The 108,053-nt window shown below is 39.8% G+C and overlaps 7 protein-coding genes across 7 annotated transcripts; 4 read left to right on the top strand and 3 right to left on the bottom strand.

The window, feature by feature from the left end:
* The first annotated feature begins 549 nt into the window (after positions 1 to 549).
* znhit2 (zinc finger HIT-type containing 2) lies at positions 550 to 3,590 on the top strand. The gene is made up of 2 exons (XM_005804173.2): positions 550 to 605; positions 763 to 3,590. The coding sequence occupies exon 2, from the start codon at positions 823 to 825 to the stop codon at positions 2,464 to 2,466; it is 1,644 nt and encodes a 547-aa protein (XP_005804230.1). The 5' UTR covers positions 550 to 605; positions 763 to 822; the 3' UTR covers positions 2,467 to 3,590.
* Positions 3,591 to 3,931: 341 nt separating this feature from the next.
* lrpprc (leucine rich pentatricopeptide repeat containing) lies at positions 3,932 to 73,177 on the top strand. The gene is made up of 38 exons (XM_005804174.3): positions 3,932 to 4,145; positions 5,455 to 5,657; positions 5,801 to 5,923; positions 6,101 to 6,222; positions 6,488 to 6,546; positions 6,797 to 6,883; positions 6,979 to 7,105; positions 7,259 to 7,403; positions 8,243 to 8,394; positions 8,518 to 8,623; positions 8,711 to 8,818; positions 17,960 to 18,078; positions 18,170 to 18,260; positions 19,703 to 19,772; positions 22,418 to 22,445; positions 23,128 to 23,185; positions 23,921 to 24,027; positions 24,348 to 24,425; positions 24,795 to 24,854; positions 25,575 to 25,688; positions 25,770 to 25,900; positions 26,198 to 26,283; positions 32,787 to 32,994; positions 41,672 to 41,796; positions 44,953 to 45,059; positions 51,190 to 51,258; positions 51,345 to 51,435; positions 51,946 to 52,088; positions 53,698 to 53,824; positions 54,510 to 54,636; positions 60,476 to 60,564; positions 60,650 to 60,854; positions 64,141 to 64,268; positions 64,365 to 64,480; positions 69,933 to 70,007; positions 70,770 to 70,854; positions 71,630 to 71,772; positions 72,919 to 73,177. The coding sequence occupies exons 1-38, from the start codon at positions 3,967 to 3,969 to the stop codon at positions 72,973 to 72,975; spliced, it is 4,248 nt and encodes a 1,415-aa protein (XP_005804231.1). The 5' UTR covers positions 3,932 to 3,966; the 3' UTR covers positions 72,976 to 73,177.
* Positions 73,178 to 74,487: 1,310 nt separating this feature from the next.
* Positions 74,488 to 83,833, bottom strand: abcg8 (ATP binding cassette subfamily G member 8). Its single transcript, XM_023327797.1, has 13 exons — positions 83,744 to 83,833; positions 82,908 to 83,009; positions 82,642 to 82,789; positions 81,252 to 81,490; positions 81,019 to 81,151; positions 79,733 to 80,002; positions 79,440 to 79,593; positions 78,518 to 78,616; positions 78,241 to 78,440; positions 76,922 to 76,998; positions 76,367 to 76,634; positions 76,118 to 76,245; positions 74,488 to 75,289 (listed from the first exon to the last, which is right to left on the bottom strand). The coding sequence occupies exons 1-13, from the start codon at positions 83,786 to 83,788 to the stop codon at positions 75,152 to 75,154; spliced, it is 2,001 nt and encodes a 666-aa protein (XP_023183565.1). The 5' UTR covers positions 83,789 to 83,833; the 3' UTR covers positions 74,488 to 75,151.
* A 364-nt stretch (positions 83,834 to 84,197) lies between these two features.
* On the top strand, positions 84,198 to 95,578 carry abcg5 (ATP binding cassette subfamily G member 5). The gene is made up of 14 exons (XM_005804176.3): positions 84,198 to 84,391; positions 84,637 to 84,758; positions 85,448 to 85,584; positions 87,137 to 87,235; positions 87,531 to 87,663; positions 89,349 to 89,488; positions 90,159 to 90,288; positions 90,392 to 90,605; positions 91,035 to 91,240; positions 93,042 to 93,180; positions 93,272 to 93,345; positions 94,402 to 94,513; positions 94,631 to 94,743; positions 95,077 to 95,578. Exons 1-14 carry the CDS (start codon positions 84,222 to 84,224, stop codon positions 95,259 to 95,261), a joined length of 1,974 nt encoding a protein of 657 aa, XP_005804233.1. The 5' UTR covers positions 84,198 to 84,221; the 3' UTR covers positions 95,262 to 95,578.
* A 242-nt stretch (positions 95,579 to 95,820) lies between these two features.
* On the bottom strand, positions 95,821 to 101,667 carry dync2li1 (dynein cytoplasmic 2 light intermediate chain 1). The gene is made up of 13 exons (XM_005804162.3): positions 101,567 to 101,667; positions 101,336 to 101,459; positions 101,198 to 101,232; positions 100,367 to 100,436; positions 99,399 to 99,487; positions 99,124 to 99,313; positions 98,942 to 99,010; positions 98,686 to 98,763; positions 98,504 to 98,583; positions 98,088 to 98,158; positions 97,701 to 97,798; positions 97,527 to 97,619; positions 95,821 to 96,013 (listed from the first exon to the last, which is right to left on the bottom strand). Exons 1-13 carry the CDS (start codon positions 101,578 to 101,580, stop codon positions 95,951 to 95,953), a joined length of 1,074 nt encoding a protein of 357 aa, XP_005804219.1. The 5' UTR covers positions 101,581 to 101,667; the 3' UTR covers positions 95,821 to 95,950.
* Positions 101,668 to 102,792: 1,125 nt separating this feature from the next.
* lyrm7 (LYR motif containing 7) lies at positions 102,793 to 105,162 on the bottom strand. Its single transcript, XM_005804163.3, has 5 exons — positions 105,077 to 105,162; positions 104,809 to 104,881; positions 104,624 to 104,694; positions 103,191 to 103,272; positions 102,793 to 103,096 (listed from the first exon to the last, which is right to left on the bottom strand). The coding sequence occupies exons 1-5, from the start codon at positions 105,092 to 105,094 to the stop codon at positions 103,026 to 103,028; spliced, it is 315 nt and encodes a 104-aa protein (XP_005804220.1). The 5' UTR covers positions 105,095 to 105,162; the 3' UTR covers positions 102,793 to 103,025.
* A 67-nt stretch (positions 105,163 to 105,229) lies between these two features.
* Positions 105,230 to 106,855, top strand: hint1 (histidine triad nucleotide binding protein 1). The gene is made up of 3 exons (XM_005804164.2): positions 105,230 to 105,359; positions 106,049 to 106,153; positions 106,565 to 106,855. The coding sequence occupies exons 1-3, from the start codon at positions 105,249 to 105,251 to the stop codon at positions 106,727 to 106,729; spliced, it is 381 nt and encodes a 126-aa protein (XP_005804221.1). The 5' UTR covers positions 105,230 to 105,248; the 3' UTR covers positions 106,730 to 106,855.
* Positions 106,856 to 108,053: the final 1,198 nt, after the last annotated feature.

Below are 108,053 nucleotides of genomic sequence, written 5' to 3'. Positions count from 1 at the left end.
ATTCACACCTTGGAGACCTTTATGTTACAAACACTAAAAAACATTAAATTAGATTTTTTAAATTTGATTTTTATGTGATAGACCAACTCAAAGTAGAGCATATTTGTAAAGTGGAAGTAAAATCCAGAAATGCATCCACTGCTCATACTTGCTTATCGTTAGAAGATAATGCATACTGCACTCCTGGAAGAAAAGTTTTTTCCATTTCTTCTTTAATCCAATGTAACTTCTAGCAATTAGTCAATTAAAATCAGATACAGCAAGTACGTTTTTAAAATAAATAACAGTCATCAGAATTTGTGACCATTGTTATTTCAGTCCTGACGTTAAACAGCACCATCTAAATGTTTAATAGTCAAAGAATATGGTCACTGAAGTCATAATATGCCTGGGTAGGGAAAATTTTTCCCTCTTTTTGAGCCTTGACTTTTTATTCTTTTCAAATCTCTGGGGACCCTGAGAGATTAGGTCGCGACCGCCACTAAGGTGTCACGCCTGAGGTTGAGAACCTGCAGAGAAGCTCATACGTCATCAAACAGCGACGTGACGATTTATTTGGGACCGCAAACGTGAAACGTTGGGTTTTGTGCAGACACAGAAGAAAAGTAAGTCAACATTTTTCCTGCTGTATTTAGTTTTATATTTAGACATAATACCGGAATTGTTCCTCAGACATTCAGTCCTTAGAACCGAACTTCCTCCGTAACTCCGGTCAATACATGAAACGTCACTTACACGTCTGTGTTGTTTTTATGTTGCTAGGTTTATCCGCTTTGGGACGCGGCGCTCTTATCGCCTTGCTTCGGCTCAGTTCTCCTCCTTATGAATCCAGTAATTAGACGGAGCCTTCCTCCGTCAGTGAGGAGCCTCCTGACGGACATCTCTCCAAAGGAGGAGGTGTGGACCGACCTGGAGCCCGAGACAGAGGCTGTAGCCAGGGATGGGATCGTGCTTCCGTCCAGAGCAGCTGGGAAAGGAGAGTTTCTTTCTCCAGCCAAGAACCAAAACGAAAAGATTTCAGAGGACGAGTCTAACGCCAGGATAAGCAGGGCAGTGTGCATGCTGTGTGAACGGAAACCCTCTAACTACACTTGTCCACGTTGTAATCTCCAGTACTGCGGCTTGTCCTGCTACCGGAGCCCGGACCACTCCGCCTGCTCCGAGGAGTTTTACAAGGAGTCTGTCCTGCAGGAGCTGAAGGACATGGGGAAAACGGAAGCAGAGGGTAAGAGAAAGATGCAGGAGATTCTGCTGGGACTGAGGCAGAAAGCAGACACGACGCGTGGAGGGATGGAGAGTTTACTAAAAGAAGCAGACATGGTGGGAGAGGAGGAGGAAGAAGTGGTGGAGAAGGTGCAGGTTATGGAGCTCCTGTCCAGGTTGGCAGAGCTTCAGCAGTCTGGAGGGGAGAACACACCAGAGATGGAGGCCATTATGGGAAAACTCGAGGAGATCGGAGGAGCAGAAGCGACTGCTGACGGTACGGAGGGGGAGCTGGACTTGGCCGAGCGACTGTCGGGGCTGGACATCGACAAGCTCTCAGAGGAGGAGCTGTGGGACCTTCTCAGCAAGGAGGAGCAGGAGAAGTTTGTGGGTCTTTTGAAGCGGGGAGACCTCAGCGGGGTGGTCCCTCTGTGGAAGCCCTGGTGGGAGGAGCACGAGGAGATCGGCAGGCCTCTCATCCAGGCGCTACAGGAAGACGTGAACAATCTGGAGAAGGGACACAATGACCAAGTCAAGATATCGCAAGAAGATGACGAGAAAAAGATTCAAGAGGGAAAAAGTAAAGGAAGCTCGGTTAGCGTAAAAGTTCCCTCAATCTCTGCAAATATCCCAAAGCTGAGCTCCTTATGTGCAAATCCATCTCCTCTGGTTTGCTACAGCATAGTAAATGCCCTTTATGGCTTTGCCTTTTCCCTGTCGCTGTTTAACGGTGACACAGATTCACTGATGTTGGAGGTCTGTGACATGACTCTCTCTCTGTCTGAGGCTCTGAGCTCAGGGAAGGTGTTCAACTCTGTCCAGGAGGCCTTGGACTGCGGAGAGGCTCTCGTCCTGCGTGGCGGCTACCTCGACAGGGAGGATCCTCTGGCTCCGGCCAGAGCAGCGGAGGCCGTGGCTCACATCATGACAGGCAGAGACAGACGAGACGCCTCAGGTTACTCCCTGGCAGCCTTGAGCCAGCTGCGTAAGACGCTCTCTAAAGCCAGGGGGAAGCTATCCAAGGAGGGAGAGGAAGGGACAAGGAGGCAGAAGTACTTCCAGGCAAATAAGAAGTGTGAATTCTTTCAAGCCTGGGTGAAGGACAACGTCCAGCAGGTTCGCAGACTTGCTGTCGAGCTGTGGAGTGAACACGGTAAAAGAGAGAGCATGAGAAGTGGCATGGAGAAGGCAAAGACTGTAGTTGAGGAGAATTTGAAGAAAGAAAGGAGGAAAAGAATTAATCTCATTGAGGAGCTGAGCTAAAAATATATGTATGTGTTTGTCCAAAGAAGTTATAGTTACATAAAACGTGAAAATAATAATCTGGTCTGTTTGTTCATTTTACACCAATAAATTTTGTTTAATGTGTTGTTTTTGTTGATTAAGACAGTTTCAGGAAGTGACTTTTTCTTATGTTTCCAGTTCTATTGATAATCTCCGCCCCCTCCCCCACATATTGCTTTTCCCTATGTTACAAGAAAGTTTTAATTAGTCTTTTCAGGAATATTTCCAGTGGTAAAAACAAAGATAGTTATGGGGAGGAAGTAAAGCAGCCCTACTAATCATTGTTTACTATTAGCTTGTTTTGAAAACTGGAGCTGACTGTCTGAGCAGATAATACAGCTGCATATGTATACAATAAACTTGTATACATTTTATTCTTCCTATGTTACTCTGTGCAGAATAGAAAAATGTAATGTATACTGCACATCTGGATTAATTTAGCGAGGAAAAATCATGACTGGACATGTACCGGAGCAATCCTCTCACAATTTCACTTTGGAATTAATCAAGATGCTGAGGGTGAAAAATGTTTCAAAAAATCAAAAACAAGTAAAAGATGATGGGAGTCAGTCAGTTTTTATGCAGAATAATACACTGACAATAACATAATGCTGTTATGTGAATAAAATATATTAATGGGGACTAAAGCAAAATTTTTAATGTTTTCCAAATGTTAGTCTTTTTGGAAAGTTTTTCATCTACAGACAGGTAGTATTTTACAGGGCAATTGTCCTGAAGTTTCTCTAATTTTAAACCATTGTTTCCATGTTTTATAGTGGAAAATAAAATGTGTCTTGTAAAACTTCCAGAATTATTCACATACGAATAAACTATGTGAAGTAATGTTCACATCTTTATGTTTAAAAGACTGCTGTCTTGCACAGTTGAATTTCTTTCAACCTCCAAATTTTCTTTGTTTTTGTGCCTTTATGGCCCATGTTACATTTTCTTCAAACTGCTATAATATATTCCATGTAATCTGTGTTTTCAATTTGTTGAAAATGCCTATATTACAACTAGCAGATCTTACTACCAGATCCTCACCTATAAGAAGGGGATGTGCCTTATAATGCTAACACCTGGATTTGAGAAAATGTTATTTTTATACTTGTGTGTGTGAAAGGTGTCTTCCTTCTGCTTTATACCATTAAAATCTTATTTTTACTGAACAACCTTAACTATTCCGAGAAAAGGACAATTTGTGAAGGTAGCGTTGTTTTTATGGACCATAAAAACATAATGTTATTCAGATTATATTTTATAAGCTTTTTTAAAAAAATTTTTTTTACCATTTTTGTATGATACTGCAAACTTACTTTATTTTGTTATCATATAGGTTGCTATTTGTGATAGCCATATATGCATATATACCTTACCAAGGAAAAGAGAACGAGACAGCCTGGTTGGTACTCTCGCGAGATTCTTCTCTAAGACTATTGTCACGTGGTGAGGAAGTTCCTTCACGTTGCGACAGAAAACATGGCTGTGCTCTTGAGATCTGCCCGGTTACTTAAGTTTTCTCCTTCAGGTTTGCTCCAGATCCCGGGGAGCAGGAGGAGCGGGGCGCCGCTCAGTCGCTTGTACAGCGGGGTTCTAGTCGGCAGAAGTACCGGCGTCTGCTCCAGACAGCTCGGTCGTGTTTCTGACAGCGTGAGCAGGTATGTTACTGCAGCTTAGCTGGGACCCACGCGTGAAGCAGGGATGTCATTGGGGTTCAATGACAAAGACACAGTAAAATGCCAGGAACAAAATAGCCAAAACCTTTACATGTTAAACCTTAAAACGTGTCGTTGTAGTGGAAGCAGTTTAACACGCGCAATTAGCTTTTGTTGGACTTCACAGTAAACATGCCGCCATTTTTATGCAACATTAGACATTTCGTAACACTGAGACAGCACATATACTGTACATTCCCTCTTTAGCTTGGTATAAGAGCCGTCGTGTTTCTTAATATTATTAAAGACTAACCGCTTTTTCTGTAGCATGTTAGCTTTTAGCATGAGGCTAACTCATCTACGGTGTGATGCTGCAGCATCCAGTCTTTTGTAAATTACTAGTTAACTATATCTGTTTTCTTAATTTATCATATTAAATTAAGTAATAATCTGTAGGTAGTTAGCATTAGAATACTTTATAACATTTGACCACAGACTAGTTTAGCATGACTGTCATCCTTCAAGGTCACAGCTCATTTACAAAATCACAAACTGCAAGCCGCTGTGCTTGGTGGAGAATTATCACTGCACACCTGAACACACCGTCCCCACAGTGGTGGCAGTATCATGCTGTGGGAACGGCTTTCTATTGAGGGGCAAGTGAAGCTGTGGCGGACATTGATGGAGATAAATGCAGGACAATCACAAGGAAAAATAAGCTGCAGCGCACAGGAGACCTGGATGGAGGTTCACCTTGCAGCAAGACTTGTGCTGTTTGTATCAAAGCATATTCATATGGATGGCCCAGTCAAAGTACCAACCTAAACTGAATTAAATTGATCTTCACATATGCTCTCCATCCAGACTCGATCAGACAGAGCTTGAGATATATTGTTAAGATGATAGAGACACGTTCCCGAAACGAATGGTAGGTGCAAATAGTATGGACTTCATACAAATTCATGTATGAATGTTTCTTCTGCAAAATATTACAGAAGAAACGCCTTTTGCAATATTTTGCATCGATATATCACATAGAATCTCCATAACATACTGGATTTTGTGGTGGTGACCTTGGAAATAATATGGAATTTATTTCCTGAAGTTTCCCTAAATTTTGGCAGGAGAAAAAGGACACAAATTTAGCAGAGAGAGGACCAACCTGCTGCTTCAACTATACAAAAGCAGCCAATGGTTTTAATAGATGTTAGCAGCTCTAGTGAAACTTGAGCTGATCTTTTAGTTTTGTGACGGGGAAAAAAAAAATACTTGAATGCTTTCTTTGTTTCCCTTCACCTCATATCCTCCTCAGGTGTGTGTGGCCTCACACAGCTGTGTGTGTGCGCAGCTATTCCGTGGCCACAGAGCAGAAGGACGAGGTCGGGCTGGCGGTGCGGTCCAAGCAGGCGCAGCAGTTCGATTGGGCGCTGACCAAGCTGGACAGCTCAGTGAGGAGGACGGGACGCATCACCAAGACCTTGCTGATGCGCATCTTCCATGATATTTGCAGGACAGGTAGGCGGGCAGATCTCAGAAAAGTATGGACTATCCATTACCAGTGTCACACAACAAGCTAAACTACAAGTGTTGGGACATTTTTTTCCACTTCTGATTTTTGTTTACATCCAACTGCACTTTGTTTCCCGCTCTGCATTCAGGCTATCCCAGCAGTAATCACGCCTTGCTGCTGCTGCGCAGCTGCGGCTCCTTGCTGCCTGAGGTGCCGATGGAGGAGCGAAACGACTTGGCACAACGAGTGTGGAATAAGCTGCAGGAGCTGGGTAAGAAACTGAACCTCGGGTGGCTGGAGAATTCACTGCAAATCTGAGGACAAATTTACCTCCAGCATATGAACATTTATTGGACTTAGGATTACTTAAGTTATTCAAACTATTTGTATAGAAGTATTCTTTTTTTTGACATTGTGCTGAATCTGAACATCTGAACATTTTCTCCAGGTGCACAGTATGACGTTAGTCACTACAATGCCTTGCTGAAGGTTTATCTGCAGAATGAATTCAAGTTCTCCCCCACTGACTTCCTGGCTAAAATGGAGGCAGCGAACGTTCAGCCAAACAGAGTAAGTGCAGTATTGAGTAAATCCAGTATGCTGTTGTTTCTTTTAATGTAGAAAAACACATTTTATTGGCTTGATTCCTAAGAAGAACTTTACAATTAAAATATTTTTGTCTTTGCTCTGTATTTTTGTAAAACATTATTGAACTTGTGTTTTTTCCCTTGTTGTAATTTTACTTAATTTTATTTTACATTTTGATTCTTTGATAGCATGCTGCTGTTTCAGTATTTTCTTGTGCAGTGATGCTATAAAACTTTTGCACGAACAGGTCACCTACCAGAGACTGATAGCAGCTTACTGCCAGAATGGCGATATCGAGGGAGCCAGGTGAGCAAGTATTGTAGTTTTAGAAAATCTTTCAGATCATTTGATGTACAAAAGAAAAAGTTTTCCAGAAACAATAAAATAGTTAATTAAAACTTTTCATGGGACTCTGAGGCTGGTTATTCCTGACCTCAGCAGAATGTTTTGTCAATTCCCTTACTGTGTTTTTAGCACCTGAATCCAATCAGTTTGTTACTTAATCTTTTATTTTGAAAGAACTGAAGCCATTTTGTTTACTTGCATTCATTGATAGCACCATCTTGGGTTTCATGAAGAGCAAAGATTTGCCCATCACAGAAGCCGTTTTCAGCTCTCTGATAACAGGACATTCTCGCGCCGGGTGAGTTTCACAGTTTTTGATCTGTTCATAAAGAACAGATTGTTTTGAAGCAATTTTGTTCTTTTAAAACCCGTTTTTTTTTTATTACTGTGCAGCGATATCGAGAGCGCTGCCAACATCCTGTCTGTGATGCGGGGAGCGGGAGTTGAGCCGAGTCCTGACACATACGTGACGCTGCTGAATGCGTATGGTGAAAAGGGAGATCTGGAGAGTATGAAGAAGGTTTGTGCTTATTGTAATAAATGTTTGATAAGCATGGCTTCCATTTTAAAGCGATCCTGTATCTTCCATCTGCCCTGGTTGACCTTTTCTCCAACGTTCACACCTCCATGTTTCTCTTTCCCCATCCCTCATTTTACTCTCCAACCTTTTCAGACTCTGGAGGCGGCGGAGAGCGCAGACTGCAGCCTGATGGATCGAGACATCATGCAGGTCATTTTAACTCTGGCCAAAGCCGGACAACAGCAACACATACCAGAAATGATCGAGCGTCTAAGGCACGAGAGGGGCTACATACCAGGTAGACGGAAAGAAATATACGTCATGTTTTCTGACAGCAACAAACACTAATATCAGACAAAAATACTGCTGATGTGTTCTGATCATGGAGAGACTGGCTGTTCTAAATTTATCTAAATTTGTCTTTGTTGTTTTGAGTTCACACACATTTTCAAGTCTTTTTCAGGTCTTAAGAAAATGGAGTCTGAAAAAAATATTTGTACTTCAAGTCTTTATTCACCGTCTCGTCATCTAGAAGTTGTCCTTTTGTATTGTTTTCCTCCCTCTATTCTTTCTTAGCTTTCATGGTTCCCCCAGAAAACTTGCTAAGCCCGGTGGTTGGGCGCTAGGGCAGTCATTCATCCAGTGGCCCGCTTTCTTTTAGAGTTAAAAAATGTTTAAACTTGACAGGAAATTTTTAAATATCTCTTGATAATTATGTGTTATTAAAAGATCGGAAGATTAATACTTGAACACCAACTATCAAGTCTTAAAAAATACAAACATAAAAAAATAAGCAATGCTTAGCCTGGTGGGGGCACAAGTAAAGTCTGGTGGCCCGCCAGGCTTATATATAATACACTGGGGGAAGCCCTGGCTTTCTTCTCTCTTTATTTTCTTCCTTTTTCGTTTTGTCCTTCTTTACTTTTTGTTTGTTCCTTCCCTAAATTATGTTGCCTATACAACGTGGAAGTGTCATTCATTCATAGTGAACTTTGCTGTTTGGCATTTAAGATGGACTGAAAACTAATCAAATATTTGCTCCTAAATTGTATAGGAACTCTGTTTTTGTCAGTAAACATGGCCGACAGCCAAGCAAAATAATTTTGTGGCCAAATGTCCTCCTTCATGTCCTTCCAGATGCCATGAACTTGTGTCTGAGCCTCATCACCCAGGGACATGAAGATACAGCGTTTAGCCTCCTGAAGACATTCCCTACTCTCCAGTCGGAAACCAATGACTCGTCCATCCTCGGAAACTTCTTCCTCAGACACTGCGTGAACATGGATACGGTACAGCAGAACTCAAACTTCCCCTAATCCTGTCAAAAAAAAACCTGTCGGATCACAGTTTACCATCCACTGTAAATAACGAGCATAATTGTCATGTACCTGCTCGTTTGACTAACGTTTCAGGCGCTGGAGAAGGTTGTCCGCTACTGCAAAGAGCTGCAGGAGTTAAACCTTCACACCTCGTCGTTCACCTTCACTCTCTCGTGCGCCCTAGAGGCCCAAAAACTTGGTAAATCAGTCGACTAAATCTACTCATGTCCTCCAATTTGTATTTTATCGATAACCAAATAATTTTGTCTGCTTTCCTCTTTTGCAGGGATGTCTTTGGAGCTGATGAAGACAGTGAAGGAGCAGAACTTGCCTGTTAGGCCTCATTACTTCTGGCCTCTTCTTACTCAGCCTTTGAAGGAGAACAACGTCGCTGGTACAAACACACATGCAAACACAGACAGTTCTGAACGTCTCATCAGTCCATTATTAAAAAAGAGTTGTTCTATTGTTCCACAGTGAGAGCTTAAGACACTGTTATAACAGGATAATTTGTAGCAGAACATTTCTCTACAACTGGAATCGGCTCATTTTCCACCTGATTCGTCCTTACTAGTAACCAGCTGGTCGAAAACTCAATCTTTTCAGTGATTACACCACGCCTGAGTGCTATTAGGTCACGCTAGCAAGAACACTCTTTAGTGTCGAAGGTTTTACTTAGGAAAGAAGACTCAAAGTTGGCTATTATTAGTATCGGGAGGTGTTTAAAAATAAAGTCAACAGTAACTCAGAGATGAAAGAACCGATTTCCTGTTCATTCTGTCTGATTATTACTTTAAATAGATGATGCATCAGTGTGTACCAGGAAGGCAAGGTGTATTTAGTTTTTTTTCTGACTTTTGGCTGTTTTGATCTTGTCACCATGATTGCATATTAGCTTTGTTTTCATTCAATTGTCATGCAAATTTTAAGCAAACTTTTCAAAATTTTTGCAAAAAAAAAAACAAGAAAGAAAAAGCTAATTATTTGTTTCCATCTATTGGTTTGGAGCAAATCAACCAGACTAAGCAAAGTGTAATTACATCAAATGTGAACGTTGCCCATTACAAAGTAAAAGTTTACTGTTACTTTGTAAGCTGTAATGAAGAGGAAAATGTTTGTTAGATAAGAACGTCTTTGGCAAATATGTTCCCAGCTTCCGTTTAGCACTTTAACTCTACTTTGGAAAAGCCAAAACCCACCAAACCTCCAACTTTTTTCCAAAACTGAGGAAATTATTTTCAAATTTAGCTGTTTCTGTTTGTGATATTTCAAAATACACATTAAATGACGAAACACTGCTGCTATTCAGATAAAAAAGCACAAGAAAAAGATTTTATCCCTCAGTTTTTTTTTTGTGCTAACTTTTTGGCTGTAACCTTTTTAGAAATCACTTCTCCTGTAAAAAGGAGAGATCCTTGGTGTTTGTGTCAGTTGTTCCAATATAGGGGAACAATTGTGTCTTCCTAAATGACCGCTATTATTTCTCACAGTTGTACCAAATCAAGATACGTTTAGCTTCATGTGTAAATTGTTTGTTGATGTGATGAAGCCCTAAGAGAAAGTAAAAACTTCTGCATCTGAATAAAATAAAAAAGCTCCCTTTTTTTCTGAGGGCGTAGTGGGGATTATAACATCTTCTGTACCAGAAAGAGCTTTTAAAGGGGAGTTTTTACTCAAATATTAATGACCTTTGAGAGCGAACCAGCTGGGACAGATTTCACCAGGCTGGGCAAGTCGAGGGGCAAAAAGAGATTGTCCATGCAACCCAGGAGTTAAAACAAACACGTGCACAAACACGTCCGTGCTAACACACACTGTGGCCTCTCTAGAGAAGTTCTTGAAAATATCCTAACTTTCCATCCAGTTTGACTCCCAGAAAGCGCTTTCAGACATGAATTTCATGTTTCTGCAACTCTCCCTGACGTCCAGTCACTCTTTAGTTGCAAGCTTCTGGTTGTGTGGCCTTGCTAAACAGTTTTAGTTTTCTTCTTGCATCAATATTTTCCTTAACATTTTTTTTGGAAACACATTTGCAGAAGTATAAGAATAACAGCAACAAACCACAACAATTTTTTTTATTTTGCATTTAACGGAGCTCCAGTTGAGAAAATATTTTCCATGATAGACTTAGTTTTAAACTAAAAATATCCTTTAATGCATTTAGGCTTCTACTTGGACTGGGGCATTTCAGTACTTGAATAGTATTGAAATGAGTCCTTCCTTTAATCTAAACCATAGCATTTTAGCTCTGGTTGCATCTTTAGAGTTGTTGTCCTTCTGAAGGATGACCTGCTGACCAATGCCATGGTAAGATAGCCTAAGCTGTCTTGTTAGGTGTTTTCCTTCAGTGGGTTTCTTCAGTTCTTTTGTCTTTATCTGTCCCTTAATGTGATTGCACACAGGATACTGTGAGTTCTTTGCTCGGTTTCTGGACTATTGATATAAACGAGTTATTTTGATAATAGAATAGAATTACTTTATTCATCCCAGCAGGGAAATTATTTCGCAGTTACAGCAGCATAGAGACAAGACACACAACAACCACCACTGAGTAGCAATGTAGACAAAATAAAAATAAAATATAACATGCTGTCAATATAAAAAGCAGCTTAGAGCAGTCCTTGCAAAGATTCAAAAAAATGCAGATACAGTATGTATATGTAAATATATGTACAGCAAGTGTGGGACAGTGCAGTTGTGCAAAATTGGACTGATTAGTGCAGAACAATGATTTAGCTTTTATTTATATTTTATATTTCATCTTTATTCATTTCATTCAATACAAATAAAAAAAAATTTTAATACAAAGAAAAAAATAAAATAATTTAAAAAAGTGAAATGAAAGGTAGCAGAAAGAAGAAAATAATCTTATAATATCTGCCCCTCTTTCTCAACTATGGATCAAAACAACAAAAAACAAACAAACAAAAAAAAAAAAAAAAAAAAAAACTAAATCTTCCTTGATTTGTCTTATGTGACAAAAAAAAGAAAACAAAGGAAGAACAAAGAAACAAGGTCAATCATCAATCTCAACTGAACAATACTATACTTTGACTTTATACTATTTCATACTTCTTCAAAAAAAACAATCTTTAACATTCTTTTAAACATGTGTAATGATTTAGCATTTTTAACATCGTTTTGCAGGTCGTTCCACAGTTTGACTCCTTGTATCGAAGTACATCGTTCTTTCAAACAAGTTCTGAATTTAGGTTTCTTAAAAATCTGTGTCCCCTTAAGGTTATAACCACTCTCTCTCTTTTCAAAATTTTTTTGGATGTTTAAGGGTAATGTTTTTAGGTGTGCCTTATACATAACCAACAAAATATTATAATCAACTAAATCATTGAATTTCAAAAACCTCAAATTACAAAATAATATATTTGTTGGATATTTACCATGTTTTCGAGCAATAACTCTTATTGCCCTTTTTTGCAAAACAAAAACAGATTTTATACTAGTATAACATGCCTTTCCCCATACCTCAACACAATAAACCAAGTGTGGAACAATTAGTGCATTATACAACATAAATAGTGCATGATCATTCAGAAAATCCCGTACTTTATAAAGCACTGCAATTGATTTTGCTAATTTTGTTCTTAAGTAATTCAAATGGGATTTCCATGATAATTTCTCGTCAATTATCACACCCAAAAATTTCACCTCACTAACTCTACAAATCTCTACACCATCAACTTTAAATGGAGTATTTACAATTCTTTGTCTCCTTGTAAATAACATATAATTTGTTTTGTCCAAATTTAAAGATAATTTATTTAGTTTGAACCATTTATGTATTTGCATAAATTCTATTTTCATTTCTTTTAACATCCCTTTTATATCATTGCCCTGACAAAAAAAAGTGGTATCATCCGCAAATAGAATACATTTGAAAAACCCTGATACATTTACCAAATCATTTACATATAAAATGAACTGTACAGTGAGATGGCATGTGGCAGGAAGGATTTCCTGTATCTATCCCTACGACAGCGGAGCTGGAGCAGCCTATGTGAGAAGGTGCTCCGCTGTCTGTCCACTGGAGAGGGTGCCGTTTATTGTCCATAATAGACAGAACCTTCTTCAGTGTCCTCCTCTCCACCACAGTTTCCAGGGACTCCGGCCTTAGTCTCAGTACAGAGCCAGCTTTCCTGATGATTTTGTCCAGTCTATTAGAGTCGCTGGCTCTGATGCTGCTTCCCCAACACACAGCAGGCAAATTAGTTGCCTGAGGTTGACGGTTGTCTCTCTTGATTTCCTCCCATTAGACGTTAAAGCTACTTTCTAGTTGAAGTGAAGTCAAAGAATAATCCTACAAGCAGAAACCAAAGATTAGCTCTGCTGCACTTTTTTTCATGTATGTGGCCGGGATCCAGATTTTCAACTTCACTGGTCCTGTCATTTTCTGGCAGGTAATAAATCATTTTTCTGTCAGAAAACGATTTATTTTGATACTCGAGCAGAAGTGGCTGCTACATAGGGAAAACAACACTCTTCAATGTAGTAGTTGTTACTGAACAAAGGAGGAGGGTGAGTAGCCAATGTAAAAAGCTATTTAAAATGAAACTATAATTTTCTACTTGTCTACAGTTCTGTCTGACTGACAGAGTGGGTCACATTACAGGTCGCTCTTTTACCCTTTTTAGTTTCCAAACTCTGCGTGCTAAAAATAGATTTCTGCTACATATTAGACATTTCCTTCCTGTTTATTGAATATAAATCTGCAAAGAGCAATAAAGAATTGTTTTTGCTTTTTAATGTTAACATGAACAGACATGAGTGAGGTTTCATTGACTCTAATTGACAGTCCAAACCAAAATGAAAATAATTTATTAATATATGCAACAATTTAGGTTCCTCAGAACCAGCTACGTTAAGAAGTCCTCCACATTGTGCCGTTTCTGAAATTGGGCCGGTATGAGAAATCATCTCGTTCACAGATGGCGGGCATCTCGAGACTTGTCAGGACTCACAACTCATTAGCTGGCGCGTTCTGTCGACTGCGCTCGGCAGCAGTTTGGTTTTTAAGTGCTACATGTTTGCAGAGCTCTCTTTGGTCTTTTTTGAAGCAATTAATAAGTGATGGATTTTTTTTTCTTTCTTACTTTCTTTCCTCTCTATTTCGCCGGCCAGTTGATGGCATTGGAGCTGGCAGGGCAGGCGAAAACCGGCAAGGCCGGTGTTGCGCCGCGGCAAATTGAATCTTCCGTGTGGTCGAGACTTATTCCCAGTCCGACTGGTGAGACAGCTCTGTGCGAACGCATGCAACTCGACAGTCTTAAGCTCCGACCGCACAGTCGGACAGCATCCATTTACGTATCGCCATTCGGAAGGGAGGAAGGAAGAAAGAAAGGAAAGTGGAGAAACTTCTCCCTCGCTCACACTTGCTTGTTTCCGACAGTGTTTGCCTTAATCCTCATGAATCATGCAATATCTCTCCCCCTTCTTCTTCTCCCGCACATTCATTGGTTGCATGAGGCGCTTGTGTGTGCGTGCGTGTGTGTGTGAGGGGGTGGATATGACTTTCGGAGGGCAGTGCAGGTGATGTGACTGATGCAGAGTGACTTGATTTCATGTAAATGCGAGCGCTCTGAGGGAATTCACTTTCGATTACGCGCCCCACTGTGCATGGCCCATGAAATATTAAGCGTCGTGTCACTTTTTGTCCACAGGTGTCACTAGCGGGCAGAGAGGCCTGAGCTGAGGAATGGGAGGGGATCTTGCGGGGGAGGAAGAGGGAGAAAAAAATCCCATCACATGTTGAAGAGGTGTGGATTTGGTGGGTTTAGCGAAAGCATATGCTCAGCCGTTCTCGCCACCTGCCGCCAGCTAGTCACTGCTTGTCAGTCCTTGTGACACAATGTTGTCTTATAAGTTGTGACACAGCAGGGCCAGTGAAAGAGAGGGAGAGAGGGTCTCTCTCTCACCTTGCATGTTTTGGGTAAAGTCCTCGATTGGTCTGTTTTCCTTCCTGGTGAAAACCTTGTAACAAAATAGCATCAAGTTGCTTTACCTGAGCTCTTCCTGAACATTCTTCACACTTTTCATTGCAAATCACCTATTGTGGAAGTCAATTCTCCTCTTTTGTTTTTTTTTCTTTCTTTTTTTTTTCCACAAACTGCTTTTGCCTTCTAGCAACAAAGTCTACCTTGAGTAAATCATAGGCGAAGAGAAATGGGCCGGACAGATGGTGTTGGAGGAGAAAGGAAAGGGGAAGTGACAGGTACTCATGTCCAAGGACGGGACGAGATGACAGCCACCGGTTCACTCCGCTCTTCTTCTCCCTCTCGTGTGTCCTCACTTCCCCATCTCTGACAGTTAACCTGGAGACACGAGGCTGATGGTGATATCTTGTGACCACTGCCATGCTTAACTCACTACTTTGATACTTCTTGCCCGGATAGAACGTCACGTCTTTCTGGAGATGTCTCTGGTCTTCACAGCTCTTCTTCGTGCCAAAATCGGTTTGTAAATTTCTCAGATAGCAGAGAAAACAATAGTGGTTATTTAAATAAAGGAGAGAGCGTTTGATGTAATGGTGACAACAGATCCATCATGTTCCTTCTTGGACAGAGGTTAAAAGTTCACAAAGATGAGTAAATAGCTTTTATTTTTCTTCTGAAGTACATTGAACCTTTCTTTTGAAGTTATGCTTTCTCTCGCTCCGTCGCAGCCTGAATAGACCACATCCTTCCCAGCACAAAGCTGCTTTTCCGTCATATTTAAACACGTCACTGACTCAGAAAATAGCAGAAATGATTCTTTAGTTATTTTGTCACCAACAATCAGCAGGGTCCTTTCTGCATGTTTTTCTGAAACACATCTCCAAGAAGTCTCTAGACAAACTGAAGGAAAAAAAACAATCATAATCAAACCTTACTGCATTTGTTTATCAAATTATTTTTATACTTTTTTTCATTTAACAGTGAAAGACAGTTTTCACTCTTCACAAGAATTATTCCACACGGGAATCCCTCTAACTGAACCACAGTTTAATATTTGTCCTAACTTTTAGTTATTTTAAAACAAATCTTTCATTCTTAATTCATAGTTTCTTTAATTTCAAATTACTTCTGTATACACCTGGGAAGGAGTTTATTGGGTAGTTAACTTTCCGTAACATGAAGGTGCAGTTCCTACAACTAAAGTTTGACTACAGATTTTTTCCATAATCCAGATATTGTACACATTTATTGCTTTGGATAGTTTGGAAATTGATCGTGGGTCCCATTCCTTCCCCAAAGAAAGGGGGGAAGAAAATAAAAAATTTTACTTTTTATTTTAGCCAAATAAAAAGTAACATGACTCATCTTGAAGAATATTAGAGATGTCCTCTAAATCTTTAAATGTTGGGACTCAAAGCCGAGCAAAGAAACACTTGGGTTCAAAAGGTTAAAAGCTTCTTTGATGAGAAGAAAAAACTCCACAAGCTCTCATTGCGTGAATGAAAAAGTGCTGATGATCATGGAAGCTCATGTCTGGAAGACGAGAAGCACGTGAGGAACGTCCGGCTTCCGCATTTAAACCTCCTGCTCTCCATTCACTTGTTTTTCTGTCTGTTTGGCTCAGCGTGAAATTGATTATGGATTATTCAGGAAGATGGCAGGTGCTCCCTCTCTCCGTTCACAAAAAAGGACGGATGGAAGTGATGAGAGGGGTAAGAATGAAGCGATGGATGGCAGAGTGGATGGGGATACTCCATTGAGAAGAAAGGGGAAAATTGTTTGTTTACTTTTTTTTGAAAGATGGCTAGATGGATACTGGGAGAAGTGGATGAATGAGCGATATGAAGGGAAGAGAAGTCTGAATGGATGAAGTGGCTCAGGTACCTCTACCTGGGATAATGCAGGCCAGCCGCAGGTTTTAATGGCATATAAAAGCCCAGAACTCATCTTTTATTGATGCAAAGAGCCTGACAGGTGAACACACAAACACAAGCATCTCTCTATCTCTATATATACAACATAAGCTTGTGTGAACTAGAGGAAGCACTTAAGGATAGTTTTCTGCACATGAAGAGGTATTAGTAATATTGATAACGCTGCATAACACGAGGTCATGTGTCCTGGCTCTCTTAGGCCTCTGCCTTTTACGGGGCACGCTCCGAGACACGACTCAGAGTGTTGAGCAGCTTTTCCATATGCATGCGGTGGCTTTGGCCAACTTTCCTGGGGCAGGACCTCAGGGTTCTGCTGGAGAGCAGGGTGCAAGAGTCCATTTGAGGCCAAGTGTGTGTCTATGCCCACATATGTTTACCAAGCAGCCTGGTTTTGGAGGGCAACAGAGCCATTAGCATTATAACAGTCAAGGGTGTGGAGTACGTCCACAGCTGCAGGCTGGAACGTGAGAGTGAGTGGAGAAAAGTGTGTGCAGTATTTGACTGTAAGACATGCAAGAGTTGCTTTAGGTGAACATGCATGAAGTTAGGTTTTTAAATTTTTTATTTTTTAAAGCGGAAGCGGGCCAGTAAATTCTTACTGTATGACAATCTCGAGTGAAAACACCAGTTTTGTACAGAGAAGATTAAAGATTTCAGATTAAAACCTACAAAATAATGCAGCTTAATTTTTTTTAAACAGAAAAGTAAAAATTATTCATTGGTATGGCTGGTTAAATAATATTTTGTATCATATTGATTATCCTTGGTGTATTATTTAAAAACTATTTGGTAATTTGATTAGGGATTGTTGATATAGGTTTAAAATGTCATCACAAGATTCTTGCAAAGATGAGTGATGACAAAAAGTGTTTAAAAGTTTATTGTTGCTTGTGATAGTGCATCTGCCACAGTATAAAATCAGACCGCTGCAACACAAACACTGCTATTAAAATTAAAAATCTATAGCAAATACCTACTCCAGAACACCAGCTAAAATTAATTTGCGCACTATATTTACATGCAATCATGTTTTGTTTTTTTAATTTATGTATATTAAATAAATAAATATATAATAAGAAGAAACTATGCTAGAGGAAAGAGTAAAAATCCCAACCACATCAGTAGATAGTTTGTCATTATTATGATTGAAAACACTTTTTGTTACGGCAAATTATATATTTACCCACCTCAGATTTTGAGGCAAACTTAAGCAAAAAAACAAAACAAAAAAACACTCGCCCTATTTGGGTGTAGTGCTAAAGTACACAGGGTGATGGGCAGGTGTTGTTTAGCTCCCACTACACAGCCCAACCGTTTGCATCGAGTTTTGTGTTTTTGTTGTAACAATCCGTCATACTGAGCATGCATGTAGCGACAGTGGAGAGGAAACACTCTCCTTTAACAGGAAGAAACCTCCAGCAGAACCAGAGCCTGACTCAAAAAAAAGCACAGACGCTCTGTGTCAGGATTACTCTATATGTTGAAACAAAAGTTTTAAGATGACTTTCAAGCAGAGTTAAAAGTTATGTTAAAACTTTTAACATTACACAGATTTTGGGAGTCTGTGATGTTTTCTGTCTTTAAATTTTTCATGATTCAATTCTTCTTGAAGATTATAAAATGTAAATTTTTCTGTGTTTTTGTTGGTTGTAGGTGTGGTGGAGGTGGTGAAAGGCATGACCAGACTCGGTGTCTCCCCCGACCTGGAGACATTAGCCACCTACATCCTCCCCGTGTTCCCCAGCTTGGAGGCCGCACTTAAAACCCTCCAGGTGATCGATAGTCTCGATACGATCTCCGATGCTCGCCGAAAGGTTTTTAGTGACACACAAAATAAAACAAAAAACGCTGTTGTCTGTTCAGGATTCGGGCGTCTCTGTGGACTCCGAGGCCTTTGTGTGCGCAGAGATTCGGACACTGGCTGCTAGCAACCTGGCTAAAGTTTATACCTTAAGTAAGTCGACACACATTGACTCTAATGGAGTTTTTAATAAAGTCTGAAGAATCTCTGCACCATCTTGAGCATTCGTCATCATAGAAGTTGCAGCTTTGCCTACAGGCCGGATTCCACACACACATTCACATTTGCCCTCCATCACCTCTGTGCTCATCAGGCCTTTTAAGGGATTAGTCTGTGTGAATTTGTAAAGAGCAAGAGCGAGGAGAGGTCCGTTCAGCAGAGGGGCGAGATATGAAGGGCTCCTAAATTATGGATAGCTGCTCCTGTTTTCTGTCTTTCATCTTTTAGCCTCACTGCAACGTAGGTGTCTCAGTTTAATCCCTGCGACCTGCCTGATTATGGTAAATTGTGTTTTATAGCACCTTTTACAGAAAAAAGTGACTTATAAGCATAGAGAAACTAAAAATACAAATGAAAAGACAAAAGCAAATTAAAGAGATAATAAAAAACATGTATAAAAATCTTGAGAAAAAAATAATTTATAAATTGAATGTGTTCGACTACTTTTTAAATGAATCTCCACAACAACATAAAGAGAGAGGGACAGGGTAATTATAAGAATTGTGAATAATTATTCACAATTCATTCATGAAGGAACTGAAAGTTATAGTTAAGATTTAAAATTGAACTGTCAACCTGTGCAGAGCCATTCAGGACTGATTCATTCTAGTTAAAAGTTTTGAGTAAAGTGAGTAAGAGCTTCTTTGTCAAATGAGAAGAGTACGAATAATAATTAAAAGTATTTTTCTGTGGAAACAAAGAGACAATCGCTAGAATACGTTCTGTCCTAAATAAATGGAAAAAAATGGAAATTGACAGAGCAAATAAATAAATAAATTTGTTTCCCTTTTAAAATGTGCATGATTTTCCAGTGAAAAATAATCAGAAAATCGTTAGGCACTCACTTTCTGGCATACTTCTCACAGTACTTTAGCAAAAACGTCACAGAAAATGTAATTTTCTACCATTCTGTAAAAACCCATGACAACCTCATTTCATTCCTTAGCAGTCGGTTCATTCCTCCCATTATTCCTCCCATTATTATTTTCGTTTTTGATGCCAAAAGAACATTCCACAGATATCTACCAATTCCTTTAAGTTGTAGAAATTTTATCCCGGATACTTTACTTTAAAATCAAGAGCAGTGGGTTTTGAAAAAACGCGTTGCTTTACTTTTTTTAACCTCTTTCCAGTAATTCAGAGCCTCAAGCTCCTGTTTTGAATCCAGCTTCCTTTGTTTTGGAAATATGTCTCAAATGAAATGTTTCATTGACACCGATTGGTCAAAAACACCACCTAATTTCCTTAAGTTAGGCTTGATGCTAGATTTTAAATGATCAGACTGTTGCCTGATGACATAAATTGACAATCAGACTCTGTCTTCTCAGATCTGCTGTTTTTCTTTAACATTTCTTCGTTTCCTTTCTCCACCTCAGTATCGGATCCCTCTTTCCCACCTCTGGACCTCGGTTTTTTCCGCGGTAGCCTCATCTCCGGCTTCAGAAAGTGAGTCAATTAGCCCCTTCCTCTGTTTGTCTTCCCATTTTCTGCATCAATTTACATTCTGAATTTTTTACATATTTGGCCCCTCGGAGCCCCAGCCTGGGGTTTTGCTATGGAGGTCACTGCAGCATATGCTGCGAGTATGTGTGTGTGAACGTGACATGTGTGGCCCATCGCACCATCCACCGACGTCTGTGCGCCTGGGCAGCTGCAGGGAGAAACGCTGCATCACGCAGACTTACGCGGGTGCCTCATACATATGGAGGCCCTCGCCCCTCATGCGTTCGCCTCAAAGCACCGTGGGAGATATGCAAATGAGCAGATGCCCACCACTATTGCCCCCTCCGACTTCTGCGCTGGTTGCGTTTTTCCCCTCACTCTCTCCGACACACCAGGGCTGAGCCTTAGGACCAGCGTCTGACTCGCAGGCATTCGTTGAAGGGGTGTTTATGAATATTTACAGTTTAGCACTACACGGCTGCACAAAAACACTCGGGCCCCCGAGCGACGCTGGAAGTGAACCGAGCAGTAAAGTGCTGACTTCCCTGCGGGGACTGAAGTTATTTTCTTTCACTGAGCAAAAATTCGATTACTTAGGCTCAACTTTATGCTCTTGGTTCAGCCTGTCCAAGTTCTTTATGTGCAGTGCCTAGCAAAAGGGTTTTGTCTTTAATTTTCATTCTGATAAATAAAAACTCAATAGTGTCCGGGCCTGTGATGATAACAAACCTTGCTGGATGATAATTTGTCCCATAAATTATAATGTTGTTGTTTAGAAGCCATTTTCAAGTAATATCTTGATAATGGCATAGTAATGCCTCAAAGACTCAAAGAGAAACTTAGTTTTTTTTTGAAGATCACTTCACACTTTAACTGGAAAATATTTTAAATATCCAACATAAAAAACAGTAAATAATATGTAAAAAAAACACACACACACACACACAATCAAAACCATAAATAAAATAGATTATAAGCCTTTGTAAATAAAATTACCCCCCAAAAAAGGTTAATGATCAGAATGGAAATGATCAATTTCATTTTATTTTGGCATACGATTAATTAACAGTGGTAATGGCTTCCTGCTTTGGTTTTTTGCAAACATAAAGCCACTGTTATCACTGAGTAGATTACAGTGAGTAATCTATCCAGCTAATAGAAACAAAATGAATTCAGAACTTTTATCCATTTCAACAAGAAAGTTTTGTTTGTTTGTAACCTTAACAAGAAAGTGAAAAACTCATGGAGATCTCATTTATAAAACCATCTCGTTTATGGTTTTTATAGAAATCACTGAATACATTTGCTGCTCTGGCAATGAAGCAACTGGGTTGTAATTTATTTTTGCCCCCTAATCACCCAATAAATATTAGTGGTTGAGAGAGCCTGAATGGATTGACTTGAAAGGTTCTTATTCTCCACCAATTATTAGCTCAAAATTGGATCAACAAAATGTTTCCGGTTTTGGTAGAATTTCTGAAAAGCATTTGGCTCTGGACTCCATCCCACTTTCCGCCAACTTCCCTGCATCATGATGCTGCCACTACCTTTTTCATTTTGTTCTGGGTACGGTGAGTTCACCGTTATGTTTCCCTCCACACACACAGCGTTTTGCATTTAAGCCATGAAGTTCGGTTCCGTGGTTTTTTTTTTTTCTGTCTTTGTGCAGCGGATTATTAATCATCTCAGTAGCTCTTGATGTGTGATCTCTGGGATGTCTGTTCAGCACTTGACTCTGAAAAAATATTCTAAGTCATCACTAATTATTAGTATTTGTTATTTTCTTTCTAAATCAGTCCTTTTCCTCCCATCTCTATTCGCTTTGCTCTCACATACACAGACACACACACACACACACACACACACACACACACCCTCCTGTGATGGTTAGGTTGCCTGACAGGGTCATAATTGGGCTTGTCACTTGGTGACGGTGTGTGTGTGTGTGTGTGTGTGTGTGTTTGCGAGCGCTGTGTCATCGCTGTGCGGGACCTGCCCTGTCAAAGACAAGGTCAGGGGATAATTTAATCATTAAAGACCTCTTTTTTTCTCCTCTCATCTCCCTCTCTCCTCCTTTTCCAACATCTCGCTGACAACGCTGGAGATGTTGCAACATTTAGCCCGTAGTGTGTGTGCACGCGCTCATGTGTGACTTTGTGTCTTTTGTGGTGTGCCAGACTTTGTACGCCGTCTGTTGTACTGCGGGACGGAGGGTGTCGAACTGGAAACCGTGTTGCTCCTTCTTCACGTATTCTGTGATATGCTGTCAGTTCACTAGCAGTGGTGAAATAATCCCGTCGCTCCTGAGAAGTGTTGTGTTTTTAAAAAAAAGACAGAAAGTTGGAGGATGTTATTACAAAGCAAGCACTTTGTATTGCCTTGTTGCTGAAAATGTGCTATATAAATAAAATTACCTTTGAGTCGTAATTGTAAAATTATAGATTTTCCTCAACTTTAAATGTTTTTACATGAATCTCATATAAAGAGCAGATGATATTTAAATGTCTTTGTATTGTCATTAGTACATCTCTCATTCCAGTAGATGAAGTTCTTCTTGTGTTTTTACCTCAATGACCAAATTGCATATATACTCCCTGAGTTTAAGCTGCAGCTGGTGTTAATTTATTGTCCTCTACTGCCCCCTGCAGGTTCTCTGATGTGAACTCCATGGTCAAGGTACGACAAATGTCAACGTTTGACTATACCAAAGAAAACAAACTGAAAAGGTGGTTGTGTTTGTGATGTATTTTTGATGCTTTGTCAATAATTTATGAATAATGCTTGCTCTATAAAAGTAGTTGTTTTTTTAAATACCTTCTTTAAATTTGAGATTCAACTTATTTGCAAAAGCAAATGTAATGAAATCTCAATACACATTACAACACGAGAGAGGCGATTCACTGAATAAGCAGTGAAATTTTTTATTTCTTTTTGCTAAAGTATGTGTAAGATTTACTTTACAGCTCCCTTGACTATGTGTAAAATCCATTTGACTCTAAACATTTGGTACTTTGTAAATAGTAAACCTGTGTATAATTTCAGTATAAAAACACATTGCACAGCCAACATGCAGTGAAACATGGTGGTAGCTGCATCATGCTGTGGCATGAAACCTAAGTTAAAAAATAGTTAAAAACATAGTTAAACAGTAATTGGTTGAGTCCTGTATGAGGGTAAGAATGTATAGATTTACATTTTATTCAACTTTTTTTAAGGATGTTGAAAGAAAATGCAATATGTGATAAAATTGAGTGTTTAAAACCAATTTATATATGAAATCCATTGAGGTTTGTGGTTGTATAGTGACAAAATGTGAAAATACTTCAAGGTATATGCATACTTTCTACTCTTTTCCCAGATTACTGAGCTGCTGTATAAAGATGAGCGCTTCTCCCCTGGAAACTCCAACCCATCTGGTAAGAAAACAAGTCTATGCAGACTTCACTCTCGCTTATAGCTCATATATGTTCTGAGTTTTGTAATTCTTTTATCATATAATTCTCATATGATTCTTTCATCATATAATTTTTGGTAGTTTTGTATAGGTTTTAAACACAACTGGATGCTCCATTGTGGGCTTTATCTGCGTCGTATCAGTTGCACAAACTGCCTTCTGCATATCATTGGTAATGAAATCCGTGTTTATGTCCAGTCTCCATAGCGATGAGCTCATGTTTGACCAGCTTTTCATCGTGGAGCATCTATATGTTATGGGGTGTGTGTGTGTGTTCGTCAGCATATCGGTGAAGGACTTGCTACCTGGGGAAATAGAGCCTTACTGCTGATGCAGCACAGAGACTGTGTGTGTATAGGGGTGTGAGTCGAGGGAGTCTCCAGTGCAGAAGCTGGCGTGTGTGCGCTGGTGGGAGCGATAGAGACTGTTATCCGTGTCACTTCCAGTTAGACTACATCTGCGTGTGTGCATAAGCGTGGCAGTAGGAGGAAGCTGTCACAGTGAGCCGCCGTACGTTCACTCAAACTGCAGACCCAAAGCAGCTTCTGTCAGCAGAAATGACACAACCTCACACTCTGCAGAGGTTACAGAAAAATAGTATGAATGCACAAATGGACACCGTGACTGACACAGTGGCAAATGAAATTTATTTTCCAAGACGACTGCGCTCAGTTTGTGTATGTGTGTGTGTATGCAGAGGCCACGTCGTACTTCCTCTACAATCTGATAGACAGCATGTCAGGGGGGCAGGTCCATGCGCAGGAAGACAAACTGAGGAGTTTCTTCAATCAGCTGCATGCTCAGGTACAAACTAAAAATATTTGTTCAGATGTTTATGAATCCCAAATTAACTGTGGTTAAGTCTCTGACAGGCAAATACTGCTACAGGCAACCCGATTAACCTCATAGGGTCATGATATTTAGACATTTAGATTAGAGATGCACCAACCAAGCTTTTACAGCAAGATACAAATTTGTAGTTTCCCCTTAGGTTTGACTTAATGTTTCAATTTTCCCCTAAATGAAGAAAAATTGTATCTAGATGTTGAAACTCTTTGCTTTTCATGCACATCTTGCTGTTTTTGTGATCTAGACATTTGAATTTCTTTCTATTTTTTTTGCAGAATGTTACAATTTCTCTCAACATCTATCGAGGGATCAAAAACCTCCTGGAGGCTTACCACTGCCCCGAGCTAATTAAGGTACAGATTAGGACGTCTGTTCTATTTCTGGTCACAAATAAATATTTGTGCTTATTTTTTGTGTAAAGATTTTATTCTTTGCCATGTCTCATCTTTTCCCCTTTATGTAAAAGAAACTTGGAGAAACTAGTAGGAGAGGTGCAAAATGATTTTCTTTTTTTTTATACATAATTCAGATTTGATTTTATTATCCTCGATGGACAAACCAAAAACTATCAGCTAATCCTTGAAAATTGATATGTACTATAATGAAGTAGCCAACCTGAACATGTAGCAGCCACATCACTTCAGTTTCTAAAGTTGACTTTGTGAAGTTGTTCCATCACGGTTGTAGAAACCTAAACATTTGATGCTTACTGTGTTTTGCAGGATGTGCATGCTTTGGTTTGTTCAAAGGAAAGAGACTCTGGGTCAGCCTCTTGGGCCACCGTAAGTAAAAATGTTTAAAGGATGACAGAGGAGCATAATTTTCCTCTTTAATGCTTTACATATGTTGGATTATTTGAGAATAATCTGAATATTAAGAGTGGAGGAGTGAACTTGTCTGGTGTGTCCAGTGAAAGAGCCTAATGTTGGCCTGCTTCATCTATTCCAAATGCTGCTTTGGTGTTTGGAAATATTTTATTTTCGCCAAGTTACTGAGACTTTCCCATGATTACTGTCAAGCAAATCTGTTTTATTTAAAGCGAATCTATGATCTGTAATCCGTAATTATTACATAGGAGAATTTAAAAGCTCCAGTGTAAATAGATTTCAGACTGCAGCCACAGTTTTGAGTGCATGAAAGTCAGAGAAAATCCACTCTAACTTTAAATATGTTTGCCCAATTCTTGTATTTATTCACTTCAGCTGTTGTGTAATTGACCGACTGGAGAAAAGCGTTCAAATAAATCATTAAAAGTTCCAAATTGGTATAGCATTCATTCTCATGATTTAAATTTCTTTGATTTTTTTTATTATTATTATTGTTCAAATATTTTGTATTTATTTAATTATTATTAAAATGTTTAATTTGTGTTTAAATTTTTTTTCATAATTTTTTTAAAATTCATTTTAAACTTCTGACAGCAACCATATTACTACAAGGTCACGTAATTGCGAGGCTGCATGTCGGTTTTGTGTGTGTGACGGACATTTTGTCTTCTTCAGGGAGATGAGAACAGAGTTTTGGCTCTAGAACGCAAACTGGCTGAACTCAAAGCGGAGAACAAACCACTGAGCTCCATTCTTAAACAGACCATCCATGCTCTGAGCGCTGAAGAGGTACGCTTCCCTTAACCCTTCCCATTTCATTCGTTTTTGACTCCACGCTCGGTATTTCTGAGTGTCCCGTTGTCTCCTCAGAACCTGCAGCGCGCCCTTGAGCTGAAGCAGCAGCACGAAGACGACATGTCCGTCGGGGCGTACGCCACCCTCATCGGCCTGTGCTGCCGTCATAACAACGCGGAGGAGGCGCTCAACCTGAAGAGGGAGTTGTGAGTGCAGCAGGAGACACACGCACACACCGACACACACACACTCCGCCGCGGCCGGTGGTGGGCCATTAAAGTTTAACTTGAGTGGTATTAGGGGAGACATTAATGCAGGGTCCAGCCGCTCTGTTGGCGAGCTGAAACACAGGAAACTCTCCCCTTGTTTCCTCCTCCGCCTCCTCTTTCATCACCTGCCCTCCAGTCTGACTGAACCCTGACAGCATGCAGCAGATGAGCTGCATTACTGTTAGGAGAACACATTAATCATGTTTGTCTCTCTTTCTCTCTCTCTGCTTTTAGAAGTCGAAAGGACTCATTAGTCACATTGGATCCCATTAAGTACATGGCACTGATCAAGACGCTCTCTTTGAATGACAAAGTTGAGGGTAAGTTGTCAGAATCAATATCTGATGTGTTTTTCCTTCAAAATTCAATTCCTGAAAGGAGAACTTAAGATGAATAAAGCATCCTTATGCCATAGGAGAAAATACAAAGCAGTACAGTAGAGACATTTTATATTTATCTACACGTTATGGAGCAATTGACCTTTTTAACTGCACTGCAAAAACATAAACTCTTACCAAGTGTTTTTGGTCTAGTTTCTAGTGGAAATATCTTAGTACACTTGAAATTAGATAAAACTGACTTAGAAGTAACTTTTTAGCAAGATGAAGGGACTAGTATTAAGTAAATAATTCCTTAATATTGATGAAAAAATAGTAGTTCCATTGGCAGATTATTTAACTTGTTTATTTTTGTTTTCTCTGTGTTTCCGTCATCTCGCTTTCTGATTGGCTACATGTCACAGTCACACTTGGTAGGCTGCGTTCCCGTTTGTCCTCGGTGAACACCACACGCTGCTATATTGGACCAAAGCAATCCAACATGTTGAATATCCTCGATTTGAGGTCTGACCAGTCTTGATGTCCTTCCAAGCAGACCAGTTCACTCTTAACACCCAACACACAACAAGAATATCCCTTAAGATTGTCTTTAGAGCTACCATAACACTCGGGGGACCCAGTGTGTATGACTGACAGGGAACATGACACATTTCACCATAACTAATTCTGAAAATAGCTATATTTTAATCTCCTTTACTCACTAACAGTGTTCACATTGAAGATTTCAGTGTGTGAGTCCTGGTAGCTCTTAGGTGGGTTTGCTGATCTGGAGCAGATTTTACCAATAAGTGTCGATCACCTGAAAATCGTTTGATTCCAGTCACCAGTTAATTTCTCGCTGCATCTGAAATGACAAGTAAATGGCGTGAGATTAATTAGCAATTTTCTGGATTAGCTGACCGCTTCAATGTTTTTACACCGGAGCCACATGGACCCAGCCACACACATAACGCAAACGCGTTCAGTGAACCGATCCTTCCCTTTTCTGTGCATTGTAAAATGACACAATAGCTCATTTTCACACTGTGTGGAAACGAATCACTGCGCTGTCTGCTTCAGTCATTTATTACTAAATTAATTTTTTGTGTGGCAAAGACAAAAGTTCTAATATTACCTCCTTCAACTGACTCATTAGCATTTTAGCTGGAAGAAATTGGTTCCTTCCACAAGTCATTCTGTCTATTAACAAACTAGTCTGGCTCATTGTCATTTCATTTTTTCTTTTTTTTTTTCTTGTACAACCAAATTGTGCTCTGCTTGGAAAGTATGTGATTTTTTTTTTCAAGCTTCTGGGTGTGTGTGTGCCACCAAATCTGTCACAATCTCTCTCGGTTACCATATTAGCCGGCCATTTTCTGAATTCTACGGTGGGTTTCCTTCAGCCCACTGAAGACCCAATTACCATCAGTTTGTGCTTCTCCGCATTTTGCATTGGGTGACAGGCGAAATGTTCCCTCGTCTGTTCTCGCCTTTCCTCTCCTCCCCTTATCACTCTCTCTCCGTTTCTGTGTCTCCATTTGACCCCCACCATCTCCGTCTTTCTCAAAGCGTGCCATTCTCTTGCTCCCCCCCCCACACACACACACACTGACACACACACACGTCAGCGGGAAATGAGAGAGGGGGAAAATTACAGGACTGTGTGTATTTTTCCAGAATTATTGAAATCTGCCTTGATGCTAATGGCAGATCATGTCCGCCAAAGTGCTTGAACATTTCACACAGACACACATACATACACACAGAGTGACAGAAATTTGCATGTGAATTCAAGCAGAAGACATTTGGTGGCACGTCGGTCGGTGTGTCCGTCCGCCTGTGAGTGTGTCGGGGTGTGTATAGGCAGCTCTCAATGCATTTGCCATTAGTTAGAGTGTGTTCATATGGAGGCTAGGCTTGTCAGCCACATTAGCACACATGGCTAACCTTGATGTTAGCCTGTCCCCACCCAGACGCTGATCTGCCCGGCTCCCAGCAAACACCAGGCCTAGCTAAAGATCATGTCTGTTGGCATCTCGCATTATTTCTCTCTTGCTTTAATGGTTTTGTTGTTTTTCTTTGAAACCTCATCTTGACTGCCAACTTTCTTTGCTACTTTGTTCTTTAGCTTTATTCTCCTTTTAATGTTTTCTTGGAGCTTTTTCTAATCTTCAAGCCAATTAATTTTCTTCTTTTTCTGAGCAATTACTGTTATATCTTGGAGCTTTTACTCTCGCATTTGTTCATCCGGTCCCAGCTCTATTTGTTAGAAACAGTATTTTGCTGGTTAAAAATTGTGCCAAAAATATTGTGAATCTTTTGACTCAAAAGAATGATTACCTGAATGCCATTAATGGTGCATTTACACCAGCCCTGTTTTGTTTGCTTTAAGTGAACTCTTAATTCATTTGCCTTGAAAGTCTGGTTCATTTTGAGAAGTGTGAATGTGAGATCAAACTCTGATACAGACCAAAAAAGCAAACTCTGGTCTGCCTAAACACCTAGCTCTTGGTTCAGTTGAAGTGAACTTTTTATTTATTTATTTTAACATTTATTAAACTAGGGAAGTGTCAGTGGCATTAATGGTTTTAGTGGCATTAGTGGTTTTTCAAGGGAGTCCTTGCCAAGAGGAAGCAGAGGTTATACAGGAAATACAAATAATTACAGGATTAAAATGCCATGCAAATTATTAAAAAAGTCACAATTTAAGGAAGTCATCTGTAGTGCTCTGTCTTGACTTAAAAGTGCTCAGTGAAATAAGCTCAGTTAATTTGATTTCCAGTCTTTTTGCAACATGTAGACAGAGCAAACAAAAGCCATTTTACCCAATTATTTGGGGAAATGGAACAGAGAGCAAGAAATTATCATTTCGGCACAAAGAGTAAAAGTCTGGTAATAATCATTACACACTGATAGACTCTGTTTAGTAACTGCACAGGGTTTTATTTAGGGGCATCAAAGTAAAGGATGTTTATCAATCCAATCAAATTTTATTTGTATAGCACATTTCAGCAGCAAGGCATTTCAAAGTGCTTTACATCATTACAAACACAGAAACACAATGCAACATAGAATCAACAATCAAAACACAGCATTAAGTCAAGTTCCATCAATAAATTTGTAATTGATTACATTTCAAATACAATTTATAAGTGCACACCTGACTTAATGTCTTTCTTGAATATCCATTATCTGTGAATGTATGGTACTGTATCAATTTGAACAGTCAAGTTGAAGTTATTTCAGTGTAACCATCAATAATTTTTGTGTTAAATATTCCTTTGAAACCTTTTGTATACATCTACCTGTACATATCTAGCAGTTATAATAAAATCAAACCTTGGACCCGCTGAACTACATGGGCCTCAAGAGGCTAAACACAGCTTTCCTCCTCTCCTTTCTTTAATAAATACACCTCTCCTCTATCACCAAGCATCTCTTTGACCTGACCTTGCCCTCTTCCTCAATCCGTCCAGCCTCCCACTTTAGTAAACGCAACTTGTTCTGTTTTCTGGTAGTTCCAAGCTCCTCTTCGGTGCAGTGTGTGTGTGTGTTTCTCTAAAGAGACATCAGCAGCAGTCAAGTCAGGCAGGATTACATGAACCATTGGGCTGTGTGATGTTTGTTTACCTGGGCTGTCTGCCTCCCATCTCTTGATGCCTGCGTGCGTGCACGTGTATGTGTGTGTGTGCGCGCGGGGCCTGGCTCGGTGTGCTGGTCGAGATGCTCGGTTGAGCTGATGGATATACATACTAGCTCGGCGTACGAATGAAAGGGGAGATGGAGGGAGAACGGCATGGGGGAGGTTTTGATGGTGGACGGAGGGAAGTTTGGGTAGTGTTGCTCCATTTGGGCAGATCAGCTCCAAGCCATTGGTCTCGGTGATTAACGGGTCTGTCATGTCGTGATGGAGAGAGCTGCAGGTGGATGGAGGGGGAGAAGCTCAGGGGGGAGAAACGGTCAGACAGAAAGAATATGCATCATCTGAGATGATGAACAGTGCAGAAGTGATAGCAGGTGAGCCTATGACGTAGATATTGCTTATGTAGATGACAACATCCGAGATCAGCATGTTCCTATGGTCTTTTAGATAGTAATTATAACTAACAAGGTGTGTCATTTTCTGTGCAACGTTTGCTCTGTGCTTCCATTTAACCCTGCAATTTCCACTTCAAATGTTTAGGTTTATGTCATTCTTTTTGATTTGGCTCAGTCATAAGACACCCTTCTCTTTAACTGGCTTCGTTTATATAGTATGTTGTCTAGGAAAATCCTCACACCTGAGAATGAATCTGTTCTTACTTTACTTTAAACAGGTACACGTGTTGATATAAAATAGATTTTTGAAAATACAGTCGACTGTAAAATATCTCTTGCAGATAAATTAGTACATGCTCTACCCCGGCTGGTTTTTACACATTTCCATGACTCTATCTTGTGCAGCAATAGGCAGTTTTGAGATGATTATTCATTGACCTTAGATCACATCTGCTTTGCAACAGAATGGCTAGAATGTGAATGGTACAGTGGCCCAGTTAAACCTTTGTAGTGGCATGCTGGAGATGTAGAAATGCACGCACAACACAATATGTAAACATATGTAAATAACAATGAGCCATTATCTGACTGAAAAAAAGAACAAAAAAGAGAGTAAAAAAAGATGGGAAACCGATTATGGGACTTGGACTACAGAAATGTAAATTGAGCATTTATTCTTACTTGAGGTCTGGGACTTGAGTCTTGTGAACAATCTTTATCTTGCATAACCAGGATTAAAAGTAATACAGCCAGTGTGCAACAGACTACAAGCTATATTTGACTTATGAGCCTTATCGTAGGCTGGTCTAATAAAGATTTTTAACAATCAGATCTTGTAAGGTGTTTGTTCATAGGGAGGTCACTTGATCATCCGTCAAACTGAACTCTTCTGATCATTATAAATGGTGTGTATTTGGGAAAAATTGGTATTTTAAAGGTAAAGTATTTCCAATGTGTTTGTTGTGTATTAGAAATCTAGATACAGACCTGAGTACAATAAAAGAAGGCAAGCTGGTCCTAAACTCGGGACCCCATGATTCTTTACACACCTCTTTGCCAGATGAGCTACTCCAGATCAGACTGTGCAAGTTGCAATAAAAAGACATGGACCTGATGCATGCTGGACAAGTTAAACCTGCATTGGTTTTTTGGAAATACTGACGGATGAAAAATTGTGGGAAATCTTTTACCTTACATTCTTTTACAAACCTTTACTGTGGAAAAGTAGAGGACATCATGGTTTAGTAGTTTTGACTTGTGGCATCCCAGCTTTAAGTAGCCTTGAACCTTTGACAGTTTCATCCACACTCATATTGCGTTTCCTGTTTTTCAGCGACTCTTTCAGTTCAGTCACCCCTGCTCCAACCTCAGTTCCCGTGTTTTCCCCCGCCCCATTAAATCCGTGCAGCCTTGGGTCTCATCTGCCGTAACAACTGGCACAAGGAGTTGGACGATGGAGAGACAAACCAAAAATTAGGATGCCAAAGTGCTCACCAAATGCAGAGTGTTTTGACTGTGGACATTTCTAGGATAGTCTTGTTTTGGAGATTTAGTTGCGATAACATTGGTATTGGAGAAGAGATCTTTGGTAGCACTATTGTCCATTGGTTTCTATTTTGAGCTTTCTTTCTGTCTTTGCCTCAATAACGGCATCAAGGACCTCGGTTCAGTATATTTTAAGTGCACTACCAACAGAACCCTGCAATTTGAGGCTTAAAGCAGATTATTCAAATATATTCAGCACGTCTCCGTCTATCCATCTCCTCCTCGTTATTGGTCTCGCTGTATAGATTAGTATCTGTGGTGGAGAGCGGCTGTATCACTGACAGCCCATTAGCAGCTGTCTAAATAGACAGTAAACGCATCTTAATTACTTTACCCTGTTAACGCACATACACACTCACTCCCTCTACACCATTTAGCCCCTTGTGCTGGCCAGATGGGCGCCTGGCCCAGTAAAAAGCCCTCCATTACCAGCGAGACTTGACCGAACCGATCCACCCCTCAGCCCTGCTCATCAAGGTCCTACTGGGGCTGCGGCGGGCCCTTGTCGCCACATACCTATAATTTAGCCCCCCAAGTGCTTTCCACATGGCCATGGCAAAAAGCTGGCCTCCATTGTAGGGGTCCGGTAATTGTAGTCTCGTTTAGAAAACTGCAAGTAGCAATTAGCAGAGAGTTGGCATTATACGGGGTAGGATTTGCATCCCCGCTGGGCGCAAAATGCTGTTTTAATAAGGGTTTGTTTTCCCCACATGGAATTAGCTAAAGCGGCCTTTTATCGCATCCACACACCCTGCTCTTCTCCGAACCAATCTCTGCCCACCTCTTGCCGCCTCTCCTCATTTCGCCCTCTCCTCGTCTTCCTTTCTTTGTGTTTGTCCCGTCAATCCTTTACCTGTAAATCACTCTCAGGTCACTGCTCTTTTTTTATGCTGAACAAGCAATCCTCCTTTCTCCTCCTCCAGAGGCAGTGGACATCCTGAAGGAGATGAAGGAGAAGGATGTGATGCTGAACGACAGCCACATCACCTCCGTCTTCCACATGCTGAACACCGTGGCGGCCAAAGGTGGGATCCCCACGGTCCGCCGGCTGCAGGACACCATCTTCACCCTGGGATTGGCCAAGCCCACCGCCAATCTCTGCTCGCCCGTGGTCACGTTTTACTTGGAGAGGTAACGCAAACGTCGTCACAATCCTCCAAAAGCAAACCCTAGGTTTGCCAGATTAAGTTCAGAAATACTAGATGCTTGTTGTGGTTTTGCGGCTTGGGTGAGTCCGCCAAACAGCCAACAAGCTCATGTTTGTTTTCAGATCCGTTTCCTCATCTGCCAAAGCCTCTTGCCAGGTGTGTGCGCGTATATGTGTATCTCAATGAGTCACTCATCCCTCCCTGTGATCATAGCCGAGGTTGTAGTCCGGGTCAACGATTCAGAAAGGGAGAGGATGTGGAAATTGCTCATTTATGTTGGTGTGTGTTTTTGTTTTGAAGCCAGGCTTTTGTTTATGTGAGGATGTGCCAGCTGCAACCTCTACACCACACTTGATCTCCTGAAATATCCTTTGATATTGAAGTGTTTGTGGTAGGTATGGGCCTGTGTGTGATTTTCATGGTGTGATAATGTTCACAGAATTTACACCAGAAATTTAAAACACAGTCAATTTCTTTAAAACAAAGAAAAATGGTTTCTCGTAGTTCACAACAAATATGGTATAAATAGAAATGCAATAAAACAGTTTTTTATAACAATTATTTTAATTCATGTGCTCAAGCAAAAAATTTGTAATAAACTAAATGTAGTATTAGGTTTAAGGTGATTTTTGCACAAAATATATATATTTTTCTATACTCTACCGTAACATGAGTACTGCAGGTTGATGTTAGCTGCCTAATTTGCTAGCCTGCAACCCGCTACTGAATAGTCATGCCACTCGTGGCCTGCCAATTGTAGTTTTAAAGCTGCTTTACTGTGATAATTCAATAAAGAAATACTTCATTGATTCCACAGGAAAATTTAATTAAATTATCAAAGTATTTTCAGAGAGTTTTTATTGGAGTTGATGGCTGTAGGCAGGAAGGAACTCATTTAGCTGCCTGTGGAAGAAACCTCTGACTGAAGAGAAATCTTCTCACTTTAAGCTTCAGATACACCAATCTTCCAAAATTTACCTGATATAAATTAGACTGACTGTGAAGGTTGCAGGTTCAATTCCAACTTCCTCCTGTCATATGCTGATGTGCCCCTGGGCAAGGCACTTAACCAGTTCCCAACCGATCTGCGTATTGTGTATAAATTGGTGACTGTGACTCTAGTGTAAAGCTCTTTGCGTGGTCAAAGGGATTGGGAAAAGCGCTATACAAGTTTACTTCCTTTACAATTTTGTTATAACCCTTAGAAAATAAAAATCAGAATCTGTCTGTAAGCTGCAGGACAGACATGAAAGGAAACCTGAAAACTATAGGAAAATCATGCTTGGTGCATCTACACTAAACATTTTTAAAAGTTTTAAAAATTAAAATCCTTGATTGATACCAATAACTATGCCTCTGGTTCCACCAAAGCTTTTTCTCCTAATGTAAATATTAGCAAACATTCAGTTCGGAGTCCCTCACCTTTCAACTCTATTCAGCTTGTGTATTTTGAACGTTTTTGTGTGAGCAGCTTTTACCTAGATCAGCTTATTAGCATGCTAATTATGCACAGGCCACTTAATTGGTGGATTTACTATAGACATCACACACACTGTCCACATCCTTTCATACAGTTTATCATCATGTGCATTGCTACACATGAGGTAGACCTTTGGAAATGATGCTTATACACACACCCCCACACACACACACACACATGAGCAGAAGGTAGCTCCCCTGCTGCTGTTTGTGTTGCTTTGACTTCGTTCTCCAGCACAAACAGAGCTTCCAGGTTCACGACGATAATCACTGCCTCCGTGAGATTAGCAGGCTAATTTACTCCTGGGTCATCAACGCCAGCCAAAACACAAGCATGAACACACAGCAGCTTACCGCCAGCCGGTGCTCCCAAATCAAGTGCCAGTTGTACTTCCTCCAGCTGATACTGCAGTAAACACACTAATGAACACAAGAAAAAAAGATAGCTGCTCGTATCCGGTCATAATCAGCGGGCTGTTGGTTAGTGTGTTGGTTACTAGGAGAGTCTCATCCATGAGGTAAATTCACACATAGAAAGCTTTCCTTTATTAGCTTTGAGAAGAAAAGGGAAAAACTGGAATAGTAACCATGTATGTATCTTAACAAGCCTGTATTTTTACACTTTTGGCATTTGGCTTGCACAGGTTTGTAGAATCAAATCCTGTTAGTTTGGTTGGTAAAGATTGGTTTAGTTATTTTATTTTACAGTTATATTAATCGGATTCCAAAAAGTGTTAGCAACCAACAATTTTTCTTAACAATACTGAGCTCCGCTTCCACTCACTTGTTGCTGCACACTGCAGGAATATTCTCCTACTCTTCCCCATAGCATACATGACAAACTAATTGTATGCATTGGAAATATTTCCTGCTAATATCAGCTTAGGTAGACTTGTGACTCTATAGAGCACAGAATGGCTACATGGAACAATATTCTAAAAAAAACCCCCCACTATTTGTAGGAGGCGTTTTATTCTATATTTTTGCTTAACTGTATCAAAATAACTAAAACATCCTAGGTTTATACATGGTTTTACAACCTTTAGGTCCTAAATTCATATTCATTTGACTCTTTGAGTACAGCTAGATCGTAAATTACATTTCATTATGTCTGAAACTGTAATTGTACTGTATTTTCATTTATTACTTCTCTCTATGGATTTCAATTTTCTTATTTTTTTGTAGAAATACATTTGCTTTAGTTGTCTTTCAAGTTGTGGAAATTTGGTATAAAGTTACTAATATACAAATGCCGCAAAGAAGGGAAACTCCAGAGCTAGTGGAAAGAAATCTTGCTGTTTTGTAATGTTACATGCAAGAGAACCCAATTACGGTACCTTTACCATGTGACTGTATGTTGAAAGAGAAATGGCTTGAAAATAGGTTTCAATTATTTCCTATAACATCTTGTCAATAACTATCAGTCATTGTACTATCAAGGTCATCGTACCATGAAAGTCTCTACAGGAGTCATAGTTACCTGACGTAGATCTTAAAACACCTTTTAGTTATAATTCCAACATGTTTTTATAATATTTATTTAATTAACTTCTTCCAGCAGGATGTTTTTAGTTATTTTTTACAGGACTGCACTATAATTTGTGAAAATGTTACGGCTAGCCAGTTTCATACACTTTATCACCTTCAAATCTGTTGCATCTAAGTCCACGTTACTAATAATTTGAATTTCAGAGATAATACTTTCAAATTGCTATATTTTTCCTCTTTCTAAAGCTCAGTTTTAAGTGTGAAATCTTCAGGATTGTAGGGAAAAACAATCAGTGGTTCAGTCAGTCTTCAGGGCAGGTTCAAGTAGCACAACACTTGACTTTTACAGCCCGGTTGAATCCGTCTTCTTGCTCTCTTCCCTTTTTATCTTCATGTTCTCGTCTCCACCTCTTCATTCCGTCAGTCAGCGGACAAACAGACACTGGTGGTGGGAGGAGGGGATGGAGAGAAGTGATAAAAGAGGACAAAGCAGGCATCATTCCCGCCTGCACCCATCTCATCGCTGCGTCAGCGCTAATGACTTAATGAACACTTCTCCGCCAGATTAGCCCTTGACAGCCCATCACACGCGCCGCCCCGTTAGCCTTCACGCCCGTCCGCGCAGTATTGTGTGTGCTAACCTGCCACCGCGCTAGTTGGCAGCTAGCTCCGATTGCCATCCTTGAGGAAGTGATTAGCGACAGTAAATGCTAATGAGTGCAACAAAGTGAAGAGCTGGCAGGACGCATATGATAAGGCAGTAGTGGGATGATGGAGCACGAGGAGGCGGGCGCAGAGCTGAAAAGAGATGAGCGTCTCACAGAAAAAGCCTAATTTACTTCCAAAGCTTAGGCCTAAAAGAACAAATGGAAACAGAGTGGCTAAATGGAGGCAAGTGATTTATTTTTTTTTCTTTTTATACAAATAACGCAGACTCTGATAAAGAATGGATGGATGAACAATGCAGAACATGTTGAAAGACATATTTTACTCTTCAATAATTTATCTTGTCACATGAAATATATAGTTTACAATACTTATTATTTAAACTGGTTATGAAGTGCAGAATATTTGCTTTCTGTTTTTGCGTAAAGTTATAGAGTCAGCTCCTCTCACCAACACACGTAGGAAAAATGTCAGAAAATTTTGTTCCTTAGGAGTGAAAAGGCATCATTTTCTTTATTAGTAAGGAAAAAAAAGACAATCACAAAAAACTGAGCAAATTTAAATTAAGCAAGAAAAATTTGCAGTGCAATTTCATTGGTTTCACAATGATTAAAAAAATATATTTGAATGAAGTCATCAAGTTTCACTGCACAATTGGTTTACCAAGTCTAAGGTATTATTCTTTTTTAAAAGATTTTTAAAAAAGATTTTTGCAGTGGTATTATTGTAGAAATCTGCATGATGAAGACGTAACGTTACATTACATTGCTCTCACATTACACTATCCCTGTAAAGACATTATTTGCATGAACCAGACAGAGAATAACGGGTAATGCCAACTTTTATTCACAAGATTTTATTTGTTTTTTCTGCCATGACAGAATGAAGTTAATTTAGTCACCAAGTAAATGCAAAAATGGTTAGTAGTAATAAAAACAAGTGGTTCATGACCTGCTTGCTTGTGTAAAATCAGCAAGGTTCAGTGGACAAGGAGTGATAGAAAATGGAAAATCCAAATGTCAAATCCAGTAGCGTGGATATGGCAAGCCATTTGTGTATTTTCTTTACCTTATCATTTTGCAGTTGCTGCTGTAACTGCGAAATAATTTCCCTGCTGGGATGAATAAAGTAATTCTATTTTATTCTATTCTATTTTGCCTTTCTGTTTTGCTTCCTGCTACAGATATTTCTCAACACCTTGCATCCTAGCACAGGTGTTTGTTGTGAGTGAGAGGCATTGTTGAAATGTAGTTTACTTCAAAGTGGAGAGAGATGTTTTTTAATAATCCTTCTGAACAAACTGAGAAAAAGAAGAATTTTTGTCTTTCTACTCTTTATTTTATACTTGCTGTACTTTCGTGTCAAAGTGCAAACCTAAACATGATTGCCTATACACTGATATCTGTGTCACTTACAATAGAGCTAGTCATTTGTTTAGATTTAAGTATAAATCCATCTCATGATTGGGGATTTCTGGAAACTGGCTCCCTCCCTGTATAAAGGTAGAGATCAGAAATGCTCTGAAATAACAGGTTACGGTTGGTTAAAATGAAATAACTTTCATTTTAGGCTGACACCTAATGTTCTTGTTTGTCGGCTGGATGTGGAATTGACTGGACCGCTAAATACCATGTTGCCACATCAACTTTGAAAAATGTTCACCTGCCTTTGTGTGACCACGGCTTTCACCCTTTTTACACAAAATCACCTGTTAAGGATGGGAATAATGTCAGTAATAAGTAAGTGCCATTCTAGCCCACATTTAACTGCAGGCTAGTCGTGTCATGATTGCACTCTCATTTGCGTCTCGAGACACAGACACCTCGTTCTGGAGGACAGTGGCTTGATAACAGGCCTGCCCATCTCCCCTAAACAAAGGAACGGGACGGAGGCAAAGAAAAAGAGGGGAGGGGAGGGAGGTAAAATAAGTCAAAATGAGCCTCCTTGTCTCATCCTTCAGGTTTCCACTGAGCAAAGCGCTCGTTATTTTTTTCAGGGCTTAATTGGCTGGAAAGTGTCTGACATGCAAAGTTGGGGACATTAACAGGGCTGTGTGCCGCAGTAAATGGCAACGCAAAGTGACAGTTAAATTGTACCTAGAAGGAAATTATCCATCTTTCGACGTCTTTAGCTCTTTTTAGGGGGTGGATCAGCGGGCGGAGAGATGGGGTGTAATTGCAACACCAGGCCCCCTTTTTTTTTTTTTTTTTTTTGCCAAAAGATTTTTTTTTTTTAAATCCCTCATTAGGAAGAGGGGATTATGAGAAAGTGTTTAATGTATAAAAGATGGGATGGATCGATTGGACATGCCTATTAGCACTCTTGTGTAAAAATCCTTAAATTCATCTTATTTCAGATTACCTTTAATTTGTGAATATTTACTTGGTTTGAGAAAAGAAATTCACATACATAAATGTCTTAACAAAATCACCAGTATTACAATTATACAAACTGGTTTTGCCAGCAGAAAATGACTTATCTTCTGTAATATTATGCAAGCTTGTAGACAAAATTGACCATTCCTGCTTACACAATGAATTTGATTTCTGTTTTCATTTCATCATATATTCTAGATTATCTTGTTGAAAAACCCACTTGTGATCCATTTTCATTTTACCGGCTGAGGCCACCAGATTTATTTATTAGATTGCGTGCCATTTCAAAGAGTCAATGCTACCATGTTCTCTGAAGTTCTTAATCTTCCTGTGCATGTCCGTGAACTTGAGTTTCTTTGGCCTTCTTGAAGAGCAGACATTTTTCTTTGTGCTACAGTACGTTTAGTTCAGTTGAACTGCACCATTTCACTGAGATACTGATTTATAGAGGCAATGATGTTCAGGTTTTCATGCAGTTTACTCAAAAGAGAAGAACTGAAAAAAAAGAGTGATTTTTCCCATTGGTACATCAGGTTTGGTGTCCTTATGGTGTCTGAGAGATGAAGTATGCAAATTATCCCAATACTTCCAAGATAAACACCTGAAGACCTGTAGTGTGCCATTCTTTTCTTTGGTCCTGCTCCAGTTATTTTCTGGGCTGTAAAACAAATGGAATTGGAACAAGACATGAAATTAACTTCTAATCGCGTCACAATTAAGTGATCAGTAAAGGGAACTGGGAAGTTTGAATTAGGACTAATGGGGTTCCTGTGGCTGATGGAAGAGAAACAGATCCTCCACCGTACCCAACAGTGAGCATCAGTACTTTAACATACATTCCTCTTTTGCTTCATGCAAAACCTACAAAGAGTATTTATTGCTGAAACACTCAATCTTATTCACGTCTGACCAAAGCACACAGTTTCAATTAAAGTTCTGGTTGATTTTATCAAAACTTCACATGGTTACGCTTATAATAGGACAGAAAAAGCCTTGTTTTTTGTCCTCAAATGATACTTATGAAGACATGGCGTCACCAACACGAACATCATTTCAGTTCCCTAAAGCTGAGCATTGGAGATTTTATTTCTACCACTGCATACTTCTATTGTATAATAAGAAGTAGTTAAAATACCCAGTGGTTAAAAAAATCTGAATCAGTCGGTTCATATTGATTATTAGGAGAAACACTAAAGCTCTAAAGAAATACTTGGTTATTAAGTATTTACATGGGTACATATGGCTAAGAGAAATAAAAGATTTATTATTTTTTTTAGATATTTAACACATCTTTCGTATTGGTGTACAGTCGAGTGTGCAGGTATGAAACGACCCCATTAGATCCTCACAGAACAAACCTTAAGATGTTTGACTCTCGTCCCTCTTGCCGGTTTTGCTCCCTCTCGCCCGCTCCTCCTCTCCTTTTCCCAAAATCTCTTTGTCCCTCTTCTGCGCCGTTCAATCAGACTGTTGTGCGGTTAAACAACCTCTTGACTGGCGCAGCTGAATAATGTTGTGCCTCTTCATTTCAATTAGCGCTCCTCTTTGCCTTCCCATCCCAATCATCGCCCCCGCCCGCCTCACCACCTCCATCCACTCCTGCCGCACAGAAGCCAGTTCCAAGGTCAAATGTTTCTTTTTTGCCCCCCTCTGGTGTTGTTGCTCGTTTCAGGGCGTGTTTTTGCATCTCCGCTTCTCTGATTGATTAGAGAAGAAAACACTTCAGAAATTACACCTGTTTGCTCTCAGCCCAACACTCACTCTTGTGTTTCTGCTCAGTCAGTCCTCCCCTCGGCCTCCCTCTCTCTCTACGAGTGCCCTATCTGCTTTGACCTCTGCGTGATTGACATGGTAATTACCCAATCAGCAGATTGATGGCAGCGCTGTCACAATAGAGGGGATTGAAGTGGTCTCTCGCGCACTTCCTCTCTTCTTCTCTCGTTATCCCTCCATCAGGAGCGAGTCCTCCCCTCGGTGCGCCGCTTTTGTTTGCTGCGAGGAAGACCGGCTATGAGAGAGGATGTCATGAGAAGAAGGGCGCGAGCTGTGAAAGGCAGAGTGGGGGTCTCTAATGTTGTTGCCATATTTGAGCTAAATTGCTCGAGTGAGGGGGTGTGGGGGGGTTCAGGTCAGAGTCGGTGCTGAGAGCTGACAGCGTGAAATCAGAAAGACGATGGCGAGAAAGAGAAGTCAGAAAGGAAGTGTGAAGGTTGGGAGGGAAAAGGGAAATAAGGGATGAGGGAAGGTTGAGGAGGTTTTGGGTTGGACAAAGAAGGGAAAGTTGGAGGCTGTGCGGAGAGGGTAAAGATCAGCGGAGTCCTTTTATCTGCTGTATTGCTTCACCTCTAAAAGCCTGTCCGTAGAGTCATTAGCCCCACCAGGACAGGTGTGTGTGAGAGCACGCGTGGTTGTGTGGGAATGATGTATTGAGGCCAAAAGGCCTCATCGCCCCGCAGTTGTGCTGTCATGAATTCAAAGAGCCTGTATTGTTGAGGCGGGTCATTGTGCTTGAATGGGAGGGCACGGGGTTAACGCCCCATGATACGCTCTTTATTCTCCACCGACACCGCTCTGTACATGAATGATTGGATGAACTCATTCTCACATTTTTCTTTTTTCTCTCTCTCTGTGTGTTTGTCTTCATGCCTGCAGCAAAGATGCGTCCGGAGCTCTCGATGCATTGCTGGAGTGTCACAAACTCTACAACCAGCTGCCGCGTATTCATGACGTCATTGTTGCTCTGGTGGAGAAAGGAGATACAGATTTATTGCAAAAAGGTAAAACGCCGACTTCTGATCTTTAGCTATATAGTAGAAGACGGCACATCCATTTTGGAAATGGCACAAAAACATCAATGAAACCAAACTAGTTTGTTTGACTTTTCTTTTTTTTTTTTTACTTTAAATTTCTCCATTTTGTTTGACTTTAAAGCAGTAATTACAATTATTATGAGATATTTATACAGTTTGACATTAAATCAGACAAATTGTTTCTGTTTTAGGTCATTTAGGATTATTCCGATTTTAAACCTTTGAATTTTCTCCAAATTCAAAGGTTTATATACTTTAACACTCCTTTGCCTTTAGACTATTTTGTGAGCTGAGAATATAGTTTTGTAAACTAAATTTACATTTAATGGATGCACAGTTGTTGATGGATTTTAATGGAACATCTCAAACATAATGCTATTATAAGGAAAAATCTAAAAAAAATCAGCTAATATGACCAAAGGAGAACTGTGGACCTCCATACGTCTGGTTCATCCTTAGGTACGATCTCTGTTTCAGTCTCTCAGTGCTGCTGAATAATCACATCATGTGTCTAGAAAACGGGTCTGCAACCTGCGGCTCCGGAGCCCAAAGTGGCTCTTTGGATCTTCCACGATGGCTCTTGATATTTGACAAAAAAGTGCGGATCCAACCGATCTTAAAATTTAGATATAAAAAAAAATTATCTTAGCAGCTTTTAGATGGGAATGAGGGGTTTGCATAATATAAATCCTGAAATAAATTTCCACAACAGAAGGACACAAGTATTAGTAGTATTGCTTTTTATTTGTTTTAATAATAATAATAATCAACATCGCATAGAAGAAAATGTATCAATCCTAATTTTGTAAATGTTTTATGTTTTTCTTTGTTTTAAAACCTAAAAACAGAAATAAAATGGTATTTAAAAGAAAAGACCTCAAATTTCCTATAGTAGATATTCATTAAAAAAATTTTAAGTTGTCTTTTCACAAAAGATTATGCACCATTTCTGGCTTTAAATGAGTTTTACGTAGCTGGACTTGGAACAAAAACGGCTCTTTGGTTTATAGTGGTTGCACAGCCCTGATTTATCCATGCTTTCTCGTCTCTCTTCTCATCCCAATCTTTTTGTTTTTTTAGTATTTGTGCTTGAGCTTCCCTCTTCTTTTCTCCTTCATATGTCCAAGATCCTCTTCCCCACCAAGTGTGCTGAGCAAATGATCTGCTATGAGGAGTGCACAGGAAATAAGTATAGCCCTTCCTCATGTTTAAACATTAAACATAAGAAAAACGAGAAAAGCTGCAACACAACCCATTTCTTAAGCTAAGGTTAAGTTTCTACTGAATGAGTTTAACTAAAAAAGAGGCAGGATATTCATGAATGGGGGACACTTCCTCTCCCTTAATACTTTAAACTATATTATCCAACAAAACCTGACACATGACCTGAGTAAATAAAAAAACCATATGGAGTTGGAGTGTGTGCCACTTCCTTTAGTTTCCTAGATCTAACCTGTTATATTGCTGTTGTGTTTGCGCCCAAAGTGCTCTTTCAGCTGTAGCATTGAACACGTGTTAACAGGTGCTAGGGAATCCAACAGAGCATAAGTGGCCCCGAAGGTCAGAAAGATTTAGCCCAGAGTCAAAGATGAAGCTACTCAACCAATCATATGTAGAGCAGCCTCTTTATACCTCCATGGCGGCGAGGTGAAAAATGTCAAGTCCAACGTGCCGTTGGGGTCCAAGTGGCTCTGAGTGTGTAAAGGTTGAGGCCGCGCGGTGGAGCACCTCTTCACGTTTTTACTTTCGTGATGAATGCGGTCATCTCACCCTTAAAAACAAAGTAACTTTTACAACACCTAGAACAGAATTACAACTCGCTGCTAAACTCTTGACTCTTCAATGCTGAATTCATTCCCACTCCAAACTCTACTACACTAAACACAGAGTCCAAACTGAGTGCCTTTCCCCCATTCTGTGGTTTTATAGTAAATAAGACAGATTTTATTTACACACAGCGGTCAAGCAGATTGGCCTACTATGACCTTTAACAACATTTTTGGTTGAATTTCAGGCTTTAGGTAGAGTGTGAGTGAAGGATGTAAAACATTTCTTCAATTTTAAATAGAAAATCACTTGGAAATTAAATGCAGTCAGAAACTTGTGTGCAAACTTGTCAGTGTTTGATTTACACTTCTGCATGATTTAGCTCCCAAAGCACCACATTATTCTGCCTTATGGACAGAGGGAAAAATGAGCAGTGATTACCTGCTGAGTGTGCAGCACCATTTGGATAACTAAAAAAGTGCGTGTGCGGGGGCATGTGCCTGTGTAGGCGTGTGTGTGTGTGTGTGTGTGTGTGTGTGTGTGTGTGTGTGTGTGTGTGTGTGTGTGTGTGTGTGTGTGTGTGTGTGTGTGTGTGTGTGTGTGTGAGGGTGCCTGTCTTGAAGCTGCTAAACAGAGATAGCCTGTAGCATTGAGCACAAGACCTTAGCAAGTTCACAAGAGGGGAGCTTAGGTTTACGTTTGGGAATGTTTGCGCTTGATCCAGAAGAAAACTACAAGCAGTTCTTTTGTGCCAGAAGATTGGAATCTGAAGAAGTTGTTGAAACCTTTTTTGACCTGAGATGTCACCCACCTTCATCAAATTAAACAAACGTTTGTTCTATGTCTGTTCAGCAAAAATGATCGTTTGTCCCGCTATCATTTTACTTTTCAGAGGTCATTAAAGGTCAACCAGCCTCCAGCATTTACAAAAGCAGTTACATTTGGTGTCTATCAACTGTAGTATGCTACAAATATTTTTGATTTTCGAGATTAATCCTGGTGACCTCTGGAAAGTTTTTATTTTTCCTTCTAAATCTTAAAAATTATAACAGCACAATTTAACTTTTGCTGTATAAACCAGGAGAAACATGGCACAGTTGATAGCATATTTTGTTTGATTTTGCAAATGTGGACTGGCTGGTTGACCTCTGGCAACATTAATATTGTTAAAATGACAGTGACAAACAAAAATTGACAGAAATTTCATTTAATTTGAAGAAGGTGTTTGGGGACAACTTCACTCAGGTGGTTTTTTGGTCCGTTTGAAGACCATTTGGAGGCTTTTTTTGTATTCACAGCAGTTCTTTAATGTTCCCCCTCCTTGTCCTCCTCTCTCTCTTTTCAATTTTTCTTTAGTGACGGACTTTGTCAGCCAGGAGCGAGGAGAGATGATGATGCTTTATGATCTGTTCTTCGCCTTCCTTCAGACCGGCCGCTACCGGGAAGCTCGTAAGATCATTGAGGTGAGCACACATCTCTACAGACTGATGGTGATGATCAGAGCCAGACTGCTGGGTTTGAAATGAACTTCAAAAAAGCTTTTAGTTCCAGGGTGGAAACTAGAGTTTAGATCGGCCAATAAGCCTCGTGTCCAAACCCGACCCACGAGTCCAAAGTAAATCCAATGTGTTATTTTAGAAAGCAGTGTAACTTCTCCCGTTTTTAGTTTTTACCGTCTTCCAGCTCCATTTTGTTGCTTGTTACTGCACCCTATTCACTTCCTTTATTTCCTCAACATGTTAAACTGTTTGCTCCTCTATTTACACTACAGTAAGTAGATTAATGCAACTTTATATTGTGCATTCTTATTTGGCTTTCTCTGTGAACGTATTGCAGGCTCATTAAACATGCCACAGAAGCCTGACCCGACCATCAAGGAAATAATTCCAGCCAAAACCGGCTCGAGTTTTGTTTCGGGTCAGGTTCAGGCTAAACCCTAGTATAAACACATATCCTAGCTTTATATGTGTTTATACTAGGGTTTAAACACATATAAAGCTAGACACGTTGCACTGAAGATTGTAAAAGTTTGAAAGTCATATATCATGGCCCCAAATCTGCCATCAATGATCTATAAGAGTTAAAAAACACTAATTTTACCATCTTCAGAACAGTTATGGCCAAAATGGAGTTGGCATCCTTTTGTTTTGGAGTCATCTGACCTGAATTATGACATGAATATTTATATCTTTGTCCTCTCAAGTCCTGCTATAAGCCCCCTAGATTAGTGTGAGGAAAAAGCGAGAGGCACAGCGAGCAGATAAGAAGTGATTTTTCACATGGATAAAACCAGAGGTCATGGAACGGAGAGCAGCCACACACAGAGATTGATGAACAGATGAAAAGAGGGATGAGCCCGACATTAGAGGGGAAAAAAGAAGACAAGGCCATTAACGCTGTGATCAGGATGAGAACAAAGCGGAGGAAGGCATATCTGACCTCTTGATCTCTTGTCGTGGTGCGCTCTAAAAGACGGATTTGTGCCTCTTGAGGATTCAAACCCTCTTAGATGTTATCAACATGTTGTTGCCGCAGCTCTCATTCCCCTCATGCTGGATTATGTGACTGCTATCCTACGTCTAATATCAACTACATGCCAATGATGTGGGAGATTGTTGATGGCTAGGTGACCTAGTCGAGGACCAGAAGGCGGTGATTCGAATCCTGTTGAAATGCTGCTGAGATTAAACCCTCTGAACTGCATGTTTAGTGGAAAAACATTTTAGTTGATGTTTACTCATGGATAGATATGAAAAAGCATAATTAGCATAATTGACTAGCAATTTTCTCATTTAAAATATTCATCAATTTCAAGGGTGTTTATTTAGAAAAAAGTTCGGTTTAAAGTGTTCTGCTTATATGTTAAAACCATAAAACATTGTATATTTTTAGCCATTTTACAGTAATAGTGGGGACATGAATTGGTGACACTTTTCAGTTTGCCATCAATAACTTCTGTAGACAATATGTTGGAGTGGGAAAATTTGAAAAAGTATTAAATTTGATTTGATCACTTTCTAAATCTGGATAAATGCCTAAAGGAAAAGGACAAACAGAGTTCTAAAACTGACAGGAAAAATGTAGAAAATTGATTGACTGTAGAATTGTCATAAAATACTACTACTTTAGTTTTTGCTTTCTAACACAGTACTTTAACAATTAGAGGCCTAGTAGCTTCTTTATAGTGCGTGCCATGTTTTTACAGAGACAAGAAGTGGTGAGTTTCTATTTTTTTTGCTTTGCTAAGCATTGAGGGTAACTTTAATTTGAACATGGTCACTTGCCTCGGCAATGGTGGGAAAATGTATTAAATTTTCTGCTCAGTAGCTCTGCAAACAGGAAGCTGAGCAGCTTGGAGAGTGAAAGCGAAAGCAGGTTAATCTACACAAGCATCTATACAGTTGAACAAAATGATATTTAATTAATTATAGAAATATGTGGGAGATTTCGCATCTTTTTTTTTCTTCTTTTTTTTTTTGATGCTTTAACCTGTAGCTGGCATTTCTCATTTCTTTCTAAGAAATCCAGATCAGAGGATGGATAGAAAGGCACTGGGGGTGCTGTTGTGGCATGGGGTTTTTAAGCATCACCCCTGCTCCATCGATGCATTAGTCGAGGACTAATGCAGGCGTCGCAGGTTTGATTCCCGGCCTGGTGACCTTTGCCGCATGTCTTCTCTCTCTCATTACCTTATTTTCCTGTCATAGCACTTTCAAATAAAGGCCACCAAAGCCAAAGAAACCTTTAAAAAATACAAATCAGCACTGCTCCCTGTCAAAAGATGTTCAAGTGAAGAGTGGGAGTGATGCCACGCCCAATCGCCTGGGTAATGCCAGGGTAACGGGTCCAAGAGGGTAATCTCATTCATGATCCATACAGTATTTCATGACAATGGGTCAGAATGTAGATGGGCCTCTAAGTTGAGAGCTTTTTTATTTTTCACAACAGCAGCACCTCTATTACTGCAGACAAAGCTCCGATTCGACTGTCCGTTTCCCGTTTCATCCCAACATTGTAAACAAGACATTGACATTAACATATTTAAAAAACCAACAATCAATCTTTTCTGGTCGACAATTGGATGAGTGACCGCAGTCCATAAAACTGAAGGCTGAGTTCATATCATAAACCTATAATCCTAAATAAATGGATTGGGGTACTAGTACTAGTACTAGCATGCTAGTACTTAGCTTTACTAGCATGCTTAGATTTCCTAAAGACTGAAAACATTTCCAAATCTTACATGCTTTGTAACTGACAAAGGTTTAAAGATCAAAAAATCTGATTTCTGTGTTTCTACTTGAGCTGAAAATCATCTTATTCTGATCATAAGATGATTTCTCAGTGCATTCCTAATGTAAAAAACCCCACTAAGGTTTGCCTAATTATGTATTGTTTTTCACTTAATTTTGCCAGTGATGAATACATTAACTCATCTGTTGTGGTTAAAAACACAGTGAGTCATATCAACTCATTCCGCTATAGTTTTCATTAAAGTGTTTTTGTTTTATTGAGCATAAAAAGGAGGAGGGAAAGGAAGGAGAATTTCACAGTCACCGTTTCAACTAGTTCTGCTTTGATTGCAGAACAAAGTCTCTTAATTAAAAGTTCACTTTCATCCGTTATGCTTACATTGCGATGAAGGCGACACTCAGGTGACTGCAACAGAATCATATCTCTCATCGCTCAAATATTAACACTTACTCACTCAGACGCACAAATACTTTTTTTTTTTTATCCCTTTGAGAGCGTCAAGTGGCCGTCCAGTGTGGTGTCTCTCTTTAGGCTCTGTTTGGTATAATTGGCAGCTGATTAATCACAGCTAATTAAGTGTAATGATAGAGAAAGGTGGCCAATTTTGTGCTAAATGGTCACGGTTGGGTAGGGAGGGGACTGTCAGGTGGCCAGGTCCTATTATTGCTGCAGGAAGTGTGTGCATGTGTGTGATGGTCAAGGTTAGGTAGTATTGCTAAAGAGTGGTGAGCTATTATGTGTTTTTATGTTAGGGAGAGGGCTTGGATTGTGTGTGTGGGATAAGTGGTGATTAGTGCAATGGGGACATTAGGAACTGAGATGGCGAGGGTTTGTTAAGTGGAGGTAAGACAAGGTCATCTTTTGACTTTTTTTTTGTTGTTTTATTTTGGAGAGAAGTTCCAATAAAATGAGAGTCAAAGAAAACTATTAAAGATGCAGAAAACTGCGTCACATTTGGTCATCCTGGTAATCTGAATTGCGTGACATTTTTTTCTCTTTTTTCCCATTCCTTTGATAAGGCGTTGTTTTCTTCTCCCGCTTTGGATTCTTTTGATCGGCATCTGCATATGTCGACGCCGCGGTTTCTTACTCCTGAGGTTTCGGGCCTGACTGATTCAGAATCCCAAACATTTCCGTGTTTGCGTGTGTGTGTGTTCTCCGGCTGCTTTGAGCCCTCAAGACTCTTCCAAGTAAAATGAACCTCAGACAAAAAAGATGGAGCGCTTGCGCTGAGCCTTAGTCTCTAAGAAGATTAGACAGACTGAAAGAGAGAGAGAATGAGTGAATGCTACACATTTTAATTTGTCCCTTTGGCTGCTTGGGTAAGAACATAATGCCTTTGACTGGGACGGCTAGAGGGATGGAGGGGAACGGGAGGACAAGAGATTTGGAAGACGAGGTAGAAATCTGGAAGGGATGACGGCAGAGAGGGCTGCTCGTAGAAAGAGATGAAGCTCATCTTTCCTTTACGTTTCCCTCCCTCTTAAAGCGTGACGGGTGCCCATCAAAGAGGCCAGCGGGGATTGAGGGTCGTTGATCCGCTGTCAGATTAACGTCCCAGCCAGATCGTTCTGTGTTCTCTGCTCCCAGATTACCAAGAAGAGAGAGGGAGAGTGAAATTTCTCAATCCCAGTCTTATTCAGATTGTATCAAAGCCCCGCAGGGTACAGATGAAATTCTGATCGCTCTTATTCCAAGATAATAATCATGTAGGCTCTGGACATATCAGGCTAAATCGCTGCTACATGAGCCTGCAGATCAATCTATGTCAGACCTTATTGACAGCAAAAATGCTCTGCTTATCTGCGTATCATTGGTGTTTGAAAAGTAAAAACAAATCTCTGGAAAATGGAGGACGACAGATGCCGGGGACAGCATTTTAATCCCCTTTTATTTTTTTGTTCCCCCCACCCCCACATGCATGTTTAACTTCAGCTTTTGTCTGTTTTATTCTGTGGCATCATTTAAAATGTTCTATCTGGTACTGGGAATTCACTTAAAACTGCATAATACTATTATTGAAATTGTGTGTTAGTTTTGGGTTGCTTCTAAACCTGGTATCCATGACTCTAAACCCTCAGCAGATCAGAAAGAAGCAACAATGGAATTTAATTCTTGCTTTTAAAAGTTATTGTAGCTGTACTTTGTGCTGTCAGTCCTTCTTGAAACAAAAGATTAAAATTAGGGCAATATGGCTTAAAAATAATTTTTTTCACATCAAATCCAATTTTAATAAATGTTTCCAATAAAAAAATCGAAATTGCAAATGACAGAAAAAATTTCCCAAAAGTGTTTTTTTTATTTCAATCCCTCTCTGTTAGTTGGACGACAGACTATTAGGGCCAGTCTGCAAGAATTTTTAATAATGAGAATATATTGTCATATAATTAGCAGAATAAAGACAATAAGAATGTCTTAAAATTAATAGAATAAAAGTCGTTTTAATGAGAAAACATAAGATGGCGGCCTTGGGCATTCTGATGTCACACCGAAATATGGAAACACGATGAGTATGCACTCATGGTTTTAAAAAAGAAAATCCTGATTTTCCAGAAATGAAATCTTCAAAAACTACAAATTCAATTAATCGATAAAATCAATCAATCGCCCAGCCCTAGTTCAAATAAATATTTATTTGTTATGCATTTCCTGCCGTTCCTAAGTCTGTTTTTTTTTATTTATGTACCCTGGAACTGTATCCTTATTGATGATGGGTTTTAAAGAGATAAAATTAAGAAGAAATATAAATAATAAAAAAACCAAAACACAATTTTGAGTAAAATACCTGAACCAAATGCTAAGTGCGACCCAATAAAACCAAAAAAAATAACCACATAAAATACGTTTTCCAAAACATCAACAAGCTGCATGTACGAGGGCACAATATTGCCATAAATCATATTGTTTTGGCTTCATTTTAATCTGCGTGTCTTGGTCCTTCATGGTACAAGTGGAAGCTGTCCAGAGGCCTGTCGGCTCATAATCCAGGCACAGCAAAAAGCTATTTTTGTAAACACATTTTCAAAACAAGTGAAAATATTAAACTATTCATTCTACCCTGAAAATACTCCTAAAGCATCCCTAAGCTTTTTCAATCTTTGTTTTGATTCTGTCTGAATCATGATTACTCTTCTTTGTTTGTTTGTTTTTTTGTTTCTCATGTCGTTTTTTTAAGAATTTAGAAATTTCCTGCTTATGTAGAGAGATTTGCACATTTTAGCTTCAACCTAATTGGTAAAAAGTAATTTATAAAAAGCTTAACTGCTGATGTTTTTCAACACAGTGTGCAACATCCAACCAACACATGCATATTGAGTTTTGTCTTGTTTGTTTTGTTAGACCCCTGGTTTGAGGGCGAAGCCTGGACGCCTGCAGTGGTTCGGAGAGAAATGCATCGCTTCTAATCAGGTAACACACACATGAATGCATATACAACATTACATAAAGTATGGGGAAAGTTTTTCGTGCTGATTGGGTTCATGTGTTTCTTGTAGATGGGGGCCTTGGAGCAGATGGTGGAAATGACATCCAAGCTGTTTGAGTGCGACAGAGATGAGATGTACAGTTACATCCTGAGGCTCTGCAGTGAGTCTTCGTCCTTCATTTGGCCCGTTTGTGCCTTTCTGTCCGTCTCCGTTTGTGTTTTGATGGGTTTGCCCCTACCGCTCCTCGGTGTGCCCTGCTCCTTTGACCTCCCGTATCTGCCGTGCTCTCCGGCGTGCCAGGCTCTCTCCTCAGCGGGCGACTGAGTGGGATCAGTCGAGGCGCGGCGTGATTGCCGCAGGCCCGAGCCGAGCTGATAACAATTGCTATTGGAGTGCTAAAGCTGATTGTCCTTGTCCCGTTGCCCCCACTCCTCTCCACACACACGCGCGTCGTATTTAGCGTGTTTGATAAATTACAGCGTAGTTGAGGGTGAGTCAGTTGATCAGATTAGAGCCCTGATTGCCTTCTCCCAGCATGAAGCGCTATGTCACAAATTGGCCTCGGGGGAAAGAACGGGACGCGGGCCAACCGCTCGGCCTCACAGGTCGCCGTGTCACGCACTTAACCGATAAATAAACCTTTCACTGATTGGGTTCTGGTTGTTTTCAGAGGAAACCAACGACTGGCAGAAGGCAGAAGCCACATGGACCAAGATGCAGGAAGAGAACGTGATTCCCAGGGAGAGTACCCTGCGTTTGCTGGCGGACATCCTGAAGAGTAACCGCCAGGAGGTGCCCTTCGAGGTGCCTGAGGTAAAACTCCAGGCTCAAATGGTTCTAAAATGTCTTGTTAGACACAGTTAGATAATCCATCCAATATATGGTCTTTACATATCCGTATTTATATTCTGACCACTTTAGAAATCTGCTGAGTCCTGCATCCGTTCTGTACCATCTGTCTGTCTGATCCATCACTCCCCAAAATAACTGTTTCACCCAAGAACTCCTTGGTGTTTAAGATACAAACCATTAAAATTAAAATCTACTTATTAAAAAAAGAGAGCTCTCAATTATTTATCACTCTTGTATTAATGTTGAAATTTGTTTCCCTGAAGGAAATATTTGCTGCAGTGGCAAACAATTAAATTTAAATTAATCAAAATAACAGACTTAAAATGCCTCAAATTCACTTTAAGAAGTTGGCCTTTATGTAAATCACATTGTCTTGACAGAACTATTTAATCTCGTATATTATATTGGGGTTGTTTTTTTTCTCGCGGGATTTTTCTGTCAGGTAAATGTTTCAGTTCCACTCAAACTTGAGGCGGTCTTAATATATCCCTGCTAGCTAGCTAGCTAGCCAGCTAGCTTTTTGATTCTATCATTGGTAAGTCTAAATTTATCGCCATTTGGCTGAACAAAGTTGTGGAGATATAGGTAATTGTTCATTCATAATGGTATTAAAAAGTTTTACATTTGAGTTGGTGAAACCCTGGATAAGCAAAAATGTTAAAAGTAACTGCATTAAGATGGAAAATCTAAATGTCTGCAATATCATCCTAATATTTTCAAACTGATGATACTACAAGTTTGTCTTTTATTTTTTAATAAAGCTAACTGAATAGATTATCCAGAGAGGAAGTTGACCCTGGCCTCTAATTGTTGAAGCTGCCAAAAAATAAATAATCCTCCAACTCTTATCAGCTGTTCTCCAAACCGCCTCCCACTTTGCTCCACTTTGAGCTTCTGTTCATTACATGCAGAGCAAACAGGATTGAAGCTCTGATCTGATGTGTAGTCAATCAGACGAGCTGGCTGGTGAGAGGAATTACAGATTGATCTGTCTGTAAATCTGTAATGCCCGACTAATTTAGCCCACAGCTAAATGCCGCCATATGGCTGCGGCTCGATGCTCAGCTGGACTGAAATTAAGAGAGAAACTGAATTTTAATTTGGAGTTAAAAGAAGCTGGACTGTTGCTTTAAAATCTGCTGCTGCTGCTTTATCCCTCCTCAGATTTGTGGGGTTTTTTTTCCCCCTATCTTCGCTTTGCATACTCCAGCAGCAGCAAAGTGTGATGAGACAGGAAGTGATTGCTGTTGCCTGAAGCGATGAACTTTGTGACCCCCGGGGCTCTTCGGTTCACACTTCCCGCTCCGACACACAAACTCTCTAACGCACATGCTCTTCTTTTGCCCTTGGGGTGCCAGACCTAATTTGCCCCCAGCCAATACAGCTTAACCCCCTCCCCTCGCAGCGGCACGGGTGAGCGAGCATCACGGGACCCCGGCCGGCGCTGCCGCGCTGCTATGTACACACGCGCACGGCCGTTTGGCGGTGTTCTCAGGACGGCCGTAGCTGTGTTTTGACGGAAACTTCACTCTCTGTTTTAGCTCTTTGATCCCGTGTGTTTCATTTGCAGACGTGGTACGAACAAGCCGCCTCCCCCACACAGCAGGTCGAGTCACAGCCGCTCCCTCTGGAAACTGAAAGGAGTGATCGTTACCAGGGCCGTCTGCTGACGCTCTGTAAGAAGGGCAAAGCCAAAGGTAAGCAGCAGGAGGTTCGAGTGATGTAGTTGCATGACATAGAAAACACGAGATGTCACATTTAAAATTGGTAAAACGCACCAGATATTTAATAACTTTTCCCCAAAACTTCCACTTGGCTCCTTCTCAAAGTTTCTTCTTGTGCACAAGTCACATTTTTGTAGCAACATGTCAGAGACATAAATTTCTGACATGGCTCTTGATTAGTGGACAATTTACAGATTTCTATTAAGAAAGAACTAAATAACTACATTTAAGGCATTTAAACTGCAAAAACACAAAATCTTCTGCAGTATTTATAATCTAGTTTCTATTGTGGATATCTTAGTACACTTGTAGTAAGACAAAACTAACATACAAGTAAATTCTTAGCAAGAAATGGGAGCTTGTTTTAAGTCAGTAATTCCATAATATCCTGCCGGTGGAACAAGTACTTTTTCATCAATGTTAAGTAATTATTGACTTAAAACAAGCTCTTATATCTTGCTGGAAAGTTATTTTTAAGATATTTTTGTCTTACTTCAAGTGTACTGAGATATTTGGACTGGAAGCTAAACAAAAATACTCTTTAAGATTTTTGTAAGGTTTTCATACACCTTAGTTTTTTGGGGGTGGGTGGTTGTTAAAGAATATTTTGAAATGCTCCCTTTATTGAATGTGTTTTTCTTTTTATTTTCTATTGCAGAAGCATTGGGTGTTGTGAAGGAGGTGGATGAAAGGGGCGTGGTCCTCGGCGGTCTTTCATACGACCACGTGATCCGAGCTCTGCTGGCGCAGGGACACATTGAGGACGCCATGGTGGTCAAGCAACTGTAGGTGTCCCAGCCACTGATCCTGTAACTCATTTCAGGTGTAGTCAAAGAAACACAAACGCAGATGGTGAGGACTTCATTTTCGGACCAAAGAACTACTGGTGATGTTCTGCGGTACATAACGAGGGCTGCACAGAATTGGCAAAACTTCAGCTGGTATTTTGTTGTTGAATAATTTCCAAACTTTCCCTCTTTTCTTTCTTGTCCATCATCATCACAGTGAGTCTTCTCACTTCTCTTGATTCCTTAAGTGACGCTCTGAGCAATGAGGTGTTGGGCATTGTGTGGCTCAGTTGGTAGAGAATATGCACTGAGGTTTTAGTCCTCGACACCTAACAGGGTGTCTGCACACTCTTAGAAAGTCTTAAATACATGTTTCTAAACTTGAGGCCTTAAAATGTCTTCATTAAACAAAATGTACATTGGCCTTAAATGTGGTCTTATATTTTGTCATGACAGGGCTATTTGATTTCATACATTCTCCTATATGTTGTTTTTTCATTCTCTCAGGACTTTTTATTAGGCAAAAGTTGGAGTCAGGTAGACATCTTTATTACTTGACATGAGGCTACCGGTAACTAGCTGCTAATTTACTCTTGCTAGCTAGCTAGTTTTTCTACGTGTCATTGGTGATGGGCTCGACAGACGGGGAGAAACAAAACAGAGTGTTAGGCAAACAGTACCCAACCCAGGACACCACAGTGGCAAAAGTAAAATTTTCTTTTGTCGCATTATGAGCGCAAAATTTCACATGAACTTGGCTGGAGGAGGGCAAGCGATTGTTGCCTCATCGTGGAACTTCTACAGGAAATGACTGGAGAGGGAGCAGCGTTGTCTCCCATGTGTCGAACCCTGGACTTATCTCAATATTTTGCTGTACTATTATAATGATGGTAATAAAAAGAACTAACAGTCACTGAACAAACAGTGGAGAAAATAGTAAAACAATCCCAAAAATACGGGCAATTTTTTGGGTTTTAGACATCATAAATTGGAATTTGTTGAAATTCTTATAGTGACAAGAAATTTATCGCAATAAATGATAAACAATACGATAAATGCCCACCCTGAATTGGCAGTTGGTGGGACGACGTTCATTTTCACCACTGGCTCACTAATGTTGCCAACCCACACAAGGTTAGGTGCATTCTGTGCAACAAAAAAACCCAACTTTTAAGCTTGGCACCATGGAGGTGAAGGCTGTGGAGAGGCATACGACAAAGCGGCAGCTGAGAGCCACAAAGAGACCCCAGAAATGTCACTATTTTTGCCATGCTTAGTTGCATAAGAGCAGCAACTCATAATCATACCCTATATTTATAAATTTTTCTGTCTTAAATTTTATTAAAAGTCTTAAAAAATCTTACATTTGACTTGCTGAAAATCTGCCGAAACCAAGCTGAAGCAACCAAAGTTTGAAAGGCCTTCGGAAAATCTGTGATCAGAAAATAATATTACCAGGAAATTGTTGAGGTTTAAAATGTTTTGCCCAACTATTTGGGTAAATATTCCCCTCTCTTTAAGGACAGATGGCTCATCTCTGTGTTGTGCCTCTGAAAACAGAATAACACCAAACCGAACATGCACCGTATTTAATTCTCTGCTCTTTTCTTGCTCATCCTCCGCCGGTGGCCGCTGAGGACACATGATGTTCAAACCGCTGCTCCTCAGCAGACACGAGGATTATGCGCGGATTGTCTGTTAACGCACTCAATACTGCTGGAAACGGACAATAGTTCGCTCTAAGCCGGAGGATACAGAAACACTTGGATGTCCAGATTATTTTCTGGGGAGGGTTTTCTGAGAAGCTCCATCCTGGAACGTCAAATCTTCTTCCAATTAGAGATGTATCATGTGTTGCGCTGTTACTGTGCTGAGGCGGGGTCATATCAGGGCTCCACAGCTGAAGACAAACGGACAAAAAGATCCGAGCTTAAAGCAGAGCAGATCTCCTGTTTGGGCGTTTTTTGGGGGTAATCTCCCTGCATTTCCTTTATCTCCTGGTCTCCCCTTTCAGCGCTTTCTTTCCACAGAAGAAAACACAGAAGCAAAGGAGATAATCACGTAATGACACACACCGAGAGGGGAGCCGCGGTGACTAAATTGGTACAGAAAGAGGAAAAGAGAAGAAAAAAAAACATGTAAAAACATCCATTACACTATCAGCCTCTTCCCCACTCTGTTTTCTCAGCTCTCTACGTGATTCGGTCTCTTTTATTACAAATATAATCATATCAATTTTCGAGCCGCGTTTCTACGAGCACGAGGAAACATGAGTGATAACCCATCTCCAGCCTCTGCTTGAATTGGTTTATGGCATCCCCGCCTGGATAAAAGCAGAGTTTATCTGCGCTCTTAATGAGAAGTGAAATGAGCTGAGAGGAGAGTCGAGGGAAAGATGGAAATGTGTATATAAATAAAAACAGAGGCTAAATGGGAAAGGTGGGGTGAATGATGGCTAGATTTAATCATGTGTGAGGATAATGAAGACGCTACAGGCTTTAATTCAGATTGTGTGTGTATGTGTGTGTGTGTGTGTTTTAGGGTAATCTGTGTAGAATTGAGCAGTTGGATCCTTATGGTGAGATTAAGGGATTGAGAGATAGAGGAAGAAGCAAGAAAGGAATTCATTGGCTAAAAGGCAGGAGAAGGTGAGAGTGAAGGTGGGTGTGGGTGTGTGTATGTTGGTGGAAGGTTAGACACGAACACCCTCAAGAGATTTTTTTTTTTCTTCTCCCGCTCGATAAGAATAATTCTGCCCCCTCTCCGGTCCGCTCGGCTCGTCGCCCCCTCCGGCAATCAGTCAGCGACCCTGTTACCGCTCCAATCTTCGGCTTGACCCCGCCGCAGCAGCTGCCGGATGCCGCTTGGCCTGGTGTCGCCGTGGCGATAAGGATTGCCAGCCTGATGCTCATTTGAGTGCGAGGATTAATCTGGTTGTGGGGCTATAATGATAAATAAATTAAAAAAAAGAAGCAGGAGGCAAGTTTGATTGAGGTTTTAATGGCTGACAAAAAAAAAACGAAAGAAAGGAAGAGGTGCCTCTCCTTAGAAACGGACGGAGAGGAAGATAGCTATAATTCATTTTATTAAATGTGGGTCAAACTCGAGGCCCACTGGACAAATCCGGCCCGCCAGAAGTTTTCATGTTACCCTCTAGACTCTAAAAATCAAACCTTAAAGATTACAGCTGTCTATAAATATTTTATCAATCAAATCAGCAGTTTTGTCTGTATAATACCAGATTACATTAATATGAAAACATACTTAATATTATTTGAATTCAAAAGAAACTAATTCAGACTAACTAATACAGAGGCAGCTATTTATGAATATTGTTGATGTATCGTTTTATCAATGCTTTCTGCCACAACTGGCCCTTTAAAGACATTGTTGATGTGGATGTGGGCCAAAATGAAAACCCGTTTGACACTCCTGTAGGGCGTAATATTGTGGTGAAAATTTAAAAATAAGATAATTTAAAAAAATCTAATCTAATCTCTCTCATGGTGGCAGCATGTTTGAAAAGCTCTGTTTTGTTTTTTGATTTCTTTTTCTAGACGTTTGCTCATCATTGTTCTAATGGTTGCATGTTTGGACAATTATTCCCTCTGGCTTTGAATGCTGTGCAGATTTTTGCTCTTACTGTTGTGAAGCATAACCGTGGCAACAAGGTATTGCCGGAAATCGATCGGTTACCAAGCCAAGACAGTCATGAGACTGTCATACCACAACAGTCTTCAGTCAGAGGCCTTTTCAGATTCATTGTAAGACTGACTGTTACAGACACTTATCCCCTCTGCGATAAATAAAGCATTTTTATGTTTAATGTAATCTGGAGTCGGTACTTTGCTCACTGTGGTTTAGGAAATTGCTCTGAAGTGCACCTGAACATCATTTTTAGGTCTGGACTTTGACTGAGCCATTCTAAACACAGGAATATGCTTTAATCTGAATCATCTCATTGTGGCTGAGATTAAAATTGCACACAGGCCGACCTTTTTCACAAATGTTGGTGCCTTCTGAAAGCAATAGGTTGCATTAAATTTTAGTAAGGGGTATCAGAGGTGCCTGAGTGAAAATGCATGAAAAACTTGAAAACCATACATATTATTTTCTCTTAGGAACTATTCTCTGCTTTACAATGCTTTGTGCATTAAGGGTTGAGGCTTTCATGTGGAATTTCATTTATTTTTTTAAGTTATGAATACTTTCGTGAAGATCTGTATAAACCAGTTCTTAAGGATCTTCCTATTTATGATGACATCATTCAAGTCTTTGATGTGTGTGTTAGATTGGGGTCACAGCAGGCGCCGTATGAGAGGTTCAGACTTTCCACCAATCAGATTTGTCCCTGTTGTCTTAAGATCGTGTGTCTATCCCCTCTGTCCCGTTTTTTTCTGATGCCTCACAACGACGCACAATCTAAAGCCTAAGACGACGCGTATATAGTTCACCCATCGCAGAATTTGACAAAGATTTGACCCTAATGGAACACTGCACTATCAGGTTTTAGAGCTGGAAATAATGGACTTCCTTGTAGAGTCAGTCAAACATGGATCAAAATGTACATGATCTAATATCAAGGAAAAAAAAAAGATGAGTCCTTTTCATTTTCATAGGTACAACTCACCCTTCGCGGGATTAAATGATTCAGAAATGAAAACCCGTGGCCACTCTGGCGGCTTCCGGCACGCTACATGGGCAGAAACGCATTGCGGACTTGCCTTTGTTTTAATTTACATCACTTGTAAAGATGATCTCATGGCGAAGTGGCGGATTTTCTCCACGCTGAAACACGGAAAGAAAAATTGCTACATGGCTTTGTGTTTTTGATTCGATTTGCCAAATGAAACACCTGAAGAAAAAAAAACCTGTGTAGCGATGTGAGATATTGATGCAGGAATTGTCTGCAGGTAATCCGAACATGAAAGATTTCTACACAGGGATTACCTGCTGAGCCAACAAACACCCAATCCAGTCGCAATCAATAACCGTTATTCCTGTCCCACAGCATTTATCACACTTATTGGCTGCCATTCTGCAGATAATAGCTTACCTTTTGTTGTAGTAATATAACCTCACACTGAAACAATTTGAGCAATCTGACCTGTGAGCGCATTTATTCAGCAAAGAGAAAAACATCTCCGGTTGCTAATAGAATAGCACTTAAAGCAACTCTTTTGAGGTTGTTGGCATAGATTTTATTTAAACATGTTTTAGTACCCTGAAGCGTTCATGAAGATTTTCATTCTAACAAGATTCCTAAAGCTTGTGGGAGAGAGACAGGCCCGCAGCATCACAGATCCTCCATCATACTTAAAGGGGAAGAGGTTCTTTCTTACATTAAGATCCACTTTCACCGGTTGTTCTTTCTTTACTCTTCACCATCTTCTCTTTGTTGTCCTTCCTTGCTTTTTCTTCCCTTCCTTCCTTTTTCTTAGCTTAATTTAAAGTGTCCTCCCTTCTTTACTTCCTTTGTTCCTCATTCTTCCTTGTATCCTTTCTCCCTTCCTTCCACAGTTTGCCTTTTTTTGTTCCCTTAGTTCTCCTTCCTTCCTTCTATCCTTTCTTATATCCTTCTTTCCATGTTTCCTTGTAATTTTCAAATTTAAACCTTGTCCACTGTAGAAACATCTGCTTCCCAATCACTGTGAACTTTAATCATTTATGGGGTTTTTTTTAATTAACATAAAGCAAAGTGGATGCTGGAAAGCTTAGCCAGAGAAGATATTTTTATGTGAATAAATGTGCAGGATATTTCTAACTGACATGTCTAAGTGTGGAAAAATCCATCAAACACATTAATTTAAGAAACAAATCTGCGTCTTGTCTTCAGGGCTCAGTCTCATCTGCCGGGCTTCAAGCTGAGTGAGATTGCCAACAACTTGCTCATCATCTCATACAGCAAAAGAGGCCAGCCCAGAGGTAAGTAAGGTCTTTATGCTAGGTGCAGAAATGTTTTACACGCACGCATATCATGTTTCCTCTACCTTTCTGTGGTTGTTTGCAGAGGCTCTGGAGAAGCTGAAGTCCATGCTTCAGCTGGATCACCTGCCCTCACACCTGGCCATCACCAGACTGGTTCAGGCCCTCGGTAACCAAGGCGACATGGCAGGAATTCAGGAAGTGGAATCTGTAGTCAAGACCCTCGGCACGAACGTCAACCTGTCCAGCATGGTGTTCGTCAACAACACAGCTCTGGCACACATCGCAAAGTAAGGCTTTGGAGTCATTTCTTGTTTCGCCCAATTTTGTTTACATTTTAACCAACGTCTTTGGTGGCGGCTTGTCCCGTAGGACTAACTCCAGCGTAGTGAGTCACATTTAGTCCAGAAATGTACCAAGCATGAGGATGGATTTCCGACATCATTAGTGTGAATGGCAGTAATTTTGAACTTTTAATTGTTGGACAATCCTTTTTTTCTTGGTGGTGCAACTTGTATGATTTGTCTTCTAGTAAGACTTTGGGGCTCAATCTTCTTGGTTAGACTATAAGACTTTTCTCCAGGCCTGTGAACAGCTGTGAGTTTCTGTGAGAGCGTCTCTCTCCTTTCTTGGCCGGTACTCTCTCACAGTCCTCCGTATTTTTGTTGAACACATTTCAATGTAGACTCTGACATTAGTGCCTTCGGGACGCTTCAGGTTATGATGATCCTTCTGGATTGTTCTCTGCTGTCTTCACTAGATTCTTTTCAGTCCATCAAGTCAGATATTTAAAACGTGGACATAATTGGACATGATCCCCAACAACTCATCAATATAGTTTAGGTTTCATAAAGTAGGCCCGTTTTAAGCTTCTAGATTTGAAAATGTGTGAAATATGCTTAAAAGTCATGTTTGTTTATCTTCTTGAGTGGATTGTAGTTTGTAAAATGTGAAAAGATCTTTTTGTTTATGTTGTGTAAATAAAATTTTAGAAGTCAGATCTACAACAAAACATAACATAAACTCTGCCGTTTCCGCCTAGAAGATTAATCAAATATCCTGCTAGATTTACTCAGGAAGCTTGTTGATGGCTACAAAAAGCTAACAGACATTTAACCACTGATCAGCACAGTTGCATGTTCATGTCTGAGCCAGTATATATAATTTTGGCCCTTCTTGAATTGGAGAAGATCTGTATTTCATTCAATCTTAAGCGCCCAGTTCTTGTTAGTTTGCATTTTCAATTCCACTTTGGACAATCTCCACCCCAAATGAAAGGAACAATGAGTGAACGTAAACTCTGAATGACTGTGAGACGAACTGAGCGAATACAATTTCAACTCAGTCCTTCCTTTGTTTAAACAAACATAATAATTTAATAGCGCAGCGGCAGTGTGAGAGGATTGAGGATGACACACTCTTACAGTAAAAGCTTGCAGGGAGAGCGAGGCGTCAAGGACAAAAAGGAAACACAAGCATAATGGCTTTATTCATGGGCCCGTCCTCCTCTGCTGCGTCTCAAACAAAAGAGAACAAAATAATAAAACGCGCTGCACATCAAAGTTTTATCGTGCCACATGTCGCATTAGCGCGCGCGCGCTCTCCCCTCCCGGCCGCCGGTGCCAACTCGGAGGGATAACAGGAAGTGCAAAAAGGCGCAGTGATGTTACGCCCGGTTGGACATCGCAGTGCCGGCCTGTCAGCTTGAACCCTGACCCCTGCGAGCGGCGGCTTTGAGCGCCAGTGACACGCGCTCCGCCGCCGCATCTGAGTGGAGCTGACTGGTTAAGAGCCGCAGCGGAGAACCAGGCCGGTCCGGGAAGCCTGGTGCCACATTTAGAGGGGGCCCCTCGCTGAATTATTCAGACGGTCCCAGTCGCAACAATCAGCGCAGATATGTTTCCATGTTTCTACACACACACACACACACACCATTGGTTAAATATTCATCACGGCTGGCGAGGGGCAGGCAAAGCGCGGGCAGCGTAAAATGTTTGAGCTCAGGTTGCCAGATTGAGTTGGATTAGATTTGTTGTGTTTTGGTTGTGGCAACCTCAGCATAAAAAAAACTAAGCAATAAAAATCACAGGAATGTCTGAGGAATTAGTCCCAAAGGGAAGACAAAATGGGCACAGCAGGAAGTTTACGTTCATGTTTTAAGTCCAAAATAAGCAATATGGGTCACCTTTATTGTCTTTGTTGTTTTATTTAAAAAAAATATCCAGTCATGTCAAACATTTTGTTTATAGAAAAACATTTAGCATCTCTTAACTAGTCCACTGATGTTCTTTCTAAAAGTTAAAACACAAACTGGTTGGTGTGAAATAGTTTATGCTTAGTTGTTTATTTTATAGCAAATTGACTTTTGAGAGAAGGATAGACCATAAACATTTCATTCAAAACTATGAAAATGTGACATGTTCATTTAAAAATATAAACAAATTGAATAATAGATAAAAATTAAACATACACAACAAATGACCAAAATATGTCCATAATCAAAGTTTTAAGATATTTCTCCATAACAGTGACAGCTATTTCAGTTACCAAAAGCAAAAAAGTAAAATGCATGCAGTTTCTATGCAAAACATATATTATCTTAAACAGGAAAAATGTGGTGATATCATGTTTGATCTATTTTTATGTCAGATGTTTATGAAAATGAACTCTTTTTACCTAAATGTATTCACTTACCCATCTGGACCATTTGATTCATGTGTGCCAATCACCTCAATGACTTCAGGTGTGTAAAATCCAGCAGCTGGCCAATCAGAATGCTTCTACAAACGCTTGTGAAAGACTGGGTTGCTCAGTGAAGTCTATCGTTTTAGCAATGGTAGAATAAGTAATAAAAGTATATCTGATTCATGCTGATATCGTATTGGGTCAACATCGGTATCGGCCAATGCTCAAAGCTGCGGTTATGATATTGTATCGGGAGTGGAACCAGCTCACCTCTGTCAGCTGCTTTGAAGGAGCGTCCCATTTCTTTGAGCACTTTAAACGCTACCTAAATTGAGTCCCAGGGGATTGGGGTAAGTCTAAATGTAGGGAATGGGATTCAGCCTAAATCTCGTCTAAATTGAAGGGATTACGAGATTAACCCAATTTATGCATGGAAGCGTATGTTCATGACCTTTTTCTGTTTATCTGAACGCGACCAGGTTCATCAAATGTCAATGTTGTTTATTGATGCATTTAAAGGCTGAAAATCTTGAGTTTTTAATCTCTGATGCATTTATTATTAAACAGGAAAAATGAGTTTTCTCAGTATTTCACCTGCAAATAAACTGTTGGTGCTGATCGAGTGAACAGCACTTGATTTCTATCGTAATTTTCAGATTTTTATTTTTTGGATATTTCACTTTATGCTGATCAATTAGTTAAATTTAACAGAGGGAAAGCTCTTAAACTCAACAGATTTATGGTTTTTGTTTCAACACATATCTTAGACTGAGGAACTAAAGATTAAAGCAGGCTAAAACTTTCATCTTTTTCCAACCCAAACAGCCTGTTGATGTAAATTGAGAGTTTTAGTAAAACAGTGAGTGAATTTACCTCCTTATTTCTCTGCAGAGATGATGTGGAGTCGGCCGTCGAGTTGCTCGAAGGAATCTACATGAGTCCAGACAGCTCCAACCCCAGCATGTCCTTCGTCTTCAGGAAGGTGCTGGAGTCTGGGAACGATAAAGCTCTGGACAAACGTAAGGAGCTGCAGTAACAGAAGCGTGAGCAGTTCCTTTCCAAACAGATCTACGTTGAAATAAAACCACGTTCTGCCTGTTTTTGTGCTGCTGCAGTGAGTGCGATGGCAGAGCGGCTGGCCAACCACTTCGCCTGCTACAGACCGGTTTCAGATCTCTTCCTGCTGCTGCTGGATATGGACAAAGTGGAAGATGCCAAATTCCTTCTGGCTGTGAGTTTCGCTGTGTAAAACAGAGCCAAGACTTTTGAGCGCATTTCAGCATAATTTAGATTCCCCCCAGCCCCCCGAATGACGTCTGAATTTGAATTCTCATATTTATTTTTCTCACTTGTCAGAGGTTGTAGCTAATCTACAGTGTCAGTGGATGTGTGTGTGACATACTCAGATAGAGCTGCAACTGAGATAATAACAGGATATTATTTAGCTTTCATTGAAATCAGAACTGCTCCTCTGCTGCCCTTTACTGAAGCTCCTGTACACAGCTTAAACATAATATGAGCGAAACACATGCTTTCTGCTCAGATTGTGTTTCTTATCATGCATTCATTTATTAATCTCCATTTTGTCTTTGTGTAAAGTGGAGATAGGCCGCTTTGGAAAAAAAGAAGACATTTTTAAAGAGGACAAACCATAGGCTGCTTGTGAATTAATGTGAAATATTTACCCAAAAACCTCCTCAAAGGCAAGGAAAAATCATCTGGTGTCACTTTATTCCACTTTAATTCCCGGTTTCAGATGGTCAGCGTAGATACTGTTTGTTTCCTGTTTGAATCAGATAGCGTTTTTTATTTTTTTATTTTTTATAATCTGCAAGCCTTGTCCTCCATTTGATCGGCCTGTTTATGGATACGTTTAAATTATGACATCAAATAGATGAAAAGACCACCGAGTTGTTATTTGTCCTGATTCACATTTCTGTGAGGAAAACCTTTGCCCATTTTCCCCCACTGACACCAGTGCTCTTAAATTGGTCCATTTTACTTATTTACAACAGCTGTCACCACATTAACAGCTCAGTGACTTCTCGCTGTAGTCGGGGACATGAAGATATATGAATATACAGCACCTAAATGGATGAAAGGTTGGAGGGAAAGGAACAGTTGTCATGGAGACTAGTGTTTATTTCCTCTGGTCTACCCCAGAAATGAACAACAAACCCAACAAATATCGTTTACTGCTGTCCTACAGAGTAAATTAACAGCATTTTCTTCCAGCATTTTATTGTAATATGGAGTTAAACAGTAAATCTAGTGTCAGACTGTTCAGCGTTTGGAAAATTGGGTCAATAACGTCTCATTTTCACAATATAAAGAAAATTAAAGAGGAGAAAACAGAAATCAGACATGTCTGTTCCTCACGCCTCACTGAGAAAAGATCCTCTTCAATCTTTAAACAGGGATGTTTGACTAACATGTTAATGAATAAATACCAGCTAAGGTTGTGTGACTTTAAAATCAATCAAGTTTATTTGTATCGCACATTTCAGCAAAAATGTAGTTCAAAGTGCTTTAAATTACAAAAACACAAAAGTAGAACAACATACAGTCAGCAATTGAGAAAAGCAGTGACAAGTACCATCATCAAAATCACCTGTATATGTTGATGATTTTGTTCTATTTATTATGATTAAAAGGATAATTTTCAATGTGGGAAAAAAAGGAGGTTTGGAGTGTAAAGATGAGCGACCTTTGGGTTGGGTTAAGGTTTATGGGCTGAACCCAACCCAAAGTTTGGCCGGGTCAGACCAAAACGATTTACTTGCTGGTCGGGTACGGTCTGGCTCGGGTTTTTGTGGTGCGTTTATAGGCCTGTCGCGATAAACCGTAAATCGATTAATCGTACGATAAAACAAACCTATCGACGTCATTTAATTTATCGTCCATATCGTCTCTGCTTGTATTTTTCTCTTTCTATTGATGACGCTGGATGTGTAGGCTCAACTCCGGCGCTATCCACTGACCCCTCCCTTCCTCATTTTTTAGGAAGGGAAAAATGAGAAGGGAGGAGGAGGGGACTATTACGTCAGGTAGTCAGCGCGCACATCATTTTGTACTGCTGCAGCTTTAGAGCCCCGTAAGGAGTTAGCAAGGTAAAGAAACACTATCTCATATTGGGGGAGGAGGGACTCGAAATGGAACTCGTTTCAAAGCCGAACGCAACTGCCGCAGTGTGGGAGTATTTTGGATTCAAACCAAATGACCGAGGCGAACCGCTGAACCTTTGCGAGCCGGTATGTCGCATTTGTCATAAAATAGTAGCAACTAAGGGTAGCAATACAACCAACTTGTACGTGCACCTAAAGCACAACCATCCAGTAAAGTTTTTCCAGCTGAGGAGGAAAAGTACAACCGGTGGCCCGTCTTCGTCTTCAAGTTCGCGACAGTCCACCGTCATTGAAACATTTCATCGACAGGAAGCATACAAAAAGGACGGCGCAAAGTGGTGCGCGCTCACAGACAGCGTAGTTCGCTTAATTGCTAAAGAGATGCTCCCATTTAATATTGTTGAAAAGCCGGCATTTCGAAAAATGTTGCAAACTTTTGATAGACGGTACGAAATCCCCGGAAAAACATACATATCACAAACGGCAATTCCACAACTTTACAGCAGTATTAAAGAGGACATACTGAAGGAGATAAAAGACATTTCATTTTACTCTGCTACGTCGGATATGTGGTCAAGTTCAAATATGACTCCTTATATGAGCTTGACCATTCACTATATAGCTGCTGACTGGACCCTGCACTCTAAATGTTTAGAGACCAGGTATGTCCCAGATAACCATACTGCTAACACCCTGGGAGAAAACCTGAAATCTGCTTTGGCAAGAAATCGCAGGCATTATTTCGTCATTTCCATTAAATCAGTGTAAAAAGGTCTTCAGACAATACTATCATCTATCGCAATAGTTTTTTGAGACAATTAATCGTTCAGCAAAATTTGATATCGTGACAGGCCTATGCGTTTAATAAACTTACAGAGAAAACTCAGTGAGAATCCATAACATAAATATCCACTAAGCTAATTACTGTAGTCTAAATAGAGGAGTTGGTAGCTTAAGCTTGTTCTGGAAAGAAAGTCTAGCTTTTTTATTTTTATTTTTTAACAACTTAAAGTTTTCTTTTCCCCTTTGATCATCTTAGTGCTCTCATATTTTTAATACCTGTAAAAACATCCTGGTATTTTCCTGGCACCGTCCTTAAAGCTAAGTAGCCCTACCTGAGGTTGTTCACTCTTGACTTAGAACATTTATACCAACTACTAATAGCTTAAACTATGGGCCAGAAATATTACATATTTAACGCATATATTTTCATCTCTATATGTCAGTATTTCCAGTTAAATTAGTTATTTTCTGGGTAAAATGAGGAAAATCTACACCTGGCTCTTTTTAGTGTGACGCCACAACTCCAATGTGAGCTACCCGTGAGTCAGCAGTAGCTTTTGATAAGTTTTTGTTGTAAATATTAAGTGACGGACCATCTGTGGATGTTAACATTTCAGTTTGCATTTAAGTTACTGATTAAAACATGAACTTCGCGTTTCCGGGACAAACCGCCCTGTAAAGACTGATGTAGAACACATCCTCCGGCTCGTGTCTGCAGTTAAAGTTTGAGTTTAAACTTTGCCGTCGAGACCCGAAATAAGCCTGTGCGCCGCATTTTACCTTCCTGCCCCCTCCCCACTCTCCGCCCTCCCTTATTCTCCAAGCCGTTCCTCCCGGGTCACTGGAGGGTAGCCGCTCAATTCCTCCATCCCATCTCAAGTGAAGCAGGAGCAAAACTCCGAAAAGCTTTTAAGTAGGCGAGCGGCCCGTAATGACGCCGAGGCTATCGGGAGAGAAGGAGGTGAGGTCGGTGGGGGATGGAGACGGTCATTAGGCGGCGACGCGGCGCTTAACGAACCCGTCTGCGGCTGCTCGCGCGCCTGCATGTGCTGGAATGGGTCGTTTAGCAGGAGGAAGGGAGGATTCCCAGGATACACCGGGCTTTTAGGCAGCATGTGAGCGGAGCGGGGTCCGTTCTGTTAAAGAGTCGCTGCTGAGAGAGAAAGTAAGAGAGAGAGACGTGACAAGGGAGAGAAAAAATGACTGGAGGGGAGGGAGAGGCTGAAGCAATGTGTTCAGATGCAGTCTTGGTCTAATTGCCTGATTGTACCAAAGCTGTTCTGCCACTTTAGTGACTCCTGAAGACTGTTGCTGGGTGTGTGTGTGTGTGTGTGTTGGTGTGTGCTGTGCTGCTAAAAGCCTTGCAGGCCACTTGCTTTTAATTCTGTACGAATCGGAGGAGTGAAACGCGTTAGTTTACGACTGGCTTGTAATCAGACCTCTCCTACGCTCAGCTGGCGATGTTAATGCATCTCCTCCTAACACATTAAAGACTGAAGGACTCAAACATCCAACTCTCCGTTGTCCTACCTTATGAGGCATGTTTTTAGCTTCAGACTGTTATAAGTACGTAATATGTGAGCTGTGCGACGCTAAAGGGGACCTGTTATGGATGTGCATTTTAATACTTCCATTTGGTTCTCTACTGATTCTGAAAACAACACAAGCGCTTTAAAGAAGAAATATAAGTACATGTTGTTTGGTGTGTGGAAAATGAGCAGTTTCAGAAGTCACATGCCGTTACCTAGCAACCCTAGTGGAGCTCCAGCACGTTTGGTCTGCTGGTTTTACCACTGTATGCACAATGGCTGCTGGAAAAGACAAAGAGTTTTGTTGTTGACTTACAATCCAGAAACCATTTACAGTAAACCCTCGTTTTTCGCGGGGGTTGCGTTCCGAAAAGAACCCGTGATAGGCGAAATCCGTGAAGTAGGTTTTTTTTTACAATTATTATTGTATTATTGTATTAATTAAATACTCTACATTGAATCCAAAGAACAAAATCTGTTTTCAGGCCCAAGCATTTTTTGAACAAATATAGCGCTGTCTTACAAATAACTACAGTAAAATAATCATTTTAATCATCAATACGAAGTACAGTAGGACATATTGTGACTCGCGTATTTCACTGCTCCTCTGACTGTGACGCTGCGGCCTGACTCCGCTCTCTAGTGTCTTTTTCTTCTGAAGCCTGTGGTGCAGGTGTGATTTTTTGAGAGAAGAACATAATAGTCTTACTTGTGTTTTACACTTTCGTTGTTTTTATTTGCCTCTCTTACAGCTTTTGATCATTACTTTTATAATAGTTGCCTAAATACGTTGAAGTAGTTCCCCCCCACCCCCCTAAACAAATTCCCACTGAAGCTTAAAGAGGTCAAGATTGCTACGATGAAGTACGCTAAATCACTTTCTCTCATTAGCTTTTTATTTTCAAGTTTTAAAGCTGAGCAGGAGACAATCCTGGGATGAACAGCCCGTCATGATCCCACATTTCCAATTACACCAAGTAGTTTGAAATGGCTTTAAATCGAACTAAGTGGTGATAATAATGTTTCTGATGAGAACATGTACATTCACAAAGAAACGAGGAGTTATCAGAGCCGTTGTTATCCTTTAACCTGAGCGTTACCATCAGTGCTGGTATGAACATGCAGGAGTGCATCAGAGTTTACGCTCTGAATCAAAGTGAAGATCACAGACTGGAGAGTCGTCTTGACCTCCGTGGCTGGAAACGGATCAAACTCTCGTCTCATTTCCTGTCTTTTCTCCTCGCAGCGCTTCAACGTTCTGGCCGAACAGAAGGAGATGTTGCTGTCCTTCGTGGCCCAGTCGGCCCAGAGTCCAGGACAGGTACAGTCTGATGATGGCGTTCCTCATGGATGTTAGCTTTCGCGTATTTTTGTTTTACTTCTACCAAGCAATGCATTAAAACTGCTCATTTGGGGATTTTCTTTATAAAACAACATGGATATCGAAGCTAAAAATAAATAAAAACTAGGCTTCATGTGGATAATAATGCAATATGAGTGAGTATCACTCACATATTACCCATATGAGTGAAAATATGGATACTATGTAACACTGTTCAGGTGTCAACCATGTCGTAAAAAAAACTGAATCTGGAAAAGTAATAATGAACGCTGCATTTTGTTCAGTAAATCCCCGTCATTCCCAAATCCCAGTTTCCATAATATTCCATAACACATGTGATTTTGAGTGTTCATACTTTTCAAAGTATTTTCAGTCTTAAAAAGCAAAGAAATTCTCCTAAAATCCTTTTCTTTTTTCCAAGGATACTTAAGAGATACTAAACTGATCAGATGGTTCAAAGAGACTTTGAACATCTCAGACTCACATCTGTCATTCTGAGCAAAATCCTAGGCATAAATCTTATAATTGCTATTTAAAGTAGGATTTTCACATCCAGCTCTTCCAGGGTACACGTGTGTATAAAAGTGAAATTTGAGATATAGAATGAAAACACAGTAATTTAACTTGGAAAAGCAAATTTTGGTTGATATAAATATTCTTTTTTCTTTTTTACTGTTGGAAGCAGAAACAGTGGCATGAACGAGTCTTGGCTCATTTCTAAATGCAATTTTACGTTTGCAGGTCAGAAAGATCAAGAACCTGCTGAGCCTGGTTCCGGATGTTGCAGAGAAGGAGATTGTGTACTCGTACCTGATGAAGTGTCACGGTAAGACCAGGTGATGTGGGTCAGGCACAAGTTCACAGGTTAAAACGCAGCTAATCAGTTAGCCCTCTGGCTAGCTTAGCATGCTACTTAAAACATGTGCTAGCCTCTTATTCCACATATTTTCTTTTCCTCTGTTATTTCCAATACTTTACAAATGTATATATATGTAATATATATACTTTTAGATGAATTTGGTCATGTGTGTTATGACAAAATATTCCTCATTTTGGAGGAAAGTTCCCGATAGCGCCTTCCACATCTTGGAGGAATCGGTGATGTGCAGCAAATTCATGTGAGGCGTCCAGCGGTAGTTCTGTCGCCTGAGTCTTTTCACATTTTGCCACATTACAAATAAAGGAAATATGGTTTTAATTTTAATTTTGACCAACAAAAAATGGAAAAGCAGTGGCATTAATTTCTGTTCATCTCCCTGAGTCGATATTTCATAGAGCCACTGTTCGTTGCTCGTCTGCTGCGGAATCCGTTCCAGTTTATGTTTAAACTAAAAGTTTTGCTTTCTTACAAAAGTCATGTCTTGCCACTTATTCTTCATTGAGGCCTGAACTTTGACTAGGCCATTCAAATGCCTTTAATGTTAAGGGTTGTCATCTCTGGGTGAAACAAAAACTAAATAGTTTCCATTTGCTTACATCTATTTCCTTCTCCAAATATTCACTTCAAAGCAGATTTTTGTCATGTTTTACTTCTCTTAGCCAACTTCCTACTCATCTATCTGTTCCTCCGCCCGCCTCTCTCTCTCTCTTTCATTTGGCAGCTCTGGATAAGGACCTGCCGTCGGGCAAGGCTCTGTACGAACAGATGCAGAGAGAGGGCGTCGTCGCCGACAACCTGTTTCTCAAACGGCTAGCTGTGCTTTACCGCGAGGCGGGAGAGACTGCACCCTTCCCTGAGCCCCCTGTGAGTGAACGAGGAGCTGATCCAAACCAGAACAGCAAAACATGGGACATGTTTGGTTCAAACAAAAGAAAAAGATCAAACTGTTTGCATGAATTGCCTCTGATTTCCTTTGTGGGGGGGAAATAATCTGCAGATGTGGAGTTAAGGGGATAAAATAGAGGGATAGAAAAGCTTTGCAGCTCCCTTTTATTTCTGTTAAACCGCTGATTCGTGTGAACATTTTCGGAAACACGCCTCCAATAGCTTCAAGCGGGGCCTGTCCTTGTCCCCTCGTTGTCCTGACACACGCCTTGCAGCTGTAATGTGAAGAAGCAGACCTGCAGCCGGCGGTCGCCGCGCCACAGAAATAGACGTATCAGCAGCCTTTGATGTGTGGACCCAAGAGCCGCCGACTCTTACCTCCCCATCACTCACCTGCAGGACCAAGATAGAAGGAGAAAGAGATGAAGGTGGAGGAGCTGCTGCATAATTCAGAGTGTAAGCATAGCTAAGAGAGGCCAGGCTGTATAAGCAGAGGAGATGGGGAGAGTGGCAAGGAGAGGGAAAGGTGAATATTTATACTCTTTAGAAGTTTCTACAAATAGGTAAAAAAAAAAAAAACAACAACAACCCTTCTCTGTAACTTCTCCATATCAAGGTTTGAGTGACTTATTTTCTGTTGTGGAAAAACCTGACCAAAAGCAAACAATGATTGCTAGAAAATAAGTTTCTGAAATTCTGCCAAGATCACTCTCTCTGTTTACGTCCAGCGCAGCCGTTTATCGGCATTAATTACCACATTAGCGGGCGAACGCGCCTTTGTTAGGAGCAGCCATAATCTGCAGAAAAACTCTCACCTTCGTTCCCCCGACTGCTGTATGAAAACACAACACTCTGTTTGGATCGAAACACTGATTAATTATCCAAGAGGCAAAAGAACGGAAGTGTGCGTTTGGGGAGCGAGCTACAAATCCCTGATTTGTGTATTAATGGGGATTTAAAGATGAAACGAGACAACCTGGTTGGAGGTTGGAGGCTGTTCAGACCGACCCAGGAGGGCCACACCGCCTACTTTATCAAAGATGCAAAAAATTGAAACAAAAACACAATTTATTTATTTTTTGATTATTCATTTGTCTGACTTTATTTCTCTTTTACCTTTTCCAGGAGACCTTTAGGTTTTACGCCGAGAAGTTGAGAAAGAAAGCCACCGTCAAGGAGTAGAGTCATGACCGTCTCCCCGTACCGCCGTACCAATCCCACTGTTTAGTTCTTTTTTTTCTTTTTTATAAGTTGTTGAAACAAAACTGTGGAAAAATGCGTTGTAACTGTTTTAGCCGCTGCCCGCTGTAATGACTATAAGGTTCATTAAAATGTTGAATGTACAGAAGTATTTATGCTAATAAATGACGAGGGGTGAACTGAGTCTGTTCTGGGATGGGTTTTTTATTTGATCATGTTTGTTGTTTTTCGTCCAGCTCAGTGGAAAACACTGAAGATTTTTACACATTTTTGTTTATTTAACTCACAAACTGAAGTTGAGGTCACAAAACTTGCAAAACCTTTTTAAAATATGATCTGATGTAAATATAAAGATAATATACACTTGGTAAAATAAACTTTGAGCATTTTCTGAGTAAATATATTTCTATAGTTGCAGCTAGCATGAAATTCTCAGCATGCGTCTGTGACATAGAAATGAAACTATTTCCCTCCATAAATTATATTTTAAAAAATTAAATGGAATAACTGGAGAAAAATATGAAACGTGTTGTGAGAGTGAAGAAAATTATTTATCCAAGAGAGAAGAACTTGTGGAAATCTTCATGAAGATCTGGACTCATGCCGACCGTGTTCTCACTCACCACACAAGACTCCACTGCTGAAGGAAACGCCATTTTGATGCTCCTTTAAGTTTCCTAAACAACTGTTAAACAAGAATTTGAAAATACCGTGAGAATATAGTTTGGTCAGATTAGACCAAAAATTAATTAATGATGGATGTTGGTACTTTTTCCGTACTCAAGAGCTTAGAGTCTTTTACGTTCTTTTATTATTAGACACATTTTTGTTGTTTTCTATAAACACACAGCTGACATGTTCCATCTTCGTCTGATGTGTTACTAGGTGTCAGAAACGGCCGATTTTGACACATCACCCAGTAACACCTCAGCTTTTGTCTGACATCAGAAACACAAATTGAAGTCCCTGTCGATTCTAAATTCATTATTTAACTGAACATTTTTGAAGTGGCCGATCTGTTTTAGCTCAAACTAACAAAAAGTTAGCGCCGTTTTGGGACGCTGTCTGCTGCAAGAGATCACAGGATTGTCTGCATCAGGAAATTCCTTACAAATTCATAAACAAATTATCTTGTATATTGTTTATATTATTCTCAGAGTTTCTAAAATTTTGGAAAACGTGTTCTATCGATGATCTTTCTTCACCTCTCCTTGCCGGACTAACTTAAGCCTCCTTACACTCTGACCCCTCTTCTCTGCTCGGTATTCTTTGCTCCTCCCTCACATGTTTTAGTTTTGAGTCATATAAGTTGTTGGCGCTATCAAAGGGCAAGCGTTGGATAACACGACCTGCTGTTTCCAAAGAAGATCTGGGGCTGCTTGAGGTCATTAAAAGTAAATTAAAAAAATAAAAAAAACGTTATCTAATGTCAGCCAGGACATCTTTTAAGAGGATAGATGATGCAGATGTTTCCCCACACAAATATACACACACTTCAATTGAGCAATTTGATTTAATTCTTAATTTGGACTCAAACTGCAGTTGTTGGTTTAACATTCAACTTTTTAGCCTTTGCACCAGTGCAAAAGTGTACATCTTACATAACTACACAAAACGTACATGTTTTTAGGGTGACTGAGAAAATCTGCACTAGGCTAGTTTTTACTGCTCTACATACCGACACACATTGTTACAGTAAGCTTCAAAATCTCCCATAAACAAAAAAAAAACAACAAATAAAGCTGTTTTAGAAAATGGAACAAGCAAAAGCTGCAGATGGGACATCTGCCAAGGTAGCGCTCCAAGAGGGAAGGAAAAGCAAAAAATAAATCTGGATGTTGTTGCGGTACTCTGCTGCCATCCAGCAGCACACAGTGGTACAGAAACAACTCATTTATCTCGCAGCAAGAAGCAAAAACAAGCTACTCAAATAACTGTACAGAATTACATTCAAGATTTCAATCACTGTTCTGAAAATTTCAAAGCAGAACTTTTCCCTCTCAACTTTAGCACCCAGACATGAAAATAACACCATAACCCTGAATGTTCTGTGTCGAACCAGTCGAACGTCCGTCTACTTTCACAAAAAACAGAAAAAAATCCTATGTGGAGTAAATGAAATAAAATAAAAGTGTGCGCACATGTGAGGCCTTTGTTTTCACCAGTCCTGGCTGGACTTCTGCTTGATGAATTTCAGGCAGACGTAATAGAGCACCATGAAGCCGAAGCACACGGCCACCAGCACCAGGTAGCAGGAGAACAGGGGGTACTGGTTCAGTTTCATGGCCTCCACCACCTGCAGGACAAACACACACTTATTCTAACCTTTCAAAGCTGGTCATCTGCTAATTAAGAGGCTTTAATTGTAAATGTAGCGGTGGGCACTTATAGTATTGTTTGTCATTTATCGTTATCATGACAAATTTTGATTTATCGTGATAAACCTGAATTTTTGATTTTATGAGTTTTCTCCTCTGCTCAGTAAAAGTATAAATAAATATTAATTAATTTGTAAATATGATTAAATGCAGTTACTGTGAGCAGTTTAGTGACTCAGATCACTCCTTTATTCAACTGGTGTCCTAAACAAGCGTTTTACAATAGGAGTGTTTTTAAAGAGCAGTATTTATTTGTGGGGCGTCGAATGCTGCGTCGTGCCATACAGCTACCTAAAAGAAAAGTAATAAATAGAAGTAATAAATAGTTCTTATTGTCACTTTTATTGCTATTTCAATATTTCCACAAAATACCGTGTTAAAACTTTAAGTTGTATCGGCCAGCCCTGTGAGTCTGAGTCAGCAGTTTTGCTCCAAAGCTGTACATTCAAATTCAAAAATAATTTATTGATCCCAAAGGGAAATAAAAGGTTGTTGTAACTCATATTAATTCAAATTTGTCAAAGATTTATTGTAGACAGCGATGGTTGTTGGCAGGAAATATCTCCTGTAGCGGTCTGTATTACAGTGAACATTAAAAGGCCTCTGACTGAAGACATTGTTTTCCCAAGACAGTCTCATGAAAAGCATGGTGGGGGTTGTCCATAATTTTCTTGACTGTCAGAAGAGCCCTTCTTTGCGTCGTCATCTTCAGCGCACAGTTAGAATGCGGCGGCGTTCCTACTCACATGTATGCCGTCAATGTTGATGGTGAAGTTCCCTATGGTGACCGGGTACTTATTGCCCCTGAACTGCACCTGCAGCATCCCATCGAAGCCCCAACGCATGAACGAGGCGTACGAGAGCCACGAGGCCACTGGCGAGAAGAAACAAACGTCATCACACATATTTTGGCGCTAACGTGATGAAATGCTTCCATTTCATCACGTTAACATCCCGACGTGCCGACGACGACGATTCTGTCGCCTCCTCCTCACCCAGCCACATGTTCTCCAGGCTGATGACGAAGCCTCCAGTCAGGTAGAAGACGGTGAACAAGGCGTTGCCCATGAAGGCGGACGTCTGCAGGGTGGGCAACGCGGCGGCCACAAACAGAGCCATGGCTCGGCTGCCGTAGACCATCAGCCACACCAGCAGAAAGAAGAGCAGGAAGCGGTCCGGAGCCTGGTTAAGACCCGCTAACCAGTAGATGGGCAAACCGTAGACCAGGGTGAACACACAGTGCTCTGGCAGCTCCCCCAGCACCTGGAGGACACCAGATGGTCTGTTCAGTAAATACATACAACACTCTGAAAGGTAGGGGATAATATATATATATATATATATATATATATATATATATATATATATATATATATATATATATATATATATATATATATATATATATATATATATATATATGGATCCTGGCTCACATACAGTAGCTCTCATTTCACATTCCAGCACTGAAACGGCATGAAGCGATCATGGAGCAACAGTGACCCCTACAGGAGAGAGAGGGCATCTCTTCACGACTGCGTGAGGTTTACCTTGGCAAAGAAGTACGAGGTCACGGAGTACATGCCGTCCTCCAGCTCGTGGTACAGCATGGCCCGCTCCGTGTGACCTGCAGGGAACGTCACTCAGTCAGGCTACAGGTCAGAGTTCAAGTTTTTTTTCCCCCCTTCGTTTTAAACTAGATTTAGATATGAATTTATCCCACACATGCTGTGTTCAAATTAACACCACGATGTGGAGAGAAGATTATGTAAGAAATGCATACATGTAGCTTGTCTATTAACCATTTAACTGTTATAATTGGTATGTTACTTATGTCTCCTGCTGAAGACATAAGCAAATGTGTCGTTTTTGTTATTTATTATAAGTTGTGTGTTTTGTTTATGTTTCATTTTTGTTTACTATTCTTCAGTTTTCTTTCGTGTTCTGGCCGATTAGTGAGATGAGATGGCAGGTCTGGTTGCCCTGCAGTGTCACTGCGTGAGTGATTATATGTGAACAAAAGTGGAAGCAGATTTATTTTTTTTTACCATGGTTAAATTACACCAGGAGCTACAAAGGGAGAAGATTTCCACCAAGTCTTTCCAAAACTAAATAAGTTTTAAACTGCCCTCCTAGCTTTTCTATTCCTGTCACTGCAAAAATTGTAAAGTAATAGTTTGAGAAATAAAGGCGGTCTTGGATAAGTTTTAATAAGTGATGAGTCTTTTGAAAAATGTATTCATTTTATCTTTAAAAATTCTTGTCAAAACGTGGTAATGGTTACTTTAAGCAATTCAAAAATCAATATTATTGTTTTACTTGATTCTTGAGCTTTAAGAAAATATTTTTAATAGAAAACATGTTGCTTATATTGGAAAGATGCCTCTGCATTGTTTGTCTAAACAAGTAAATTTGCTAAACATTGAATACAAGTTTTCAGTTCTGTACAATAATAATCACATTATTGATTAATTGCATCACATGTATCTATTTTATTACATCAGAAAATTTACATAAATTAAACATTGACCCCAGAATGTAATAATTAGCTCATCATATTAAGTTTTCATTTGTCATTGCTGGAAAAAAAAAAGCTAATTTAAAATCACAAAGTTGTTTTCAACAATATTTAACGCAAAGATTTTTTTAGTCAGATTTCTGGGTAGATTGCGAAGAAAAATTAAGGAATGCTACTGAAAGTAAAAGCAATAAACATTCTCTCTTTATTAAAGTGAAAGTTTTCCTCATAGCATTTTGTGCTTTAAAACACCAAAATGAAACCGTTTAAACCGCTTCCCGTTGCTTTTACCGCATCATTTGAGAAGTAAAATGTGACTTTACGTTTTACGTGAGGGATCCACATGCTTACATTTAGCTATGACGTCCAGCACCACAGCGAACGGCGTGAGGGCCCCGATCATGTAGACGAGGGCCACGGTGTCCTGGATGTTCAGCCGGTCCTCCCCGGCCCCGTAGTACAAACATCCGACCAGCAGGGACATGAGCAGGGCCTCGAAGCCTCGGACCAACAGGGACACCAGGTCTCTGAAGTCGTTGTACATGTGGCGCCTGAGGGAGAGTGGCGGTTAGTGTCTCGCCGTTCCCCTTCTCGCCCCTCCCGGGGATTCTGGGATGCGTCGCCTCACCTGATGAGGGTGGTGAACTGCTGCAGCTCACCGGGCAGCTCGTTACGATCTCTGGAAATATTAACGACTTCTTCTCTGTTTCTGCTCGGCTGCTGAGCGCTGCAGAGGACATCAAGGCAGGAGGGTTATGTTGTAAAGACATCCACGACAATCCTTTAAAGCCTTAAAACACGTCCGGGGATCACCAGCGGTTTCTGATAGGGGCGAAGTGGGCAGACGCCCAGGGCGGCTTCTCCTGTAGGGCGCCATCAGCTGCCACACTAATACACAATTTTGCAGTTAAAGCTGTACCTTATTGAAAGGTATGAAAAGTAATTTTTTTACAAAGCACAGGACTTTTTATAACGGTTGTGCAAATTAATTTGTGTTGAAGTACACAAGCAGCATAAACTGTCTTCTTTAAAAATACATTAGATGTTATTTGACAGTTGAGCAGTGAAATCTGTCTTGATCAAAATGTCAAAATGCAACTGTAGTACAAATAATGATGTAAAGGTTTGACTAACAACGCAATTTATTTGACTTGTATTTATTTTCTACTGTATTTATTGTTTGTATTTGTATTGTGTACTTTTTACTGCATTGTACTGCATACGGTATGTTTATGCCTTGCTATGTGTGTCTAAAGTATTATTCTTGTTTCTCTCACATTTTTGGAAATGAAATATTGAAGTAAATTTGGATTGTCTCCATGGTTATCTACATGATGTCATGGTGGAGCATGTAGGCCCAGGGCACCAATCAAGCTAGGACCGGCCCTGCCAAAGAGAACTGTTAAAGTTTCCAACCACAAAGCTGGTTCTGACCCGAAACACAGGGGAGGACAAATAAAAAATAATAAATGCAGAATGACCCAGACTTTGTTCTGTTAAGCTACAAGTTTTCCTTCGGCCCTACGTTTCCCATATAAGAGCGTGCCTACCTCTCTATGTACGCTGCACTGGTTTCAGCTGGTTTCCACATGTGGTCGTCGCTGTCTTGAACCTTTTCCTTGAACTGCTCAGACAAAAGCCTGGACCGCTCCAAACACTCGGCCTCGCGCTCAGGACTGCGCCGGTCGATGCTGATCAGATCAACTGGATCAAAAACAGACCCTTTTTAGTAACAAATATAATGCTTCAAAAGCCATTCTTTGGAAATATTTCCACTACATTTCTGATTACAAGTTACGCTAAAAAAAGGCCAATAAGTGAAGTTTTGACGCTAAAGACTAACCATAGAAGTCGGAGGGATTGCAGTACCGGGGGCAGGGGTGCCCAAGAGCGGTGAAGTAAGGAACCATGTCGCGGGCCGCACCGAAGTAAACAGCCGAGCCAGAAGAAAGCAGGACGACGAGGTCAAAGAGCTGGAAGATGTCTGACCGAGGCTGGTGGACCGACAGCAGGATCAGGCGGTTCCCCTTGGCGAGGCGGGACAGGGTTATGACCAGGTTGTGGGCTGTGAAGCTGTCCAGACCCGAGGTGGGCTCATCCAGGATTAAAATACCTGAACAAAAAAAGAAATGTGATCAGTGTCTGTGAAAAGTGACGCCACTCTGTTGATTTGTGTCCCTTTTTTCCTGGGTTTCAGGAAGGGTCTTAACGAGGCAGTAGCTCAGGGCTAAAAGCTTTGGGGGTGCTAAAATATATATATATTTTTCATGAATGGATGTTTCCTTTTTTTAAGCTTCCATAGAAAACTTCTAAGATCGCGTCACTCTGCAGTGACGGTTAGTGTAGATAACAAATGTACATTTATTTGATTATGACAAGGTCTTAGCCTCGCCCCTAACCTGAACCTTGACCCTAGGGAACCCTCAGGAACCTTTAAGTCTACTCCCCACCTCCTGCGTCATCACCTGCAGGTCTAACAACAACAACAACAACAAATCTTCACACGTTGTCAGTAAGTAATTATAAATTTAACAAGTCTCTGTTAAATTTGACACTTGAAAATGAAGTAAATTGACATTTACTTCATTTACTTTTAATAAACTGACTTTTTCAAGCCTTCCTTCACACTGAAGCACGTTCAACATGCTGATCTAATAAGGCAAAAACAGTTTAAAAAGTGAAACAGAGTAAAAACATGTGAAGTCAAAACATGGCAGCACTTTCACCAGTTTGCAAAAGGCTGAATTTATCATAACAGATTTAATATGCATAGACTGTGAAAAAACTCTTACTGCTGCAGTAACTTATATCTGAAATATTGAATGTAGCTCTTGAAACTAAAATTTGATTTTAGAAAAAAAGATATACGCTGGTCTATTAACATCAGTTTGAATCCTTGGGAAGTGTTTCCATAGTACAGTATACCCATAAAAGTAAAAGTTTCTTGGTAAAGTCACAGAGGTAAAGTGCCTCTGTAAACATGCAGAAAAATAAATGTGGGCTGAAACAATGTCTACTTCAGCAAAATTTAATAATAATTTTAAAAAAGAGACCTTTTTGTGCTTTAAATAAATGTTAAACAGAAAATCAGAGGGTTTAATAAGATGTTAAAGGTTTGATTCCTCTCACCAGGGTTCCAGAGAAGCTGAACAGCTATACTGACTCTTCTTCTCTCTCCTCCAGAAACCCCCCTCACGTAGTCGTTCCCCACCCTGGTGTGCGCACACTGCCGCAGCCGCAGCTCTGCAATGACATCATCCACCTGCAGCAGCAGCAGCAGCAGGAGTCACAGTTTCCTCATTAAACATGGCCGCCTTCTCTGTTAGTGACCTCACGTGACGATGCGAAGCGGCCCGGCTCACCCTCTGGTCCCTCTGGGCCTGAGAGAAGTGGGAGGGGAGTCTCAGTTTGGCCACGAAGCAGAGGGTCTCCCGCACGGTGAGGTGAGGGAGGAGCCGGTCGTCCTGGCGAACGTGAGCGATGCTCTTCTTCACCAGCTGCGGCGTGTTGGGCTTCCCGTTGATCAGGACGTGACCGCAGGTCATTCTGCCGCCCTCGTCCCGACAAGTTATGATGTCCAGCAGGGAGGTCTTCCCACAGCCTTAGGAGTGTGTAAAATACGGCACAGTTAGAGCACAGACAGGAAATATGCTGCTCAAAAGCTTCAACTGGGGTTAAGCTAGATAAAAAGTTGTTGCCGAAGTATCTTCGACTTTTGATTGAAAATCAATATTTTCAATTTTGATTGAAAATCAAGATTTTCAATTTTGATTGAAAATCAATATTTTCAATCAAAATATTGATTTTTTTTTTTTCATCTCATAAGAAACTTTACTGTGTTTTATTTGGATTTTATGTGACAGGCCAACAGATGGCAGCTCATAACTGTAAAGTGAAAGAAAAAGGAGCGGTGGCTTTCTACTTTTTTACTGTTAAAAATCTGAAAGGTATGGCATGGATTTGCACTCAGCTACCGTGATTCAATACTTTTTAGAACCACCTTTGCTACAGTTAATCCTGTCAATTATTTTGGGTTCGTCCCTACAACATACTAGATACAATATTTTCTTTTCTGTTTTTTTTTTTTTTTTCAATTAAAGTCTAAAACGTGACATTTTCCCTGTTCAGGCTCAGTCAGATTGCACAGAAAGTGTTTGTGAACATCAGATTTAAGATCCTCAAATGGATTTATATCTGAACTCTAACTGGGCAACGAAAACTCTGCACCATTCCTTCCATTTCTATCGTTTTTCTTCCAGGATTGCCCCATATTTAACTCCAATCGAAAAAAAAAAACCCAAAACCATGTCTAATTTATACTCCATTTCATAATTATGATGTACTTTGTGCTGGTCTATCATAAAATCTCAATAAAACACACTGGCGGGTACAAAACCTGAGATATGAATACTTATGCATGGCACTGTTAAGTACAAAAAATATATGTTTTTGTAAAGTGATTGACTAATATAAGTTAAACAAATTATATTTATTTTTAGCAAGCCTACCCATAGGAAAATAGCAATAAATCACATTAAAGATTACATGGACTGATGGCTTTTTTTTTTTTATGTTTTTTTTGTTCATTCAGTAACTTTAGAAATGCAGTACAGGATAACTCCAGGTGCAGAAAATTTAGTTCAAACAAGATCATTAATAATCTGTTAGAAGCCACTGTTACACTCCATGGTGCCTCAGGCTTGCAGCTCTGGTAGAAAGGTGATTTCAAATCCCAGCGTGTTGCCGTCTCACCTGAGCTGCCGATGACCGCCAGCATCTGTCCGCTGCGGACTCGCAGGCTCAGGTTGTTGATGGCCGTCTGCTTGTTCCCTTTCACCTCCCACGGCAATTTGAACTCGGACAATTTCTCATACCAGGGAATCTGAGCCGATGTGTCCACCTGGACAAAAAAAAAAAAAACGAAACCCCAAAACAAAACAAAAACAAAGATTTAGACATGTTCAAGAGCCTAGACGACATGCGTCAATAAAAAGGTGAAAACCGTTTAAGAAGTGAACCTCATAGTGCAAGTTGGTGACTTCCAGCTCATTGCACTCTCCGCTGTAGGTGAAGTAGAGACTGCTGTCCTCGTCAGACGAGAACAACTCTGTGTCTGTGTGCTGTCACAAAGCAGGCAACTCGCATTAACCATCAGATGTACAGATATAGATATATATGTAGATACATTTTTTAATGTTCCATTACTCATGTAACTACTAAAAGACAGTTTTTAAATCTGTCGCTAGTGTGTAAAGAAGCAGATGCAACTCTTTAAATTTCATTTTCCCTAGTTTTCCTTTGTTCATTTCTGCTAAATTTCAGTCGTCTAAATAGATTCCCATTTCATCTTCTCAATGTTTCTCAACTTATGCATGCAAAGACAGGCTGCTGTTGTTTCATTAAAATCTGACAGTCGTCTAGACTCTGTTGTGTGTTTCAGCTTGAGTACACATTTTCTGTGTACTTTTCGCATGCATCTGTTTGTATCTTTGTGTAAATAGTTGCTAAAGACCTGCTGTGGGCCAGAAGTCAACTTACAAATACTTTGGCCGTTTTTATCAAGTGTTTAATAGTAAATAGACTACTGCAAAGTTCTGAACAATATGTGACCGAAGCTCATTGCACTCAACCAGAGCTTCAACCCAGAGGATTCAAGTAGATTATTGATTATAGTGTTAATAACTCATACGAAATAACCCTGAAGGTGCTCTTTTTAAAAAAAAAAAAAAAAAACGCTTTTGATCAGTAGTTAGAAGGAAACCAAACCGAATAAGATTGGGAAATAAATCAACATCAATTTTGGGATTAAATTGAATTTTAGGAATAGAGATTGGATTTTTCTGTCCTGACTGACCTGTGAAAAGCTGTTTATGTGTCTGATGCTGGTTTCTGTGTCCATGATGAAGCAAGCTTAGCTTTTTTTTGTTTGTTTGTTTGTTTTCCTGTTAGACTCCAGTCCGGCTGAAGATCTCCTCTGAAAGCTCCTTCTTTTTCAAGCCATCCAAGTTCATGTCGTGTCAGTGCTTCGGCCGCCGTGTCCCGCAACTTATTGCTGTCGTGAAAGCAGCCTCATAATGTGAGGTCTGTCGAGTGTCTTAGGAGTCTGTGAATGGACTTAACCTGTCTGAGTTTTTTTTTTTCTCTCCCCCTTTCTTTGTCTTTGCACAACTCCAGATCAAAGTTCTCAGAGATAACAGGTATTAACCGTGTTTTTTCTTTTTTTTTTTATGGTTCCGAGGGACGCCACTGACACAGCTGCACAGAAACGCAGTCAGGACTATTAACAGATCGATGTCCGGTTGTCGTCTTGGAGCCGGAGACGGATCGGAGACATGAACAGATTTTATTCCCTGGAGGCGGCAGAGCCACGGGAGGAGACGAAAGCTGCGGGGTCGTTCAAGTTCGTGTCCGAGGCGAAGAGGGACGTGTGGAGGGAAGGCGGAGAGGGGAGGTCGGAGCCGTCCTGTTGCCTCGGTGTCAGAAACATTTCCTACACTGTCAGGTAAACGCCGCATGCAAACTGTTTTGCGTTTGGACTAAAAAACAAGAAGAAAACAATATGTGCAGGTTCTTTCAGATTAAAATCACGCCAATAATTCTCCCAAATTTTTATAAACAACAGACAAATTGTAGTGTTTGACTTTAAAGCAAGAATTATTTCAGCGCTTTATTGGCAGGTGTGGGGTGAATAAATAAAAGCGCAGTTAGAATATGGCTCATGCATGTCTCTCTGTGTGTGTGTTTTAGTGAGCGTGTTGGACAATGGTGGGACTTGCCCTCCTGCAGGAAGAGATGGACCCGTCAGATCCTCAATGATGTCTCTTTCCACGTAGACAGCGGGCAGATCATGGGCATTCTGGGTAATTCAGGTTCGTACGCAGGTCGAAAGAGTAAAGAGTTCAGTCATAGCTGGGTTTCCCCGTACTACCCCATCAGATCTGGAGAAAATGAGACAAACTCAAAGTCAATTTCCAACATAATCTTGCAATTGTGTTATTTTTATATTCCGCTATCATGTAAGAGAAGTGCTGCTCTGTTTCATCTCAATTTTTAATAGTATGAAAAGACAACATAACCACTTGGAGGAAGGAAAAAAGCTGCATTTGTCTTTCAGTTACACCCCAAACTGATACTTTGTTTCTTCTTCTTCTTCTTGTTCTTTTTCTTCTTCTTTTATATGCAGCTCGTTGTGAGGCCTTCATGCGTTTTCCCTGTTTTCCAAGGAAGCTAAACTACCAAAAGTAGTTGGACCCAAACAGAGATGTGTTAAAATGAGAAAATGTCAAACTAATCAGTAAATTAGCTTGAGATTTATGAAACTCCTACGACATGAGTATAATTGGAAGTTGGAATCTCTTCGCTAAAACACATAGGAAAATAAAAATCTCTCCCAGTCTTGTTCCCTTTTCTTTCTGGACATCAGGAACAGAAATATGGGACTGAACAGGGTGCAGTTCATTCCTCCAGCTCTGGTTGTGCCAATAAGCTCGAATCATGCATCAAATGAGTCAGTATGTGGTGATTGACCATGATTGTGTTTTAATTCTGCATCGTGAAGGCTCGGGGAAAACAACACTGTTGGACGCCATTGCTGGCCGGATCGGTAGCTCCGGCACCCTGCTGGGTGAGGTCTTCATCAACGGCAGAAAACTGAAGAGGGAAGAATATCAGGACTGTTTCTCCTATGTCTTGCAGGTAAAAAACAAACAAAAAAATCACATCATGCCATTTCTGATTACTGAATTTAAACTGGGACCTGCATATTTTTTCAAAACGGGCCTGGGGAAGAGGAAACCTCAAGTATAAAGTTAGTTCACTAGAATAAACTGCAACATGTCGAATCTGTCCGGATTACACTAAAATAACAATAATATAACCCTTTTTTTTTTGCCATTAACTGATTTTGTATTTGGCTCACATCTGCTTTAATTGAAGGGCATGTTATCGTATCTTTCTGATCTTGAACAGTGGTGTGTGTATATTGACCTCTCTGTCACAGACTTATTAGAAATAGGAAATGTTGAATTACTAATAAAATGGTTGACAGACACTCTGAATAACTTTAAAAGGTACAATAAGAATCACCGGGAGAACCAATATGTGTAGCATTAGTGAGTTTCCGTAAGTATTTTCAGAAATGTAATCAAATAAAAGGTTCAATATGAGCATATGTTACTTGAGTTTATTCGAGGACTTTTTACTCAACTTTACCGAGGAGGATTCTCTACTGCCCCACTACTTTAGATCACGAACACAAAGACACTCACACTTTGGCAAAATCTCCAAACAGGCCGCCCTGCCCTCTTTATGAAATTAACTTAAGACCCTTGATAGCCTCCTCATACACCTAATCTCTCAATGAGAGGTGCTCATGTGTGTCCAAAGCTTGAATTAAAAACAGTAGTTTTAAAAACGGGCTTTGCTTCATTTCAAAATCGTCTCTCTCCCTTCGCTGATAGCAAAGCTTTCTGCTCTCTAAGCTTCGTCATTAACTTCCTCCGCTAAGCCGCAGATGAGGAGGTGATATGAGCTCCTGATATTAAAGTCATTCGGAGGAGACAATAAGGAGGACTGGGACCGGGTGGCGTGCCATGTGTTAATTGAAGCAGGTCCAGCTGCTTGAAGTGTGGGTGTGTGTGTGTGTGTGTGTGTGTGTGTGTGTGTGTGTGTGTGTATAATAAGGCTATTTGCATAGGAAAACTTGAATACTTAAATATAAGTTTAAAAAAAATATATGTGCAAGATTATGAACAGATCTATTGAATGTTTCTTGGAAATGTTTATTCTGTTCCATAAAAATGTCCTTTGGGACCTGAACATGGACATGAATATTATAACATGGTTTTAACTACAAATTTTTGATAATTATTAAGACGGTAATATATTACATTAAATTGAGATAAGGGGTAGGACTTCTTCCTACTCCTTCTCAAACAGAAAAGTGGTGGTAAACAAATTATTTTGTTCTTGGTTATGTATGCACACGTTTTCTCTGCGCTACTGATTGCTTGTTTTCTTGGTTTTTTAAAAAAAAAAACTGTTTGAAATAAACAAATCAGATCAAAATCAAATCATGAAAAGCCATGAAATGTTCATCACAGTTCACTGATGTGAAAATGGATATCAAATTTGACATGTAGTTGATGCACATTGATTTATTTTGTATTCTTTAGAGGTTTTCCACTGAAAGTTATCAGAAGTTAAAATTAGCATTGAATTGTTTTGGGTTTTTTGGTCTGTTTTTCAGAGTGATAACTTGCTGAGTTATTTGACAGTGGAGGAGACCCTGACTTACACTGCCCAGCTGGCCCTGCAGAAACACTCAGCGGAGGCCATCAAGAAAAAGGTTGGAGGGGATTTTCTGCGTTCTGTCCACTGTTACGGGTTTCTCTGCTTTGAGCAACATGTTCACACAATTTGTGAGGAGAGCAAAACAAAGAAGTGTTGCTAATGATCTTTGAAACAAGATTGTAGGCCTCTGTTAGAGATCAACTGTAATATCCTGGTATTTCTTTTATTTTCATCCAGAGAAAAGCAAAGCGTATTTCCCTTTAATAAACGAAATGATATCTTACATTGATAATCAGTCTGCCTTGGTGGTAATTACTGCTCACCGACCTTGACCTGTGGCCTACATGTAGGTGTCGGCAGTGATGGCTGAGTTGAGTCTCAGTCACGTGGCGCACAGTGTTATTGGAGGGCGAATTTTCCCTGGGATCTCTGGTGGTGAGAGACGGAGGGTCTCCATCGCCAGCCAGTTACTCCAGGATCCAAGTAAGTTTCTCCTGACTGGAAACAGCTGAGATGAGCTACAGGCATTTTATCCATGAAAAAGTCTTCTGAGGTCTGCAGCTAATTTAATCGTCATTATGAAATAAACAGCAGACAGGCATTATTCTTGAAATTGTGAATCTCAGATCAAATGATTCATTAAAAAAACGCCTAGGCCTGGGAGGAGGGATATATAAAAATGAATTTTGGGAGGTTTTAAAAATAAGCCATACAATTTATTTAAAGTTTAATCAAACACATTTGTTTTTAAATGTAATGTTCAACAATGATTCAAAAATAACAAGGCTAACCAGTTTGTTTCAGTAATATATTCTCCACCACATTTAGATAATAAAGATTTTAGTTCGGTTATCTGTGCTAAATATAGAGCTGATATGTTTATCTGGACATTATTATTGATAACACATTAACTTATTAAAATTTAAAAACAGTCCTAACAGTTATAAAAGAAAAAACATGCTTTTGTAGCAAGAACATAAGCTTGCATCCAACAAAGACAAACCAGCATTGAGTCACTATCTTAAAATACATAGACTGTGGTTATGGCCTTTAGTTGACTTAGGTTTTGTAAATTAACCTATTGGAAGCTTATATAGCCATGACATAATTACCTGGGATTTTCCAAAATTGTTTAAAAGTATAATAATCTTAGCTTATAAAAAACATCTGACTTTAGAATAACTTCTTTAAAGATTCCTTCTTTCATTATTCTTGCATTAAGTAAATAATAATTCTAACTGAACTAAAAAAAGAAAAGCTTAGTCAGTAAAAATAAAAAGATCTTTTTACAAAGTGTCTAGAAATGAACTATACAGACACAATTCATCTGGAAATTACAAGAGAAAACCGAGCAAGCAGGACAAGATTGGAGAATTTCACCAAAGCGTTCTAATTAAGGCATTTCTTTTATATTTTCCAGTCACACTAAATGCATAAACTACAAAATGCAAACAAGACAGAACGCAGAACCTTAGTGTGAAATGACAGGGGTTCAATAAATGACCCGTATCTCATCCCAAGAGTTTCAAAATCCCCCTTGAATAAAACAAAAGAATCTAAATGGTGCTGAGATAAGGAAAGGACAGAAAAAGGGATGGGGAGACTGAGAAGAGTATTAAAGGACCGGGTTATCACACCATGAGGGGAATGAGCACAGACCCACCTTTGAGTGTGTGTGTGGGTGTGGGTGTGTGTGTGTGTGTGTGTGTGCTCCTCCTAGGTGCGCTTTATCAGGTCCGTAGTGCTCCAGGGAGGACTGAGGGTCTTAGTCCTCATTCAGGATTAACTGGCCATGAACACACACATTCCCAGAGAGTCACAGTCGGAGTAATGAGAAGTTCCCATTCGCTGCCTCTCCAATCAACCAGGAAATGAATTAATCTCACAATTAAAGCATCTACTAATTCCACCCTGCTTTCATAATGCAAAGAGGCAATCTTTTAATTGTTCTAATTAGAGTAATTAACTAAAAAAAAAAAGAAGAGTGAACTCACTTATCTCCCCAAGTTAAGTTGGACCTACAGAGAGGCCTGCAAGTGCCACTTTAAGTGCAAGTGCTGTTGAAAGTTTTCTGCCTGGGTCAGGAGGAGTCGCTGTCCAATCTTTAACTTGTGCCCAGAGTTTCAGTGTGTGACAGTGATGAGGTCACTGGGATGGTGCTCCTGCAGGGGTGATCTTGCTGGATGAGCCAACCACCGGCCTGGACAGCATGACGGCCAATCAGATCGTGGTGCTGCTGGCAGAGCTGGCTAGGAGGAACCGCATCGTCATAGTAACCATCCATCAGCCACGCTCGGAGCTCTTCAGGGTGAGTTTTAGGATGAAAAGCAAAGTGGAGTTACTGGAAGTCTTGGGTCAGATGGGTTCATGAAAGTAACTTTATGGTGATGAAGTGAATGTATTTGACGAGTATCCCCCCAAAATTAAGTAGAAACTCTGTTAATTAAACAAGAGTGATTTGTTGGTTGTTATAAAACAGAGGAATCTATTGCATTGTAAAAAAAAAAATGTAAATAAACCAAAGAGGACTGGTTTGAATCTGTTCTGGATGGTGGAAAGCAGCAAAAAGTCCAAAGATAAACTATAAGTGACCTTCAAAAGACAAAGAAACTTCTGAAAGGGAGTTATTTTGAAAAGAAAATGAGCAGAAAATATCAGCTTCTAGATCTGGAAAATGGTTCTATTGCCTTTAGAGGAGCAATCCATGACACAATTTTCTAATTTTTCTTTCCAAAATATATTGAAAATCAGAAATCCATTGTCTCTCATTTAAAAATGATGCACCATTTTCTGACTCTGATGAAGACAGAGGGCATTGAAATGTTTGCTCCCATGAGGTTTAGACAAAAACGTTTGTGTTGACCTATCGCAAGTCAAGAAGTAAAAAAAAAGAATTAGATAAAAATCTAGGGATTGAAATACTTTTGCATAAACGTTAACTGTGAGGTAATCTGTTCTCATGTGTGTTGACCTGTCAGGTGTTCAGCAGGATCGCCATAATGAGTCGGGGAGAGCTGGTGTTTTGTGGTCAGCCGGAGGAAATGGTGGATTTCTTCAGCCAGTGTGGATATGAGTGCCCAGAGTACTGCAACCCTTTTGATATCTATGGTATCAATAACACAAAGCAACATTTCAGTACAAATGTAGCACAGTAACAGAACACCATACATGTAGAGCAGCAGACGTTAAAAACCCATGTGATGTCAAACAGTCGACTTCACCTCTGTGGACACGCGCAGCAGTGAGAGGGAGGCCGCCACTTTCAGTCGGATGCACGAGATTACGTCGTCCTATCAGAGGTCTGCCATCTTCCAGAACATGCTGGACAAAATGGAGCAGAGCCTGCAGATCTCAGACAAACCTGCCATCCCCTTTAAAAACAAAGAGTCACCCAACTGCGCTGCCAAGCTTGGAGTTCTGGTTAGGTCTGTAGTCTTTACTGCAGCTTGGGCTCTTTATAGCAGTGGTTCCCAAAGGTTTTCTTCTGCCCCCCCACCCCCTATGGATTACAATAAAATCCCCCCCAAAAAGAAAAACAAATTTAACTGGGTACACATATCGTTCAACCAGACATAAACCGATACACATATTTTGTTTTCAAACTCCACTGAAGTTTATTTCACACTTCAGGTTGCAACAAAACTACAAACCATCTTTACAGTGAAACACTTTTGTTTAACTGTTTGTTTTTTTTCATTCAACCATACCGCTTCCTGCGCCCCCCTGCAATGGCGCTGCACTCCCCCTAGGCGGCGCGCCCCACACTTTGGGAGCCACTGCTTTATAGCAACAACGAGTTTTGTGTCTTAACGGCTGTGTTTGATGTGTGTGTTTTGGGTTTTTTTTACGTTTAGGCGAACAGTCCGAAACCTCTCCAGAGACAGGATTGGTGTGATCATGCGTCTGTCCCAGAACCTGATCTACGGTTTCTTTGTGGCCTTCTTCGTCATCCATCTAGACATGGATGCGACCAAGGGTGCAGTGCAGGACCGAATAGGAATGATCTATCAGTGTGTGGCTGCTTCGCCTTATACTGGCATGCTCAATGCTGTTTCTCTCTGTGAGTCCACCAACACCATATTTGCCTGTTCCAACACTCATGGTTTATTAAGTATTGTCAGCAAGCCCGCAATTTTACTTGTTATGCGGCTTTACAAAGCTTATTTTTCAGTTTATGTCATGGTGTGACAAGCTTTAATGGATTTTAATGGGATTTTCTTTGACAGACCAACATAAAGTGGCACATAATGATAAAGTGAAAAGATAAGTAATTTAGTTCTACTGTGCTATTATGGGTATGATGTTATTGTCCTCCAATTTCACAATTGGGTACTACTTTATGTTGGACTATCATTTGAAACGCCATAAAAATATATTGAAGTTTTGCTGCAGGGATCTAATTGAATTATTACCTGTGTCGAACATGATGCAACATGTTTTCACTTTATAGAAAAAGTAAACAGGTCATTGTTTGATCTAGCTGTTGGGCACAGTGCCCAATTTAGCTTTAATGTGTTGCCCAAACCAAACGAGGATTAAATCAGACTCGATGCTGACCAATGAAAGATTTACCAGAAGACAGCAACTTGCCATCATCTCATTTGTACATCAAGTTACAGTACTTGCAAACAAGATGGCTGTAGAGCTAAATCTGTTGCTGAGACCAGGTGGAAGGTAGATGTACAAAGTGCTGTGCAGTGGCTTGCTTGAGGATATTACTTTGCCGCTTCGTGCTGACAGCAGCTTTCACAGCAGTGCAGTTTCTATTACCGCACAAATTGTTCAAAAACAGTGCAGAGAACATGTCAAAAACGTCAAGGTGCTGATTTATCCCTCAAATTTCCCCCAGAGTACAGACAGATCGAGCATCCGTGGGACGTTCTGGGCAGATAATTTAGACGCATGCAGTTTCCAGTGGTAGAAGTGTCCGCTGCGTTTTCATGCCACAGGGTAATGTCAGAGGTCATTCCCAGCTGCGGTTCAAAGTCAGGAGTGAACCAGATGGCATGACAGACTGAAAAAGTGGACCCTTTCTCGGTGATTTATCTCAGTTGTTTGACTGATTGTGTTTAGCTATTCATGCTTAAAGGGTAATGAACCTTTTCTCCACCACCGGTTCAGTCAAGCACAGTGAACTTTAACCTACAAACCTACAATGTCAGTATGGCCTAGTCTAGATTATGTTTTAACTCATGTATGCGAGTCTTTTTGGGGTTAACATGTTCAAGACTTCCTCAATAAAAGGTACACAACATTCTAGTTTAACAATTTCTTGTTTGTCTACAATTAATCTTAAATTTCACATCGCTTCTAGATTATATACAGAGTTATCTAAAAAGCTCAATTGAATTGATCCTGTTCTTTTAGCTAAGTATCTGCTGCTTATCGGCTGAGTCTAAAACATAAGCTTTAGGGCTGTAGATATCAGATAAAGAGGATAAGAGGTATGATAAAACAATGAATTGAGCAGGGGTCGCAGCCAGAGGTAGTGCCTGCTTTATCAGACTGACCTTGAAATTTGCTGAAAAGATATTACACTGAACTGCATGTTGTAAAGTAATGACTTTACTGCGTTAGGTGGACTGAGTTCTCGGAAAAGAATTCAGAATCGGCTCATCGGTTCGATTTATTTAGGGGATTTAGCAGTTTCAGATAATTAGTTAATAATAATGGAGCAAATGACCAACAATAAAAGTGGGCAATGAAAGGTTATAAATGTTCTATTTTTTCCTTTAGGAATCTTGTTAACTTGACAACTCTACTCAAATGTCATTTTTGTTTCTGAGACTTTTTGGAGGATCAGTATCAGAACTCTGAACTCATAAAGTTGTCACTTTGTTTTTTCTCCCCCCCCCCAACAGTCCCTGCGCTGCGAGCCATCAGTGATCAGGAGAGTCAGGACGGCCTGTACAGTAAATGGCAAATGTTCTTGGCCTACATCGTCCACATCTTGCCCTTCAGCGTCCTGAGTGTCGTCATCTTCAGCTCCTTTATTTACTGGTAGGTAGCTGCGAATGAATCCTCATCAAGCGCTCGATGAGTGTGCGGTAAAACAGCAACTCTTAATTCTGTCTGTTTTTCCTCTTCTCAGGACGGTGGGGATGCACCCGGACACGTGGCGCTTTTTGTGTTTTACTGCTGTAGTTCTTGTTCCCCATATAACAGGTGAGCTGAGAAGATGATGCTTATAATTAGACGTTTTGTCTTGCGTAGATATTTGCTCTAGAACATGTTTTTAGACCCACTGTCTTCTGTCTGTGCACTGTCTGTCTCGGAAGACAGAAGCACGGAGGCCAGTCAATCAATTTTGATGTCACTGAGCAGTTCATGTATTTTGTTAATTCTACTCAAAATGTGAAATTCATTGTGGGGAGAGTGGGACTTTTTGGGGGGGAGTTACACCTTTGTGCAAACAATGTCACCAAGATAATAATTATACACTTAAGATGTATGTAAAATGAAGGTTATTATGTATATAACATAAATAAATGTGTGAAATTCATAGTTTACAGTTGAAACCAGGTATTTGTAAAGACATGTGGCCTGTTTTTTTCTTACTTTCTGACATTAAATTAGAGAAAAAATTTTAGGACCTAAAAATTATTAATATTTGCTAAAATAATAATCATTATTAATTAAAAGTAAAAAATAAAAAGGGAGATAGTTTTAAAAAAAATTTTTTTGCTTTTGTCTAATGCAGAAGTTTGCATAAACTTGGCACTTATTTTGCCATGTTTTGTTTGTGCATGTTTTCCTTCCACTACATTTTCCATTAATGTGCCTAAATTCAGCAGTCTGTGAACACCTGGTTTCTTCAGCAATTACCTATTTGACTTATCCCGCTTATGGAAGATGTCAATGACTTTCTGCTGGACAATTGTCAAGTCAGCAGTCTTATACATGATTGTACATGCTAAAGCAACACATTTATGTATTCATTTACTTGCTGATTTTATTCTAATATTCAAAGAAACAAGATTTTGGGTTTATAATAGCTGTAAAAAATTATATGAATTATTAGAAATAAGCAACTGAAACACAGCTTGGTTCAGATGAGAGAGGAAAACGTTATGTTTTGACAGGTGTATGAGTAATGTTGGTGTTTTGTTAACAGTGCATAGATGTTTAAAATTGTAGTTTAAAAGGACAATGTTCTCATGTTTTACCATTTTAAGTGACTTGTTTTCCTGTATGTATTGAAATCCCCAACCTTTTCCTCAGGGGAGTTGTTGACAGTGGTTCTGCTAGGAGTGGTCCAGGACCCTAACATGGTCAATACTGGGATGGCTTTACTTAACATTGCAGGAATCCTGGTGGGATCTGGTTTCCTCAGGTTAGACGAACCACACCGGAACCTCGTTTTAATACATCTGAAGTCAAATCCTTTTTTTTTTAAAAACAGATATTTGACTTGTACGTTTTAAATGCGGTTGACTCTTCACATCTACAGAAGCACAGAGCAGATGCCGGTGGTATTTCAGTGGCTCAGTTACCTCACTTTCCAGAAATACGGCTGTGAACTTCTCATCGTCACAGAGTTCCTCGATCTGGAGTTCAACTGCAGTAAGTTTTTTTTTTGTGGGGTCTTTTTATTGACAGATTTGATTAAAAACACATTACTGGTGTTTCCTAATGTTTCGTAGACAGATAATGTGCTTCCCTTTCCTAACTGAAAGCATACAAACATTTTACATGTATATGCTTTATTGTTATTTTTATTTTGCTGATCCTTTGCAACTTTGATATTTAATGTTGCGACTGATAAAGAACGAGTTCAATGTTCAAGGACTCTTAAGTTGTGCGCGGGGTAACGTCAAGGTTCTTGTCTGCTTGTTTGGGTTAAAAAAAACAAAAAAACTATTTGAGTTTGATCGTTTCTGTTTTGTGTTATTCCAGACGGAACCAAATCCTTACCAGGAGAATGTGTGATCACTTCAGGGGATCAGATCATTGACATAGGCTACCCCGGTGCTTTGTCGCGGTACACACTAGACTTTGTTCTCCTCTACTCCTTCCTCCCTGCTTTGGTTGTGATGGGAATTATCAGCTTCAGGATCAGGGATAAACTCATCCGCCACTAAAAAGAAAACATTTCCATTAACGTGCCTTAATTCTGGCATGTCGGTCAGTTCTTCTGTGGTTCGGTTTTTGTATTTTGTCATAGTTTACTGTAACTGTGTAAAAATGTGTCCTAAAAAGTACAAGAACTGTCCAATAGATCATGACTAGGATGGCTAATAAGTTTAAATTATCTTATTTTAAGGTAGTTAGAAAAACATAAAACTATAGACATGGGAATCCAGCATTTGCTCATTTTAAATGTTCTTGTTAGTCTTCACATAAAACTTGCACATTATCTTAGTATTTCTGCCAGCACTTTAATTTTTTTTAAGCTAGACTTATTATTTTTTCTATATATTTCTTGAAATTGACTGTATTGCCAATAATGAGTTTTGAAACAAGCCCACTAATAACCCCAACGTTTCAAACATTGGAGACAGAAAAGACAGCACTGGCTGAATATAACTGTAATTTTTAAGTTATAATAAATACCTAATACTGTCAGAAAAATACGATTGATAGCTTTTTTTTTTCACTTACTGTAAAGAATGTTTCAAATAATAGAAAGTTGTTGTAACTTGTTTTTAGAAAAACTCATTTTAATAGCAGTAGATTGAACAGTTCTTAACCAATAATGCATACATTGCAAAGAAAGAAAAGAGCCTGTAAAAAAAGTTAAATACAGCAAAATGTTTATTATATTTATCTCTTATGTCTCCAGCTGCAGTTCTTTCCATGACTTCGCTGCATTTCTTTTATACTGCTCCAACTCCTGAAAAACAGATTCAGACAAAAAAAAAAAAAATACAGACATAATTGTTTTGTTTCCTGGTGTGAGGTCAGTTTAAAAATATGCATTTTTCTCTCATTTTCTGACTATGATGAAAAATAAACACATATTGTTCAATCCAGCAACATGTGATTCACTTAATTAAATGCAAACAACGCAAAGATAAAAAAAATATCAAACTGATGTTATTATTCTCACTTAATTTTACCTCTATTTTCATCAATTCTTTTTTTTTATATTTTAAATCTTTTGATGAGGATAAAATGCTCCCATAGTGCAGTTCATTGACAAAGCAACACCGCCCCTCTGTTTTAATGCTCTTGCGAAATAAGTTTTGTGTATTTTTTTGCTCTGGCAACTCAGATCAGCCACATCCTGAATGCTTCAGTTCCAGAAAATAATGAGCTGTTATCAGGTAAGAGATAGCAGAGTGTGATTCATGCAGGTTACTGTAGTTCAAGTGCCACAGTGGAACCACGGCATGTTGACAGGAAGATAGATGGTATCAGCTTTTACAACTATAGAATATTATTACAGTTATGTTAATCACGAAAAGGCCAGGCTACTGCAGGGCACAAGGTTACTTTAGAGCACTGGCAGATGGTGTGACGTGTAGAAAAGAGGATAAATCCGAGTCTTATTTATGTTAACTTAGTGGGAAAAAAACAGCTACAAGAGAAAGAGAGAACCTCTGGAATATCAGTACAATATCAATAATCTAACATATATATGTTCGTTGGTACTATCACAAACAAATAAATATTAAAACAGTTCCAGATCATTTTTAGACTACAAAGCGAGTAAAGATTCTGTGAAGTCATTGAGTAAATAGGCCTCACTGTATAATTTAAAATGTGTGTGTATGTTTTTCTTTAACAAACTAGTTTCTTTCTTAAAATACAGGATTGCGTCTTAGTAGTTATGGTATTTTTTTTGCTGGTAATTTTTGTACTGCTGATTTTCTCTATAATTTATGCTTCGTAAAAATGTTTGAACTTGAATCTTTTGCTTTACTTCCAGTTGTCCTTGATGGTAATCTTTCTTCCATTGGCAAGCATGTAATAATTAATGTTCAAAACCTGGATATTTTAGTAAAGATAAATTCTCCAGCTCAGCGTTAACCTCTCATATTTTATATAAAGTAGAATGTGCCATGAAATGAAGAAATCATGCTTAAAAGTCTTAACCTCATTGTAAAATGAGGAGGAAAAGAAAAACAAAAAAGCAGAAAAGTTAAGTTTATTAAAAACTTCTTCTCTAAATATAGTCTTTATAACTAACATCAAGTCATACCTGTCTTCTCATTTCTTTATATAAATTATTTTGTTACTTATTGTCTGCTAATACCTGCTTTCCTTGATATGGATTACAAAGTTCAGGGACACAGAGACCAAACATTGCCCACTATCTACAGTTGTCTGTCTAAAATCTGTAACAACTGTAACAACTATTTAACTCTAAAGAACCGAGTGTGTAAGTGTTAAAATTGTGTTACCTGATCTTTTTGTGCTCTCATTGCATCAATTTGCGGCTCACTGTACTGTGGGTCTTTGGCTGGATCTTTCAGCTCTCTCTGCTCACTGTGGCTCTGGGAAAACAAGATTGTCCCCATGTACTGAAAACATTTATGTTCTTGTATGTGAGCTGAAACAGAGAAGTGTGCTGCTACCTCACTGGGAAAGACTCGCTCGTACACTTTCTTCCACAGATCTTTTGGGTTTTTGGCATGTAGAGACGTTATGTCGATGTCAGTGGAAGGAGGCGACCCTAAATATCAGGACACATTATTTTAAACGCAATATCTCACAATCCTCTACATCCAAACAAACTATACAGTTCCTTTAAAAAGTACAGGTGCATACCAATAAATTAGAATATTATTGAAATATTATTTAATTTAGTAGCTCAGCTCAGTTTGTGGTTCTTATGTGGCAAATCTGAACAAGTTTACCCGCGGACGTTTCATCATGCAGTGTTTGTTTTTGTGGCACACAGCAGTCCTGGTTTATTTTAAATGTGTTGCGTCATTTGGACAGTAGGCGGTGCTGTTGCTCACCTATTTGGCTGAAAGAGTCAGAGCCAGCTGGGATGATGAGAGGTTTACCTGAGTCACAGGACACAGTTTTCCTGATTGTAAATAAAAAAAAAAGACAGAAAAAAAACAAACAAATGAACTCAAGACATGTTGTTATTATGATTGTTCTCTGCTTTTATTTATATAACAGATGACAGATAGTTACCAATCTAATATATACAACAACAAAAAAAGAGTAAATGAGTAAACTAAATGAGAGCTTTCATAAAAGGATATGAACTGCTGCAGAAGATGCTGATCATTTCAGAACTTCTGAGTTTCGGATTAGAAAGTTACTTAAAAGAGTCACATCTAAGTTCTTCATATCCTACAATTTCATACAAAATTCCTCTTAAATAATGAAATCTCTTTGCATTAATTGGTCATTTGGTCCTCACCCTCTGTCCAGACCAAACGCCAGATGTGAGAAGAAGCTCTTGGTTTTAGACATGAGGCTCTCTGATTTAATGCTAGTGAACTAATATAAAGAACAGACAGAGAAAAACAGAAATGAAAGCAGCTTAACAGCAGATGGAAACCAAACCGCATATGGACAGATAGCCTGCTGGGGTTCACTTACAATCAGAGAGGCTGCGTAATAGTGGGCAAGAAAACGGAGGGTTTTTCTAATAACTTTCTTCTCGTCAGAGTCAAAGTCCTGCAACATAAATAAAAAAACTTTCACTTTAAATCTGTCACACCAAGTAGACCAGACTGCTTGTAATTTATCAAGAGATGACATTTTCATTGTATGCACACACCTCATTTTAACTGAAAGCAGTAAACAATAGGCGTACTGTCCAGACAATGTAGAGCATTTAAATTGTGTGCTTTACCTGAAAGAGGTCATATTTGCTGCCGATGATGAGCAGTGGGACGGGAAAAGGACTGATCAGCTCTCTGTCCTGTTGAAAGATGAAGTTAAACCTTCAGAAATACATATGAAAATAAAGCCAGCATTAAATAAACAAACATCAAGTAAACAAAAATGGAAAACCACAATGATCTCTGCCCGTACTGGGTAATCTTTTGGTAAGACCCGAGCTGCTGGGTGAGCAGCCTTCTGCCGTTTGCCTCCAGGTTTGGACTTCTGTGCCTCAGAAAAGACTTTTCCCACATGAGCTTGAGCTGCATTCAGAAGTTTCTCCATGGTTCCCCATAGAGCGTTGGGTTTGGACAGGTCCAGAACGAGCACAAAAGAAAGAGACCTGAGAAAAACCACGCATTCAGGAACAGCTGCCTCTTTACTACCAAGAAGCTTTAAATACAATAATAAGGCAATAAGTGACCAACCTTATACTGTCTGGAGTGATGGGGATCTGGATGAGGTCTGAGAGAGAGGTTCCCCCTCCCAGTTCCCACAGGTGGGCTATATCTTTGGGCTGAAAGAGGAAAGAGGAGGTCCGGTTTTACAGCAGGAAAGTAACTGGCTATTTATAAAGACTTACATGACTTCTGCATTACAAGTGAACTGACTACAACTGAAAGAACACCATGCTAATGCTAAACCACCACCATTGAGTGAGAAAAAAAGAGGAAATATTTTTTTTGCCTTCTCACTACAATTCCATTTAGTTTGTATCATAAATAAATTTTTAATTAAAAATAAAAGAAATAGTTCCAAATTCACCTTTAAAAAGTTTTAAAAGAAGTTAGATTCTAACTCAGTTTTACATCAGCTTCCTTGTTCATGCTCCAATCACCTGCTGCCGCGAACCCCTGATCAGTGCTTATTGTGCTGGACTACTAGGAGATCCACTAAATACGTTTGAATTGCTTTAAATGTAACATAACTTAAATAATATAAGGAATACTTTTTAAGCTGTTGTTGAGACGCTTATCAAGGACACACACTCACAAGCTTTTACACACCTGGCATGTTTCACTTACACACAAAGGCCTTTGTAGAAATGGAAACTTAAGCTGACGTAACACATCAGGCGACCAATAGCGTGTCTTAGATATAGGGAATGGATCGTCCGTTTTTGATCAGATGTTGTATAATTTCGGTTATATTCACTTCACAACAAATTAGCCTGTGAGGGTAAGCGTCTCTCTTTTCTAGCGCTAAAAAAGAATAAAAAAAGTAAACTGATTATTCTGTGTGGCTGATTTCCTGTTCGTGTGCTCACACGTTTTTGGTCCGTCGAGTTTAAATCACAACACTGTCAATCTTAAAAACAATATTTGTGCTTCTTCAGCCTATTAGAAATCTCATGGAAAGGTCTGAGATCATCAAAGATCATGTGGGGTCGCCTTACTGTGTTGTGTCCCTTGGCCCGCCTGCCAAATGTATACTCCAGTGCTAGAGTTGGCTTTGGTGGCTCATCTCTTGTGGAGAAAAAGAAAGAAATTTAAGGGTAAGCAGAATTCAGCTGTGTGCAATCTAACTTGTTCAGAATAAATAAAGCCTCAGAGGTTTGTTGCAGAACGTTAGTGAACAAACAGCATCACAAAGAGCCAGGAAAAAGCAGGCAGATCAGGAGGAAAGTGATGGATTAGGGAAGCATCCGGGAATCTTATGGTAGCTCCGGTGGAGGCAATGGTGCCATCAATCCAACCTGACTAAGCTTCAGACGCTTTGCAAAGAAGCTGCAGTTGCAGCAAGAGATGCTCCGGATATTATTTATAAATGTATACGTATTTAAAAAAAAGATAAAGACTTTTCCACGAACAAGTTGTGTAAATGACTCGTCATGGATTCGACTTCGTCTTGATGAAATGTACAACTTCCCTGAGGTCAGCGTATTGTTTGCGTTGTGAATATTTCTTCCGTAATTGTATTTTTGTTAGGCTCTCCTAAGTTAGCTGGCCCATTTAAGAAAAAGGCTTAAAATAGTGAGAATGAGAAACAAATGTGCTTTCTGCTGAGATTTTTAAAATACCTTTACATTGAGACACAAACATTCTCCTGATATTTTGATTTATTGGTTTTGCAATGAACTTTCATTTATTGCCTGCTTGTGATGAGCCTATATACTGTTATTTTGTTTAATCTGATTTCTTTTTTTCTTCTTTTTTATCTACCATAAAAAGTCTGCATTTCACAGATGATGAATTAGGAGTTGGTAGTTGACACTGTAACTACTCACCTCTCCAGACATCTGAGGAGGATTGACGTTTTACCCTGAAAAAGACGAATTGACTTCATAAGTTATAACCTATGATTATTTTAAGGTTTGGAGCTTGTCTTTCAACATATGAAAACAATGTAACGAGGCTGTACCAACCCCAGTTTTGCTCCCTATCAGAAACACACTCCTTTCACAGACCGTCTCTCCTCCGTCCCCCTCTCCAGCTCCGCTCTCCTGCCTCTGGACCTCCGCCGCTGCCAGCTCCCAAAGCGTGTCTGAACTGGCAAAAATGAGAGCGAACAAATTCAGGACGTTTCGGAGAAATAGTCTCTTCTTTCTAAGAGAGCTTCGTGGCAGGAATGAATTCCTTATTTTGGGGATTATCACCTCATTTTTGCCATTGAACCAAGGAGTTAGCGAAAGGACTCAAACGACAAGCGTTGCTACAGCAACGTCGACGTCGGTCTTTTTCTGGGCGTTAATGGCGGATTTGGGTGCCATCGATAGGTGCATACCGCCACCTACCGTTCTGGAGCATGAAATGCGGGCTTCAGCATTCTAAAAACATCCACACACTGCAGAATATGAAGCTGGTTTTAGCTAAAAATTCAATTCGTGGTGATTTGTGTGTTTCTTTTAAACAAACAGCAATATGAAACGGATCCCTTTCATGTAAATATCTTTCATAATGTGCTCTAATCAGTGGAATATTGGAGATGGTAGATTACAGTGTTCTACATTTACAATGGCACAACAGTGCAATATGGTGGATATGTCAGAATGCTTTGTCTTATTTATAATATATTATATTTTAAAACAATTGAATTACCAATATTAGATAGCGGTAAGGATGTTTAGGTCAATTAAAGATTATGCAAGATCAAGGAAGTTTATAAACACAAAAGGAAACGATTGAACAGAAAATCAAGGTTATCTGTTTCATGTTGACTTTAAGTTGTACTATATGTGCAAGAGTACTTGTAACACAAAAGTAATCAACAAGAAGTAGGAGGGAAAATTGTAAACATATGAAATCATAATTGTCGTACGTTCCTTTATGTCTCTCTTAATTGTTGCCATAATAAGCCAAATATGTTTTAACAACCACAATAAGTACACAATATATCAATTGTTTGTGCTATATTACTGCCATTGTTATGCCTGAGACCCAGATCCATTAGTTTCTTAACAATGCAAAACCAATACAAAGCATTTGTATGCTTTAAACTGTGCTGAATTTAGTTTTTGGAGATAAGGCCTCCACAAATATTGTTTTGTCAAGTGCAGATAGCTTTTACTAAAAACACAAGTTTTAGTCTTCTGAATTAAACTGTCTCTGTTTAATATTTTAATCTGTATTCAGTAGTTTTGTTCTATATGTCGGCACTTGTTCCAAAACCTTATTCTTTGCATAATGCTGCATCTCTAATCACCTTTCGATATCTAAAACACCTTCCAACTATGATTTTACAGTAGAAATTTTATATTTTTTTAAGCCTTCAAAACCTTATCAATAACACACCAATCAAATTTGATTTTTTTTTTATTATTTAGAAAAGTAAAAAGGCAATCATGGTCCAAGCATCAACTGAAGGCTTCCAGTATCAGCAATATAATTTTGGATCAACTTGCCTTTATTACAAGCAACTAAAAGCAGAACACATTTTATAACAACTACTGTACATAAAATAATGGCATCAAGTTTACAGCACCCTTTTATAGCCATAATGTAATGGCTCAGGAGGTCATCACAACTTTAAAGCATTGTTTTATGATATCCATTAAACAGCAGCTGGGAGTGATGAATGAATGTCTCTTGCCTGATGCTCAAAATTAATAAGGAAGGTCATGATTTTTTTCTGGGTTCATCACAATAGGGCACATTTTCCAACAGTAGACCCTCTCTAGGTCGAAGCACTGTGGAAGGAAAAAAGGTGTAGTGAATCAACAGGAGATCATTTCAACAATTCAGACACAAGTTGTACAGCAAGCATAAGGTGGAGAATCATACAGAGCTTGTTTTCTGCAACGTGTTCCACTTGCAGCACCGTCTCACGAAGAACAGCTTCCACATCAGAGCCCATTTTAATCATCTGTTATTTGCAAAAACAACAAAAAAACAGATATATATGCATGACGGACTAAGGAACTCTACATGTTTAAATGTGTCAGTTCAAACAAAATGTAATATAAACAGTAATCGAAGTAAATGCAAGGTGAAATTTTCAAACAAGGACTTTATTCATTAAAAGAAAAGGCTACTTACACCAACGAATCTGGCCATATGTGAAAGAAATTACAGTACACCCTAAACCTAACTGTGACTGTGCCACCTTGTAGTAAAATAATGTTTATTTGACTGAAAATAAGCATTTTACATCAATGTGGAGGAATTTAATTCAACCACACAGGGGAGTTTCAAGCATGAACATCCTGTGTGAGCCAAACTTTGACAAGGCCACTCTAAAACTTCAGTTTTGTTATTTGTTCAGCCAGTCAGGGTGGGTTGGAAGTGTTTTGGAATATTGTCCGGTGTAACCCGTGTGTTTGAACTTGGTGCCATGAACTGAATTTATGGTTCTAACAACTACGGCAAGTCCCTGAACCAGCAAAAAGACCTCATACATTTAATTTCTCTTCCTGAAATACTGAGCCAATTGTGTACAAGAGGCAAGGGGTGTAAATCTCCCAGAAAGATTCACTTTTGTCTCGTCAGTCCACAGAATATTTTTCCAAAAGTCTTAAATGATCAAGATGTTTATTTGGAAAACGGACACGGACGTTTGTGTTCTTCTTTTAGAGATGTGGTTCTGACCTTGAAACTCTCTTTCTTATTTTAAGGGAGGCTTGTAGAGTTTTACATGTCGTATTTTTGTGACCTCTTGGATGGGTTATAGATGAGCTATTGGAGTTATTTTGGATAGGCCAGCCACGACTGGGAAAACTGTTCCATGTTTTCTTCACTTGTGGATCATGGCTCTTACATTGGTTCACTGGAGTCCAAAAATCCTTTGAAATTACTTTGCAACCCTTCCCAGACTGATATTTGTCATTGAGTTTGTTACAATTTCAGGGCAAAATGTATTGCTTTTCAGATCTTTTATCCTCCTTCACATTTCCAGACAGGTTGTGTTCAATCAATATCTTGATTGCTCAGGTATGTTATTAATTATGCCTGGTGTGCAAATAAATTAATATCTAACAAAAGGTTGGCTCATCATTTAATTTAGTCATTAAAATGCACCAGTAGTCTTTATTCAATATTTTTGTTTTATCAATATAACAAATAAAAGTAAGGAATACCATTATTAGAACAGTAATAATTGTATAATATTACAGCGAAAATAGTTTAACTTAAACGTAAAACGATCTTCGCAGCACTTTTACTTTTCCGTTTGTCAGTCAAAGTCATTAGATAATATATATTAAAAACATTCAATAGACCTTTTCGATGTTTTCCTCTGACGTTTCATTTTTGTTTTTCTTGAACTCCTCGTTGATCTTTAACTTTGCAGCTTTAAAAAGAAAACAAACAACGAACGAAAACATCCGATAATAAAAGTCCAATAGCAATATACTTGCTTTTTTTCTTCAGCAGAGAGATATCCTATCCTGCTGTGTGACCTCACCTGTCAAAGCTCTTTCATCCTCTCTGAATACATCCATTCTTGTTCTGTGCAGCTTTTTAAACACGCTTAGGACCTGATTTACACACATTAAACCGTTAACTTAACACACATTTAGCAGCTGTGAATTCAGTTGTAACCTACGCTTTTAGGCGACTTAATATTTCCTAAAAAAAAATAAAACTTTAGTGTGATTTAGTCTAATAGACTTAAAGAAAATAATATTTCGCTGAAAGTATTTTCTTAAATATAAACATTGCTCAATACTCACCTTCAAACGAGTCCCCATGTTGAATTTTTCTACCTACTTCCGGTATGTACGACGTTGACCAATCAGCGAAGGTTTTGGGATGACGTAGTGTTGTAGCCAATCAAGTGTTCAGCCTGCTCTTCGCTAGCTGAAAGTAGCAATCTGCTCCACGCCCCCTTTTAGTTGCACCAACATGGCCGAAGAAACGGCGAAAGCGCAGGTTGCCCAGCCGGGTGGAGACACGATATTTGGGAAAATCATCCGCAAAGAAATTCCTGTCGACCTGCTTTATGAAGACGACCAGGTATGCAACTGAAATGTTCACTTATGAAGGATTTTTATTGCAGCTCAAGCCCGCTGCGGTTCACTTTCACTGCAGCACTTTGTGGTTGAGTCTGAGCTAGCTTTGCAGAAAGCAGGCTGAGACAAAGTGTGGTGGTTGGGTTTGCAAGTCCCCAAAGTGTGCTAAAGTGTAATATTTTAGAGACAAAGCGGAGGGCCAGTGATCAATTTAATTCAGCGCGAGAACAGAGAATTGTGCGTCTCTGATTTTTACTTTCGTTCTGTATTTGCTGCAAACTGATGAGGTTCCAGTTGGCTGTACTTTCAATCCAGCATTTGAGATCTGCACGCAGCCTGCAGACCTATAATACGATAATTTGTTTTAAAACATGTAGCACACCATAATGCAGAAATTATGCTGTGTACCATTGTGTGCTAGGGCGTGTATCGTCCTAAAATAACTGCAGATCTGAATAAAAACTAGTCAAGCTATGTCTGAAGTGGTTCAGGTAGATCTGAACCAGCGAGTTATTATGACATCCATACGAACGTTTTGATCATTATAGCATGACATCCCAATATTATAATGTTCTGTAGCCATATTTGTAGTCAACATCAAATTTTCTAAAAATAAAGTCGTCCTGAGCTGTCTACACTTTCTTGATTTTTTTTCTTTGTTTTCCTTCTGTTCCTTCTCTCTTTTAATTTTAGTGTGTTGCCTTCAATGACATTTCTCCACAAGCTCCGACTCACATCCTGGTGGTCCCTAAGAAACCAATTGTTCAGCTGTCGCAAGCCGAGGAAGTCGATGCTGCAGTACGTACGATTCTGGACGCCTCCATAGATTAAAATTCAATTTAGAGTAATTTATATCATTGACCACCAGAGGGAGGCATTTGCAAACGTTACAAATATTTTGAACCAAAAGTGGTATAATTTAGTAAATAAGTCGTTAAATATTTTACTCTGTGATTGTTTACAATGTAAATGAAAATGCGTATAATGTAGATTAAAAAAATATGTAAATGTTTCAGTAATTTAATAGTTTTTGGTAGTAATTTATACCAATTTATTTGTCTAATAACAATAATACATGTATATACAGTACATTAATATAAATATATTAATTCTTATGTATTTGATGTATTTAAACTGTCTTGGGAATGGATATTAACTTGGCAACCAATGTGTTGAATCTGTTTTTAATCAAGTCTTTTGCTCTTGCAGTTGTTGGGCCACTTGCTGATCGTTTCAAAGAAGGTCGCTCAAAATGCAGGCCTGTCAAAGGGCTACCGGATCGTCATCAACGACGGGCCTGATGGAGGCCAGTCTGTCTACCACATCCACGTTCATGTGTTGGGTGGACGCTGTATGGGATGGCCCCCAGGCTAACCTTCCTCTTCCTCCTCGCCATGTCGTACCAACGTCCCTTGTCTGACATTGGTCCTGTTAAATGAAATCGTGAAACAAATGTGAGGTTTCTGTGGTGTTAATAAAACACATAAGGGTTGCTTGAAACTCTTGTCTGTTGGGGGTCGTGGTTTTTAAACGTTTGCATTTCGGGTCATAACTGTGCAAACCTAGGTGTGCAGGAAAAAATTGGAAAGTTATATTTCTTCAATACTCTGGCCGAAGGAGACTGGAATCCTCAACCTAAATCGATGGTTTTCAATGTTGGTCCTCAGCCACCATTGCTCGTCATGTTTTAGATGTTTCCCCGTTGCCACACACCTAAGTTCAATGAATGTGTGATTATCAGGCTTCTGTAGCTCTTCATGGCACACCGAGAAGGTCATGAAGTCATCTGAATGCGGTGTCCTGCAGTAAAGACATCTTAAAACATGGGGGGAGCGATCCATGAGGGCCAGGACTCACAACAAGTGACCTAAATGCAAATTGCCACGTGTGGAGGAAAACTGACACTATACATCATCCTGAATAAACCGTACCTATAGGGAAACATGGTGTTGGGAGCATCATGCTGTAGGCACACTTTATTTCAGCACAGATAAGGAAGATGGTCAGAGTTGACACAATGTATGGAGTGTCTTAATTTTCCTAGGCCAATGCCGGAAGAGTCCTACAGAGGCTTGAGATTTGAGGCAGAGGTTTTACCTTTCAGCAAGAAAGCAATCCTAAACATTTAGCCAGAGGTTTAGATCAAAGCTTATATCTGGAATTACCCAGTCAAACCCGACTAAGAATCTTTGAAAATAAATATTTGCAGAAATGCTCCACTCAGTTTGACTGAGCTTACTCTGTTTGCCCCCATACCCCCTCTAAAAAATGGGCAAAAATGTTTGTCTTCAGATAAGCAAAGCTGGCAAGGACTTACCCCAAAAGACTGAAAGTGTGGCAATAGAGGTTCTTAAATTGTTGACTCCAGGGCCGACTACAAAGGCATGTCGCAGGTTAATTTTTATCTAAGTAATGCTTTCAAAACTCTTATTTTACTTCCACTTCACAATTACTCACTATTTAGAGCTGGCACATCTCAGAATCTCCATAAAATGCGCAGAAGTTAGCGGCTGTGACCAAATGCGAGAGAGCTTAAAAACCTTTTCGATGCACTGTATAAATTGCATTCGGTGTGGAAGCAGAGTCTTTATCGTGTTGCCTTGTGTTTTCCAAGTTTTCATACTGAAATCGCCTTTATTGAGCTGAGCAGGGAGGACCCTTCCTGTTGTGGGGTTGTCTCCTGTGAAAAGATGCAAAT

This window comes from Xiphophorus maculatus, chromosome 22 (genome assembly GCF_002775205.1).
Source record: "Xiphophorus maculatus strain JP 163 A chromosome 22, X_maculatus-5.0-male, whole genome shotgun sequence".
Lineage (NCBI taxonomy): Eukaryota > Metazoa > Chordata > Actinopteri > Cyprinodontiformes > Poeciliidae > Xiphophorus > Xiphophorus maculatus.
This window is presented reverse-complemented; position numbering and strand designations above follow the sequence as displayed.

Coding starts and splice junctions, on each gene's coding strand:
- znhit2 (XM_005804173.2), top strand. CDS start 823: ATGAATCCAGTAATTAGACGGAGCCTTCCTCCGTCAGTGAGGAGCCTC.
- lrpprc (XM_005804174.3), top strand. CDS start 3,967: ATGGCTGTGCTCTTGAGATCTGCCCGGTTACTTAAGTTTTCTCCTTCA. Junction 25,689..25,769: donor ATGCTCTGAGCGCTGAAGAG/GTACGCTTCCCT, acceptor TTGTCTCCTCAG/AACCTGCAGCGCGCCCTTGA. Junction 25,901..26,197: donor CTCAACCTGAAGAGGGAGTT/GTGAGTGCAGCA, acceptor CTCTGCTTTTAG/AAGTCGAAAGGACTCATTAG.
- abcg8 (XM_023327797.1), bottom strand. CDS start 83,788: ATGGACACAGAAACCAGCATCAGACACATAAACAGCTTTTCACAG. Junction 79,594..79,732: donor CAATCCCTCCGACTTCTATG/GTTAGTCTTTAG, acceptor TTTTTGATCCAG/TTGATCTGATCAGCATCGAC. Junction 78,617..79,439: donor AGTGCAGCGTACATAGAGAG/GTAGGCACGCTC, acceptor TGTCCTCTGCAG/CGCTCAGCAGCCGAGCAGAA.
- abcg5 (XM_005804176.3), top strand. CDS start 84,222: ATGAACAGATTTTATTCCCTGGAGGCGGCAGAGCCACGGGAGGAGACG. Junction 89,489..90,158: donor CACGCTCGGAGCTCTTCAGG/GTGAGTTTTAGG, acceptor TTGACCTGTCAG/GTGTTCAGCAGGATCGCCAT. Junction 94,744..95,076: donor CGATCTGGAGTTCAACTGCA/GTAAGTTTTTTT, acceptor GTGTTATTCCAG/ACGGAACCAAATCCTTACCA.
- dync2li1 (XM_005804162.3), bottom strand. Junction 101,233..101,335: donor TGATAGGGAGCAAAACTGGG/GTTGGTACAGCC, acceptor CGTCTTTTTCAG/GGTAAAACGTCAATCCTCCT. Junction 99,488..100,366: donor GGGCCAAGGGACACAACACA/GTAAGGCGACCC, acceptor TTCCTCTTTCAG/CCCAAAGATATAGCCCACCT.
- lyrm7 (XM_005804163.3), bottom strand. Junction 103,273..104,623: donor CAGAGGAAAACATCGAAAAG/GTCTATTGAATG, acceptor TGCAAATAACAG/ATGATTAAAATGGGCTCTGA. Junction 103,097..103,190: donor CGTTGCAGAAAACAAGCTCT/GTATGATTCTCC, acceptor TTCCTTCCACAG/TGCTTCGACCTAGAGAGGGT.
- hint1 (XM_005804164.2), top strand. CDS start 105,249: ATGGCCGAAGAAACGGCGAAAGCGCAGGTTGCCCAGCCGGGTGGAGAC. Junction 105,360..106,048: donor TGCTTTATGAAGACGACCAG/GTATGCAACTGA, acceptor TTTTAATTTTAG/TGTGTTGCCTTCAATGACAT. Junction 106,154..106,564: donor CCGAGGAAGTCGATGCTGCA/GTACGTACGATT, acceptor TTGCTCTTGCAG/TTGTTGGGCCACTTGCTGAT.